The sequence below is a fragment of the Mercurialis annua genome, linkage group LG6 (assembly GCF_937616625.2).
Source record: "Mercurialis annua linkage group LG6, ddMerAnnu1.2, whole genome shotgun sequence".
NCBI classification, from domain to species: Eukaryota; Viridiplantae; Streptophyta; class Magnoliopsida; order Malpighiales; family Euphorbiaceae; genus Mercurialis; species Mercurialis annua.
In genome coordinates, this window is record NC_065575.1 from 9,581,483 (window position 1) to 9,725,661 (window position 144,179).

At 32.0% G+C, this 144,179-nt stretch overlaps 10 protein-coding genes, 1 long non-coding RNA gene and 1 other non-coding gene across 19 annotated transcripts; 4 read left to right on the plus strand and 8 right to left on the minus strand.

The window, feature by feature from the left end:
* Nucleotides 1-9,143: 9,143 nt before the first annotated feature.
* On the minus strand, nt 9,144-14,806 carry LOC126686225 (uncharacterized). Of its 2 annotated transcripts, XR_007643847.2 has the most exons (7): nt 14,690-14,806; nt 14,452-14,614; nt 14,287-14,380; nt 13,505-13,704; nt 10,649-10,761; nt 9,524-9,694; nt 9,144-9,235 (listed from the first exon to the last, which is right to left on the minus strand). XR_007643847.2 is itself a non-coding variant. In XM_050380270.2 (6 exons), exons 1-5 carry the CDS (start codon nt 14,747-14,749, stop codon nt 10,658-10,660), a joined length of 621 nt encoding a protein of 206 aa, XP_050236227.1. In that variant the 5' UTR covers nt 14,750-14,806; the 3' UTR covers nt 9,144-9,694; nt 10,649-10,657. The 2 variants fall into 2 exon arrangements, 1 of the variants encoding a protein (XP_050236227.1); XM_050380270.2 differs by having other exon boundaries at nt 9,144-9,694.
* A 5,721-nt stretch (nt 14,807-20,527) lies between these two features.
* Nucleotides 20,528-22,219, minus strand: LOC126685775 (uncharacterized). The gene is made up of 2 exons (XR_008791066.1): nt 22,084-22,219; nt 20,528-20,767 (listed from the first exon to the last, which is right to left on the minus strand). It is a non-coding gene; the product is annotated as an uncharacterized LOC126685775 (transcript).
* Nucleotides 22,220-24,079: 1,860 nt separating this feature from the next.
* LOC126687083 (phenylalanine--tRNA ligase beta subunit, cytoplasmic) lies at nt 24,080-32,372 on the minus strand. The gene is made up of 20 exons (XM_050381445.2): nt 32,225-32,372; nt 32,080-32,135; nt 31,782-31,879; nt 31,538-31,667; nt 31,323-31,438; nt 31,153-31,219; nt 30,759-30,800; nt 30,234-30,275; nt 29,948-30,027; nt 29,399-29,525; nt 29,132-29,299; nt 28,080-28,196; nt 27,881-27,982; nt 27,640-27,774; nt 27,374-27,448; nt 26,758-26,865; nt 25,202-25,297; nt 25,026-25,109; nt 24,733-24,818; nt 24,080-24,417 (listed from the first exon to the last, which is right to left on the minus strand). Exons 1-19 carry the CDS (start codon nt 32,280-32,282, stop codon nt 24,750-24,752), a joined length of 1,770 nt encoding a protein of 589 aa, XP_050237402.1. The 5' UTR covers nt 32,283-32,372; the 3' UTR covers nt 24,080-24,417; nt 24,733-24,749.
* A 7,323-nt stretch (nt 32,373-39,695) lies between these two features.
* On the minus strand, nt 39,696-47,232 carry LOC126687542 (uncharacterized). Its single transcript, XM_056106321.1, has 5 exons — nt 46,983-47,232; nt 46,679-46,730; nt 41,191-41,247; nt 40,556-40,970; nt 39,696-40,483 (listed from the first exon to the last, which is right to left on the minus strand). Exons 1-5 carry the CDS (start codon nt 47,230-47,232, stop codon nt 39,989-39,991), a joined length of 1,269 nt encoding a protein of 422 aa, XP_055962296.1. The 3' UTR covers nt 39,696-39,988.
* A 1,263-nt stretch (nt 47,233-48,495) lies between these two features.
* On the plus strand, nt 48,496-49,645 carry LOC126687543 (kinesin-like protein KIN-12B). Of its 2 annotated transcripts, XM_050382104.2 has the most exons (3): nt 48,496-48,730; nt 48,803-48,819; nt 48,853-49,645. In XM_050382104.2, exons 1-3 carry the CDS (start codon nt 48,626-48,628, stop codon nt 49,607-49,609), a joined length of 879 nt encoding a protein of 292 aa, XP_050238061.1. In that variant the 5' UTR covers nt 48,496-48,625; the 3' UTR covers nt 49,610-49,645. The 2 variants fall into 2 exon arrangements, with proteins under 2 accessions (XP_050238061.1, XP_055962201.1); XM_056106226.1 differs by having other exon boundaries at nt 48,803-49,645.
* A 67-nt stretch (nt 49,646-49,712) lies between these two features.
* On the minus strand, nt 49,713-53,647 carry LOC126687310 (uncharacterized). 2 transcript variants are annotated; one of them, XM_050381840.2, is made up of 9 exons: nt 53,427-53,647; nt 52,967-53,140; nt 52,319-52,709; nt 51,906-52,189; nt 51,740-51,808; nt 51,617-51,673; nt 51,311-51,363; nt 51,156-51,231; nt 49,713-50,937 (listed from the first exon to the last, which is right to left on the minus strand). In XM_050381840.2, the coding sequence occupies exons 1-9, from the start codon at nt 53,465-53,467 to the stop codon at nt 49,998-50,000; spliced, it is 2,085 nt and encodes a 694-aa protein (XP_050237797.1). In that variant the 5' UTR covers nt 53,468-53,647; the 3' UTR covers nt 49,713-49,997. The 2 variants fall into 2 exon arrangements, with proteins under 2 accessions (XP_050237797.1, XP_055962200.1); XM_056106225.1 differs by having other exon boundaries at nt 52,967-53,145; nt 53,427-53,646.
* A 9,048-nt stretch (nt 53,648-62,695) lies between these two features.
* On the plus strand, nt 62,696-64,186 carry LOC126687544 (uncharacterized). The gene is made up of 2 exons (XM_050382105.1): nt 62,696-63,466; nt 63,635-64,186. The coding sequence occupies exons 1-2, from the start codon at nt 62,696-62,698 to the stop codon at nt 64,184-64,186; spliced, it is 1,323 nt and encodes a 440-aa protein (XP_050238062.1).
* Nucleotides 64,187-68,480: 4,294 nt separating this feature from the next.
* Nucleotides 68,481-76,543, plus strand: LOC126686820 (histone deacetylase 15). Of its 3 annotated transcripts, none has more exons than XM_056106160.1 (18): nt 68,481-68,706; nt 68,928-69,156; nt 69,250-69,429; nt 69,631-69,748; nt 70,387-70,463; nt 71,123-71,198; nt 71,387-71,451; nt 71,776-71,831; nt 72,749-72,872; nt 72,955-73,080; nt 73,206-73,256; nt 73,632-73,700; nt 74,698-74,806; nt 75,237-75,316; nt 75,489-75,571; nt 75,666-75,711; nt 75,935-76,106; nt 76,241-76,543. In XM_056106160.1, the coding sequence occupies exons 2-18, from the start codon at nt 68,968-68,970 to the stop codon at nt 76,351-76,353; spliced, it is 1,734 nt and encodes a 577-aa protein (XP_055962135.1). In that variant the 5' UTR covers nt 68,481-68,706; nt 68,928-68,967; the 3' UTR covers nt 76,354-76,543. The 3 variants fall into 3 exon arrangements, with proteins under 3 accessions (XP_055962135.1, XP_050237029.1, XP_050237030.1); XM_050381072.2 differs by having other exon boundaries at nt 68,481-68,705; nt 68,938-69,156; XM_050381073.2 differs by lacking the exons at nt 68,481-68,706; nt 68,928-69,156; nt 69,250-69,429; nt 69,631-69,748 and adding an exon at nt 69,783-69,883.
* Nucleotides 76,544-76,797: 254 nt separating this feature from the next.
* LOC126686821 (transcription factor MYBS1) lies at nt 76,798-78,618 on the minus strand. Its single transcript, XM_050381074.2, has 2 exons — nt 77,925-78,618; nt 76,798-77,494 (listed from the first exon to the last, which is right to left on the minus strand). The coding sequence occupies exons 1-2, from the start codon at nt 78,362-78,364 to the stop codon at nt 77,032-77,034; spliced, it is 903 nt and encodes a 300-aa protein (XP_050237031.1). The 5' UTR covers nt 78,365-78,618; the 3' UTR covers nt 76,798-77,031.
* Nucleotides 78,619-86,353: 7,735 nt separating this feature from the next.
* On the plus strand, nt 86,354-102,732 carry LOC126653935 (uncharacterized). The gene is made up of 7 exons (XR_008791047.1): nt 86,354-86,528; nt 87,497-87,593; nt 88,775-93,425; nt 94,369-94,465; nt 95,647-100,290; nt 101,234-101,330; nt 102,512-102,732. It is a non-coding gene; the product is annotated as an uncharacterized LOC126653935 (long non-coding RNA).
* A 12,328-nt stretch (nt 102,733-115,060) lies between these two features.
* Nucleotides 115,061-120,244, minus strand: LOC126687232 (uncharacterized). Of its 3 annotated transcripts, none has more exons than XR_007644082.2 (5): nt 119,913-120,244; nt 117,724-119,492; nt 117,402-117,594; nt 115,583-115,921; nt 115,061-115,211 (listed from the first exon to the last, which is right to left on the minus strand). XR_007644082.2 is itself a non-coding variant. In XM_050381710.2 (4 exons), exons 2-4 carry the CDS (start codon nt 119,331-119,333, stop codon nt 115,700-115,702), a joined length of 2,025 nt encoding a protein of 674 aa, XP_050237667.1. In that variant the 5' UTR covers nt 119,334-119,492; nt 119,913-120,244; the 3' UTR covers nt 115,061-115,699. The 3 variants fall into 3 exon arrangements, 1 of the variants encoding a protein (XP_050237667.1); XR_007644081.2 differs by having other exon boundaries at nt 115,565-115,921; XM_050381710.2 differs by having other exon boundaries at nt 115,061-115,921.
* Nucleotides 120,245-121,432: 1,188 nt separating this feature from the next.
* Nucleotides 121,433-129,865, minus strand: LOC126687288 (uncharacterized). The gene is made up of 15 exons (XM_050381798.2): nt 129,672-129,865; nt 129,442-129,590; nt 128,171-128,261; nt 127,891-127,975; nt 127,702-127,786; nt 126,946-127,015; nt 125,899-125,968; nt 124,982-125,027; nt 124,610-124,859; nt 124,324-124,529; nt 124,123-124,197; nt 123,483-123,552; nt 123,204-123,284; nt 122,056-122,135; nt 121,433-121,967 (listed from the first exon to the last, which is right to left on the minus strand). Exons 2-15 carry the CDS (start codon nt 129,558-129,560, stop codon nt 121,889-121,891), a joined length of 1,407 nt encoding a protein of 468 aa, XP_050237755.1. The 5' UTR covers nt 129,561-129,590; nt 129,672-129,865; the 3' UTR covers nt 121,433-121,888.
* Between the last annotated feature and the right edge of the window lie 14,314 nt (nt 129,866-144,179).

Genomic DNA, 144,179 nt, shown 5'->3' on the forward strand with positions numbered 1-144,179 from the left:
CTGAGAGCAATTTTGCTCCCAGTTTTATTGCTCCTATTGATGGTGTTGTTGGTGTGGGTAATGTTGAGGGCTCAACACAGGCTCAACCAGAGAATGCAGTTGAACCTAATGCAAAAAAAAGGAAGCCTATTAATAGAAGGTCAGCTGTTTGGGACCACTTTGAAAGTATTTTTGATAATCAGGGTAGAGTAGTTTCATCTAAATGCCTATATTGTGCTAGAGTCTATCGCTGCCATAGTAAGACTAATGGGACTTCAACCCTTACAGCACATATGTTTGCTTGCTTAAAAAACCCTCAAAGTAAACAAACTAGGTAGACCTTGTTAACTCAGCATAATGTTAATTGTAATGCCATTGATGATGGGGGGATAAAGTAAACCTAGGGGCTTCGAAGTTTTGTCAAGATGTCATTAGAGAGGCCTTAGCTTACATGATAGTTTTTGATGAGTTGCCCCTTAAGTTTGTATAAGGGTTAGGGTTTAGAAAGTTGATGAATACAGCTTGTGTTCAGTTGTCATTACCATTTTTTTATCAAAGTTGTACGCGTGTGTTCAGTTGTCGTTACTATTACCATGTAAAAAATGATAAATGAATTTAGATTAATCGATTGAATTTTTATATTCAATAAATTTTTATACTTTCAAATTTTTATTTATGAGAAAATTAGGATAAATACTCTATTTTTAAAAATAACTTGATTTCCTACCTCAATAAGAAAAAAATAAAGAAAATATCTCACCTTTTTATTTTATTTTTACTCTAACACACGTTTATATTAGGATTAATGTCATAAAAATTCACAAACTTTACACGATTTTTCATTTTAATCACGTAGTTTAAATTTTCTCATTTTCATGCACGAACTATCACTCTCAAATTCATTCACGCTGTTGAGGTGTCACGGATCCACTGGTGTAATTCGATGAGGTGGAGGTCATTTTACATCAATGAATGAGTGCCACCTCAGCACCGTGCATGAATTTGAAAAAAAGTGGTACTTCGTGCATGAATATGAGAAAATTTAAACTACGTGATTAAAATGAGAAAACGTGTAAAGTTGGTGATTTTTTATGCATTAACCCTTTATATTATAATTATACCTAACTTTTATTATTATTTTACTCTAGTTATTTTTTTTATTTTCAAGTGACAGCTAATGACAACTGTCATTTTTTTCTTTTTTTCTCTCCTCTTTTTTCTTCTTCTTTTTTTTCTTCTTTGTTTGACTTTTCTTCGCCATTTTTCTTCTTTTTTATTTCTTCTCTTCTTCTTCGTTGTTCCTTCATCGGTCCGTCGTCGTTCCGCCATCATTCAACCGTCACTCCGCTGTTCTTTTTATATTTGATTTTAGTTTTTTTTTAATTCGTGATGATTAATACGATTTATGTTAACTTTCATATCTAAATAAATTTTTGATTTTTTCAATTTTAGATCTAAAAATCTGCATGAAAAACGATTTTACGATAAAAAAACGATTTTCTGCACAAAAAACAGCATTTGATTATCATATGAGTATCACTGTATTATCATAACATTATTATAACACTGCAGAAAAATGATTTTTTTAAAAGGCAACTTCTGATTATCATATGAGTATCACTATATTATCATGTTGTTATCATAACACTGCAAAAAATGATTTTCTGGAGAAAATAATGTTTGATTATCATATCATTATCATAATATTATCATGTCGTTATCATAACATTATCATATGATACCGAGATGATAATATTTATGGTACCTAGATGATAATGTTATGATAATATCTATGATTATGTTATGATAAAACAGTGTCTGATTATCATGTCAGTATCACTATATTATCATGTCGTTATCATAACATTACAGTATGATAACTAGATGATAATGAAGTATGATAAGGTTATAATAATTGTATGATAACCAATAAAAAAATAAATTACAAAAACACTTATGATACCCAGATGATAACGGAGTAAAATTATAAATATTTTAATATCTAGAGTAAGAACGTAAATTTAAAAGAAAAAAAACATGATTTTTGTAATTTTTCCGTGTTGAGGTATAAAGTGCAAATATTTTTACTTTTGAAGTAAATACCTAAACTTTCCTTTATTTATCTGGCCTTTGTATTTTTAAATTTTTTATTTATTTGATTTCTTTTCAAGTTTGGATTCACATGCGTTTCACGACGAGTATAGTGCACGCTTTTTTTCCATGTAAAATAAACTTAGAAATTTAAAATAAATTACAAATAGAGACTAGATAAAGATAAAATTTTGGTAAATGACCAGATAAAGAAGACAGTAAAAATACAGGGTCTGAAAGTGAATTTGGCCAAGTTATATCCAAATCTGAGCTGGATTGGGTCATGATAATGAGAGAATGAGAAGGTACATGTTTGGTTTCCACATACAGTGTTGATGGCAGCAACAATTGCGTTACATAATTTGCATTTTAAGGCCAAACATAAGCATACAGACACAACTGTAAGGCATACATGTGTTTATGTGTTTCTAACACGCTCCAGTTATGCCTTCACCACCTAATATATTATCCAATGGCCATGCCATTCTGGATTTATTAATTTTTCAGTGACCGGGTTGTACTCCAAACAGTGGTGGATAAGATATTCTTTTAGAGCGAGTAAAAACATATAGTGATGTATTTTGTAATAATTTGGTCATTAAGTTTTAGGGCAAGTAATCAACTATGGGCTCGTAACTTTGACTTTTCTATTACTAAACCCCCTCAACTTCAAAAAAAAAGTTTAGTAAACTCTTTAAATTTTGATGACGGCGCCATTTGCAGTCCTTCCATTCGAAAAAGCGAAAATAAGCTGACAGCGCAGCGATTTAATCGTTTTTTAGTTTTTTTCTTGCCAACGTGTCTCCGCGTGCCCTGTCTCTTTCAGTTTGAGTCAAGACATGTCGGTTGATTTTGGAAATTTGAAATAAAAAAATTAACCGTTCAGTAACTTCTCTCTCTCTTTATTTTCTCGGCCAAATTTACGGATTGGCCCCTTTCATTTGATTCAGTTTTGAAGTTGGACCCTAATGAACTTTTTTTCGATGGAGTTACTCACGTTATAAAAAAATTCACATTGAACCTTTAAACTTAAAATATCATATGTCTGTTAGTGACTGGCCAACTCCGCACTACCGTATTAGGTTTGATGGTTCACTTTTGCCAGTCACTTACGAACATGTGGCATTTTAGGTTCGGAAGGTCTGATGTGATTTTTTTTATAACATTTAGTACCTCCATTAGAAGAAAAAAAGTTCATGAATGTTCAAATTTAAAACCGAACCAAACGAGAGTGTCCAATATGCATATTTAGCCTATTTTCTATATTTTTCCATCTCTTCTTTTCTCGTTCTCTCCGTCTTCCATTTTCCAATACTCTTTGGCTTTTTATTTTTCCTCCATTTTTCTTCATCTATCTCTTCCCATTTTTCTTCTTCATTTGTGGCTTTTCATTTTATGTCTTTCTCGCGTTCGACTGCGTGTAGAGAACGAGAAAGAAAATCCCCCTCGAATTTTCCCCTGGGCCCCTCGAATTTTCCCGTAGGCTCCTTAAACTCTATAGTGCTGTCAGGGTCCGGGAAAAACATCTCTCTCCTGAAACCATACAACTTTGCCTATTTCCCCTCCTCATCACCCCAACTTTGTCAAGTTTTGCCCTTCTTGCATATTAGTTTATAGTTTTTTTTTTTGAGAAAATTATATTTAATCTAAATTAAAATTAAAATTTGAACCGATTTGATTAAGAATTAAAAATTCGAGCAGATCGGAACTAAACTTGAAACTCGCCATAAATTTTTAAGAAGTAAATTGAATTACAAAACTTAATTTGTTAAATTATAATGAGCTGAAAATTTTGAATTGATTTGTTGACTTGTTAATTATTTTTATTTGAATAATCTAAAAAGATGAATAAGAAGAAGAAGAAGGAAAAGTAGATGTTTAATTGTGAAGTAAATATAGAGTAAAAAAATAAAAGAGTGGAGTAAAAAAGCAAACATGTGACACGCTAATGTAAAAAAATTAAATTAAAAAATAAGTTAGAAAATGATAATATTTTTTTTTTAAGTATTTTGCTAATTATTCCTTTTAGTGATGACGAAAGTAGAAGACAGACGTGACAAATATTAGCTGAACTTGTACTATGTTTTTGGACAAAAATAAAATCGTGCAATTAAATGTGAGGATGTTGAAGGCAGGAAAAGCCTAACAAGAACAAACAAAGATATATTTTTAGGTCTTTTTTTTCTTTAGGTTACTTGCTCTATCATAAGAAAATTCATGAAGTCGGGTTGAAATTATTATTTTTCTATATTTCAAAAAATCACTACTAATTCTCAATATTTAGGTATCAAATAACTAAAAGTACAAAACGCCCTTGTAAAAAAGACATTGATTTTTTCTAGTAGAGAGAAACACAATAATTTTGACAGAATATCAATGTTTGAACAGATAAAAGAAATAAATTAACAAAAGCTCAATTAGATTTACGAGTCTATAGAATTGAATATTTTAATGTTCGAACTCCACCCGGTAGTTGATTAGAGTACCTCGATTTCGACTCAATTAATATATTTTGAGTCAATTCCAGATAACTTTGTGAGTTTATTGTGCTCCATTAAACTCCTTGCAATACTGTTTGTCTCCAGAATCTCAATTTGTACCCATTTAAAAAAAATACCCATCAATTCTACTGAATCTTGCATCAACAATTAAAAATGTTCAAAAAAAAGTTAGGTTCTAGCTTATTTTGAGTTAAGAAAATGTGAAAGAGAAAGAAATAATAACACTCAACAAAAAGAATAACAACGATATGGAGCTCCATACATAAGATTTCCTGTGCCCACAATCCACATAAGAAACATATAGAATATATTTAAAGTGTTAATTAGGAACTTAATATCACTTAATAAGCAAAATAATTTGAACTTTGCTAGACTAAGGTTAGTGTATAAGTACAACTGATTCAACTAAAAATCTCTTCTCTATTTCTAGTTACTTACAAGACAAAAACAGTGGTTTGGTTTACCCCTAAACCTGCAAAATTTTGAACTTGCAAGAAATGGATTAGGGTTAAGCTCACTTGACTAATTATGTTATAGAGAAGCCAAAGAAAAAGCTAGAAAAAAATAGTTGAAAAATACTAAAACCTGTAAGCTAAAACATAAGTTTTTTTTGCTATACATCTAAATCTTAATCACTCCAACAAATGAGCATAACAACACATCTTCTTATAAGATATAGTCTGCCTCTTCCTTGTCTGAGTAACCCACTAAATCTTTTATTACATGACAATCTTTTTTTAGAATCAGCAACTGCAGAATTTTTTATCTTCATTTTCTCTTCAATTCTGCCCTTTTTAATGCTTTTTTGATTGATCTAGAATGATGAGTGAGTTTATGTTCTATCTACTATTAGTTTCTCAAGAAATGGTTCAGTGGTTTTGCAGGGATTTTTGAGGATGAGGGAGGTTCTTTTTACACCTAGCAAACAATGAAGAGATGATTGAAAAGAACATGGAGGAGTTGGCACTTATTATAGGAGAGGAGAATTGTACTTCAAGCTCTTGAAAACAAAAGGCCACATATATATACCCATATATATACATATATATTTATATATATGGGAGATTCTTATGTAGACCGGATTCGTGTAATTTATAATAGATGCAAAGATTTAATCTGACTAGCACGGACACAGTTACACAAAAACAGGACACCTGAACATTGACGCGGTAAAAAACAGTGTTATTTTAAAGGTTTTTATATTAAAAATGAATTTTCATGTCCAAAACATCAAATTTCCGACATATTTCTAAAACAGAAAACGTTGATTGAATGAAGCATTCTATCTAGAATTTACTGATCAAATATTTTTATATGTATATATTTTTTCATTTTTAAGTAAATTAGGTCCATTTATTATGGACCGAATCTAGATTAAAAAAAATCTCTATATATACATAATGTCCTTATTTTTATCATCAACCATTCATCAGGCACTGCACTTTTAGGTCCCTAAAAGTTCCAATTTACTGGTAGGAAATATTCAAAAAAGATGGAATGTGATAGAAACCAAACAAATCTATATCAATTTCCTGCCCTCTGCCTCCTTTTTGATGGTCCACTTCCCAATCGTTTATTCCCTTTTAGAAGGGAGTGCAAAGAACAAAATGGTCTTAACATTTTAAGTTGGTCAAAAGCCAGGTAATTTTTTGTGGAGGGATTCGTGAGGCTTTTCAATATATTTTAATATTTTCAATTTAGATTTACCTAGGTTTAGAAAGATTATATGCAGCAATATCGTTGATTCTGTAGGTCACTCAACTTGCATTTTATAACAAAATGATCTGAACTTTAAAACGCTACAAAGTGATCATCAAACTTTTTTTTTATAACACAGGAAAGTCACTTAATGAATTCCGGCGAAATTTATCTTATGCGGCAATCGGACCGTACAACTCATTACTGACATGGCAAATTTAATTAAAAGAAAAAAACTATCCAAACTCATAATTTACTTAAAATTAACCTAATTCATATAGCAGCTCGGTAAAGCGTTCACGAATTAGTTCGTGTAGAATTTTGATAATAAAATTTGCAAACTACCTCATATTTGGATTAAATATGAAATATGCTTTGATTCATTAAAACGGCATAGTTTTAATTTTTATATTTAATAGTTTTAAGTAAAATTACGCGCTTTAAAAAAACATGAGTTCTACAGAATAATTGATTTAAAATTTATAGAGTTCATGTTCAACTCGTGTTCGTTCATTTAGGTACAAACGAGTTAGTTCACAAACTCGGCTCGTTTACCATCGAAAAATGAACGAACATGTGCTAAATGTAAATCGAACATGAACATTATAAGTTTTATATGAACCGAACGTTATACCTCGTTCAAATCTCGAATGAACATGAACATTTTGTTTATATAACGAGTTGGACATAAAGTACCTCATTCCTCGACCTGGTTAGTTCAATTAATATACAGCCCTATAATATTAAGCAGAAATTTTTAAATCTCAGCAAACATTTAAAGGAACTGATGGATGCCAATCCTAATAAGATTAGGATTCGGATAAACAATATATCTATCATGAAAATCGAGTACTAATAGTAATCATCCACATGGGTAGAAAGTAGAAATAACCCCATCATAGATGTTATTTTAGTCCCACAAAGTAGCTACTAAATGCTCATCAATTTTTTACTGTCACCGTGCGGCAACAAGCAGATCTTTTTAAAATTTACATAAATTTCTTGAAAAGTAAGGTTCCATGAAGAATATATTTTTTCCAAAAAAGCAATTGCACCTAGTGAACCAAAACTCATCCATTAAAGAACACTTTTCAACTTTTGTGCACTTCCTCTCTTTTTCCTTTTCTAATTTAAGCATAAATGTGGGGTAGCAATTTGTGAAGGAAAATGAAATTCCCTTGTTCTACCATAATTGGAAGTGAAATCATTTAATCATGACTTCTCTTTTTCTTGGGGAAAATACATGAACAATTAATCCCACATACATGTGTCGGCTATATGAAGATCCTTTAGTCATATTTAGAAAATTGAGAAGATTGTGAGCTAATAAAACGTTTGAAATGCAAGTGAGTTGTGGTCCAGTTGGCACACTCACGTTTACACTTTATAAAAAGGTAGGGATTCGACTCTTACTCTGCCAGCCAGTGGGCTGAAAAATGAATTTCTAAAATTAACACTAACATCTAACATCTAACGTAGCGTAATTCTATATTTGCTATAAAAAAAAATAAAAAAAATTATGCAAATTGAGTTATTATCAATTATAAATTTCATAAAATATTTTCAACAACTCACCTTTATCCATCAATAATTAGGCCCCAAATCAAGTGACTCAATTGGTCATAAGGAAGTCGGTTCCTAATCTTAACAAATTTTATTTCCGCATACTATGGAGTATAGAAAAGAGCTAGCTGTACAAGTACGAACAAATATCACAGGTACACGTGACGATCACGAGACAGACATGGTCTGTGTTCTTGACATGAAAGACAACCTATTTTATGATATGTTTAGAGCCACATTCTTTATTTTGGTGTGGGTTTTCTCTTTTACATTCATGGATTCCTTTTTTGGTGGAATAGACACCTCTTATCTTTTATTTTCTTTCACTTTTTATTTAATTAAACTCAGTGTGAGTGAGTGTGCTTGTGTTTCTGGCTGCAAGGTATGGCATAACTCACTTAAATATCAATTTGCCCCCTTATTTTATCAATAAGCAATTAACATCAAAATTAAATTTATCTATAAACTTGTAATTAGTTAATCTAAATTTTGATCAATTAATTCAAACTTTTGGTCAGATAGCTCCTACTGTTAGTTTTTTTTATGTAAATTGTCTACCATATGCAAATTTAGGAGATAAATTAATACTATAAGTTAATCCAAACTAGCAGTTAAACTATTGCCAAATAATGACCACACTGCCTGTCTATCTACCATTTCTCTTGCATCCCCTTATTTTTCTATTGAAAGACCTAAAGATGACTTTCTAGTTTCTCCATAGTTAGTTAAGGTGTCTCCGAGCGCATTTGGAGATCGTGGGTTTAAATCCCACCTCCGTAACTAACATCTAACGAATGAGACTCTAAGACTCTAGTAGTCGGATGTTATCTATGTTAAAAAAAAAAAGTTTCTCCATAGATATTACCAATTTCTACAATGATAATATGCTCTATTTCTAACTTTTATGACAATTATTATGCTAATCATCCGAAATAGGAAAAGTCCATCTCGAAGATATTAATAGTAAAATATTAACATAAAAATCCTAGCCAAGTTCAAGTATTTAGCAGCATAAAGAAAACTTAGTGTTACTCGAACTAAGATCAAGTATTTGACAACAATTTCACCTTATAAACCCATAATCTAAGCCAGCAAAAATATTAGATACAATCATTCAATGTGAATGTTCCAACTCCTTTCCTCAAATGCATCTTCATTAACAGCAATACACCCAATCCGCATTGTTATACCAATAAGAACCAGTCCATGATTCTGTATTATAATTTCTACTGTACGAATCTACCTCTCTGTTCCAAAAAAATTCCCTATGAGTAGTAACTAGTAAGTACGAGTAAGCAGCCAAAACTTACGGACCACAACTTGAAACTTGAAAGTGACTCAACAATGATACACTTGACGAAGATGTACCAATAGTATACTTACGGACCCCTACCAGTGCAGTGCTGACAATTGAAAAAGAGAAGTTGCTTAACAATTCTATACATACAGTTCTTGGAGGTCAAAACTTTGACCAGTCTCCCTGCATGTGACACAGCACCCTCATGCCAACTGTAGACAAATAATGTATCACTGCAAAAGCTCGTTATCTAATTGATAGCTCCTCTTCCATGAGGTTCTATCAGTAAAAAAATTGAGCAGAAACGGTCCAAATTTATTGAAGCACAATACAGTACAGCACAGTTTACTATGCAATACTCCTGGTAAAGATATTAGAAACTTAAATCAATTACCTCATATAATGTGTATTTGTTGGACTTGGATTAGGCTGTGCATGCTGGCTACACTGAGTTTCGCAAGAGAAGTTCTTCGTCAGTCAAAATACAATTGATGATGAGTCTGCTTCTGGTGATTATTATTCAAGCTGTTCTACTAGCTCAAAGTTTCTGGAAGTCATACTTGACCTGCAGGGTTCAAGTGCAACATTATATTTAATGATAATTTAAAGGGTCATCGTAATTAAGGCATAAAGTCGATTGTATTATGATATCAAATCATGCGCGCAACAAATAATGTATTTATTATGCAACGAGTACATAGAACGATATAGCTCTAGCCTACAGGTTGCAATAATCTTCTTGGAGAGTTTAATTTTGAATTTTCATGTCACAGTATCCGTAACCAAGCTAACTAACTATTGGCCCAGTTTTAAAAGCAACTAAAATTGGATTTATGTGCTTTGCTGTTTATGTTTATTTTTCAAGCTTGTTGATTGGAGCTAAGTTAGACTTCAAAGCAGTAAGAAAGTTAAAAAAACTAAAATGGTTTTTGCAAAAATGATGAAAATGATCACAGCTCATTGAAGGCCATACTGATTGTACGTTGATGAGAGGATAATGCCCAGTTAAGAGCTCATTGTCAAATAGTAAATGATATAACAGTTTTACATGCTGCAAAGCAACAGTATGTCAGCAACTCTAGATACATGACTTTATTAGTTCATTAGGAGCTTTCCAAAATTACAAATGCTTGTTAGGAAATAAAATGCTTGCTAGTGCAAAGGATAAATATTTTTGGTTCATAATACTTGTCACATTAGAATATCAAAGGAGCATTTATTGCTATTTTTCCAATTTATCCCTATCAATATACTAATTTAGTGAGACTTAAAAGACTAGTCAAACATAAAAATAATAGTAGTAATTAATATGGGCAGTTTAACTACTGTGTAGATAAATTAAGACATTTATTATTTTCTTAATTTGTGTCAAATATCCAAATGGAACAAATGTTATGAACAGGAGGGAGTAATTAACAATACAGCATATAATAATTTTTAAGGCCATATCGAACTCCATAGAGTCAAACACAAAACTTAGCCCGAAGAAAGATACAAGCTAGAAAGTGATAGAACTCACCATAAATGATCAAGAATAGTTAAAATCTGAAACAAATGCAGCCTTCAAATCATCAATCTCCTTGAGCAACTTCTCATTCTCATGATTCATATTTTGTATCTCAACATGCAAAGCTGCAATTGAACAACTTGTAGAATGTCACCAAGAGCTCGAGTAAGATCGACTAGGTCTAACTTTTAACTATTTATGTCAAACAATCCACAAAATACACGGTCCAAAAGCATCAGATAATGTAGAAATTGTACTAGTACATAATGCATGCAACTGATAGCGAACTAATCTAGAAAGTAAATATACAACATGAGGTGCTTACAGTTACTCAAAGTTCCATCATTGTATTACTCGTGTTTTCTTATCTTTTTTTCAAAATAAGGCAATCAATCTGAAGCTGAGAATTTATGTTGATGCTTCGAGAGAGTTGCTAGTGATGCTTTTCAGAATCAAGAAAAAGTTAGATACCCGCAGGTATTAGATCCATACTTGAGTTTGCAAGAATGTGATGTCGTATGCAAGTAAAAATTGACTATATTACCAGCATATTATTTAAAAGTGACATTTACTTCTACTACTGCTTAAGAATGCAACATTGTATGTCTTGTGTGATTTTTGTGGGAATATGCTTTGACAAAATTACTGGAAAATAGATCTGACAAGGTATCTTCACCAAAACATTTCTTTGTGAAGCCACAAGGTATCTTCTACAACATTCTAGTCATAGGCCAAATCAATACCTTAAGAAGATGGTGGATGTTCAATAGCTTCGAAAAATGATGGTTTGGTGTGTGCATTAATATGCACCACGTTTGCTCATTTTGAACCATTGTGTTTATGGTCGTTCACTTGTTTAACGTAGAGTCTAGAATGACCAATCATCGCGGCCTTAGCAGATTTAACTCGACTATCCATCATAAAACTCCTAAGTTTCAATCCTCTATTTAGCAATACCGCAGACAAAGCCACATATGTGTACCTCATCTAAACTTCATGGAGAAGGTCCACCAAAGGTGGAATTATTGACAACACATTGCACATTAAGCCAATTAAGCTATCAGAATTTTGACACTACTGCTTGTTGGTAGTTAAACTTGAATTAAATTAAACTAAGAAACATAATTTATTAAATTTATTTAAAATTGGCATGAATCAATATTTATGTCATTTTATCAAATAACGGGTCAAACAGACATAGAAATCTTGCAGACATTTATAATAAGGCTGAGAGATTAGATGATATGAATTTATTATGTTTTCTTGTTGATTTTGAACCCTAAGCTTTGAAGAAACTAGCAAGGATGAGAGGCGGATTCAAGCCATGAATGAAGAGATCCAATCAATTAGAGTCAAATGGAAGTATAAACTCAAAAAGAATGCTAAAGGTGAAGAAGAGAGATACAAGGTTAGGCTTGTGGCAAATAGATACAAGTAAAGACAAGACATGGACTATGAAGAGGTGTTTGCTAGTATTACTTGCATGCACAAACCATGTTGTAGGAATGTTTGGTTCATCCCCTTTGCAACCTTATTTTGTTGTGGTGAACATAATATGATGCCTCTCTATACCTTTCTTTCTGTAGAATTCAATAAATGGTGCATTTCACATCTATGATCTCTTCATTGTAAAGCATCACAAAGTTTTCGTATGGACTGGCAAATAACATAAAAGAATAGGGATCATCTTCTTCAATCGAAATATCAATGCCTTATAAATCTAAAATAATTCAATTTTAAGTTCTCGCCATGAACTTTTACATGTTTCTCTGACATCCTCATCATATACAAATGTTCTTTATGATACAGCTGGTTTGTGAGAAATATTTTTTGAAACTTGCTTTCCAATGCTTGCCATAAGCCGTTGACGTTCCTTCACCAAACTTCTCTCACCAAATCATCAGAAAGATTCAATAGAATTATACTATGTGTTTTTGATATAATTTTAGCCCTCTTTCCTACTAACAAACTCACATGAAAATTATCTTATCCCTCTAACACTGGTGCGCATCTATGGTGAACTAGAACAAATCTGATCTTCACTTTTCACAAAGTAAAATCACTCAAACCACTGAATTTCTAAACATCGAATTTGTGAAGCGACATCTTCTCAAATTTATAATTTAGGCTCTAATACCCTTTGTTGTTGCAAAAGCTAATATAGGATTAAATAAAAGTAAAAACAAGGTTTAATCAGTATGATCTACGTCCCCGGGTAAGAGAGTTACTTCTATTATTCAGAGTTAAAGTTACAGTAGGGTATATCAAGTATTATACTAAAAATCCTAACTCAATTACTTTATATAATGGCCCATCAAAATTGCTGATAGAAGTCATAATCCGTTCAATGGAAAAGTGTCTCGTGTTTCTCGTGGTGCAAACCATGGTGGTATTCAATTAGCACGGCCTGTGGCACGACCGTGCTGTAACATGATTGAGTATATAAGTAGTTCCCAACATGTCAAAAAGTTCTTTTGCTGAGGGGTTGGACTCTATAATCTATGATCTATCTAGAACTCTAACTACATAAATTTAAGATCTCAAGTAACTCTCAATAGAAAATAGAAAATAGCATAAAAGAAAAAAGAACTCATAACCAGACCTTTCTGCAAGTTTACTCCTTCAAGTTAAGGACCATTTAAAACCCAATAAGCCATTTAAAGGTCTCACATGACGTTCGAGTTAAGTTCATCAAAAGATTGTTAACTAGGGCTCCCACTAAAAAAAGTTTGTATAGCATATTGTTAGCATCATATCAAAAATGTCACGTGTTAATAAGCAGCAACATTAACAAATAAGAAAGCTATCACTATAGCAAGAGGTCCAAGTAATACTCCTATCAAACACAGCTGCAAATATGAATATTACCATAGTTTGAAGCTTGAAGATCTTGAAGAACGTCGTCAACAAATGCCAACATCGAATTCTTCAATGCATAATTGTTCTGGCCTAGGAGACCAATTTCATTTTCAAGAAATTCTTTCTCCGACAACAATTTAACTAGCTCGTCATTTTCTCCCCTGTCGATGCCCTTTTGAAATTCTATGCAAAGCAAGGTAAACTGTTCCCTGTAGTGTATGGACTACAAAGTCTCAATATTCTCTGCAATTGTAGCATTAACTGTAGTAATATCTGGAAAAGGAACTAAACTGACATACAACAAGTTTAAAACAAAATCATAAATATAACTAATTCTATAAGAACCCTCAATATGTTTTTATTAAATCATTCATGCTGTCTTAAGTTAGAATCCCAATGTTTGTATGGGTGTTATTAGGCACCAAGAGTAAATTATTATAAAAAAACTTCAAAGATATCATGAATGATTTAATAAAAATACTTGTTACAAAATATATCGGCAAGTTACATGACATTCCAGTAATTTTGTAGTATATAATAGATAATTATTACAAAATCTTGTTATGATCTAAAATTCATTTGAGACAATTTGACTAGAATTTATGACAAGTATAACCAATTTTATATAATTAAAAAATAAAATCAAACTCTAAATAAATTCTGCAACGAAAACATTATGAAATTTTAAAAAAAAGAATGCTAAATAAACAGCTAACAACTAAAATGCTAAATTGTAAAAAAAAAAATCTAATCTAAATTTAATACAAACATTTGAATCAAATAAAAATTACCGCTTAATGCTGATTCTTTGAAGCATCTCGTCTTTTTTATCCCGTAGACTGCCTAATTCGTCCTCCAATAATTTCACAGATCTTCTTGAATCATCTGCGCAACAATATTAACAGATTTCAAAATTAATTAATTGTATAAGTTAACAAAAAAATGAATTAAATTACCGGTGACGGAGACCAATCCACTGATCTCAAACTGAGAAACGTAAAGCGATTTTGCAAGATCGGATTCTCTGATAGCCAATGAGGATTCTAATTCTGTGCATTGAACAATCTCTGACTCTATGTGGCGCGTTACTTGAATATTGGCTTCGATTTCTTCGTTTACCTGGTTTTTATTGTTTATTTTAGAACTAATACATTATACAAAATAGATAATTTAGAGAAGGAAGAAGACGAATACTTGATCGAGCATGTCTTTGAGATAAGAGATTTGGCAGAGAATGGCGCCTGAATCGTCCATGGCTACGCTTTCTTCTCTTTTCCCGCCTTTTCTACTTCAATTTCCCTCTCCTTTATATACTGTCTTTGGGGTTTTTTTTCTAAGGTTATTTTTTAGGGCTAATTACTTAAAAAAAACCCCATTTTGAACATTTTTTTCGTTTATACCCTGACTTTGTAAAAAAATCATTTGTATCCAATTCTGGGTTTTTAGGTCTCATTTCTACCCAATACAAAAATATAATTGACAATTTAATAAATTAAAGGATAAAAAAATTAAGAACAATTAAATAAAAGGTTATATCATACGTCTAATTAGTATACAAACATAAATTAAAGGATTATTTTAAATTTTTTTCTAATGAAAAGAGGCAATTTTAGTACTTTTGGGTAGAGAAGAAAATTTAAAAACCCAAAATTGGGTACACATGACTTTTTTATAAAGTCAAGGTATAAAAGAAGAAAAAAAAAGATTAAAGGAGGGATTTTTTAAGTAATTAAGCCTATTTTTTATTTTGGTGTCCCTCAATTATACAATTTTTGTTTTTCTGGTCTCTCGATTTCAATTTTTCCTTCTCTAGTCCTTAAATTTCTTTTTGTTGTCCATTTGTCCTTTTAAGGGACCGGAAAAGGATCCAATTGCTGGAAATAATAGAAATTTAGGGACTCAAGTTGGCAATTACGGATAGAGAGGGCAATTTTCAGGGTAATTTACAAAAATCCCTCAAAAGTGGTCCACTTTAATGTTTTTATCTCAGCTTTTTATTTTTTGCATAAATCACTCAAAATAATAAAAAAGTTTCTATAAATCCCCCATACCTCAAAATAAGTTGGGTTTACAATAAAACTGGACAAGCTTACCCTCATATACAAAACACGCCAACTGAATGCATGCATGCACCATGTTTGTTAGTATAAGTGAATGCATGCATGCACCATGTTTGTTAGTATAAGTGAATACATGCATGCAACATGCTTGTTAATATAAGTGAATGCATGTGCGGCAATACTTGTTAGTTTAACAAACTCAATTAACAGTGTCTTTCTAATTAGATAGTAATAATTGAACAAGTTAAAAAAAATTATGAGTATATTCAGTTATTTATCAAGACAAAAAATATATTAAACGTGATAAATAAATGCATGTTTGTTAAATATTTCAATTTATTTTTTATAGAGTAAATTTATAAAAATTTCATTTAATTTGAATTAATTAATTTATTAAAATTTTATTTTCTATTAATTTACTTTGACTTTACATTAACTTAATATTAAATTTATATTGTAGTTAGTTTTACATTTATTTTATTTTAAATTTATATTTGCTTTAAATTTAACATAAATTCAATGTCAATTTAATGTAATTTTTTTATGCATTATTAAAAATTAAAAATTAACTTGGTGTAATTTAATTAATTTATTAATATTTAAAAAAATTATAAAGTGACAAACAAACTAATAGTAAATTGAAAGTAAACTATCTATTTTTTCCGCGGTGACCAGTGTAAAATTTATTGTGAACTTAATGTGAAATCAATGTCAACTCTATGTGAATTCAATATGAACTCAATGTCAATTTAATATAAATTTATTTTTATATGTTATAAATTGAAAACTAGCATGGTGTAATCAAATTAATTTATTAATTATTTAAAAAATAAATTTCTAAAGTTATAAATAAACTAATAATAAACTGAAAGTAAACTGTCTAATTTAAAAAATTAAAGTTAGTGGATTCATATATTAGTTTATTTTAAGTTTATACTGAACCGACTATCGTATTTTTCTTTTTAATTTTTACTTTCAACTTACTATTATTTTATTTATCATTTTATACTTTATTTTTAATAGTATAAATTTTTAATAAATTAGAGTAAGTTAATTTTAGATTTATAACCAGTTTACTAAGAATTAATTTTAGATTAGTTTTTACATTGAGGTTGATATTAAGTTTACATTGAGTTGATATTGAGTTTACATTAGGTTCATATTGAGTTTATATTAAGTTTACACCAACTATTGTGGAGAATTTTACAAAATTTACTTTCAATTTATTATTAGCTTATTAGTCACTTTATAATTTTATTTTTAATAGTGTCAATTTTTATTAAATTAGAGTAAGTTAATTTTAGATTGGTAATCAGTTTATTAAAAATTAACTTTAGACTAGTTTACATTGAATTAATATTAAGTTTACATTAAATTGATATTTAATTTACATTGAGTTCACATTAGGTTCATATTGAGTTTATATAGAGTTTACACCAACCACTACGGAAAAATTTAAAAAATTCCCTTCAATTTACTATTAGCTTATTTGTTACTTTATAAATATATTTTTTATAATATAAACTTTTAATAAATTAATTTGATTAGAGTAAAGTAATTTTAGGTTTATGATCAGTTTACTAAGAATTAATTTCAGATTAGTCTATATTTAGTTGATATTAAGTTTAAATTGAGTTTATATTAGGTTCATATTGAGTTTATATTCAGTTTATACCGACCACTGCATAATTTTTTTTAAAATTTTAATTTTAATTTACTATTAGTTTATTTGTCATTTTAGAAATTTATTTTTGAATTAATAATAAGTTAATTTGATTAAACCAAATTAGTTTTAAATTTATAGCAATTTATATAAAAATTATATCAAGTTGACATTGAATTTACATTAAGTTTACACCGACCACCACATAAAAATAGATAGTTTAAATTCAATTTATTATTAGTTTATAAGTAACTTTTTTAAATTATTAATAAATTTATTTAATTAAAATAATTTAATTTCAAAATTAAAATAAGCTTATTAAAGGTTTACTTTATACAGTTTACTTTGAGTTTATATTAAGCTGACAATGAGTTGATGTTGAGCTTTCACTGAAATACATTGAATTTATACCGACCACTGCGGAAATTTTTTAAAAATTTTAATTTCAATTTACTACTCCCTCCGTCCCGTTTAAGAAGTCCCATATTCTATTTTGGGATGTCCCATTTAAAAAGTCCCATTACTATTTTTAGAATACTTTTTCATTGAATACCCTATTTTACCCTTATTTTAGTTATCTTAAAAGAGTTTTATGGAAAATTCCACTATCATTAATAGGGGCAAAACATGAAAAAACATAAAAAGACAAGAATAATTAATGTTTTCTTAATCTGTGTGTAAAGTCAAATGGGACTTCTAAAGTGGGACGGAGGGAGTATTAGTTTATTTATCATTTTATATTGTATTTACATTGACCATAACAGGTCGTCGCCATATATAAGACTATAAATAATTTTAATTTAAATAATATATAAATTTCTTTAATATAAAATTTATAAAATTACTATTAAATATTAAAATTAAATAAAAAATAACAGACATGTGACTTTTAATTATAATTTATACACTTTAGAAAATAAGAACAATATCAAATAAGGGATTAAGGAAAATTGAATTAAAATTAGTCAATTAACGTGGTAATGCATGCTCTTAAAATGAAGTGACAGTGCATGCCATTGAAAAACATGTGATAACGCATACTATTATGTGAGCAGGTAAACATTAGCAAATAGAGGGAAATTATAGTGTGTGATAAAAACACAGTAGAAAAATATACTTAAGGGATAAAATAGGAATGACAAAGACTAAAAGATAGACATGAAAAGAACTTTTAAAATTTGAGAGATTTTTGCAAAAAATAAAAACATGAGTCACTAACATAAAGATTTGAAATTTTGGGTGATTTGGTGTAATTTTCTCCAATTTTCATCCATACCCATTTATCCACCCCATACCCACCCATTGTATAAAGGGTATCGGTTACAAAAAGGTAGTTATATATTAAATGGGTAGTAAATGGCTAAAAATCTTTAAACCCATTAAAATAAGGGTTATAAAAGGGTTTGATATGGGTACCCACACTCTACCCATAATGATCTAATAGGCAAAATTAGTTGAATGACACATGTCAATTTAAGAGTATGAGTTTTTTTAGAATATCAAATAAATTTTAAATTTCAAAATCAATATTTAAAAGTCATAATGAATCAAAATATTTTTTTCAAAAGAAAAAAAAATCGGAAAATATTTTTTTTCGGAATTTTTTTTCAGAAAAAAAACGTTTTTGTCAGAATTTTTTTTCGGAAAATATTTTTTGTCGGAAACTACTTTTTTCCTAAAAATTTTTCGGAAAGTATTTTTTCCCGGAACATATTCTCTCTAAAAGTTTCTCTCTAAAATTCATTAACTCTCACAAGATGTACAATTAAAATGTAATCTATACTATATATAAAAGCACGGATGGGGGGGGACAGGCAAATTTACTGAATAACCCTTTTCAATTTACTACTAAATAAAGGTTTTATAGTCATTAACTAATTAGTTATTTAATTAATCACTATTGTAATTAAAGTCCTAATTAGAATAGGTAGCTAAATTATCTCCAATTTCGTTTTTAGTATGTAAAAAATAACTAAATTGTCTCCAAATTAGTAGGAATACCTATCTTTTAGTTTGATTGAACTACAAAATTAAAATACTGTATTTGGTCAATATATTATTATTTAAATTTTTATCTTATTATTTTTAAAGATATTATTAATAAAATTAAATTAATTATGGTTATTATGGTTATTATAAAACCAAAAAAAGAATAAATTCAGTATGAAAAAAAAATTCAATAACCGAATATATTATATTTACTTTTACAATAATTCTTAACTAATTTAATATTAATTATAAATAAAAAATTGATATAATTATAATTTACTAATATGTTCATTGACGAGTTACGTTACGTTACGAGCCACGTGCATAGCACGTAATGCGAAACTAGTATAATTAAAATTTTGAAAAGTCAATTTTTAACACTATACATATAAAGTGGGTTAATGGATGGGTTAGGGTCATATAGGGTTATAAGGGTATGGGCACCCATATAAAATTAAAACGGGTCATAAATGGGTAGATTAACCATTTATGACCCTACCCATTTAAACCCAACCTATACCTATCCAAATCCACCCATTTGCCACCTCTAATTACAGATAAAGACCAGATAATTAAAGAAATTATAGTTTTAGGGACTCAAAGCCTTTTATTTTTTACAAAATAAATATTAATTTTTTAACTTATAATTGTTACATGAATTTTCATCAAATAGTTGTAACTATTATTTTTATTTAATAGTTAAATGATCAAAGTATATTGAAAATAAAATGACCTTAGAATAATTGACATAAGTCCTACAATTTTTATTTAGTGGCAAATTTACTCTCTATAAATTTATCTTGTAGGTCTGAGTCTGACTTCATGCTCAACTAATCTTACAACTTGCATAAAGATTCTTGACTTTTGAGATTTTATTTTTAAATTTCAGAAGAGATTTGTTCCATGTTATTGCCAACTTGGTATAAAAAATGCTGCATCCTAAAATTATAATCCAACTTATAACTAATCAATATTGATAGATCGACAAGAGAAAAGGTTGCTAGTCATCTTTAAAAATTGAATCCAGCTAACCATTGAATCTTTGTTTTTACATCTGGTTCAATAATTTTAAAATTTTGCAGGTTTTTTCAGTTTAACAATATTGAACCGAAATTTCAATTTTTAAAAAGCATCAAACCGGATAGACCTCTGATTTCCAATCAAATCAACTGAACCAGCTGGTCCAGTTCTTAAAATTGTTCTTTAAACTACCAACTCAACAGTGTAAATTTATCGAATCTTCAATCCAAATCACAACCCTTTCTCAGTAAATCTCCTCCTTTAACTATTATTGTCACACAAAAATAGCATAAAAGGAACTAAAAAACCAATGTGAAACTTAATAGGATGATAACTGATGTTCGATTCATGAGGTTCAACAATTCATCGATTAAGTTTCAGTTCTACAGAAGCCAAGTACGATAACTTCACTTTCATTCTCCTTGTCAACATTTCGATGCAGGTGGACATCATTCAACTTCCTAATTTACCGGTAACATGAGGTTTCTATGTTGAAAAATTGGTGCAGACTGCAGGGTTTCTTATATGATGATACCTATCCTGCAAAAAGAAAAAACGATGATCAAAAGGCATAAGATACTACATATATAGATATTAATAACAATAGACACAAAATCGAGCAGAAAGAAAAACTCAACATTGTGTCAACAAATATCTAGCATCCCAAGCAACAACAAATTTCACCACCGCATGAATTAATACAACTATGTAGCACAAAAACTCACCGAGTCATACATTTCGGTGATTTGTTTTTGAAAATGATAACTATTATGAAACTCTGAAACTTTATATTTATAATGATATTCTTATGAAAAATGTAATTTCTCCATTTCCGTTTCAGCCTTTTCATGCAATATAGTAACACAACAACTATGATACCATCATGAGGTACTAATTTAACAACCTTGACAAAACCAAATGAAATCTGGTACCATAACAGATCAAAATTAACATGTAAGAGCCAAGAAGATAGGAATGCTAGTTCTAAATTAATAGTTCGATGCCTATTCTATAGTGTCTTATTGATAATATGAGACGCGTCCACTCTTAGGCAACCTTTGCCTCATATTTAGTTCAAAAGAGCATAAACAAGCAGGTGAAGGGAAAAAGAAATTGGCAACGGTGTGCATGCCTAAATCCAGGGATAGCGTTGGGGCAGGAAACTCCAACCCCCATGCAGATCAACAACGAATGAAGTGGGGTTTGCTAGACATATCATCCTACTTGCAGCCCTGTGAAGACCCGATAAAAAAACTCCATATAAGTTGTAAAATACTAAAATAATATTTATAGGGGTTTCCAAAATTTCATTGCTTTTGTTGATTCAAAACGAGCGAAAAAATAGCAAATTTTTTGAAACTCAAGGACTGTAACCCTAAGATGAATGCACATATTTGATACAGCGGTACAGAAATGCAAGGAGGATAGCTTGTTTGTACCCTATGTTGCACGAAAACTGATATACTGAAAGGAAAACGGTAAAATGGCATTTTTTTGCAAAAATATTTCATAAATATAAAGTTTCAAAAGTGGAAACAAAACACCAGAATATAGAACTCGATAAATTTTCATGCATGATAGATGGTGCCTATTAAACTCATATTACATACATAGAACTAGAATTTTACTCCTATTAAACTCATATTACATACATAGTACTAGAATTTTACTCTTGTTAGCAAAGACTGACAACAAAACTAAGCTTCGGTGCCAACAGTTGTAAAACTAAGTTCCCGAATATAGGCAAAGGTTAATCGAAAATGACAAGAGAACAATTTAGCAGGCTTATAAAGCACAATGAGTAACCAGAACTTAACTGTAATTAATAATGAAGGTGGTGAAATTAAGTTAATTACCTTATTAACTTGGGTTTGCTTTGTTGCAGCATGAAGTTCATTCCAACCATTTCCCATTCTTTTCTGAGCAACCAAACAGCTTAAAGAAATTAAAAAAAAAAAACTAAACTAAAAGTAACATTAAACTAGAGGGAGTCTTCAAGCTGATTCAATGTCTCTTTTTCCTTGAGTTCATTCTCGTACTGTTTCAATCGTTCTTTCATCTTCTCCTGATAATCAAAACACGCAATTAATCACAAATTAAAAGAAAAAGTAGATAGATTTTGTGGGTTGAAAACCTTGTAGCCGAGCTCGACGCGATGCATAACGTAGAAACCCAGAATTCCACCAAAAATTGTGCCGCTGATGATCCTTACATATCCCCATTTCAGCGAATCTAACACCATTTTTTTGGTTTCTCAACCACTTTAGGTCAGTCACCGTCTGCACATCACTAGACGCACCCTTAGACTCAAAGATAAATACTTTTTGGCAAAAGGTATAAAACAACTCTTGTAGTTTCATCGAAAGTACAGAAAAGCTCTTAAACTAATTTTCTGTACAATTAAGCTTTCTTTATTTTAAAATAGAACAACTAATCTCTTTCGTTCAACACCCTGGTATTTCTCTTATAACTATATAGAAAAAAGATTCAAAAATAATTTTAATATTTACTAAAAACTTGAGGTGCTAAGTGTCCAAAAAGTAAATTAAATGTTCTTTTCAAAAAAAATAAGAGGAATTTTTTGTATAATTTGAAAACATCAAGAGTTTAAATGATTCAAAGAACCTTAAAAAACTTATGTAATTTTTAATAACTACAAGGGTGTTTTTGTACTTTTACCTTTTGGTCCAAAACGCACAGCACTCAAATTTCAGCAGCAATTAAAGTTTCAACCTCATTTTGCCCCCTCAACTTACACATAAGTCCAATATTATGGCTTTAAATAAATTACACCTTAAACTTGGCATTTTGGTTTATTTTATCTCCAAATTGTGCAATTACATTTTGACATCTTGGCTCCAATTTATATAAAATGTTCCAATTATTTTCCGACGCCTCATATGAAGAGGTAAAACGAAACAAAATATCAAATTCAGAGTGTTTGTTTATTAAAACCATGAGTTTTGCCCCAATTGATCTTTTATTCTGAATTCAGAAGAAAAATATATCAACTAAAAAAATAGCCAAAGAAAATCCTTTTACCCTTCTAATAAAACTTTTAAAAGAATCTATTAATGCTGAAATCATATTATAAGATTTAAATTTTATTCAGTATCTGAAATTAATAAAAACGTATGGTAAAATAAAATGGTATTGAATTGACAAGTAAAATTATTTTAATTATAGCCAAATTCATATCATGTAGTTTCACATCTATCCAAATAGATTCATATTAAAATGTCTTGTTTTTTTATATAATTTCAAGAGATTGGTAAAATTGACAGATACATTAAACTTCAATGAATTGAGAGCAATTACCTCTTTTTATAATGGCTTATCCCCTTAAAAACCCCCCACCTTTTATCCCCAATTCGTTTGCACCCTCACGTTGTAAAACCACCAAATATACCCAAATTACGACCTTTCACTTTCAATTGCACCCTCAAGCCTTAAATTGACCTATTTTCACTTGAAAAATGTTCAAATTAATACTTTAAATTTTAACATATATTCTAAATAGGTCTTAATATTATATTTAAAACGAAAATAAAACTATTTTTTTGAACATTTTTCAAGTGAAAAGATGTCAATTTGATGCTTGAGGGTGCAATTGAAAGTGAAAGGTCGTAATTTGGGTATATTTGGTGGTTTTACAACGTGAGGGTGCAAACGAATTGGGGTTAAAAGGTGGGGGTTTTTTAAGGGGATAATCCTTTTATAATTAACAATTGATTTACATAAAATCAAAAGAATTAATATAATAGTAACAGTTTTTTTAAATACTAGCAATGACTAATTAGTATGATATGTTAAGCCTCAAAGATTTAAAATAATTATATGACAATAATAAAATTCAAGAAAAAGTATTTTCTTTAATCATACGTAGCAAACAGAAGTTTTCCCTTCCACAACCAAAAAAACACAAAATATTGTACATCTCTATTACTCCAACAGTCTACTTAAGTTAAAAATAAATTTGCAGTATTACTCCGGAAAGAGCATATCTTGGGGTACAAGTTACATTGCGGAAATTTTACACGAAAGTGCTGTTTCAATGGAATCAGCGTCCTTAAATAAAACTAAACTAATCTCTTTCAATTGGGAGACTTGCAAAAATTTCTTCTCTACTCCAGGCAACATCCAATACCCTAGAGTGCATAATAGGGTCGGAAGAAAATATGCCAGTATACCTGCATAATCGGCACAAAAGACTCATGGCGTGATAGATTTAAAAATAATAATAAATAAGTCCTAAGGGCTTGCTTGGTTGGAAGTAAGTAGATTCGATTACTGAAGTATAACTTCCCATTTACTTGGTTCGTTTTAATATATATTTTTTCGAAATATTAAGGGTCAAAACTAAATCTCTGAGTAATTAACTTTTCGGGGTAATTAATTTCCAAAGAAGTAACTTCCCAAGTAATTAACTATTCTGAAAGTACACACTTTTGAACCAAACAAGCACTAAAAAGCTACATTAGAAAAGAAACATCAGTGAGACTTACATTTGCTAGAGTGAAGCCTACAAGAAACACTGAATGTCAAGTTCCAAGAAGGAGCACGGGTCCGGTATGTCAAAGTTGTTCAACACCTGAGGTTAATGTTAAAGTTAAATGTTAGACATTATAAACTATATAAAGTTATAAACCCATAAACTACAAAAACTGATCAAGCTGATTTGAATGAAGAAAAAGTACTTAGAAGTTGAAGTATTATTAGACAATGATATATCAGAGAAGAAAAACAAAGTCATCATAGGAATGACCATTAACAAAAGTTTTAATGCATAGAATAATACCTCTGGATGCACAATACCAAATTTACCAATCTGCTTCCCCTTGTAAGTGATACATGCTTGTCTACCCGAAAGAAATTCAGGCGCCTTCAGTAAATACGAGGGACATAAGTACCCCAAAACAAAACAAAAAATCCAAAAGTATCACAAAGTAACTACGACACCGTGTTAAAACTTACGTCAGACCGTTCAATGTAATATCCTGTATTGTCCCCAATTGGAACAAAAGGAGTTCCCATCACTTCCATGATTCTGTCTACCAAGGAGTGAATCCACTGCAAAAAAATAAATAGTTAAAGGCCACTGATTTCCAATGTAAAATAAGGTGTGAAAATGTCCTTAATACAACAAAACCACAGGAGTAAAGACAATCTACAGTTATGCAAGAAGAGTTTATGATCTGCACACACTCTCTCCTCTCGAAATCACAACCAAAAATCCTCATCAGTGTTAAGATAATATCAAACACTTGACTCTTATCTCTTGTTTAACTCATCATTAGCTGCAGTTGTATTTTACTATATCACGTCATGCAAAGTCACGTATATATATTGTACTCAAATCATTAATTATTCAATATACAAAAACCAATTCTTCATCTCTTTTACATGGATAGATTTCTCAAATGGATAGATTTCTTCATCATTCAAAATCTGAGTTCCCTGTTAAAGATATCGGGACATTACGATATTTTCCTGGCGTTGGAAGTTCATTATAGGGCTGATAGTATTGCCTTGAGTCAACAAAAATACATTGATGATCTGCTCACTAATACAGGTTTGATTTAAGCAAAGGGCTGCCTTACACCAATGGCTACTACTCCGACTTCATCTAAAACATCTGGCACTTCACTTGAAGATGGACAATCTTATCGGCAAATAGTTAGGGCATTGCAATATTTGTCGTTCACTCAACCGGACATAGCATTTACCGTTAATCGGTTATGCCAATTTTTACATCAACCCACTACTGAGCATTGGGCAGCCTTGAAGAGATTACTTCGCTTCTTGAAATCTACCAAGCATCATGTCCTTTTAATCAGTAAAGATCGTAATCATGCTATTCAATGTTTCTCGGATAGTGGTTGGGGTGGATGTCCGGATGATTGTCGTTCTACTAGTGGCTATGCAATTTATCTTGGTAAGTCTATCATTGCATGGAGTGCTAAAAAACAGCCAACCATTGCTAGGTCATCTTCTGAAAGTGAATATAAGAGCCTTGCAAATACTACAGCAGAATTACTATGGATTCAATCTCTTCTGCAGGAGTTGGGTATTCATTCTTCCACTAAACCAATTTCATGGTGTGACATCATTGGTGTAATCTACATGTCTTCCAATCCGGTGTTTCATGCACGAACTAAACACATTGCTCTTGATTATCACTTTGTTCGAGAACAAGTGGCCAAGAAAAATATTCAGATTGGTTTTCTGTCTTCCAAGGATCAAATAGGTGGCATTTTTACCAAGCCACTGGGAGTTCAAAATTTTCAGCATATCTTCTCCAAGTTAAGACTCACTTCTCACCCACCATTGGCTTGTCCGGGAGCGTTAAGATAATATCAAACACTTGACTCTTATCTCTTGTTTAACACATCATTAGCTTTAGTTGTATTTTACTATATCACATCATGCAAAGTCATGTATATATATATTGTACTCAAATCATTAATTATTCAATATACAAAAACCACTTCATTCATCACTTTTACAATCAGCAAGCAAGAAAATTATACCTCAAATCCTGAATTTGTGCCACAATATAAAGCTGAAAGGAGGCGACGATTTGCAGCACCGACATCTGTACTCCCATCCAGCTTAGCTACATCACCCACTTCAAAAATCTAGGGCAATTTTTAAACATGGCATTAATCACATATGCACATTGTTATAAATGACGAGCAACAAAAATATTATCATGTGGGAATTTAAACAACATAAAGTAATAGCAATCTGCATATGCACTGAGCACATGCATTGCATACACAACCTTAAGTATTAACAAGCTAAATTCCTCCTCTAGAACCAACTTAAATCAATGAATTAAGCAGCCTTGGAGTTTTGAAGTCTCAAAGCTAAATTCCTCCTCTAGAGTCAACTTAAATAAATGAACTAATCAACCTTTGAGTTTTGAAAAACTCAACCAAAATATAGCATCAGGAACAGTTATTTTACAATGCAGACATCTGCCGCGAGTCTAATTCCCAAAATATCAGGAATATCGTCATTTTCTAGCGATACAAGGCACAGCCCAATACTACCATAACTATACATGCATTCAGTTTGCCTATGCAGAAAAGGTTAAAGGTCCAAAAACAAATGGCAAAGTCTATCAGAAGTCCAGATTAGTACCTTTATAGGCTTTGGATGGTCTTTATTATGTCCAACTATTTTCAAAGCACCCGGCATAAGGCTGGCCCGAACAAGCTGTGCAAATGAAGATAAAACAAAGTTAACATTTTAAGAATCAAGTCGCTAACATCCAAGCATGATAAAAAAAATCCCAACACAAAATTGTAGCGGACTTTTGGTAAAGCAACTTTGGTCATTTTCAAAACGTCCACCAAAGGATCTCCCAAGGAAAACTTTTTGACAAAAAATAAACAATGGTTACAAACCTCAAAATCGGAGGAACGAGGATTTCCAACAACCACAGCAGTTGATCCATCATCTTTTCGATTTAACATGCCAAAATTCTCCCGATGAGAACCCAAAATCCATGTCAAAACCTCTGTAAATCCATTCACTGCAACCTTATAACACGAATGAAGAAAAGTAATTAAAAGAGAAATTAATGAAATGATCAACTAACAAATTTAACTGACAAACAGAGAGAGACAGAAGTCGTCTCTTTGGTACCTCCACTCGAATAAGATCCTCAAGCTGGTTCAAGGCTAGCGGCATTAATGATGGCAGCTTTCTCTTTGGAATATTATTATACCCATAAGCAATTGCAACATCCTTGAAAACAGAATGCCCATCATTAGAAACACTAAGTATACCAAACAGAACTTGCTTCTTAAAGATAATAAACCACTGCAATTATTGCTAGAGCTACCTCCATAACATCACATGGGTGAAGAACGTCACTTCTGGTAGGAGGTATAGACACATTGATGGTGCATTTGTCAGACTGCTCAGCATGCAATTGCATCCGATTTAACAAAGCAGTGACCTAAATGTACAGAAGAAATCATTATTATGATCCTTCAGAGGTCTAAATGTACAGAAGAAACCGTTATTATGATCATTCAGAGGTGCTTTTATGTGTAACGAGCAATTAGTAATCCCAATGGTTATTTCAAGTTCGAACATGCAGAAAAGACAAAAGTAAACAGTTGAAATATTAGACTGTTATAGCACTACATACAGAAATAGATAATTAAAAAGCCCATAAGCAAAACAAGTTACGGGCTTAAAAGAACACTCAGAAAGAAACAAGCAACCAAACATAACATGTACATCTACCAGTTTCTGCATACCCTACGATTAGAAACAAAAGAGTCCTTAAAATCTTATCCAAAAATACTTGCTATGAGGCCAGCAATTCCAATAATGTATGATTCACCACAGCTGACAGATGCCTTTAAAGACTTCTTACCAATTATAAAAGAGAGGCATTACAGTTATTCACAAGTTTGACTCTCTTTCTGACATCACAAAATGAGACCTCAATAATGCCTCTATAGGTTGTGTTACGCAACCTAAATCTCAAATGACAGGTTTAACTACACGATTACCTAAATGAAAATCGTTATAACTTAAATATATGTTCCAAATGAAAATATGCTTAGAGCACCATTGCAGTACCCTTCTGTATATTGATATTCCATTTGCAGAAAACCCACAAAAAGTTTAAATTGTCATAAAAAATAATAGATGTCAAACGCAAGTTGCAACCAAACTCATCTGTTTTCGTCGGTCATGCTTTGTATCATATTCATGACCGACGAAATCAGAATCATAACATTCATACTCACCATGAAAGTTAATTAATAACAAAGCTCATCAAAACCGGAAATCCAAATGTTTTAGTTGGATCTAACTTCAGGCATGCAGACAAAACTAACCAAAATTGTAATAAGTTTAAAAGTAAATAATTCTCAGTACCTCTTCTGTTTTCAAAGATACTCCAATAGAGCCAGTAATATATGATAGTGGAACTTCCATATTATAGACAGATAAGTCAGGATAGAGGCAAGACTTCCCATCAGGGTATAAGACTTCAACCGGTTCAACCTCAAATTTCTTTTTACAATATGTAGAAAAGATAGTCACCTAAGAAAAGAAAACAAAAACAAATCACCAAATAAGAAAATCAAAAAGCAATAACCACAACTAGCAAGGAAAATCAACCAAAGCATCTCAATTCTGTACCATTGTGTTCAAGACAATCTTAGCCTTTGTCAGATCAGTGGCTGTACATTCAATGAAAACATTTTTTGTCTTCAAAGTAATAGCTGAATGTGCACCATTAATGATTGGAGGCAAAGATAGAACAGTCCTGAAAGGAATTCAAATTAATTAACTGAAAGAGGAACTTCTTTAACGAAAAAAATTAACTGTTACACTTACAGGCAAGGTTAAAGTATTCAAAACACCGATATATTCATATTTTAAACATGAGTACAGAAAATATTAGCACATAAATGAAACGCATTAACTAAGTTCACTGGTATACTGTTCTTATTCTTTCACTGGGCAAAGAAGGTTATTTGCAACAAGTACAGAATTATTCCCTGCCCCATGAAAATAATCTTGGAAGGTAAATGAATTTAAACATCTCGGATGCAAACAGTTACAAATTAATAGAAAGGGAAACATGACATTGATAGAAGAATACCGGCTACATAGAATAAATGTATAATCAGAAAAGGAATTTCAAAATTGCGTAATAGCATGATTTCACCAAGAAATTTTACACACCTGTTACTGTCATATAAGACAGGGAAGACAGGTGAGTTTTCAATTATATGCAAAAACTTCTTCAGCTTCAAATCATGCTCCTGCAATCTCCAAAAAACCGATTTAGAAAATAAAATAGACATTTTAGATAAAGACCTAGATACTAATAAAACAAAATCTTGAACAAACAGCATGCAAGTACTACTACATCATTATTTTTAAGAGGAAAACAAATATAAAGTATATTATAGAACTTGACAGAAACACAAATATCCAGTAAAATGCAGATATCTTTGTGTCGACTCACCTGGTAGAACTTCATCAGTTCGTCAGCTCTGTAATTTTTATCCTGAATAACAAGAAAAAAATTCAAAACTGTTTTATTGATCATGATGAATAGAGCAAGACTGAATCAAAAAGATTTCCAACTCCCTGGCATGGATAACAAGAATACATCATGCTTATCTATATCTTCCACTTCCCTCTCATGCACTTAAGCTATGTAGTATTCTGAATATAGATTTTTTTTTAAAATAATTAAATTATAGATGTCTCTAACAAACAACACTAAACGTATAACCACTAACCTATCCAGTAATAGCTGAGGTATTAGAAATGAACAAAGTAAGACTAAGACTAACAAAAGTTACAAGGTCAACAGTTCTTAAAGATAAAAATAAAAACCATAATTATAAAAACAGCGGATAAGTGGCTATTCAGATCTCTCTATATAATATAATTACCATCTTGACAAGTCAATTGTCACTCACCTTATGGGGAAAGGAAATTTTATTCATATAATATTAATATAAGATAAGAATAAAAAAATTACCTGTTTTAGTGGCACAAAATTTATATCTTGAGGAGGCAATGCCTGAAAATAAACAGATAAAATGAGATGGAGTGATCAATCCCACTAAGTTATTATAAGGCATAAAATACAAAGCAAATAGGAGAATGGAGATTTTTCATTGAGTAACAGCAATCATATCAAACAAGCAGATTGATTAACTTCAGAAAATACTATATAAACTCAAATATCATCCAACAAGAGAAGAGAAAAGCTTGTGAATAAACACTAGTGACGGCATAGTAAATGAACTGTTCCAATTATTAAAGTATCAGCATGGTCATATCACAGGACTTCAAATCAGGCGAATGCATCCCCTTTAAGGAACATGACATCACATAATTAAAGCAAGGAAATAGGAAATCAAGAAGCCTGCCTCATAAGTGAAAGGGCCTTGTAGCGTATCCAAATCATGAGTCCCAATTGCAACTAAGGTTCTTCGCCTAAAACATGAATGAAATGTAAGCATTACAAGGAAGAAGATTATATAGCTGCTCTAAGTACCCATCAAGCAACAACAAGCAACATTCCATCCCAGAGTATTACCTGCAAATGTTCTGATGAAGTTTGTCTTGCAGATCAATGAAGCTGTTATAGCTAGCTTCATCAAAAGTAATATCCCTCAAAACAGCACAAACAATATAAGGACGAATAGATGATGTCTGCATTAGCAAAGAACACAAATCTCAATAACAAAAGAACTATTCTTAAAACAAACAAATTGACCATTGAACATTATTCACAAAGATTAAAATAAATACCTCAGATTTTACATGCATCTTGTGCATTGATTCCGAGCTTATATTGGCAAGTGTATACTTAGGTGTCTCCTCCTGCTTATTAAAAACGCGAAGTGCTTGAGCAATACCCTCCAGACAAAGCAAATCATATCTGCAATGAAAACTAGGATATCAATAACATACACCTCGACTAACCAAACCAACAAGAACAAAATAGTACCATACATAAAATCAAATGCGCAAGTATGCCGATAAAAGAAAATACCTGTTAGCAGGGACTTCAATTTTATAAACAACTGCTTCATCCTCATTTCCATTGGTTTCTTCATGCCTCTCTTTTCTCCTAATTGCTTCATCAGTTGTCTAATAAAACACAAAGTATTAATCTTTTTCATATCAAAATTAATACCCTTTTTTTAAAAACTGAAACAGAACCAAAACAAGAACTAAAACACAAATTATTAATCTTTTTCACATCAAAATGAATACCCTCCTTTTAAAAAAATTAAAACAGAAGCAAAAAAGAATCAATTACAGAAAGAAAAAAAAATTAATTTGCTCACCACATCATCAAGCTCAATGCCGAAACGGAAGCAAAGATCATCAAATTCATCTTGAGCTACACAATTCAATTAAAAATCTCAAAATCAGTGCTGTTGAATAATCTTGTTAAGAGACGAAAAAACAAAGAGAAAGGGAATAGATTACTGTATGTTCTTCCGAGAGCAGCAAATAGACGATCTTTGTTGAGATTAACGGTAGGCATGGCTGAGTGAGAGCTGAGTATGAAGATAAATTAGGTTTTAGTATGATGCTATCACCGACCCAAATTAAGAAAAAAGATAAATTAATTGAAAGTTGATAGTTTGATTTTTACCCGTGAAATTTTTGTAATTTTACAATTAAGTTTAGAACAAAGGATCATTTTACCCCCTTAACTTGGCGCAAAGTATCAAAAACGTCCAAATTAACGAAACCGGATCACTTTTACCCTGAACTTGGCAAAACCGGCTCAAAAACACCCCTATGCTGACGTGGCACCTTAATTGGAGAGTGGATTTCTAATTACTCATAATTTACTCTAATTAATTATATTTAAACACTAATTAATTACAATTACACTCTAATTAATCAGGGGCCTTTTGAACCTTTTTAAAAAAAATCAAAATTTTTTAAATTTTCCGGCGAGGAGCTCCTCGCCGGAAAGAGGAGCTGCTGCTCCTCGGAGGCAAGGAGCAGCAGCTCCAGTTCTTGACGAGTTCTTCGTCAAGAACAGATCTGTTCTTGACGAAGAACTCGTCAAGAACAGAGAAGTTCTTAATGAAGAACACTGTTCTTCGTCAAGAACTTCTGTTCTTCACGAAGAGTGAAGAACAGAGATCTGTTCTTCACGTTTCGTGAAGAACAGATCTTGTTCTTCACGATCCGTGAAGAACAGCCGACAAAAATGGTGGCCGGCCGGAAAAAATGGTGGCCGGCCGGAAAAGTTTGAAGATTTTTTTTTTTTGTTAAAAATCTGATTTTTGGGGTTAGTTTGTTATGTATACAAAATTTTAGGGTTAATTTGTTATATAAAATTTTAAATTAAAGGGATTATAGTTGTTTTATTTTAATTATTAGGTAGTAATTTTGAATTTTGAAAAGAAAGTAGGACCATTTTAAACCTTTTTCTATTAAAAACCATTTTAGAAAAAAAAAACCACTTTGAAAACCGGAGAGTGTATTTCACTCTCTTGAGTGAGAGTGGGGAGGGGGGTTTTGTACCAATTTTGTCAAGTTCAGGGTAAAAACGATCCATATTTCTCAATTTGGACGTTTTTGATACTTTGCGCCAAGTTCAGGGGGTAAAGTGATCCTTTGTTCATTAAGTTTAAGAGTAAGGATCAAAAACCCTCCTGAATTAGGCACGAAATATCAAATAAGCCCAACCTCCCAAAAGTGGATCAAATCAACCCAGAACTATGCAAAAACGTACTAAATACCCTCTTCCCTACTCTCACCCTAGAGAGTAAACACACTCTCCGGTTTTTTATGGTTTTAGATGGTTTTAAATGGTTAAAAATTTAAATAGTCCTTAATATTTATTTTAATCACAAAATTAACATTTAACTTTTTTTAAAATATATTATTTCTTTATAATTTCAAAACTTTAAAAACCATACTAAATTTTAATTAAAAAATCAAGGACTATTTTTAACTTTCACCACTTTAATTATTAAAATCCTAAAAATCAAATTTATATCTTCTCCATTAATTTTCTTCTCCATCAATCTTCTTCTCCTTTTCCATCGCTTTCACCCTTCTCCATTTGCAGCGACATCCGGCCTTGAAGATCCAGCAAAAACCACCGCCCGCCGCTCTTCGAAACAAACCCAGAACAATCGATTCACATGTTCTTCATTTGTAAAGAACAACCCGTGGGTCGTGGGTTCGTTCTTCGTTTGTTTGAGAACCCCATGGATCTGTTCTTCAAACAAATGAAGAACATACTCATGTGGGTCTGTTCTTCAAACAATTGAAGAACAGACCTATGAGGTTTGTTCTTCATTTGTTTGAAGAACATACCTATGAGGTCTGTTCTTCAAACAAACGAAGAGGTCTGTTCTTCAAGGTGGTAAGGTGGCCGGATTTTGTTCCTAGTGGTGGTGGGTTGGCTGATGTGGTAGATGATTAATTTTAAGGTGTTAGTTTTTTAGGTTTTGTTAGTATTTTAGGGTTTAATTAGATTTAATTTTGGTTAATTATGATTGATTAGAAGAGTAATTAGGAAAAAGGATAGAAAAAATCCCCAATTTTTTATTAATTAGATTTTAAATTAAATAGAATTAATTGTTGTTTTAATTGAAATTAATTAGGGTTAATTAGAGTTAATTTTAAAATTGGATTATTTCACTCTCTTTTTTGATTAAAAAGGTGAAACCGATCCGGTTTTACCAAGTCCTGGGGTGATTTGATCCGGTTTTACGAGGTTGGACTTATTTGATACTTCGTGCCAAATTCAGGAGGTAAATTGATCCTTTACTCTTAAGTTTACTAAAACTGACTTTTAAAAATCTAACTTATTTTTCGAGTCCCTAAACTATACTACTTTTAATTATCTGGTCCTTTAATTAAATTTTGTATTTTTATGGCCTTTCAATTTAGCAAAAACACATTTGCAAGTCCCTAAATAACAAACAATGATGTTTCATTATAATTGAAAATGTAAATTTTTACCCTAAACATCATCGTTTTTGTCATTCAATGACCTAATAATACGGTTTCGCTAAATTAAAGGACCAAAAAAAGATAAAATTTAGTTTATAATCAGATAATCGAAATTGGTATAGTTTAGAGACCTCCAGATGAGTTATTCCTAAAAAATTGAGTCTTCCAAATATGACGTAATAGTATTTTTATCACTTCTGTAAATTAAATAAAATTGTTCTTCATTTTTGTTTTCATCAACATTTACTCTTTCCATGTATTTTTAGTTAATCAACATAGTCGAAGGATCTAATTAAAAAATTATAATTTAGTTCTTACATTTATATTTGAAACAAATATAAATGATGGATACCGAATCCTATTGTAAGTATAATGGAGCCGAGTTACAGGAGATCCACTCTCAGGTGATACCGGACTCCCCCTGAAGATCCGAAGATATGAAGGAAATGTCGAATCTCTTAAGATTCGGTGACATGCTAATAAAGACCGAATCCCACATGATCCGCCGAATACGCGTCAGGTCCGGGATTCGGATAATCGACTAATTATGGAAGTGTTGTCCTATTCGGACACAAACACTACATATGGAAGGATAAGCTCTACTTTAGGAAGATAAGACTATTTAGGAAGACGTTCCTAAATAGGACTTATCAGATTAAGGTAGATCCCGACAAATCAGGAGAATCTCTACGATATGGCCGAATCCCTATAAAGTAGGATTCACTTGCCTAATACAACTCTACTAGGTATATTCGACTACTATAAAAGGAGCACGAGGTATGCCTAGAATCACAATTACATTCATATACTAAAAACGCTGCTCAAAGCTCTAGACTGACTTTAGCATCGGAGAGTTAATCGGACAACCACCGTCCGGTTAGCTTCTACCCTGTTTTGCAGGTTCACTCACCGGTTCAGAAGGCAGACTCCATCAATTGGCGCCGTCTGTGGGAAAAGCTTAACTAAACTTCAAAAGAAGGAGCTTTTCTGAACTCAAATACAAATCTCATTGAAGAAGATGACTTCTGAAAGAGTAAACCTGAAGGATCAAACGTCACAGAGAAAACGAAAAGCAACAGAACTCTCAACTCCTCCTCCAGTAACTTTTGACGGGGAAGACTTCGGGAGAATAGCTGAAGAGCACAACGAAGCTCTGGTAGTGGCCATGATCATCGAACACTGGAACGTTGAAAGAATCCTGATCGATGAAGGAAGCGCAATAAACCTAATAACAAAAAAGGCCTACGAAAGCCTAGGAGGAGACCTAGCGGAACTAAAAAGAAATGCCACGCCTGTGGTAGGATTTGGGGGCTTGCCAATTAAGCCCAACGGAACAATTACACTCGATGTCAAGCTAGGAAGGACAAGGAAAAGCGAGGAATTACCTACACGGTTTAGCGTCGTAGAAATCGACCTGCCATACAACGCGATACTGGGGAGACCTTTCCTCCACGACTCAGCCGCCGTGACGAGCATAAAGGCATTAACCATGAAGATACCGACGAAACAAGGAATTATCACGATACAAGGAAACCGAGCCGAGGCGAAAAAGTGCTACGAACAAGCAATAAAAGAATCAGGCGAAGCAATGGCAATAGAAGAAATCCTTAATCACGACATCGAAGAAAAAGAAACAGCACCCGAAGGCGAAACAAAGAAACTCCAACTCGACAAGGAGAAAAGAGTAAATCTCGGCGCAAACATGAACCCAAAGATTGAAAGCGAAATCACGGCCATGCTAAAAAACAACGTCAAAACCTTCGCTGCTAACGCATCAGAAATAGTCGGAATAGACCCCCAAGTCATTACTCATGATCTAAATGTAGCAGAAGCGGCGAACCCGGTGAAGCAAAAGAAAAGGAAGTTCTCGGAAGAAAAACAGAAAATAATCGCTGAAGAAGTAGAAAAACTGGAGAAAGCAGGATTCATACGAGAAGTCCACTACCCCGAATGGGTAGCTAACGTAGTTATCGTAAAGAAAGCCAACGGAAAAAATAGAATGTGTGTGGATTACACCGATCTAAACAAAGCGTGTCCTAAAGATAGCTACCCTCTCCCGGATATCGATCAACTCGTGGACTCTACTGCTGGACACGCGATGTATAGCCTAGCCGACGCAGCTCAAGGCTACCACCAAATTCAGATGAAGGAGCAAGACCAGGAAAAAACTTCATTCATCACGGAGGGAGGAACTTACTGCTACACGGCAATGCCTTTCGGCTTGAAAAATGCTGGAGCAACATACCAAAGACTTATGAATTTCATGTTCAAAGACGAGATAGGAAAACGAGTCCAGGTGTATGTAGACGACCTAATCATCAAGAGCGAGAAGGAAGAAACCCATGCAAAAGATCTTGAAGAAACATTCAACATACTGAATAAGTTTGGAATGAAGCTGAACCCTGACAAATGCACGTTCGGCGTACAAGGCGGGAAATTCCTGGGATTTATGATATCTCAAAGAGGAATAGAGGCGAACCCCGAGAAGATCAAAGCAATTATGGACATGAAGGCACCAAGAAGCATAAATGAAGTTCAAAAACTCAACGGGCGAATCACAGCACTCGGTAGATTCATGTCTTGCTCAGCAAAAAGATGCTTGCCTTTCTTCAAAGCCCTCAAAGGAACACAAAAATTTGAATGGAATGAAGACTGCGAGAACGCTTTTGAAGAAATAAAGAAGTTCCTCGTCACCCCTCCATTGCTAAGCAGACCGCTGAAAGGGGAGACACTATACCTATACATCAGCACCACGCACGAGACCATCGGGACAGTGCTGGTAAGAGAAGAAGATAACGAAATGAAGCCAATCTACTACATTAGTCGAGTCCTGAAGGGCGCGGAGACACGATACCCCGAGATCGAAAAAATGGCACTGGCCGTATTAACCACAGCTAAAAAGCTGAGATACTACTTCCAAAGTCACAACGTTGTGGTAAGAACAAATCAACCATTGCGAAAGGCGATCCAACGACCAGAAACTTCCGGAAGATTAGTCCACTGGTCCATCCAACTCAGCGAACACGACATAAGATACGAACCTCGTCCGACTCTAAAAGCACAAGCTTTGGCGGACTTCGTAGCAGAAATAACTCCAACCGAGACTGGCCAACCCAAACCAGCCTTGGTATGGGAACTCCACGTAGACGGAGCGTCGAATGAAAAAGGAGCTGGAGCAGGAGCCATCCTCAAAGGACCCGAAAAAATCAGAATCGAATATGGAGTAAACATCCAATTCGCCGCCAGCAACAATGTAGCTGAGTATGAAGCCCTAATCGCAGGCCTCGGCCTCGCATTAGAAATAAGAACGGAAATCCTAAAGATCTATAGCGACTCCCAGCTGGTGGTAAATCAGGTCAAGGGGGAATATCAAGCCAAAGAAACAGGGATGATCGAATACCTGAGTCAAGTCAAAACACAGCTCCAACAGCTGGAAGCACAAGGAGGACAATGGGAAATCATTCAAATCCCGAGAGAGGAAAACACCGAAGCCGACGCTATCGCCAAATCAGCATCAGAACTCGGAGATCTATTCGCTAAAATGCAGTTAAAGGAAATTCTCGAATCGCCAAGCACCAGAAAAACAGAAGTCATGGCAATCGAGGAGGCCAACTCCTGGATGACTCCATTAATCAAATATCTAGACCGCGGCGAGTTACCAACAGACAAAGTCGAAGCCATTCGCACCATCAGAAAATCTGCCAACTACTCTTTTTATAACGGAGTTCTCTACCGAACCTCTTTGACTCATCCATGGTCTAGGTGCGTATCGCCTCAGACAGGAGAATCCATCTTAAAAGAAATCCACGAAGGAATATGCGGAGCACACGAAGGAGCAGTCACCATAGCGAGAAAAACAATACTCCAAGGATACTACTGGCCGACCATCAAAGAAGACGCGAAAACACTAGTCAAGAAGTGTGATAAATGCCAAAGACACGACAACATCAATCGTGTACCAGCAGTACCTCAAGGATCAATGGAAAGCCCGTGGCCGTTCGCCACATGGGGGATCGATATAGTTGGACTGTTTGAAACGGGAAAACACCAAGTGAAATTCCTAATCGTCGCAATAGAGCACTTCACAAAATGGGTAGAGGTAGCGCCTGTCGCAACCATCACTGCAGCCAAAATAGAGGAATTCTTCAAGAACGAAGTAATATGCCGATTCGGCATACCCCACACTGTAATAGCAGACAACGGCAAACAATTCAATTGCAAGCGGTTCAAGGCATTTTGCAAAGGACTGATGATCAATTTGAAATTTACTTCGGTGGCGCACCCTCAGACAAACGGAATGACAGAAGTCACCAACCGAACCATAGCACAAGGAATAAAAAAGAGACTTTCTCAGTATAAGGAGAACTGGGCAGAAGAATTATACAGCGTTCTATGGGCATACAGAACAACTCCTAGAAAAAGGAACTGGCGAAACACCTTTCAGGCTCGCCTACGGTACTGAAGCAGTAATTCCAGTAGAAATTGGCATACCCAGCATCAGAGTAAACTATCTAGAAGAAGAAACTAACGAGGCTAGAACAAGGCTATGTCTAGACCTACTAGAGGAAAGAAGGGATGAAGCGGCAGCCCGAGCCGCTACATACAAGAAGCAAGCAGCAAGATACCATAACAAAAGAATGAAGTTTAGAGAATTTCAAAAAGGCGATCTGGTCTTACGAAACGCGGAAGTTGGCAGAGGAAACGCAGGAGTGAAGAAAATGCAGGCTAATTGGGAAGGCCCCTATATTATAGAAGAAGCTACTGGCAAGGGCGCATATAGACTAAAGACAATAACTGGATCCATGGTACCCAGATATTGGAATATAGAGCACCTGAGAAAGTATTATCAATAGATTAATTCATGGCATGTACTTATTTCCATTTTTGAAATAAAAAGGCGATTTGGCGATAAGAAGCAAAATTTTATAGGCTCGCTCGAGACCTAATACATACAACTTAACAAGAGTCGTTTGAATCTTAGTTAAAAAATAATTTAGACTCGTCCGAGTCAAATAAATAAAAGGATCCGTTCGGACCTACAAATAAATTACACCAGCAGAAGTTTAGATTAACTTCTCAAAATAACAAATGAGTTTAGATTAACTCTACAACTAAAGAAAAGCAATGGTCAAAAGATCATTATATTCACAGAAGCAAAAATTACAAAGGATCCGCCCACGATCCAATACAAAAAAAAAGGCGAAAGCAAAAAACTAAAGCAAAAAATACAAAAAAGCAAAAAATACAAAAAGAAGAAAATAAAAACTAAGCCTTATTCAAAGCATCTTGCTTCTGCTTATCAAGCTTCGCCTTCACCTCCTTCGCCAAAGAAGCAGGATCCAACTGATTGACTCCAGAAAGATCGACGCCAGGATTCTGCTCCCGCAACTTTGCCCCGATCGCCAACCGGTATTGAGTCATGACTTGGGAATAAAAGCTCCCAGAGTCACCCAAACGCCGGCGGAGACGCCCCTCTTCTTTCTTCAGATCATCCCTCTCCTTAGTGAGAGCACCTGAAGAAGACTGTAGAGACTCGACTTCCTCGGACAAAGTTCGAACCCGAGCCTCTAAAGCGGAAATCTCCCGAGTCTTGGTAGATACGGAGGACCTCAGCTGTTGGATCAGACCAGTCGCCTCGCCAGCCTCCTCCTCCATCTTTTGTTTCTCGGAGAGCCAGGATTCGGAATCTCTCTGGAGCTTCTTCAATTGATCCACCGCATCCCTTCGGCGGCGCTCCAAAACAGCGATGGACTGGACCACCTGCAAAAGAAAACAACAAATAAGAAAAAAGGAGAAGCAAATCATAATATAAAATAAAAGAAAGAAGCATACCGAAAAACCGCCGAGACAGGCGAACTCAGCCAAACTATCGCCATGCTCGCGATCAATGGACTCAATGTCCTCTTTTATCATAATATTCTCCATGCAAGCATGAAGAATGGCGACGTTTGAAAGACGAGGCGGATCTTGTGCGTCCGCCCAAGCTGCAAACCGAGGTGCCTCCTCAATAGACACCCCAGAAGATTTCTTCTTCTTGGGACGCTTGGCAGAAGCTCCAGCCTGGTCCTCAGCAGGACGCTTCTGGCCGGCGGTAGGCAACCCCTTCAGAGAAGGAGCTGATTCCTTCGAAGGAAGCAAAGGCGACTCAGAAGTCGCAGCAGGAACTTGATCGCCAGAAGCAGGACCAAGATCCACCGAATCAGGCGTCGGATTCGGTACGGCGATCGTAGATGGGTTAGGAACGCCACTAGTAACCTAGCCCATATCTACAGTCATATCGACATGAAAATTGTCAAGCAAATGTTCAAGAGAAGTCGACATCCTACAAAACAAAAACATAACAACAAAAGATTAGAAAAATACCTTCTAAAGGAAGACCCGCCAAAAGTATTTCACGGCGACTCAAATATTGTTCTAAAAGAACGGTGTACTTGGGCTTATCAAAACGACAATCCGACAACAATGACAGGGCGAAGTCCTTCTCCCCATCAGCCAGATCAGGTACATCAGTAAGCGAAACCTTACTAGAAGTAAAACTCCGCGAAAAAGAGGAAAAAGAAGAATGCTGAACCAAGAAGAACTTAGGGGTCCAACCCTTCAAAGAAGAAGGAAGACTAAAAAGAGATCGATTCGGTCGACCACCAGCAAAAATAAATTTCTCACCCTTTCGGCGGGAGAAAACATAAAAATAATTAAAAAGAGCAAGCGAAGGCTCCTGCATCCGAACCCTACACGATTCCATAAAAGAACAAAGAAGGCGAATCGCGTTCGGATGCAGTTGACCCAAAGGAACACCTAAATTGTGACAGACCTCTACAATTAAAGACTCTAAGGGAAACCTAAGACCCGCTAAAAGCTGTTCATGAAAAATTACTATCTTGGATGGCGAATCGGTGCTATGATTCGCCCGATACAATTTTGCCGGTCTCAGAATAACATACGACTCAGGAAAGTTGAATTCCTCGGCATAACCGAGTATCTGCTCTCTTGACAAGGAGCTCCGGGTATATTCTAGCTCGTCACGAGCACCCTTCGCCCCCTCAGTTACTTCTGACATTTTAAAATTTTTAAAATGGGGGGGAAACACGGAGTGATGATGAAATTAAAACTCTAAAAGATCAAAAGATAGGAAAAGACGAAGAACAAGACGAAGAACAAGAAGAACAAAAGGAATAAAATCAAAACTGAAAACTACCAAGAAATTAAATTAGCGAAAAGGTAAAATACCTCGCAAGCAAATACGCAGGATCAAAAGAAAGATAAGGAGCAACTTGAAAACGAGGAATCTTGACAGCAGAAGAAGGAAACCCACAGAAAGCTTGAAGAAATCGAAGATTTAGCAGTTGCAGAGAAAGCAAAGGTTGAAGAAGAAAGAAAATGAAAGAAAATGAGCAATTATATAGCCTGAACCAAAGAAACTGAAAAGACGAGATCCCATAATTACAAATAAGGACCAACTAATAGCGCACGAAGACACTTGTCCTTCATCCAGTCATAACCCTCTACTGATAAACAACACGTGGCAACGCAGAATCTTACTAAAGATGAAACGTCGCCCACAAACATATGAAACGACTCGCCCGGAATATAAAACGACTCGCCCGTATAAAAGAACTCAGCTCCAAAAGAGCTAAAATCCACTAAGGCATAAATGCCAAACTACTTCAGCTCACTTGCGGGGGGGCTAATGATGGATACCGAATCCTATTGTAAGTATAATGGAGCCGAGTTACAGGAGATCCACTCTCAGGTGATACCGGACTCCCCCTGAAGATCCGAAGATATGAAGGAAATGCCGAATCTCTTAAGATTCGGTGACATGCTAATAAAGACCGAATCCCACATGATCCGCCGAATACGCGTCAGGTCCGGGATTCGGATAATCGACTAATTATGGAAGTGTTGTCCTATTCGGACACAAACACTACATATGGAAGGATAAGCTCTACTTTAGGAAGATAAGACTATTTAGGAAGACGTTCCTAAATAGGACTTATCAGATTAAGGTAGATCCCGACAAATCAGGAGAATCTCTACGATATGGCCGAATCCCTATAAAGTAGGATTCACTTGCCTAATACAACTCTACTAGGTATATTCGACTACTATAAAAGGAGCACGAGGTATGCCTAGAATCACAATTACATTCATATACTAAAAACGCTGCTCAAAGCTCTAGACTGACTTTAGCATCGGAGAGTTAATCGGACAACCACCGTCCGGTTAGCTTCTACCCTGTTTTGCAGGTTCACTCACCGGTTCAGAAGGCAGACTCCATCAATAAATACTCTCCGTCCCATTTAAAAAAGGACATATCTCATTTTTATTTGTCCCACTTAAGAAGACCATATCGTGTTTTTTGTGCCAATTTATATGAATTTTCCTTTTTTACCCTCTTTTCTCTTTCTATAATTAATGACTATTAGTCTATACACAAAATACAACACTATCATAAATAGGGGTAAAATAAGAAAACATTATAAAAGTTAATGCTTTCTTAATCTATATGAAAAAGTCATTTGTCCCTTCTTAAACGGGACGGAGGGAGTAATAGTTATTAATTTTTGAAATTCAGTGGCTTAAAAAAAGTAATTTATTCAACTTTCACTTCTCTTGCTTTTAATTTTTTTCTAAAAAAAATTTATTTTTTTTTTGGTAAGAGGGAACTCCCGGCGGAACCCGACCACCTTGGTAAACCCTCGGGAAGGCTAGCCTCGGCATCCCACCGCCCGGACCTCCCACTTAATATGGGCCTTTTAACAACTCATCCACAAATGCTTTCAATGAGTCCCATTTTGTGGGATATGGGATTTGAACTTTGGTTCTTTAAGTCTCATGCTTACTGTTCACACTTCTGGCCAATTGAGCCAACCTATGGTGGTTAATTAATGTTTTTTTTTACTTACTTTAGTTTTTCAAACTAAAAAAAATGAAAAATGATGGATCTGGTGATACGGTAAGGTACGAGTTTAGATGTGATGTTTTAAGGGGTTGTGACTGTGTCAGATATCCCGTAAAAGACAAATAAAAGAAACAGCAACGGGTGAACTTTGGGTTTTGAACTTCGAATTCGCTCTGATGTTTAAGTTTGAATTCACTCTGATCCTTTTATAGGCTTTTCACGTGGTTTTCTAATTTTAAGCGACGTGGGATTAATGGGTTTTGTTGGCATCCCACCATTAATTCCCCCCCCCCTCCTCAATTTGTGTTGCTTAGGTATTTATGCCTAGCTTTCTTGATACAACTTTAGTAGGTGTGGTGCTCCTGCATTTGGGTTTCGACATTCGTCTGAATTGTAGCTGTGTTTTCAGGTTTGATCGAGCGTCGCGATCCAGAGCTCGCGTATGAGGCTTGGGGGGCTTCGTTTAGTTTTTAATCTCCGTGTGTTTCCTGTTGTGCTCTTTGTCCGCTCCTCACTAGTTTTGTTGTTGTTTCTACCTTTGCTCCTTTTGTCGGCATAAAAGGAAATCAGGTTAGTTTCCCTATTTTCAGAGGTAACTCTTTTTAGGCGTTGTTCTTATCCCGTAGTTAGATCTGAGAATAGTGGAAGTAAATCTAATTTTTTTTATGCGCTCTAGGGAAAACCTCTTGCCTGTAGTTTTTTACCCTTTTCCCTCTAGTGTCTTCTTCTTATTTATGATGGTATTATGCTTTGCTTCTATTGTGGTATAACAGTTTTCCATGTTTCTTGAGGGTATAATGTTATTGACGGTCACATGCCCACGTCTTCTCGTCTTCCGAAATTCTCTTTGTATTATATTGAAAGATGTATTTTCACTTCGCTTTCTCGTTTATTTTCTTTCTTTATTTTGCCTTTTGATGTTGTAATACCCCAAAATATTTAATTATCTAGTTGGGCCACGTGTCCAATTTGGACTCGCCAGAGTGGCGAAATCGGGAAGATTTCCGATAAAATTAAGATAAATAACTTTTAGTAGGTCGGTTTTGGAAAAGATAATAGCGAGGAATTTAATAATATATTTCCATTCTAAAGTTAGAATTGGAATTAAAAGAAAAATGTCAAGAAAAGTCCAAAAAAAGGTACAGGGACCAAAGTGGTAATTTAGCCACTTTGTGTCGAAAATGGAAATTTGTAGATTTTTACGGGAAAATATTAATATCGAGTTTCGTATTATTTATTAGGGATAAATAATACGTATAAGTCACAATTAAAGTACTAATTGATTTAGTTATGTACTAAATCGAACAAAAGAAAAGTTTAAAAAATAAATGATAATAAACAAAATGAACAAGGATCAAAGTAGAACTTTAGCCAAGATATATATATAAGGAAAGAAATTGAATCAGAGAAGGGAAGAGAGACTTACAGAGAGAGCGAGAGATATATCGACGATACCGTCGTTTCGCCGTTCGACGTCCGAATCGAGTGATTTTCGCGGCGATTTCTTCAGAATGGAATACTCTACGGATCCAAGCTTCGTTTTGAGGTAAAGGTTTAAGTTTTTTGCTGAAAATTGGAAGTTATGGCGGTTTTAATTAAAATTAAGAATTTAACGTTTTTGAATCGGTTTTGACGTTTTTGAAGAAAGTAGAATATGGGTGTTATAGATATAAGTGTTTACCATGCGTGTGGAAGGTCGGAAATCGACGAAACGCCTGGAAAATGGATTTTTTCGGGGCTGTGCGTGGGCTGCACTCGGTGTGCGATCGCACACCGAAGTGTGCGAACGCACACTTGAGCAGGTGTGCGAACGCACACAGAAGTGTGCGAACGCACACAGTGGGTCCGCAGGGACCTAATTGGGCTTTTAGCCCTAGTTGAACGGGATTTCAATATTTTTGAATATTATACCCTAAAAACGATTAAGGACCCCGATAATTCGAAAAATAAAGTTTTAGCTCGACGTTTTACGCGAGTAGCGATAATGAAAAACGCTAAGGATATTGTACGTTTCTCGAATACAAGAAATAGAGTTCGATATATCGTGAATACGATAAAGGAATATCGGGTTCACGAATAACATTAGGAATGAAACTAAACCCTAGAATTTGAAAGTAATATACGTGTAATAATACGAGATTAATATCTAATCATTAAACATTAATTAAAATGTATCAAACATACGAGCAAGCAGTGAGGGCGATAGACGAGGACTAGCACGAGCATACTATCATATCGACTATATTATAGAGTGGATTGCGGTCACTGTGAGTTGTATTTTACTTTCGTATATTATATATTAAAGTTATTTTATATATATATATATATATATATGATTTGATTAAATGTTATATGTTTTTATCAAGTTTATATACAAGAACTAGTATGCGATCCGAAGAAACTAGCTACCTATTTGGTGTCAATAGGCTGTGTGATCACCAGTATTGAGTCAGTCTAGTGTGTTTGCATTTGAGAAATACATTGATACGTATAACGAGATACGAATAAGAATTTCGAAATCAGATAATGATTTGATACGAGTGAGCACTCGGTTACGGTGTAACCTAGAGTCCCCGTATCTAGTGGGTTGGACCCACCAGTGAGCTGAACTCACAACTTGAGATTTATGATTGGGTTGAACGATATATGATTATTCAAGAGATGTGCCGCATGCTAGGATATTAGTTTCGAATGGATCAAATACCTGTTTATATGTTTTATATTATTGTTTTCTTGAAATGTGATGCTATGTTTTTATAATAATACCGTTAGTAAATGCAAACTCGACCCCTCACCTTTGATGTCTTTCAGGTACTTAGCGTCTGGGCTTAGTTAGAAGCCAAGTTTTGGAATCCGGAAGTCAGCTGTATATGTATAGTTCTCTGACTTCTATGAGTGCTGCAGTAGTAGTCCAGTGTCGACAGAGTATTAGCTTAGACAACAGTACATTTTGATTGTACATATTACTTGCTGTCTTGTTTATATTTTGTATGTTACATGTTTTATACGTTATTTCCGACCCCAGATGTCGGTGAAATGTTTGGTACACTAACTGGTGTAAATAGTACCGCGAGGCCAGTTCGTACAGGGTACAGTAACTAGAGCCTGCGAGGTTTAAACAGTTAATGTAACTACTTGGTTATATGTTATATATGTATATTTGCTTCCGTTGTTTACTGTTATTTGTTTATTATTTGCGAAAAATTATTAATGATTTGAGGCTTGCTACGGGTTCCGGAGCTACCACTCCCGTTCCCTAGCGCCGGTTGCGGCTCAATAATTTTGGGTTGTGACAGATGTGTATTTTCTCACTTTCTTTTCACTTCTCTTGTTTATTTCCTCAAGATAATGACACACCAGAAGAAAATCCAGAGACACGCCTTTGTAAAAATTGCAAGAGGAAGAGATTGGAGGACAAAGGTTCTGCTGATAGCACAAGCTTGTAGTTGGTACCAAGTGATGGCTCAGATTCTACTGCAAACTTGCAGTTGGTACCAGTTGATGGCTCAGATTCTGCTGAAAAATCCAAAAAAACAACTTCCGAAAGTAACTCTATGGCTTTACTTTGACGCTCAGCTTTCCTATTATCTACCTCTTCTCTGTACATATAGTTGTCTATTTTGTACAAATGACGCATGACATGTTTGTTCACTTACTAAACAGGCAGTGGAGAAGGTTTTAGCTGGAGCCATTCGCAGAGAAATGGATATGGAGGAGTTTTGTGGGAAACAAACTTCTGAGTTAATGCACCTTAAAGGATAATTAATTCCGACAGTCACTGTACTTTTAAAAAAATTCATTTCAGTCACTAAAGAATTTTTTTTTTCATTTCTATCACTCAACTTCAGAAAAATTTCACTGAGAGGTCTTATGTCCTGTTTTTGCAAACGTGGCCCTCTTTTTTCAATGGGAATTTGCCATGTTATTATTTTGACACATCAGCAAGTCATGTCAGTCTAATATTCTATTAGAATTTTTTTCCACCGTGGGTCCCACTCTCTGAAGCTGACTAACGGGCAAATATACTACTTCCCCAATTCTCTTCTTCTTTTCTAAAATATAACCCTAATTTTCAAAAGTATAAATCCAGATGATGAAACTTTTAATTTCGCCAAGGCTTCCCTTAATTCTTCTTCGTCTTTCTTTACTTTCAGACTTCAAACCGTCCAAACCATGAAGCACCAGATTTTTCATCCCAATAGCGGCAAGTAATTGACCTCCGTACAAGCCTTTCAACCAGCAACCATCTATAGAAATCACTGATCTAAAACCGTCCTTGAACCCATCTCGCAGGGGTGAAAGGCAAACATACATCCCTTGAAAAACACCATTCTCTTGCTTGAACGTAATAGTTGAGGTAGGATGCGTTCTTATGAGTTAAAGTCTATAGTCTATAACTATAATCATAGAGTAATTTATGCTTCAATTTCGTTCGTAAAAAAGATCGCAAATATTCATTTCCTCCAAAGCTAGACGACCCTTTAATTCACTGGGACAACAAATTTTTACATTTACTTCACTGCTACCATGAATTGGTTTGAAATGAAGAAAGGGTGTAGAATTAGGGTTGACGGCAAGAGAGTAAAAGAAAATAAGAAGATTAAATGTTAAAAATAGTAACCTACTATTTTGTGGTAGAAGGATTAATTGACATGGCTTGCTGATGTGTCAAAATTAATGACATGGCAAATTTCGATTGAGGAAAGAGAGCCACGTCTGTAAAAAGAAAACATAAGACCTCTCAGTGAAATTTTTCTAAAGTTGAGTGATCGAAATGAAAAAAAAACATTCTTTAGTGACTGAAATGAATTTTTTTTGAAAGTACAGTGACCGTCAGAATCAATTACCCCACCTTAAACGTTTGGTAGGTCGTTTTGCTTTTTAGTTATTACAGTAGCAAATCTAGCTGCTGTTTGAGTGTTACTTGATGAGTTCACGGCTAATTTTAACACGTACAACAGTATAAGCACGAGAGGGAGTGCAATGCTGTAATAGGGCAGATGAGGGATGATAAAATTCGTCGGCTGGAGAGCCTTATGGATGGCATTTTACCTTCTGAGGAGTTCATGGAGGAAGAGCTAGCATCACTTATGCACGAACATGAAGTATGAATCTGCTTCCTAAGTTTCCTATTTAAATTGATTACTTTTGATATATATCTCATTATTAGCTTACAGCTTTTGAAGCAGAAATATGAGAATCACCTTGATGTCTTGATGACAAATGTTGAGCTAAAAAGGGTTCTAGCTGAACTGGAACGTTATCGAAACTTCTATGATTTGGGTGAAAGGGATGTTCTGATGGAAGAGATTCAAGATTTAAGAAACCAATTGCAGTATTATGTTGACTCTTCATGCCCAGCCGCTCTGAAAAGAAAGTCAATATTGCAGTTAACATATCCATGTGAGCCCAGTGTCCCTCTACCTCTTACTGGATTTCCGGAGGCAACTGAGGAGAGTGCTGAAATGAAACTCGAACGGGAGAGGATTTGCTGGACTGAGGCGGAGAGCAAGTGGATTTCTCTTGCCGAAGAATTGAGAACTGAACTTGATGCTAGCAGGATGCTAGTTGAAAAAGCAAGGCGGGAATTAGAGATGGAGGAGAGATGTGCTGCAGAGTTGAAAGAAGCAATGCAAATGGCCATGGAGGGACATGCACGGATGCTTGAACAATATGCAGATCTCGAGGAGAAACATATTCATTTACTTGCTCGGTACAGGAAGATCCAAGAAGGAATAGATGATGTCAAGAAAGCTGGAGTCAGGGGTGCTGAGTTGAAGTTTATAAATGCCCTTGCTGCTGAAATTTCAGCGGTGAAAGTGGAAAGAGAAAAAGAGAGGCGGTATCTTAGAGATGAAAATAAAGCTCTTCAGGCTCAATTAAGGGATACTGCTGAAGCTGTGGAAGCGGCCGGAGAATTACTTGTGAGGCTGATAGATGCAGAAGAAGCTATATTCTTCTATATTTTTTTGAAGCAAAATTGATCGGTGTAGAAATTGCAAAAAATCAAAACTCTATATATTAATTTGCCAAAATTGAAAATTTATGTTAAATTTACAAAACATAACACTCACATGACATCAAGTATAAATCTCTGAATCTTCTCCATCGTGTCATATATAAAGCTGAATTGCAATCCAAGATATAAATCGGCTTCCCTCACAAAAACTAGCTGGGAAGATGACCAAAACATGTACATATATATCAAACTATTCTAACACTAACTAACACTGATTCAACAATTTAATACTTCTATTGTTCTCCACTTAATAATGTACAACAACTTGCCTCCAAGAATACAACATCCATGGACCGTGCTCATCCTAAATCCAGAAAAGCAGAGAACACGCCAGCTTATATACTTACAATATTCTAAGAGCTTCCATGTCCTCTCCTTTTCACCTTCGAAGCTTTCTGATTAGATGTCGATGTTGGCGTCGGATCTACGAGCAGCAGGCGCGCCGTCACAAAATTTAGCAGTTCTTCGTGGTGGGAGGAGAATGTGAAGTCCAGGTGAGCATATTCAAACTCATTATACGTAGCATCGACGCCGTTTTCCTTCATTAACTCGTAATGCTTTTTTACCATTGAAGGTCGGATAACGTTGTCCTTCCGTCCAGCTACCACATCAACTGGAATATCGATGAATCCGTAGTATTCACCCAAATCCAACGGCTCTGGAGACCCATACACCTCCATGTTTGCCGATGCACTTCCATAATCATACATAATAAACTTTTTTGCATGTTTCATTTGTGCAAGGTGATGAGCCACATAAAATGAAACTCCTGGCATGTCATTCATATTATAGTGTGGTAATCCTAATACTCCAACCCAATTTGAGCTGTCTCCACCTACATAATAACTCATTAAGGTTTGAACTAGACCTCCAACTGCAGGATAGTTATGGAAGTCCCGTGCCAGTTTATTCAGTAACATTCGACAGAATCTTGTAGGAATGTAAATTCCAGGAATGATGGGGCCTAGAATAGGGGCTAATAGACGGATGGCATGCTCAGAGATTGTAAACCCTAAGGAGGAATCACCATGGAAACCAGCGGGTGACAGTAAGATCAATCTGGAAAGCCTGTGGGGCTTTTCTTCGATACGGCGTGTTATAATATACATAAGAATGCCTGCTCCTCCCAAACTATGGCAAATTGCACAAAGTTTGTAGGGTTGATCATCATTAAGTTCTCCCCCGTGATCAGACTGGATATTTTTCAGTTCATCAGTTTTAACTTGGTGAATCTTCTCTATCATTGCAGGAATATCCTCAGTCCCGTGCTCATTGATGGAATACCGCCAATATCTGCAGGTAATTTGATACTCGGTCAATTTTTTTTTTTGAAGGAAACTACTTTCAGTTAGTTAATCAATATTAATATTGACATCACAGCACATTGATGCAACTGGAGAAGTTTTTCACATGCATAATCCCTCATCTTTCTCTGACAGTTCTGTCAGAAATGGTGACGACTCAAAGATATGATTTTATATTAAATGAACCAAAGAATCAGGTGCACTTACTTTCGAGATGAAATATTCTTGTCAACATGATCCCTCGAAGCCAAACCACGAAAATTCCCAAGAAAAACATCAAACCCTGAAAAAGAAAACAGCAGTGTGCTCATCAATCTCAGTAATGATGAATCAGAAGATGCACGAAATGGAGTATTACGAACCTTGATCATATGCTGCAAAAGCTGGAGAGCCAACAACCCCATTAGACACCCAACTGGACCAAAAAAGACCATGTAACTAGATCAGAACCATCAATTTAATAGAACCTTAGAAGGTTGTAAAGGTTAAGCCTACTAGAGGACAACTGGAGTTGCATCCCATCAGAATATAGCATCATATTTCATATAAACAATGGGGTAATAATGTAAAATTTTTCTGTGGTTTCCGTAATTTTATTTTGTTTAAAAAGAACTGGATCAACTTTAATGTGTTGCACTTCATTGCTGAACAAGATAAAAATGACTCACCCCAAGGATGAATCCAAAATTCCATGCTGAAGAAAAACAGCCTTCCGTGAATCTCGTCTGAAACATCGAAGGGTTTAGGCAACAGCCATTTAAGCAATTTAACTCTTATAAAAACAAAAGTACCTTGGAATTCTTTCCACAAGCAGAATATATCCATCAGAAGTGACCACTCTAATAGCTTCATATGGGTACCTAGACAAACAGAAAACTAGTTACTCCAAGCACTTGCGCATGTTACAATTTAGACTGAAAAACAATAGGTGACTACTTCCCAACAAAATAATCTCACCCAAGCTCTGTTATAATATCCTGACATGTCCGTGAATCTGTATTCAGAGATTGATTAAACGTAGTTTTTCTTTCTGTAAGAGTTGGATCAATATCACCAAGTGTAGAGGTAGGGACAGATGTAGCTGAGATGCCAGTTCGAATCTCTTCACTGTTACTGCTTTGAAATGAAAACCACTTATACAGAACTTTTATAACTTCTGATGGTGAAAGAAGAAAATGTGCAGCTTTGTGAAAAAAATCGAATATAGCTTCTATAGCTATCTCAATTGCCAGATGAAGATCCTACCAAACATAAAGAAAATGAATTAGGTTATGAACATCAGTAAGCACATGGTACAGGGAACAGAAGATGGATGAGAATAAGAGGAAAGAAACATGGAGGATATCGTAAATTCAAGTAATTGCAGAAACCTCAATGACTCCACGTCTCCTGTCAGTGGTGCGATGAATGATGTGATCCTTCAGATTGTGTAATCTAGTCTGTAGTCGGGGAGGCTTATTGCTTCCTTTCGTTGACGGGGATGCTGACCTCCTCTTATAAAATACACGACAAAGACGGAGAGGTAGCCCCAATAGAAACCAGAACGGGAACAGTATCCATGACAGCAAGAATATAGTCCATCCTGGCCGATGCCCATCAACTCTTGTAAGAGTACTTGTACGTGAGAATCGTGAACTTTGAGATGATGGTGATGGAGGGCATAATGCATCACCGTCTTCTTCAGCTGATGAATAATCCGCACTCGAATCATCAGAATCATCGGGAAGCTCATGAACAAATTTGTTGAAAGAAGACACTCCACTACCATAATCAAGAAAACAAGAAAACATATTTATAAAAACAGCATGTGCAATAGCCATCACATAAATTGAAATGAAATCATCAAAGCAACCATCGGACGAGATTAACAATATCTCCTAATAAATAACATCACAAGCACACAGATGCTCACTAGTAAGTTACATTACAATTGCCCTAAATAAGATATTTGATAGTCAAAAAATGCCAACTAAAGTCCAGTGCAATTAAATGTAAAAGGAAGAACAAAGTAAACTTACTGCTCCATCCACCGGGGAAATCGAGGTCCACGGAACGCAGGCCGAAGCTCCCAGCCATGAATACCTTCAAGAATATTACCCTTCCCAGGCAAAACAGCTAACAAAAGTGCAGAGAACCCATTGATTAGCCTCACAATGTTATGCAATGACTCATAAGTAAATGTCTTCACCGACCTGAACTAAAATCCAAAACACAAAAAAACTTTTGTCAGCCAAACTAACAGAAAACATCATCCAAACTACCAATACATACACAACAAAAAAACTATATAATTTCAAATAAATTTACAAAAATCAAGAATCAATCAGCCAACATTAATCAGCCATTATCATGAAATCTTTTACCGTTAAACAATTCATAAAACGAATTAATAATCAAGAAAAATAAAATCAACTGCTCATTAAAATCAGAATCATCGTGAATCAAGATAATATAAGAGATCGAACGAGAGAACTCAACTCTTTGGTAACGGCAAGAACGTTGTCAACAAATCGCTGCATAATCTTAACGGAAAATCAGACAAACAAAATTTTAAAATTTAAAGAATTTTTCAAAAATTTAATTCCAATACAATAGGAATTCAAAATCCAAATCAACCGATTATTCAGGACAAAAAAAATCGCAACGCCGATACGCCGATTCTTGCCGTACAAAACAACGAAAGTCGGTTGATAAAAAAAAACTTAATTCATTACAAAAGCTTGTTTTTTTTAACGAAATAAGGAATACACGTGGAGAGATGTGATTGGAGGGAGTGAGGGTTCTGTCGCTTTCTGGAAGCAGCTAATGGTGCGTAACATGCGGCGGTGGTGACACGTAATTTAAGAGGAGAGAGAGTTGTGGGGGAACATGGATAATGAAGTGCCCACGTGGAAAATGATTGAGGTTGTGGGTCGTTGATGAGAGTTTGGACGGTTGTGATGGGGTTTGAGGAGTGGTCGGTATTCTGACACTTACTTTATTTACCTTGGAACCATCGTGTTATTAATGGAGATACACGTAAGGTGAAGATGGTGTTCTTATCCTCCAGATATTTATTGTTGACTTATCTCTTTTAAATTAATTTTTATATTTATTTTCTTATACATTTGTTATAAATATTTATGTTTAAAAGAAAATATTACGCATTTTTAATTTTTTTATTGTATTTATCATTTTTAAAATTATCAAGTTCATTTCAGTTTTTAATTTTTATTGTCTATTCATATTTTTTTGAGATGAAAAGGGGATTTTCTTTTTCTGAATCTCAACGAAGCTTTATTCAAAAGAATTCGAAACAATTATAGACGTAAGAAATTCAGAAAAGTCCGAGAACCATTCCTGATGACCTGACATGGAACGGGTAGAACACGTTAAACAATATGCGGCTAGATTTGTAGATCGCCTTACAAACATAACAAGTAAATTATGAAATTGTTTCGATAACATAACACAATCATCAATCAACATATCGCCACACACCCTATCCCTGCTCTCTTTTCTCCTTCAAAGACCGTGGCATCTGCATTTAGTTTCAACTAGCCTACTGTCGGACTGTGCCAAGTAACAACACCAAATCCATTCTCAAATATCACGTCTTGACCTCCGGCTATCTTCATCTCGCTCCCTGCCACTGAGTCAAATATCACATTTTCTTCTCGTATTGTAGAAATTATGGGTATACGAGAGGCACTTAGCTAGCTTAAGGACTCGGATAAAATTGTGATTAAATCAGATGCAATGGAGGTTGTTTTGGAGATTAGAAATTTGGATCTTGTAGAGCCAGATTTATTGGTTGATGATTGTGTGGATTTAGGTAGGCAGTTTCATAATGTTTATTTTGCTTTCATGGGGCGATCTACGAATCAGACTGCACATTCTTTAGCGCAACACGCCCGATCTCTTTCACGTCATCATGAGTGGTGAGTATCTCACAAATATAACTGCCTCTGATTTGATTTAATGATATCATTATTATTCAAAAAAAAGAATGCAGACCTGCAGGAATAATAATTTCAACAACACAACCGGACTTGTTATTCCATATAATGTCATTCCGATTAAGCCAAATTTTCCAATAAATAAGGGCAAATAGTTCTGCATCTTCCTTCTTGCAGCTACCCAGCCATTTACAAACCCAAGAACTCGTCCCTATACTGCTTCCAACCGAGACGTTTAGACCTGCTGCTTGCCGACATCTCCTAGCCACGACACAGTCCGCAAACAATTGGACAGCCGTTTCATCCTTACAACTGCACACCCTGTAAATAGCATTAATAAAAACATGTTTAGACGCCAAGGTATCGTACGTAGGTAGATAACCAAAAGCAAAGAATCACCCTATTAAATACTAAATTTAAACCTTATTGTAACCCTTTTTTAATTAGATTATCAGCTAAAGTATTTCCGTTCTGTGAGCGTAACTGAAATTGCATTCTTCGAGTTGATTATATAACACCACAATGTCTCCTGTAAACAATGGGCCATAATCTATTGTTGTCTACATAGGAGTAAATACGATTTACTACCAGATGGGCATCCAATTCAAATTTATTAGACTTGATATTTAACGACATTTCCGTTCCAAATTTCAATGCCAATAGCTCCGCTATTTCGACACTAGTTATTCTTGGAAACTGTTTATAACCATGAAATAAAACCATTGAGCTTACATTGTTACTTGTGCTGGAGATACTGACCAGGCGACCTCAGAAGTTTGAACAGTATCAGGCAGGATCTTATAAATATATACTTTGTGTTGTCTTTGTCATAGGGGATGAAAAATGTAATTGTTAATGTGGTTCCTTTTGTGGAGCATCGTAACTGCGCCCGCCACATTTATGCTAATTGGAAAAAGAAGCAGAAAGATCTTAAATTGAAGCGGATCTTTTGGTGTGTCATCAATGCAACAAATGTGTCAGGGTTTGACAGTCACATGAAGACAATGGCAAGTGAAAAGTTATCGGCATGTGAGGATTTCATGGCGCAAGTTAACAATGTGTTCTGCAAAGCCTTCATCAGGGGCTTCCCGAGGTACGATGCTATTACGAGTAACTTAGTGGAGACTTTCAATGGTTACATTGCCAAGGCTAGGCAATTACAGCCAACCCATATGCTCGAGGAGATTCAAACTTCTTTGATGGCGAGAATGTACCACCTTTTCTCATTTTTCCCGGTATGTCGCTCCGCGAGCAAGGAGAAGCCAGAGTTGATGAAGATTCATCCTGAAGACATTTGTCCAAGGATAAGAGAGAGGGTAGACCAGAATTAAATTTCAACAAGATATTGCGCCCTAACACCTGCAAAAGGGGGGACATTTCAAGTGAAATGAGATGTGGATTAGTTTGTTGTCGACTTGAAAAATGAAGACTTGCAGTTATAGGGCATGGGATATAACAGGTATTCCTTGTACCCATGCTCTTGGTTGTATTAACTTCGTGCGGTACGGTGTCTTTGATTATGTGGATGAGTGGTGCAAGAAGGAGAAATATCGAGCAAACTACGAATTCTCCCTTTAACCGATTAATGGGATCAAAATGTGGCCAATGTACAAGGGTATGACATTCTGCCACCGTCGTACAAAAAGATGCCTATAAGGCTAAATAAGAACAAGAGGAAGGATCCCGATGAGGATCCTAGAAAGAATCCACGATTTTCCACAAAAGGTGTGGCAATGACATGTAGTCATTGCCTTACTGAAGGACACAACAAACAAGCTTGTCCAAACAAAGACAAAGCCCCTGCTGATAGTCCTACAAAGGTATGTAATAAGCTATATTTTTTTATTTGCATTATTGCTTTTATTGGTGTTGATAAAGGTATGTAATCAGCTAAGGTTTTATGTTGATAATTTTATGGCTGTTCGTAATTTGTACACTTGAAATGTTGTTTGGTTCAGAGTTTGCATTGTTTCTTCATGTCACGACCCAAATTCAAGGATCGCGACCGGCGCTAGGATATGGGTATGGTTGTACCAAAACCTAAGCAAGCCTCGCGGATAAACAATCAAACATATAAACATGTAGAAAAACACTGCTCGGGGGCAACCGAGACTACAACCTAAGTCTATCAGTTTATATAGTAGTTCTTTAATTAAATACTTGTCTTAAAATCGAGACTCCAAAACATGCCTCACATATAATTGATCCAAAGTATAACATGCCAAAGATAATAAAGACAATATTCGGTCCAATCCGACAAATAAAATTAATATCCATAAATAAATAAACTAGCTCTACTGCGGTTTAAGAGTTTAAAATAGTTGACTAGTTTAAGTAACATAAAAACTTCAAAGGAACCAAAGAATCGGAGACGACCAAGCTTTCAAATCATAAACCTGAAAAATTGGGAAAACAATGGGGTCAGATATACTGAGATGAGTTCATAATGCTATTTACATTTATTAAGATTAAAACCCTTAAAACCAAATCCTTTTTATACTAATATACTAATATATTTGATTATGGAATACAATATTGAAATGACACCCCAAAGTATAGCCCAAAGTAGATGGGAACAAATCCTCATCAATCCCAAAGTAAGCCAGACATAGAGTCAGCCAATTCCAAAGTACTTACCGGTGCACACAGTCTCTATACTCGCCTATCGAGTAGCTCGTTTCAATCCAGATCCATAATCATTTAAAACTGTTCATAAACAATTGATATACTAAAATAATTTGTGGTACTTAATAAAGCGGTAAATAACACTATAAACTCACCGCTTGCGTATCCACGTGATAACCTTGGCAAGCAAGCTAACCCTGCGTAGACTACAGAGCACGAGCAGACAACGGGTCTTAAAACAAGATATAAGTTAAAACCCATATAACACCTAACTCTAAGAATACTAGACTCCACATAGGACTAGCATCTCAAACCACAACCAAAGAATCCATACAATCTACATCAAACAAACAACAAGTTAAGTTTAGATGAGTTCTTACCTTTGAAATCAAATCTGAAGTTCTTAAATACTTAAATCATCATTTTAAAACACTTAGCATTCCCAAAGTAGTGTGTTAAACCTAAACCATATTTTGGTTTAAAACAACATGCCAGACGACCCAAGTCTAACCCAACCTAAGTATAAGCCAAGCGTAACCCAAAGTAATGATCCTTTAATTCAAAACCAAAGTAAATCAAATCCTTCAATAAACCAAAGTTAATTTGAAAACAAGAACTCATACTACTTAACAACACTAAAGTAACAACAAACCAAGTAATTTGCTAACACTTGACAATTCTCACCCAAATTATATTCAACTTAAATACATCACCTTAGATGAAACCACAATTGATTCGAATACATTTAAACACTTAAATTCAGATTTGAAGTTATTAACATAACATCAAATATACAATATCAACACCTAACTTAACTTACCACAATTTAAATCAATTGGTTTTCCAACAACACAAGGTAAAATTAACATCTTTTATATGCCCAAACTATTATTATAAACCATATTTCCAGCCTTTTACAAAAGATTCCAAACTGCCCTAAGTAAGCCATATAACATAGGCACAACAACCACAACCCAACGATTAAACCATCAATCGAAAGAACACCCAAAGTACAACATATGAGAAGGAACAATAAATAGAAATATGATTTAGCAATAATCCAATGATTAAATAATGGAAATGAGAGATTAAAACACTTACGATTGATCAAAATAGGCTTAGGAATGATAAGAAATGAATAAAAGTAGTACCTCAGCCGTTCTAGGGTTTTAAGAAGTGATAGAAATGTTTTTAGGTCGAATAAGGGTGCTATTTATAGAAAACGGCGAACTGCACAGTGCAAGTTGGCGCCCGCGAAAACTAATTCGCGCCCGCGAAGCATATTTCGCGTCTGCGAACTACATCTGTCGCGCCCGCAAACTTCCTCTACTTCCGAAAATAATTAAATTTTTGAAAATGAAATCGAGACCGCTCCAAACCTCAAGGCCACACCCAAGACATCTCAAAACATAAATTAAAAGGTTTGGAACTCGAAAACCGCGATTTCAAGTGGTCGAACCACTCAAACGAACCCCAAAGTGTACGATAAGCTTAACGGAAAAATACAGGGTGTTACACTTTAGTTTATGATTTTTATAGGTTTTGGTCATCAGTTTTAATAATAATTAGGCTGATTGAATGTGCTTCCATTGCACTTAATTATTGTGAATTGTACTTTAGTTAGTCGTTTGTAGAATTCTATGATATTGCATTTTAATTATCTTGAATTGTAATTTAGTCAGTTGTTTAGTATCAGCTGTAAAAGCAGTACAATTTTCTATCCTTGAGAAGTCTTTTGACTATATGTTGAGTCATGGTCTTCTACTGGTTTTACTTTAGTTTAGGATTTTAGAAAGTGTGTATGTTAGAAAAAAGTGTAATTTTTTAGGATGTCTCTCTAAGGGCAACATGCATAGTGCAATAGATATTCTTGTTGATTATATGTGATTTCAGAGATCGCCTTTTGTTAACTATGGATTGAAGTGCTTTGCAATGAGTATGGTACAAATTGCTTTTGTATCATGACTGTGAAATTCGTGCTATTGTGGGTTTTAATTTAGTCTTATTTGATGGATGTTAGCATATGGATTATATCCTTGCTGATTCGGTATTGTTTCAGTCCTGACATCAATTGTTGGTGACTTCTTTTGCAGCGTGCAAAGAGTCGACCTAGAAGATCAAAATGAGTTGAGAAATCCATTATGGCCCAGAGTAGTGCTTCTACAGGAAGAACAACTACAACGTACAATTGCTGCCCAAAGAAATGCTTCTACACCTGAGCAACAAAATGAAATTCATACACTGCTGGAAAATCAGGTAACATCATGCGAAGGTTACAATATAGCTATATTATTTAGGTTTATTGATTTTATTTTGGTTTTTGTTATTTTGACAGGTTGTCCAAACACAGGGTGTCAGAATAAACACGCGTTCATGATTCGTTTACTCAAATGTGGTATTTCTTATACTTCTACTTTTCATTATATTGGTTCTGGAGAATATATTGGATTGTAAGTCTAAATTGGATTCAAGCTGCATAGTTAGACTTGTGGTACATGGATGCGCTAATGTTGTTTGAATTTTTTGGGTAATGTATTTGCATCCTTCTATAGATGAAGGCGTGAGGTATGTTAGCGGAGCTACGGCGATTGCAGTTAGAGAAACTAACAAGTTGTTCCTAGCTTCTCCGCAAGGATTCACAACCACATATGATCCACGACCATCAAGCTCTGTTGTGTATAAGTCAACGACGTCTCTAGCAGCTACTCCTAGAATTGGCAAACTTCCAATCAAAAAAGGAAAGAAGAAAGCGTAGGAGTAAGCAAGAGCTAGTATTTTGGTATATTTTGAATACAAATAGCATATGTGAGGTAAAAACCTTGCTTTTTGGAAATCAGTTAATGTAAATTTGTTATACCGATGTTCGTGTACATCACTGTTATAGCATAAGTATAACTTAAAACCTTGTTTTTTTGAGCTTTGGTTACAGCTTAGGTGTTATCGTACACCATGCTTTTTTGAGCTTTGAAAAACTATATATATAACAAAGGCGTTTGTACAAAATTTTGCTTAATTTATACTATTATGCTTATGTTTATTGATCTCATTTTGATATTCAAAAATTATTTTGCTGAATAATATTTGATTAATTTATGTTCAATAACTAATTAATCAACCAGAGTCGTAGACCTTACAGAAGTACACCGAGAGAGGAAGAGGGAGTTTTCTAAGTATAATACTTGCGATTAGTGTGTATTGAAGTAGTTTGGGATAAAAAAAACTTATGATCCAAAAAATAACAATTCATGCAAGTTGATAATTAAATTTCTCAAGCATAGGAAAGAAACCTGAAACAATATTGAATACAAATGGCTAAAATAGACACGCTAACATTACGTAGTTAATTGTCAATAACATTACAAAAGCCAAGATTTGAAGTCACTGATTCAATGCATAAATAACAACAATACATCAATCCTAATAAAACAATAGCCGATTATATTCAAAAACCTACTTGATACCATACTAAGTAGACTAAAAATAACCGACCGCATTACAAAAAAAAAACAACTGTACATTGCGGAATTACGACACCAGCTGCCATCACCGTAACTTCTGCGTGCACAGTATCTCCATTACTTCAAGACCTAAAACAAACAAAATACAATCCAGAGCTTTCATAATAAGGTAATAAAAGCAGTTTATTCCTTCTCCTTGGTGATGACATTACATAAACAAATGTAATATAAAGACACAATAACATCATCAAAGCTTTCTTGATGAACCTGGAACAAGTTTGAGACCCATCTGAATTGGCTTGCAATTTCAGATTCACTTTCAAAAGCCTTTCATTCTCATCTAATAACTCCTTAAAGGCAATGGCTGCTTTATCCTGTGCCGCTTTCAACCGCCTAAATGTATTCATCATTTCAACAATTTGATTATTGTGGCCAACAACTTCTTCTTCCATTCCTTAAATTTTATCCAACAGGATGCTAAACTTCACAATATGCTCTAGTGATACCTCCTTGTCATACCAGAGAACGCGCCACAGTCTTGAGGTGTCTATTTAGTACATACAATACAACAATATAGGATCAGGATACACATCATATTATACCTGACCCTTGCTCAGTATATCAACTAATGATAACAGCCATATAAACTCACCTATAAAATTGAATAAAAAGAAAAAAGAATAAACTAATAAATGCTAATCAGGTAACTGAAATAGCAAATCACCATTACATGTAATATCAAGTAAAAAAAATTCAAATGTGTTAACTCAACACCATACTTCTATCCTAAAAGAATACCTACAACAGGTGCACCATAATTGCCAAACAACTTTGAGATCATGATAAGTGAAAGCAACTAAAAGAAACTGAATTTACACAGCCAAATCATCAATGATCATTTCAGATATAACGGAAACAAATTAAATTGGCAAAAATCTCAACACCCATTAATCAAAATTCAACAAAAACCCACAAACCACTTGCAAAAAAAAAACAAAATCCACTTATGTTTTTAATATACAGAACTGATGAACAGACCCTACTTTTCCTCAATCCACTTCCATTTAGCATGAATTCAATAATTTTTAGCTTAAAAACCCAAAATTACGGGAAGTTACAAGGTTAGGCGATACAAATGGAATCAAATAACGGCTGTTACGTAACGTAACAGCCGTTAAATATAGGTATTCAGACCTCCCGTTGCCGTTAATACCATTTTCCAACACCATTTCCATTTTTGTATAGTAACGGCCGTTTTCTCCGTTGTGTAACAGGTTAACGCCGTGAAGTATCCGTTTCCTACATGTAACGTGGTGTGAAGACAAGAAAGTAGAAATGATTTGCTATTTGAAATTGAAAGAAAATGAGGACTATGAATCTGACATGCTACACGTGAAGGGTTAAATAAAATGGATATGGGTTTGTCAGAGAAAGTAAAATAAAGTGTGATAGATAGGTTGTAAGTTTGCATTATTTGTAAGAAAAGGACAAGTAAAAATTGAAATAATGCACATGGATGTAATAATTTATTTCAACAATCATGGAAATTTTGACCACATTCTATAAATAATGGGCATATAAAATAAAAGAGGCAAATAATAGATAGCAAAATGAATGGAGTCCGTGAGTTTAAATGTTTGCCAATGCACTATAAATATATACAATTGTTATGTGTTTATATTTACACAAAAAATAAATTACAAATACTTCTCTTCTCTTTGATAAAATGCCTAGAGCACGTGCAAAATTTGAATCAAAACCCAGTGATGATATTGGATGGAATTTCGCTACTTCAACTGGAAATAAAGGCGAAATGATCTGTTCGTTTTGTGGTAAAAAAGTTATTGGAGGAATTACTCGTTTGAAACAACACTTGGCTCATATATCAAGTCAAGTAACTAGTTGTCCAAAAGTTTCTGATACTGTAAGAAAAGATATGTATAGACTTATGATAGATTTTAATTTGGCTAAAAAACAAAAAGCAAAAAGATCGAAAGAGCTTGAAGATGAATGCGCCCGAATGAATGAACCAGATTTTGAAGATGATGGAGAAGATGATGATTTTAAACAAGCGAGACAAAAAAGTATGCGGCAATATCATGAAGACGAATATAGAAGAAGTATAGGAGATCAATATGATGTTGGCGGTGGTAGTGGTAGTGGCCAACAACAAAAGAAAGGCTTTGGCCGTTCATTCACTGTTCGTGAAAGGATTGGAGGAAGTTTAAGGTTTACTCCTGCATCAACACCGAGTACCAGATTAACAGACAGAGAAATTGAATTAGAAAAAGAAAGAGCTCCAGTAAAGCAACAAAAAATTAAAACCAAATGGTTCAAGAACCAAAAAGAAAAATTGATGGAAGCGTTTGGAAATTTTGTGATTCATAATAGATTGCCTTTTGCAGTTGTAAACTCACCTTGGACGCGGCCACTACTCAGAGCAGCTTGCGAGATTGGTCCAAATATACCTCCACCAACTCCTTATGAAATTGGAAAGGTATTTCTTCCAAACGAATATAAATTGATGAAAGAATATATTGCTTCTTTTGATTCAATCTGAAAGGAACGGGGTGTCACAATTATGTGTGATGGATGGACAAGCACCACTAGAATGTCTATAATTAATTTTATGGCTTATTCTAACCTTGGAACTGTTTTTTATTAGTCAGTTGACGCTTCGCTTGTTACTTCAAAAGATGCTGAATATTATTTTGGTCTGATGAAAAGTGTAGTTCAAGAAATTGGTCCAGAAAAAGTTGTTCAAATTGTCACAGATAATGAAGCGGCAATGAAACCCGGTGGAAAAAAGTTGATGGAGGCATTTCCACACATTTATTGGACTGGGTGTGCTGCTCACTGTATTGATCTAATCCTTGAAGATTTTGGAAAAAGAAAAACAATTAAAGATGTTATGGAAATAGCCAAAAAAATAACCCAATCCATTTACAATCATAATTGGGTGTGCAATTACATGAAGAAAATCACCGATGGCAGAGATATTCTTCGGCCTGGGATTACAAGGTATGCTATTAATTTTATTGCCTTAGAAAGTATTATGAGGCATAAAATTGGATTGAGAAATATGTTTGAATCTGAGGAATGGTTAGCTTCTAAGTATGGTAAAGCTACCACCGGTCCTGCTGTTGAAGTTAAGAAAATAATTCTTAGCTTGTCGAGCAAAGTTATAGGATTTGGAAAAAAACAAAAGAAATTGTGAAAATTCAAGAGCCTTTGTTAAAAGTTCTGCGATTAGTCGATGGTGATGATAGACCTACAATGGGATATATATATATATGAGACTATGGAGACAGCAAAATTAGCGATAAAAGAAAATTGTAGGAGCTATGTCAATTATTGGAGAATAATTGATCAAAGGTGGAGCTTTCAATTACATCATGATCTTCATGCAGCAGGTAGAATTTATTATTCGCATGTAAATTTATATATTTAAATATAATTATTAAATTAGACTAATATAATCTACATGCAGGATATTTTCTCAATCCACAGTTTCAATATGGCAAACATGACATAACCAATGATAGAGAGGTCTTTGCTGGAATGAAAAGTGTGGTTTAAAGATTAGAGCCTAGTTTAGAAAATCAAGCCAAAGCACTAAATCAAGTAAGTAATTAAAATTATTAAATTATTAATTTACTTCAAAGATCATTTATAAATTATTAATTAATTTGCAGGTACTAATTTTTCGTGATAAAATGAAAAATTTTGGTTCTGCATTAGCACAAAGAGCTGTTGATTTTACTACTCCAGGTAATATTTTTTTGTTTAATTATTTTATTTAAATTGTTCTATAATTATAAGTTAATTTACAATTTTTTTTATTATAGCTGAGTGGTGGATTCAATATGGTGAAAGTGCTCCAGAACTTCAAACTATCGCAGTAAAAGTGCTAAGCCAAACAACATCTTCTTCAAATTGTGAAAGAAATTGGAGTACTTTCTCATTGATACATACAAAGACAAGAAATAGACTCCGATACCAAAAATTGGTTTCACTCGTTTTTGTCCATTACAATATGAAGCTTAAAATTCGAAATGCGATTGGAAAGAGTGAAGTAGAGTTGAATCAAAGTTATAATCCAATAAATTTGGATTATATTTTTGAGGAAGATGATCCTTTATTTGACAGGCTTGAAAAAGAGAAACCCCGCTATTTGATGGAGAAAATTTGGATTGGCTATCGGATGATGATGAACACGCAACTACTTTTGATGCTCAGCAAAATAATCCGGTTGGACCTAGTACTAGTGGTGGTGGTAATGGTGATACTAGTGATGATGATGACAGTGGAAATGATGATGATGATGATAGTGCACCACCCGCTGCAGGTGGAGGAGAGACATTTGTTCCATCAACTTATCCTCATGATTTTACATATGATCCAAATATTATTGCCGGAGGTGCCTCAAGTCATGATGTTCGCCCTCCTCCTTCTCTGCCCCGTCCTCCTTCTTATGAGCTTCCTCTGTATGATCCTCACTATCATTCTTCATCATATTACCAACCTCATTCAAGTGGAAATGACAACTATAACTTATATGGGTATGGTAGTTATAATGCAGTCAACTACGGAGGAGATAGCACCGGATCAAATACCAACTATGCATATGGCGGTAATACAACGATGATATCAGTACTGAATCAACCCAACATGATCCACAATTATCAACTAGTCAGTCTGCATTCAATTCATTCATGGATACGTCAAACTTTGCAGATTCCTTGTTCAATTATCAAATGGAAGAAAAAGAGCCTCTACCAGATCCTCCACGACTCTCTTTGTGGTGGTGATTTCATTTGTAATGTTTTATGTTTTAACATATGAAAATTATATTTATATTTTCTTATCATGTATTTATGAATAAATTTTATCATTATAAGAATAAATTGAAGCATATTCAACTATGATAAAAAAAAATTAAATAACATGCATTTTCTGTTACAGTTCTTTTTATTAGATGTTTGTATAATTATATTTCATTTTAGTTCTTTCAATTTATGTTAATTTCATCTAATTACATTTTTTTTAAAAAAAAATTGCGCTCCAGTAGACCGTTACATAATGTTACGGCCGTTACAGATACGTTTTCGTTATAAATAGTCGCGGCCGCGACTGCTGCCGTTACCGCGATTTAAATCCATGGATACAACCCTATGTCAAATCGAAAAATAACAGCCTCACTGAACAAGATGAACAAACCCTAAACCTAAAAATTGAACAGAAAAATAATTTGGTATGTAAATTTAGAATCTTACCTTTGACTTCGAGCATCTCCATAATCTTCTACGTGGGTTTGTTTTTGTCCATGAAGTGTAGAGATACAACCTTCCATGACAACATCAACCGCGTTTCTTTGTTGGAGGAAGTATCAGCAGCTCGTCCGTTATATTTTGCAGCGCCAAAGACGATTGCGACGACATGGTCGACATTTTTTTACTTCAGATCAAAAAACAACTATGGCTTTAGGGTTTCCTATAAGAGAGAACGAACAATAATTCTTCTTGAGATGCAGGGTCAGATAAAAGTGGGGAAACAGGTTATTCTTCAAGATAATTTAAAACAAAACGCACCGTTTTGTTTAACCAAACTAACCCAGCCATGGTTAGTCCAACTCAACGATGAGTCAACAAGGGCAAGATGGTAATTGCAAAAACATTTGGTGACATGTCCGCCACGGTGGCAAAAATCGCATGCCATTTTCATTTAAGGTGCAACTGAAAAAAAGGTCGTAATTTGGGTAAAATTGGTGGTTTTCAAGGCGAGGACGCAATTGAAGTGGGGGTCAAATGTGGGGAATTTTTTTAGAGAAAATTACGCAAAAATCATGAATGCGGTAACTATTTACATGAATGCCAACATCTGTGTAAGTTTTAACACATACCAACACTCTTTTAATTTAATTAGCTGAGTTGGGAAATTTATTTCTTTTTCTAACCCACTTATCCTCTTGCTTCCACGTGTTCAAAAAAAAAAAAGCTAATTGCATGTGTATTCTTCTTCTTCTTCTTCTTTTTGCTGCACAAATTTGCTTATACGTAATTTTTCTCGCTTCTCAATGGCATAGAGAGACGCATACATGCCTCAGGTTAGCAATAGATTGAGCAGAGAAGCAAAATCATAGAAGCATACGTAATTATTACTTATATATAGAAAATACTAGATTTTTAGTCTTGGAAATGTAAATAACCCTTTCATTTTCCCCTCATTACAAGTGTAGCCTCCACACATGTGACTGTGATTGTTCAACATCCAAATAGAGAAAAACAATGAGATATGAATGGTCAGAATCTAAACATGAAGTTACCATGAAGCAAAGTTTGACTGATTAAGTTTTTTTTGGTCTATTTATGACATTCTTGATGAACATATCTTTACAAACGAGATCAATTTCTTCTACATAATTTTTTTAATATGTTTAATTTTTTTGTAAAAATGAAAAAATTTAAATTTTTCTTGCTAGCCCTTTTTTGCATGTTCATAGGATGAGAAGATTCCTGAAACCTTCCGAGATACATATTCTTATTTTTTTTAATTCAAAACTAATTTTGTAGATACACCATTATGTAGTTATTGGTTTAATTTATTGTGTATACATTATTATACATATTAGATACATTCATGATGTATATATACACCACCGATATATTGTAGATAAATCGTCGACACGTCAAAAAATACACCATTAATACATTGTAGATACATGTTCTCTTTTTATTACTTCAACGAAATAAATTTTGCAGATACACCATTGATTATAATTTTTAGAATCCATTTCCAATTCAGAATGATTATTTTCAAAATGACCGAGACATGTGTGTATTAGTGATATATAGATAATACATCTTCGATACATAGCAGATACATAGATGAAATATGTTTAAAAGTTTTGGATCATTTTAACAAAATAAATTTTAAAATGTCTGATACATTATCGATACATCGTAATACATTACCGATACATCATAAATACACCATCGATACATCATAAATATAGAGGAGAAAAATCAATAATAAAATTTTAACATATTACTGATGTATCGTCTATATCTTGCAATACATTGTAAATACATGGACGATATATCGTAAATACATTATAAATATGAACAATAAATTGAGCTAAAATGTAAAATCTCGTGCAACATGGAAAAATAAAAGGACGGAAAAAACATCAAATATTTAATAGGAAGACACGTTTTTTAAATACATATATCGAACACATATTAGAAGCAATTTATATATATTTATATATATATATCATATATATATATATATTATATGATATATATATATAAATTTTTTAATACATAATATATTTATTTTTTTGTAACGTAATTCATGCGTTTTTAAAGTATGTCATATATATATATATATATATATATATCTCTGAATTTAAAATAACAAAAATACGCACCCACCTATGCTGATGTAGATGATTAGCCCATATAAAAGGTTGATCCATTTTGGCTCTTGAGTTGCGATGATAATTTGATCAGCAGTTGAGGAGGTACTTAAAAGAAAAGCAACAATTTTACTTATCTGAGCCGAAAACATTTCTTTTACCCGCTCGAACCAAACAATCCCCTTCATTTTCAAACGCATCCTTAGCTGCAGCTACTTCTACTTCTCAACATTTTGTTCAGTCAAATTAGGGTTTTTATCTGAAAACCACCTTTTACATATTCTTTCTATCTTCATTATTATATCACACTGTTCAGGTACTTCACAATCATCATTTTTTTTGAGTTCTTGATTATTTAATACTGTAGTTTGAGTTTCAACGTTGTACTATTAGGGTTTAACTAGATTGTCTTTTTCAAAAGAAAGAAAGAAAGATTCTAGGTTTTAGGCGTTTAATTTTGATAATTGACTATCTAAATAGCTATTTTAGTGCATGTTTAACATATTTGGTTGTAATGTTACCATTATTATGTTATAATTTGTTGGCAGAAATTGTTTTATGCAAAAATTGGATTCAGCATGGTTTCTGAAACTTCTCAAACAAATCGTTTAGTGAATGGAGTTTCATGTAAGGAGGAAAGTGAAATTGCGAGTAGCAATGGTTCTAGTGGTGGTAGTGATAGCTATGACACAAGATCTGGCGAAGATGTTCTAAAAATGTATGCTGATGTCGATGGTGATACAATGTCTGTTGACAATGTTGTCTCGGTATGTAAGTTAAAGAATGTAATGGTGATGTTTTAAGCAACTCTCCTTATAAAGAAAATTGGCCTGACATTGTTTTTTTTTATTTCAACTTAGAGAAAGAAGAGACAGAGAGAAGCAACTTTTCAAGATATGTACAACAATCAAGGATTGTTTGATGACGACGACGATGAGGATGACAGTGATTGGGCGCCCGTACAAAGACGTTTAGAGATTGTGAAGTGGTTTTGCACCAACTGCACAATGGTTAATCTTGGTGATGGTTCTCATTGCAATGTAAGTTTAATTGTTGTTTCCCCCCGTTGTTATTAGATTCAATTGCCTGGCAATTTGTAATGTTTAGTGTTGGTAGGTGTATTATGCATTTCTTGCATGTAAGTCCGTGTCTATGGCAACATAATGCGGCTGTATATAAATGTGGTAGAGTTTCTAATGAATTTGAATGATGTGGTGACTGGTGTAATATATTATGTGCAGAATTGTGGCGAACACAACAATTCTGGTATCTTGGAGCATGGCTTTTTTGCATCTCCTATTTCAGAAGATTCAGATCTCACCCGCATAGAGACAAAAGTAAAGAAGAAAAGAAACCAAGGTGGTTACTGAGGCTTTTGTTTCTGTGGAGATATTTTGCAAAGCAAAATCCCGCTTGAGGAACTATTAGTTGGCCTGATGTTATTAAAAAGTTACTCCCTCTGTTCTTTCCAATTTAGGACATTTCCTTATATTGGTAATTGTTTGTGGATTTAGGAAACCAACGAAGCATTAATTATTTATATTATTGTGTGATGTCTAGATGAACAAATTCATATTATCTGTTAATGGTTGTTTGCATCTCCACCCTGATTAACATGCATGTCAAAAGATCATCAGCATCACATGTTATTTGAATTTAGTTCTGTGCGAGATAAGTGAAACTAGTGTAAAGATTATTGTAAAAGATTTAATATGCAACGGGACATTTAATCTTCATGAACTTACTCTAGTTTTTGTTTAAATGAATTGTATTAATAGCTTCTGTTCAACATCTAGAAGATGTTAAATGCATTTTGGCATAAGATGATTTACTTGATGTAAAGATGCACTTTTCGTATATGTGTAATATTAACACTGAATCATGTGGAACGACTCAGTATCTGTTTTAAGTTAGTGACTTAAAGATTAGTCTCTTGTGGTTAAAAATTGTTTGATGTACTTCTGATGCAACCTTTATGTTTTTCCCATGGTTTGCAGGCGCTCAAAGTTCACCTTCATGTTCAAGTGCGCATACGGTGGTTGGTTTTGATGAAAAAATGCTGCTACATTCAGAAGTATGGTTCTTGTCTCTCCTTAATTAGTGCAAAGCATACATTTATACCTGCTTGTTGTGGATGCACTTTTCTTTTTACCTGGTTTTTGTTTGCCGTCTTCCTTGCGGCTTCCATACACTGTTTCTTTCAATTGGACGTGCTCATTATATATTTGTTTCGGTTCTCATTTCTTTAAATCCATCATGACTTGATTCTTTCCCATTTACTGGTCCATTTTGCCATTTTGTAGAGCTAAAGTTTTCAACAGTTCTGGTCTTTTAAGGGTTCCCTAATAGTACTTCTCTTAAATTTGTTTAGTTTGTTATTAAAAGAAGAGTAAAGATACCCATGGAATTTTAAGGTTATTTACATGTCTTCTAGTTAATGAGAACATATTTATACAACATAAGGAATGAAGATTGATATTTAAGAAATGGATATAAGCTTGAAACCCGCTTCAAGGTTCCTATTTTCCTGCATTTCGCATGCTTGGTGATTATTGAAACAGCATGTATGGTTTGGTTATTGAAAGAAACTAGTTGATAGTTTTGAAATAAAGCATGCATTCCTTATTAATTTTATTATGTTGCTGTGTGAATTGCTCTATAATGAATACTTAATCCTTTTACCATCTGTTAACTTAAGTAGTAGTTTTGTTTGGTTACACTGTGTTAAAGTAGGTTGAAATGAAGTCACATCCACATCCTGAAAGACCTGATCGCCTTCGAGCTATAGCTGCTAGCCTTGCTACTGCTGGTATTATACCCTTTTCCCTCCTGTGGAGCTCTTTTTCTTTTTTCTTTTCTTTTTAACTCATATTATATTCAGAGAGTCCTTTTTGCACTGAGATTGCCTAGTAATTCATTTTGCTATATAATAAATAGTTCTTTCTATACTATATATCCACATCCTGATGACAAATTGACAATTGTGAATGCATGCAGGTATATATCCTGGGAGATGCCACCCTATATCTGCAAGAGAAATTACCCAACAAGAACTTCAGATGGTGAGTGACAATATTATTTTGTGGCTTATAATGCACTGTTTGTTGTATCTCTATGCTTATGGTGAAGGTGATTGTAGGCTCATTATCTAAGCTTATAAAGAATAACTGATAGAAACAGGGCATGTGTATACCTGTACTTGATTGTGCAATCCAAATTATAAAGTGAATTAATCCCACTGAATTTTTATATCTAGTGGGCTTACATGCGAGAAATGTCAGCTGCTTAATTCACTGAGTTGTCTTTTTTTCTGATTGAAGAAAGTAATTTATGAGGCCATGAAACAACTTTTAATGTCTTTGATAATTTCATTTTGAGATTTCTAGGTGCATTCCTTGGAGCATATTCAAGATGTAGAATTTACAAGTCATATTTTCTCTAGGTATGTCAATAATCTCTTTCACTTGTGCGTGTCTGCTTCTGGGTGCTCATGTCGGCATGTGTCTGTTCATGCATATCTGTGATTATCTATGATTTCACATCTTGCATGAAGTACAACGATGCAGAGATAGAACTGATAAAATCTAGAGTATAATTAGATGAATCAAGCTTTTAGTAATGGACTGCTTTGTGCTGACTTGAATTGGTAGGCTTCATTCGTGAAGCTTAACTTGGTTTTGGGAGAATTTAGCCTATTTGTGTTTGAACTATAGCCTAAGAGAATTCAGACTCCCTGTGTTTACTTTGTTTTGTTGTAAAAAAAATCGCTTTTCTCGACCGCAATGCCAAATGCACCCTAAATGAGCTCAGAACAATGAGCTAAATAGAGTTGAGATAGTACGCAACCCTTGTTTATATTGTCTATCGGAGGTAGAGTTAATAGTGTAAATTAAGCTCATAATACGTAAGACATGCATGTGTGTCAATGTCATGTATAAATTTAGACTCATTAAGTATGTTCTCTCAGTACAGGTGTCTATTGTCTTGTGCTAAAGTGCTGTTGGGAGGAATTTTGACATTTGGATGTGCCTTTTGTCTTTGAGATGCTTTGTTTGAAGTAGAAGTTGCCTGTAAACCATTTGAAATGCTGGCTCATTATAATTTAATTTTTTCTCGCGGATATTATTTTTTGGGTGCAGAATTCACCCTTTACTGCAAAGGCTAGTTTTATTTGAGTTTATGGAATGCATATTTCATTTCCTCTTCTATCAACTTATCCATACCATAGGGTGCTTTTCCCCTCATCCGTGCTGAACATGTTATTTATTGAAAATGTGAGTAGGAAGCATGCTTTGTTTTTACTTATCTCATCAGTTACCACCTTGATAACTGGTTGATTGGTTGTTTGTTTTTGGGCAGTTATTTCACTCCTGATACATATGCTAATGAGCATTCAGCACATGCTGCTAGGCTGGCAGCAGGTTTATGTGCCGATCTTGCGTCAGCAATATTTTCTGGTCGTGCCAAAAATGGTTTTGCTCTGGTATGCTGGTTTAAATTAAATGTTGGATAATTATTCCCTGTTTTCAAGGTAGTGAAGGAAACTGTACATGCTCTTGAATTAGGTCCGTCCTCCTGGTCATCATGCTGGTGTAAGACAAGCTATGGGATTTTGCCTTCACAATAATGCTGCAGTTGCTGCATTAGCTGCTCAGGTTGCAGGTGCCAAGAAGGTTCTAATAGTTGACTGGGTATTGCCCTTTTAACGCTTCAATTCATTTCTACTAATCATTCTCTGCCTCATCCTTCTAATTAGTAAAATTGACTTCTTTATGTTTCATCTTTTAATTAACCACTTCTTTCCAATTAATTTTAGGATGTACATCATGGAAATGGCACACAAGAAATTTTTGAGCAGAATAAATCGGTGAGCTTCATAATGACAGAACTCTGATTAGCATAAATTATTGAATCAAATAGTATTCATGGTAAAATAGTTTGTTGGAGTTGGTGAACGTTTGTTGTTCCATGGAAAAATTGTAGAAGAACAAGCCCATTCTAGTGTGATGGCACCTTTGGTGAAATTTTATTATTTATTGAATCCGGCGTTGAAGATCTTCATTTATTCATCTATGCATATGTTAGTACAGATTATCATATGATTATAGTTATAAACTTATAATATCAAAAAGTCCAAATGTCTGCACTGGTAGTAATCTGCCGCCTTTGTTCCATTAAAAGTTTTGTATTGATATATATTTTAATCTATTTCTACTTTGAGTTTAAGAGTTTTTCTTGATAGGTTTTGTACGTATCTCTGCATAGACACGAGGGAGGAAAGTTCTATCCTGGCACTGGAGCAGCTGACGAGGTACTGAACTTATTCCACCTTTTATATTCTTTTACTTATCTGTGGCAGTAATGGCTTCTCATTCAAATGTGGAACTTAGTAAAATTTTGGAGTGTCTTTTACAGGGTCCAGGATTTAGTGATTTGTTTTGTATCTGGGCCACATTCTTAAACTTTGAAGAGCATAATTATTTGTTGAAGTTGCTGTGTTTATGGAATATTTTAACTAGTAATTACCATTTGGTCAATTTGCGATTTTTTTTGGTGGGATAGCAGTGCATTGTATCTGGTTCAAGATCTCTAAATTGACAATGAGAAATTTTGATTACTGGGTGAAAAAATTTAAAAGCTGTTACTATCTCAATCAGAATTTGTATTGAACTGAGCCGCCTCTGGACAGGATTGTTACCATTAACCATAATCAAGATATATTGATTGTTGGCTTGTTATTTCCGTGACATGAGTTTGACAAGTGGCCTGAGCTCTAAGAAGGATGCAGTAAATATAACTTGGAGTCTGATTCATGGATCTATCAATTGCTATCTTGGTTACGTATGACCAACAGTTACAAATGGGTTTGATAACGTGAGCCTCCACGCAAGGAAATAATGGCTGTTCTTGGCTCATTATTCTTAACTGGATGGGGTTTTGTGAATGGCCTGAGCCTTGAGAAGAATGCTGTGTCTAAGATACAGGGTGAACATGAGAGCTGCTATTGTTCATCATTCTCACCAGCAGGAATTATGCCCAAATTGATTTTTGGAGCACATAATTTGTCACATAGAATTGACATATGCCGGATAATTGTTTTTACTGAATATTGTTATTCTGCATATGCATTTGTTTTATTTTTCATGCATGGATAAAGATAGAAGCAGCGCTCAACTATACAGCGATTGTTTTATTTTTGCTATGTTGGCTGGTTCTGCATCTTGATAGAATTTTCATAAAATGTATCTGTGATCTTTTGCATCACTTTTAGCTTGTAGGAATATTTATGAATTTTGGATTTTTTGCAGGTTGGTACCAATGGTGCAGAAGGGTATTGTGCAAATGTTCCATGGAGTTGTGGAGGAGTAGGCGATAATGATTACATTTTTGCATTCCAGCATATTGTGCTACCAATAGGTTAGTACATGATGTTAATGTTATCTTACACATCTGCTCTAATTCCAGCTAGGGATGGTGTGTGGTCTGATTATTGATATCACGATCATAAAAGTTTGACCTTATTAATTCTGGCAGTTTAGCTATCTTTAAATAGTGAGTTTAATTTCCATGTGTGAATGTGATAGCAATTGGTCGTTATCATAGTTCTTCGATGGTCTTTAGAGATATTTACATTTGAACCTTAAAAGAATTTCATTTTGCTATTAATACAGTTTTGTAGAAAGCTGCTAGCTAATGCTTATGCCAGTCTTTCCTCTTTTGTTGTTATTCTCTTTAACCATAAATCTATGAAATGTTGAAGTTAGACTATAAAAAAAGTGTTTTAGCCCCTTTATGATGTATAATGTTCCGCAGCTTACTATTTAATGGTTCTTGAACAATAATACAGCTGCTGAGTTCGCTCCTGACTTTACCATCATATCAGCTGGATTTGATGCTGCAAGAGGTGACCCTTTGGGACGCTGTGATGTAATGACTTTGACTTTTGGCTAACTGATTTTTTTTAATATTCTAAGAATTTAATTTTTTGTGAACACATTTCTGTTGCCTATTTGATTGTTTCAATGGTGTTTCTTTCCAAATGTCATGGCTTTTGTTTTTTTTTCTTCTTATGCTTACATTTTAGAAAATGATTTTGCAGGTAACTCCAGCTGGATATGCAAAGATGACTGATATGTTGTATACTATCTGCAGTGGAAAGTTGCTTGTTATTCTTGAGGGCGGGTTGGCCCACTTCCCTTTCCTGTTTTGCTTCAAATTGATTTGCATATTCTTTTCATGTTCGCATTCACATTGATATTAAACTTGTTTGCTGCAGCTACAATTTACGTTCAATTTCATCTTCCGCTACTGCAGTGATTAAGGTAAATATTTAAATTTTTAAAAATGAACGAACTTGTGATAATTTAGATCCTGTCTTATACTGCCAATCTGCTTATTTTTTTCTCATCATGTAGTTTTGAGGAAATCGGAAGAGTCTCTCTTTGAGAGATTCTTTCTATGATATTGTGTCAATGTACAGTGAATTCGATTGTACTCATGCTTTTTGCTGTCCCATTTCTCTGTCTTGGTTCTTGCCAATATTAGGTATTGCTGGGTGAGAGAACTGCAAATGAATTGGAAAACGTTATCCCTTCTAAAGCTGGCTTGCAAACTGTTCTGGAAGTCCTCAAGATCCAAATGAATTTTTGGCCTTCTCTAGGGTCCATTTATAAAAAATTGCAGTCACAATGGGGACCAACTGGTTCTCAGAATAACAGTAAGTTTGCCATTTTTTTATACCCCAATTTCATTATTTAACAAATATAGTCTTCTTGCTTGTCTTTTGAGTGCTTTAAAGGATGTAACCTATAAGACGGAATTGATCTCTATTTACCGTTTTTTTTCCCGCAGAAGAACAGATTAAAAAGAAACGCAGGATTGATGCTCCGTTATGGTGGAAATGGGGGCGGAAGAGTTTATTGTATCATTTCCTTGGTAGGCACCATCACCATAAAGGGCACTGATTGCGCAAATTGCCGGTTCCTATCCTGCCAATTTTTGTAAATCAGGGGTTTCAGTTTAACCCTGTTAGGATAACTTTCTTACTTGTATTAATGGCTTTTGGCTGCAAAGGTCTCAGAACAAACAGTTCCATTTGTCAGCTATCCATTACTACTCTTATTTTGTCAATTTAGCAAGATCAATTACTATCAAGGCAATAGTTTGTACATGGGATACTTGAACTGATAGCTTGCAAATTCTGTCAAGTTTTAAAAAGCTACTGTTTTTGTTAACAAGTGTATTGAAGTGACTAATCTATATAAAAAGGAGATTGATAAAAGTTGGTGCAATTTTTCGATTCAAGCGATTCAAGCTTTCTATTGTGACTAGCTAGTCATTGAAAAAAAAAAACTCTTAGAGACTGGGATAAACACTAAACTGCAAGACAATTTTCATAGAAAGAAATTAAGAATTGGGCTTATTAGTGTTTTTATTCTCTTGCATTTGCTAAATAGTTTTAGATTAGTATACATGCAAACCTGAGGGATAAATGCATCTGCTATTAACTGTCGCCGAGAGTAGGACATACTTATTATATTGCTACTCTTCATCAATACTTTTCTATTCTAAAACCCAGGAAAAGAATGCATCTTCGAGCATTCAACCCTGATTGTCGAGAGTCGAGAAAGCGAAACACGTCGCTATTGGTGCATTGTTTGTGGCGGCGGCGGCATCGGATAAGCAACAGGAAGAACATAAGGCGGATGATGTGGGTGGTGCCCAGGAGGAAGCATAACAGGAGTTCCGACAGCTGATGCCATATGACCCGGAGGAGCAACCACCGGGTGCCCGACTGGCGCACCGTACATGCGTAAAGCAGGCAAATGAGGTTGAGCCCTATGCTTCATTGCAGGTCCCATAGCAACAGATGGGTTAGTATTACCTTGTTGTCCTGTTATAGGAGGAGGTTGATCTCCATTATTGTTTAGACTAGTAATGTCATGAATACTAGACCTCCTTCTATCTCTATTCATTGAATTCAATCTAATGAAGTACTTTTGAGCATGACTTGCCACTTGTGTTGGAGTTCTTGATATTACAAAGTTTCTTGATATGCTTCTCCAATCCCCTTTTCCAAATTTATCAAGACCAAGTAGAAACAACCTATCCAATTAAAAAAAAAAATTTAGGCTTAATTGTCAACTACTTGTTTCATATCAAACATTTATTTTCACAAAGAAACTTTGATAATTCATCTCGGGTTATAACAATTGCGGGTATTGAACTATATACGTACGTTTTATCTGCTACATTTTGATGACTAAGTTTTATTTTTAGACTATTCAAACAATTTCAGACAACCTATGTGGCCAACGGCGAATTGCCTAAGTAGCAAAGTTGGATACTCAACAATTCGTAGGTCGCATAGGTGATTACTGGCGGAAATTGATTGAGTAACCTTCCGTTGTAAGTAAACTAGAAGTTCAATTTTCAAAATGTAAAAAGGTTATGTAAAAAGTATATAGTTCAATAACACAAAGTTCTGCAATCCAGTTAATCTCTAAGAAGATAGATTAAAGAAAAACTTATGTACCTATGTTCTTCTTCGGTCCATGGAATACCTTTTCGTCTTTCTTGGTCAGCTCGCGATCCTCCTCCTCCTCCTTTTCCGCCATGTCCGGAGGAATTACTTCCTCCTAATCCCATAAATCCATTTCCATAGCCACAACTCATCTTTTTATCAGAAAATCCAACTGAATCTTTAGATGACAATGTTGTTGTTGTTGCTTCTCCCACATAATAGTTAGGAAGTGGTACATTTCCTGCCTCTATTGCATTAACATCTTCCACTAATAATTCATAGTGTAATTTCAACTCTTCAATGCTTTTACTTGGCACCAAACTTGCAATCTTTTCCCATTGCTCATCTAATGATGACTCATCATCTTCTTCAACTTCAATCCAATGAGTTGCTATTGCATTCTCAAAAGCTATGTCCTCTTCTTTACTCCATGTATTTGTTGCACTTGCCATGGTTAAAGTATGTGGGTGGTGCTTCAAATTATGAATAGTGAAGCAAAAAATGTTTTAAAGAGTGGTGGTGCATTCAAATTTTCTTGTTATGTGTGGGATGTTTTTGTTTTGCATTAGAAGAAAAGAAGGATGAAGATTGATGAAGAAAAGGGTGCGTAGGATAAAGAAAATGGAGAGAGACTTTTGGTGTGTAGGATAAGGGAGTGAGGTAAGGCATCAAAACTATCAATTGAAGAGGACCACTTTGTATGATTTGTATGGGTACTTTGTCATACTAACAATTATTTTGAGTGGAAGATAAATTCTTCTCTCTCTTCTTTTGGCCTTTTGTTTCTATTTTTTTTAAACCTTCATAGTTAATATTTATGATTGTGATGTATTTTTGCAGAAATTTTATTGCTATTTTTGTGTTTTTCTTTGTCTATATGAGAGTTGTTACACCAATCACATGTAAGAATGATTGTTTTATATTTGGTAAATAAAAAGGTGAGACATATTTTACATTCATGATTGTTTATTTTACTTTGTCTATTTCAACTTGATACATTTTTATTATCAAATTTCAAATTATAAATAATTATTTATTACTTAAATAATTAATCATGATATATCTCTTCATTAATTATAAGAGGATTTTTTTTGTTTATAAAATTACTCTATTATTCATATAATTATTTTTTTCTAATTATTTATAGATTTGTTTATTTATTTTAATGCTACTGATTTTGTAAATAACAAATTGATTTATAGTGTATTTGCAGTGTTTTTATAAAGTATTTACGTTATAGTGTATTTTTGGTGTATTTATAGTATGTTTTTGGTGTTTTTCGAAGTATCTATATTTTTTTGGTGTATTTCTGCCGTTTTTCTACTATATCCATGGTGCATTTGTAGTGTTTATGCTGTATTTGCAGTGTTTTTATGGTCATCATAAAAACACTAAAAAACACTATAGATACACTATATATACACTTTGTTACACTATAAAAACACCACAGTTACACTAAAAAAACACAATAGATACACACTATAATACACCGTAGTTACACTAAAAATACGATAAAAAAATAAAAAAACACACAAAAAATCTATATAAAAAAATCATTAAAAAGTGAAAAAAGGTATTTTTTGTAAAAAAATTTAGAAAAATAAAGACAAAAAAGATAATGTAAAATTGTAAATAAAATAGAAAGTAGTGTAGTGTAGGAAATTTCCTCATAAATTAATTAATTTCCTTTAAATAAATTAAAAATGTTAATGCTTGTATCTTTTCTAATTTGTCTATTAATTTAGAATGGATATAATGTGTTAATAACATGGGAATATTTATAAAGTATCTAATTTCGAAATTTATTTATATTTTTCCTATCAACTTTTTAATATATCCGCTGTTATCTTTTTAACAAATATATTTACAAAAACATCCTACTATATTAAAAGGTTACAGTTCATTTTCGGTCATTTTTACACACATCCGCTGGACATCTCTCTTTCTCTACTTTTTCTTCTCTTAATTGTTTTTCTTTTTTTCTTCCTTTTTTCCATTCGTTTATTTCTCTCAATTTTTTTTCCGTCTATTTCCACCACACATCACTTTCTTTCATTTTGCCGTGGCGCGTTTTCCGATGGATTTCTTGTTGTTGCATTTTTCGGTGGATTTCTCATTGTCGCGATTCTTTCATTGATTTTCTCGTCTGCGCGTTTTTCCGATAAATTCATCGATATCGCTTTTAGACTTTTTGTAATTTTTTTAAGGATTTTTATGATAATTTAGATTGCTTGTAAATAGACTATCGTAGATCTATTATTTTTTTATAAAATTCTTCTATTGTTCATATAATTATTTTCTCTTGTTCATGGATTTTTTTTCTTTTATTTTGATGCTACTAATTTTATAAACAACAAATTGATTTATGGTGTGTTTGCAGTATTTTTATAGTGTATTTACGTTATAGTGTATTTCTGATATTTTTCTGGTATATGTATGTTTTCTGGTGTATTTTGAGTGTACGTTTTTCTAGTGTATCTATAGTGTATTTGCAATGTTTATGGTGTATTTGCAGTGTTTTAGGGCATACACTATATACACACCATAGATACACTATAAAAACACTATAGTTACTTAAAAACACATCATATATACACTATAAAAACACCATGATTACACTAAAAACACGATAAAACAATACTAGAAAAAAGTATATAAAAAAAGCATAACTCATTAAAAAGTGAAAAAAATGTGTTTTTAAAATAAAAAAAGAAGAAAGTATTTTGGTATAAAAAAGGTACGACCTGTAAATATGTTTAAAAATAACGTAAAGTTGAAAATAAAATATAAAATAGTGTACCGTAGAAAATTTCGTCTAATAACATCCATATAAGTTGAAAATTCATTATAATTTTTCAATATTTTTAAAATAATAAATTTCATAATTAAAGAAAAAAAATTAACGACGTTATATAAATTGAAAATTAAACAAAATATTTTTTAATAATAACTCCTATAATTAAGAAGTAAAATTTAAATAACATTGAATATATAGTTTATATAAGTTGAAAACTTACAAGGAAAAAAAAACTGTACTTTTTAATTTTTTCAATCGAGAATATTTAGTTATAAAATTGGAATACTTTAAACTCTCTCTTTCTTTTCAGAAACCCTAGCCGCAACAAGAGGGAGGTGATTTTGGCCATTGTTTGGTTCAAAATCACCTCCCTACCTTCTCGTTTTCTCTTTAAATCTCGTATTTAGTTTATTTTACGTCAATAATCGCAGATCTGAGATCTGTTGGTTTTTTCTTTCTTCCTTTGTGGATGTTTTGTCTTCCTTAGTGGAGTTCTGACTCTTACCTTTTATGGGTTTTGCTATTTCCTTGATGGAATTATCTACGGAACGTAGATCTGAAGTGCTATCAGTAGAAATCTTATTTCTAATATTCTCTCAATCAGACTCATTCAAAGACCAAAGAGTCGATTTGTGGTTTAAAATAACCTTCGAGTGGAGCGGACGGATCGCCGAGTTGCACATTCAAAGAACTCCGTCAATGCGATTGAAGAAATTAGATATGATTTTTTGTTATTTTACTGATGTTCTATTATTGTACCTCTTGAATGTATTGATATATTCAATATTTGATCAAGTTGTATTCTTATTTCTCTATTAATGAAATTTTCATTATTCTCAAAAAAAAAAAAAACTTACAAGGAAAATGGTTCTCACAAAAACTCATATAAATTGTAAATCCATGATAATGCTTCATTAATAATAATTTTTACAATAATAATAGTTTTGATAAATAGTTCATACAAATTGATAATTTGCGAGAATGTTCTGATAGTCATTTCAACTATATAGACATATAAATTATCTTTTTGGAATAACTATTAAAGAAATTTTCTTAATAAATAAATTTATATACATACAATATGGCATAATTGTTTTTAGGTGTCCCGATCTAATTAGAAAATAAAAATTATTTATAGAATATTTTAACTCAAAGTTTTTTCTCTCCTCAATTAATGTCTTTTTTAAAAATATATTTTAAGTAGATGTGTGGTTTAATATAAGAACTAATTGCAAATTAATATATAACGAACTTTACTTGATTTGCAATTACAATACGAATTTTAAAACTTGACAAATTGAAACACCAACTTTCAGTTGTGTGGAAAATTAGTACACCGACCAGTCATACAACAACACGTGGCTGTATATTATAATGCCCACATTAGTATTTTTCTAATTTTACTATACTAATTTATCAAAAAAAATAGTGTACCAATTTGCTAAATTTTAAAGTTTGTGATGTAATTGTAAATTAGAATAAAATTTGTATATTAATTTAGAATTAACCCTTAATATGAGGTATAGAAAAGTTACTTTTTAGGCCTAATCACTCAAAAACCTCTCACCTTTAAACTTTTTTTCAATTCTACCCCGACGTTGAAAATTTGTCAATTTTACCCACTTTTAAATTTTCCGTTTTCAATTGTACCCCAATATTTTAATTTTTGTTAATTTTTTTACTTAAATGATGAAATCATTCAATTAATTAAGTCTAAACATGAAATTAAATTCTTTTTTATTCAAAAAGTACAAATAAGTCCTTTATTTTTAATAATTAACTAAAAACCATAATCAAATTAACACTAATTTAAATTCTTAATTAATTTAACTAAATTTAAATATATTTTAAAAATATACAGTTAATATATGCGAGACATGGAGAATGTTTTAAACAAATTTCCAAACGCAAAAGACGTTAATTTAATTTTTCAGGGTACAATTGAAACACAAAAATACAAAATAGGGTAAAATTGACAAATTTTTAACGTCAGGGTATGATTGAAAAGGGGCTACAAGGTCGGGGTTTTTTAAGACATTAGGCCTACTTTTTATAGAATGCTAACACATAATATTCTCAATTTAACATTCATCAATATGTTGATAGCTGTGATTGACATACAGATGAAAAAAAAAGATAAATCTCATTATTAGATCTTTAAACTATGCGGTTTTTGAGTAACCGGTCTCTCAACCAAATTTATCTTCTTATATTACAAATTTATAAAAAATATATCTTTAAGTTCTTTCGTTAAGATCATTCACACTATAAAAATGGCGAGTTATTTGAAAAAAATGCCACATAACTAATAAAATTTCTAATGGAACTGAAGGCTCCTATAAAAAAACAAAATTTAGTTTCAAGACCAGCTAATGAAAAAACGCATAGTTTAAGAATCTAATAACAGGTTTAACCATAAAAGTGATATTAAAGGCTAAAAGTGAAAGGAAAAATATCTTTTAAACTATTTAGGGCTTTTACACAAATCTCTAAAATGAGTCTTTTTTCATTTATACCTCATATTATTTTTTAATGCAAAGATTTCTCAATTTTTTAAGTGTTTTTATTTATACTTCAATGCCTCAAATAAGCATATTTTAACAAACTAGTTTTGCATTACGTGCTACGCACGTGGCTCGTAACGTGACTCGACAATTTATATATTAGTTAAACTCATTGTAATTATATCAATCTTACTACCTATAATCAATATTAAATTAGTTTAAATTTTCATTTTGAATATATATAATACTTTTATTTATTAATTTTTAAAATTGATCGACGTCAATAATTTTTATTTGTAATTTATTATAACTAGTGGCAGAACCATAAATTTTTTCCAGCCCGAGCTAAAGAACATGTAATTAATAATAAATATTTATATTATAAACAATAATAATAATAATAATAAATATTTAAAGGCTTAAATGCACAAAAAATCACTAACTTTCGCGTGTTTTTGGTATTTAACACGAACTTTTAATTTTGGTATAAAAATACACGAACTATCTGATTTTTGCAATAATAACACGAACATCATTTTAGGCATAAAACGACATCGTTTCCCTCTAAAACGGCACCGTTTTTGCCTTAAAACTACATCATTTTTTGAAAAAAAATGCAAGATTGGTCTTATATGCAAAAATTTGATACTTCATGTATTTTTACGCCAAAATTAAAAATTCGTATTAAATACTAAAAACACGCGAAAGTTGGTGATTTTTTGTGCAGTTAAGCCATATTTAAATGATGTATAGATTTTTTAAAAAGCAAATAGTAAATATTAGAGTAGACTCCTATATTAGTTTTGATAAAATAAAATAAATGACAATAATTAGAAATACTTATTGTAATATATCCAATTTTTTTATTTTTTTCATCAATAAATTAAATTCAAAAATCTAAGAAATTAAATTATTGTAATTATTCCCTCAATATTACAAATGAAATTAATTATATGAATAAAATTTAAAAAGGAAAATACTTACTCAAAACTGAAAATTGTTTGATTTTGGAGGAGAATTTGAAATTAGAGAAATTATATTGAAAATTAGGTTAGAAATTGTGACAATTAGGTCATATGAATTAGATGAAAAGTTTAGTGAATATATGAAAAATTGATAGATTGAGTGAAAAAATTAATGAAATTAATTAAGAGTTTAATAAGAAAATTAAGAAAAGAATTGATTGGTTGATGGTGTGGTAATGGGGCTTGTTGAGTATAATTAATTCTCAACTATTTCTTTAAGTTTGGCGAAGGAGCTTAAACAGGACAAAACAATTACAATTATTTAAATTTTGTTAAGTTAATGAAGGCCAAAACGACATGCGTCAGCTACTTCTTTACTAAGAAAATAGTTAAATTTTGATATGAATTATTCTAATTTTTTTCCCTAAATAGTAATATTCCACTGCTACGGTTTAGGGCGTGATCATGAACAAAAGTAAATTACACATAATACAGCTGTATGCCTTATCAAGATGAATTAATGTTAGACAATAGTAAAATATAAGGAAAATTATTAGCCATGAAAAGAGCCAGCCGAAACCTAATATTGTCTTGTGCGAATAGTGAAGCATTTATGTTAGAATTTTGAAGTTATTAAACATTTATAGTTTGCGGTGGATAAAATTTATATAGTTCAATTTGATTTTAATTATGATTCTAATTAGAGTATATTTTTAATAATTAATTAAATAGCTAATGACTATAAAACCTTAATTTAATATAAATTAGAAAAGATTATTCTGTAAATTTGTCTGTCCCCCCCCATCCGTGCTTTTATATATAGTACTAGTTTTTCGCCACGTGCTACGCACGTGAGCGATATTTATATGACCCGTTAATTAATTAAATATTATCTCCGTCCCATTAAAGAAGGGGCAAATCATTTTCGCACATAGATTAAGAAGACAATAATTGCTATTTTTTTTATTTTATCACTATTAATTATAGTTTTATAGTTTAAGTGAAGAGTATTAGTCATTAATTATAGAAAGAGAAAAAAGAGGTGTTAACTTGGTCTTGCATATGTTTTAATGTTAAAAATTTAAATTGTGATATTCGAAGTTAAAATTTTCATCATTAAATTAATTTCCACAAAACAAAGAATTTGCATTTTAATTATAAATCTAGAAGCTCGTATTTATATAACAAAAATTTATATTAAAATTAAAAATCACACATCTATTTATAATTTATTATCTTAATTAATTTATATGTTAGTAGAAATTAAGAATCATTATTAAAATGCACTTCTATTGGTATTAGGTATTTTCCATAAAATTTGTTATCTAAAATTTACATGTGTAGCTATAATAATTAACTATTATTGTGGGAAATTAGTGTACTATTAACTTTCTTCTTTTAGAAAAAGAGTCCTATTAGCTCACATATTGTATTTAAGCAATTGTATTAAACATATTATTTTACGGCTAAATAATAAATTTAAGGGGGGAAGAATGTAATGCCCCGCATTTTTGGAGAAATGTTTAATTGGATTAAACATATTATTTTAGCCAAAGGGAGCTAAAATAAGGAAATTTTTGTAAACAAGGCGGAGAATGGCGTTTTGACAAAGGATTAATTTTAATAAAGTTGGACTATATATTAGATGAAATTAATTGGATTAAAATTTTATCTCGTATTTGGATATCGAGATAAGCATATTGTTATTTAATGGAAAAATTGGAGAAATTCCCATTAAACAAAATAAATAATTTTTAAAGTGGATATTTAATATCCGCAAATTTTATTATTTGGATTATTTTAAGAGAATCCATAAATATTTGGAATATTATTTTTAGATAGGGATTTAAGCGCGATAAATAAATTATACGGCTAAATAATAAATTTAAGGAAAAAGGCGATAATTAATATTTTGGATTAAGAAAAGTAGTCCGTATAATTTATAATCGATGAGAGTTTGGATTTAGCCCGAGAAATTTATCGACGTACTTAATTAATAAATTAATGAATAAATAAATTAATAGGAATTCTAAATAACCAAAATAAATGGTGTAGAGCCAAATTATGATAGGCCTAATTAATACTACAATTTATAAGCCCAAAATTAATAATGAAATAAAATAAAAGCCAAGCCCAATCCATTCCCTTTTTGTGATATTAAAAATAAATGAGCAATATAATTCCTTAGCCACAAACCAAAGAAGTTTCCAGAGAAGGAAAAAAAGAAAGAAGCCTCATCTCTTCTTCTTCACCAAGAAGAAATATTTTCCTACACCATCCATTAAAGCTTGAGGTTTGGGAATTCAAGCTTCTATTGTTTATTATCTACCTCTAGCAACAATAAAATAAGGTTAGTAGTTTCAATTTATTAAGTTATTATGTTAAGTTGAAGATGTTAGGGATTATGGAGTTAGTAGAGATTAATTGAATTGAAATTTAATTTGTTGTTAGAGTGCTTAATTATGAATAACAACACTAAATTAGAAGGAATTAATGAAATTCATGTGAATTGGGTCAAATTGGTTTGAAATTAATGATTTTATATATTGCTGGAAATTTTTAATTGATGCTAAATTATGATTTTTGGAGAACCGGAGTTGGAGTCGGGCTGGGAGCGGAGAGTGGTGGCCGGAAAGAAGACCGGTCAGGCCATTCGGCCTGACCAGTCTGCTCAAGTTGAGCAGACTACGGTCTGCTCAACCAGAGCAGACTTCGGTCTGCTTTGCTGAGCAGACCCGTGTCTGCTCAGCTATGAGCAGACCAGCTGGTCTGCTCACTGGGCAGACCAGCTGGTCGCTCCCGGACCCGTACGCCGCCGTGAATTTTCTTTTATTGGGACGTTTTTGGAAAAAAATTAAAATTAAGATTGATTTTTTTGAAATAAAATGAAAATCAGAAAATAGAATTGATAAAGTTAGATAAATAAATTTTTGAAGTTGATTTTTAAATGAGTTATAGATTAAGCTAAGTTCGAATACAAATGTTAAAGTATAATGGAAATCAAGCTTAAAGGCTAAACCTAGGATTAACTACGAACTTAATATACAATTTAAGAGAAATTAGTTTATTTTAATAAAAGTTGTATTATAGTGAATTAACAATTGCCTAAGTGTTAGGAAAATTTGAAAATTTAAAGTAGTAAATAAACGACTTGGTTAAATATTATCCGAATTGGCTAGTTAAACATTAAGAAGGAAAGAGTAAAAGAAATGGACTTAGAATAAATTCAAGCTTGAACGCTTGAATATAAACGCGAAGTTTTAAAAATAAAGTAGTTTACGAATTAAGACGTTAATTTAGTATTTATTTGTATTATAGATCGTACGGGTATTTGGATTGGAGAAATAGAGAATTTGGAGGGTTAAACAACGGGCTATTTTATTGTGCTTTATGAAATTTGGATTAAGCGATCGAGGTGAGTTCGCGATTTACTTTCGAGTATTATTATTTTTATTTATAAATAGATACATGTATTTGATTGAATGTTTTAGTTTAAACTTATATATTTGTTTATAGAACTCATATTGATATTAATAGAGTTTTATTAAAATATTTTAAATAATAAGTTTATGACTTTTATTAATAGTTTATTTTATGCTATAAACGAATAAAATATATTACACTTTATTAAAGGTCGCATAAATTGAGTTTGAAATATATTGAAAAATGTTTGATACTAGACTTTGATTTTTATAATGGATAATACGATTTATAGTTGATGATGGCTAGATCGTGAGATCGCCTTTGAAATAGCATCGTTTATTTGAAAAGAGTATATATTATTTAGTTAACGCTCTTTATTTCTTTAAGACCTTTAAGCATGTATATTAGTATAGAAAATTTGAGAATTTTATTATAGTACTTGTTATTTTAATAGCTTCGCTATATGTATGTTTATTATACGAGCTTATACATTGTTTGTCTTGTGGAATTATTATTTAAATCCAATAAGTGATCCGTGGGAAACGAGCTACCTATTGGGCGTCAATAGGCTGTGTGATCACCAGAATTGATACGAGTCTAGGCGTCTATGGTCAATATCTTGAAATGGGTAATTATGAATATCGATCGATTAATGGATTAAGGAGGACAAAAACAGAAAATTGAGACACCAGGTAACTCGGTCGAACTATCTCGGGACCTGTGTCTCGTGGGTAACTCGGTCGAATTATCTCGGGACCCACAACTTGGGATTAAGTAGTGGCATAAGTAACTCGGTTGAATTATCTCGGGACTATGCCACGTGGTAGCGGGTAACTCGGTCGAATTATCTCGGGACCCGGCCACTCGGACGATATGATTCGAAAATCAATTATCGTTGATTATGTTCTATAGGTTCATAGCATTTGGGTTTAGGGTTTCAAACGGATCCGATATTGGAAACTATTAAATTATATTTTATGTTTATTTATGTTTATCAAATCGTTTACTATCGAAGTATGTTTAGTTAATTGTTTATTATCGAGGTATGTTTAATTATAAACTATTTATTGATCATAAAGTAAAGTATATTTTATCGTTAATGCGACCTTATCTTTAAGTATAATACCGTTAGTAAATTGTGAACTCACTCAGCGTTGTCTGACCCCCCAACAGTGTTTTCTTTCAGGATTAATATACGATGATGTGGTCGAGCTTCCATTCGTTGTTTCGGAAGTCTCAGTCATGGGAGGTCTTATTCTTCTTAGAGCTGCAGTAGTCATGATAGTAGACCTAGCTAGTAGCAGACGATTTATGTTTATATTATGACCTGCTAAAATGATGTATTTTGGAAAAAATGAATTATCCAGGGATTTAATATATGGTTAATTGGTATTTTATACAGAGTGGTTTGTGCGTTTTTACAGGTGTGGTTTATTAAGTTTACAGGCGTTATATTGCCGATTTTTCGAAAATGGTTTTATTAAGTATTATAACGATTTTGAAACGCGAAAAAGTTTTAGGTAAATTTAGGCTTGCTACGGGTTTCGGAACCAAAATTCCCATTCCCTAGCGCCGGTCGCGGCCCTCGATTTCGGGTCGTGACAAATGTGGTATCAGAGCAGTTGGTCCAGGATACCACTGCTTTGTGTGAGTCTACCTAGGAAACTACTGCAGCACATAGGATTCGAGTCATGTCTTTTGCAGGTTGTCTTCTGTTCTCTATAGTTTCAACCTTCCTATTTAGGATATAAGCCGCGATTATCATGTGATACTGCGTGCGAATTAAATAATTAGTATTTATGCGACTTGGTGACTAGGCTTAGGTAGGAAGTAATGTATAGTGTGGGGATGTTATGATAAGCATACGATATAAGCGTTTAAGGATGACTGATAGAAAGGTGTAGATTTAAAGAGCCGGAAGAACTTACCAAGTTACAGAGTTAAAGTCTGGAGAACTTACAAAGTTAAAAGTTTATGAATTAAAGTTAATTGTTTAAACGATTTTAAAAGCATAATTGTGCCTAGACCCGAGATAGAAATGCATTATTGCCACGACATGAATAGAACTGCATCACTACATACACATTAAATGGAAAGAATAATAAATGAATTCATACATTAGTAGGACATGCATCATGCTCATTTGGCCTAGACAAAAGGTAAGTTGTGGCAACTCTTTGGGGATGAGAGACGTCATCACCCTAGAGCACAATTATGCTAATCTTTAAAGGATTTGAATGTGATTTTTATAAAGGGTCATTTTCTTTGAATTGTAAAGATATTTGAATTATTTTTTTTAGAGATTGGTATTAAACGTAAGTATACCTAGACCGAAACTCTGTAACGAAGGTAAAATGCTCGAGGTTAAGTTACAAACAACTCTAAAAGGCACGACAAACGTGTATTAAAACACAAAATGAAGAATTGTGTTTTGAATATACAACGTTGGTAGTAGTTCAACGAACTATAGTGGGAGTAGAATAGTAAGGCGTATCTATAAGCGTTAAGCGATGAGTTAGGATTTTCTTATCTGTAAATGAGGTGTTTAGGACATCATGCTGTAAGATAGTAGATGTATAAAGAAAGATAGCAGAACCTAGTAAGTAAATTGTAAGACTAAGCTAATAGAGATAAGGGACGATCCTTACTAGTTACAGAAGCGAATTTTAAGTGATATCAGGGAATCGCCAAGATTAGTAAAACTAAAGTATATTAAGAGTACTAATTGGAACTCCGTATAAATACAAATACTGTAAAGTATTTGGTTAATTAGATTAAGAGACGAGACATGTGTATTATACGGAGTAAGTTAGGAAATTAGATAAGCTAATTAAGGAACTAAGAAACAAAATTGTTATGAGACTTAAATCTGAATAGCAAAGAATGAAAGTTATAGTACGATAGCTATAAAGATTGTCGGTGACTCATAAAGGAGAACATGAACGCTGCATGTGAAAGGTTAACACATGTTTCATGTTGCACATGATCCTAAGTATAAAATTTAAGGATTTGTATATTAGGATCAACGAAGAAATCAAAGTAAACTAATGTTTAAAGTATATAACGTATTAAAGACGCATGTAACTGGATAAGAACCTTGTGATAAGGATAAGAAAGGGAATAACTTAATGCAAGAAAGATAGAAAATGGTGTATAATGCATATAGAGATGTCTAGTATAGATTCAACTCTATAAGATTCGATACGAGAGGTCATGAAGTGGGTAATTGACATCAAAGAAGAAATATACCCATCTACTATAGAACATCGATAAGGATATCATGTATACACATGTACATGATTGAACGTAAAGAAGGCGGAAGACGTTAAGGAACGTGACGTCGAACTTCGACGAATTTATATATTAAAAGATAAGTGTTGAAACAGGATATGAGAAATGACTCATGACGGAATAATACAAATTATGAATTTTTTTTTTAAACAATGAAGGCGTATGAATAGAAAAGCTACATGAAAGACGCAAAGGTATGCAAACCTAATGGAAAAGATTGAAGTAAGGAAACTTCACAAGTAGTAAAGCTAATTGCAGGATAGCTAAATCATGTTTTATAATAAGTCTTATTTAATTATGTGCTCGGATCAATGAAGTAAGACGGAAATATGGTATATGAGTTGTAAAACTTTAAGGAAGAGACAAACCATTAAAGTAGTTGTATAAAGTTGTAGTGGAAGAAGAAGCATTGAGGAGCACGTAAACATGTTAGCTGTTGACATTAAATTATTATTGAAATTATAATATAAGGTTCAGGCGTCCGCAGAATGGATGCAGACACTTGATAAAGATATGTTGATGGATTATTCATTGTCAAGGTGAAGTGAAGGTGAATGTGACTACGAACATTTCATATGGATTTTGGTTATATATCAAGTGGGATAATCCAAAACTTATAACTACGTTTGGACTAGTAGTTACTTTCAATTAAGTTCAAAGAATTCAACTAAAGAAACTACATGTCAAATTAAGAAAAGTTCGGGGTAGGTAGTTTGGACAAACTTTCCGACCTCTAACGCTTGTCAAGGTCAATTTGAATCTAAATGGAAATTGTAAAGAAAGTTACAGAGAGTGCATTTAAAGGAAGTAATAAACAATTGGACGATTTTAAGTGATTCATTTAATGGTTTAAGTTTACCATTAAATCATCAACATGTTTGGAATACATTAACCTTAATAAAAGTTATTATATCAAAATTTTAACAATTAGAGTACCGCGAATTCATTTATGATTGAAGTATTAGTTCGTTCGTGTTAGGAACGCAATTTTACACTGAAATTGGTTAAAGTTAAGGGAGTTTATTGGATTTAGAATGTGAAAGTAAAGAGCGTAACAAGTGTTTAAGATGGTTATTTTGGAGGTAATTTTGGACGTGTTCGTGAAAACTTTTTGTAATTACTCTTAATGCCTTGTGGAAGGAGTATGTCAGAAAGGATAACGACAAGCTCGGATTAATCCTGAAAAACAAGACCTGCCTTAGGCAAGCAGGCAAACATTTACCCTTAAGTAAGCCTATTAATTAAAGGTTAAGCACAATTCTAATGCTAATCTAGGAAAGCCACTTCTGGATCAATTTTCGATCCCAAGAAATGTTATTTTGGACCTAGGACCAAAATAAAAGTTGTAGGTAGTGCAGCATAGAATAAGTTTCAAGTGATAAATTAAAACTTGGATAAATTTTAGATGCTGGTTTTGTGGCCTGAAGCGGGCTAAAAACCTAAAGTTTACAAAATTAAGAAGAAGTGAATTTTAGTTAGTTTGGAAAACTAACTACGTAATACATGGATAACGTAATACAAAATAAGTATAAGTTAGAAAATCGTAGAATAAAATATCCTATGAGATTATGCCTTAAGGGGATGGCGGAAGTAGTGAGCACTACCAATATTAAAATAATTGGATGGTAAGCATTATAAGAAAATTCGAGGACGAATTTTTTTTTAAGGGGGGAAGAATGTAATGCCCCGCATTTTTGGAGAAATGTTTAATTGGATTAAACATATTATTTTAGCCAAAGGGAGCTAAAATAAGGAAATTTTTGTAAACAAGGCGGAGAATGGCGTTTTGACAAAGGATTAATTTTAATAAAGTTGGACTATATATTAGATGAAATTAATTGGATTAAAATTTTATCTCGTATTTGGATATCGAGATAAGCATATTGTTATTTAATGGAAAAATTGGAGAAATTCCCATTAAACAAAATAAATGATTTTTAAAGTGGATATTTAATATCCGCAAATTTTATTATTTGGATTATTTTAAGAGAATCCATAAATATTTGGAATATTATTTTTAGATAGGGATTTAAGCGCGATAAATAAATTATACGGCTAAATAATAAATTTAAGGAAAAAGGCGATAATTAATATTTTGGATTAAGAAAAGTAGTCCGTATAATTTATAATCGATGAGAGTTTGGATTTAGCCCGAGAAATTTATCGACGTACTTAATTAATAAATTAATGAATAAATAAATTAATAGGAATTCTAAATAACCAAAATAAATGGTGTAGAGCCAAATTATGATAGGCCTAATTAATACTACAATTTATAAGCCCAAAATTAATAATGAAATAAAATAAAAGCCAAGCCCAATCCATTCCCTTTTTGTGATATTAAAAACAAATGAGCAATATAATTCCTTAGCCACAAACCAAAGAAGTTTCCAGAGAAGGAAAAAAAGAAAGAAGCCTCATCTCTTCTTCTTCACCAAGAAGAAATATTTTCCTACACCATCCATTAAAGCTTGAGGTTTGGGAATTCAAGCTTCTATTGTTTATTATCTACCTCTAGCAACAATAAAATAAGGTTAGTAGTTTCAATTTATTAAGTTATTATGTTAAGTTGAAGATGTTAGGGATTATGGAGTTAGTAGAGATTAATTGAATTGAAATTTAATTTGTTGTTAGAGTGCTTAATTATGAATAACAACACTAAATTAGAAGGAATTAATGAAATTCATGTGAATTGGGTCAAATTGGTTTGAAATTAATGATTTTATATATTGCTGGAAATTTTTAATTGATGCTAAATTATGATTTTTGGAGAACCGGAGTTGGAGTCGGGCTGGGAGCGGAGAGTGGTGGCCGGAAAGAAGACCGGTCAGGCCATTCGGCCTGACCAGTCTGCTCAACCAGAGCAGACTTCGGTCTGCTTTGCTGAGCAGACCCGTGTCTGCTCAGCTATGAGCAGACCAGCTGGTCTGCTCACTGGGCAGACCAGCTGGTCGCTCCCGGACCCGTACGCCGCCGTGAATTTTCTTTTATTGGGACGTTTTTGGAAAAAAATTAAAATTAAGATTGATTTTTTTGAAATAAAATGAAAATCAGAAAATAGAATTGATAAAGTTAGATAAATAAATTTTTGAAGTTGATTTTTAAATGAGTTATAGATTAAGCTAAGTTCGAATACAAATGTTAAAGTATAATGGAAATCAAGCTTAAAGGCTAAACCTAGGATTAACTACGAACTTAATATACAATTTAAGAGAAATTAGTTTATTTTAATAAAAGTTGTATTATAGTGAATTAACAATTGCCTAAGTGTTAGAAAAATTTGAAAATTTAAAGTAGTAAATAAACGACTTGGTTAAATATTATCCGAATTGGCTAGTTAAACATTAAGAAGGAAAGAGTAAAAGAAATGGACTTAGAATAAATTCAAGCTTGAACGCTTGAATATAAACGCGAAGTTTTAAAAATAAAGTAGTTTACGAATTAAGACGTTAATTTAGTATTTATTTGTATTATAGATCGTACGGGTATTTGGATTGGAGAAATAGAGAATTTGGAGGGTTAAACAACGGGCTATTTTATTGTGCTTTATGAAATTTGGATTAAGCGATCGAGGTGAGTTCGCGATTTACTTTCGAGTATTATTATTTTTATTTATAAATAGATACATGTATTTGATTGAATGTTTTAGTTTAAACTTATATATTTGTTTATAGAACTCATATTGATATTAATAGAGTTTTATTAAAATATTTTAAATAATAAATTTATGACTTTTATTAATAGTTTATTTTATGCTATAAACGAATAAAATATATTACACTTTATTAAAGGTCGCATAAATTGAGTTTGAAATATATTGAAAAATGTTTGATACTAGACTTTGATTTTTATAATGGATAATACGATTTATAGTTGATGATGGCTAGATCGTGAGATCGCCTTTGAAATAGCATCGTTTATTTGAAAAGAGTATATATTATTTAGTTAACGCTCTTTATTTCTTTAAGACCTTTAAGCATGTATATTAGTATAGAAAATTTGAGAATTTTATTATAGTACTTGTTATTTTAATAGCTTCGCTATATGTATGTTTATTATACGAGCTTATACATTGTTTGTCTTGTGGAATTATTATTTAAATCCAATAAGTGATCCGTGGGAAACGAGCTACCTATTGGGCGTCAATAGGCTGTGTGATCACCAGAATTGATACGAGTCTAGGCGTCTATGGTCAATATCTTGAAATGGGTAATTATGAATATCGATCGATTAATGGATTAAGGAGGACAAAAACAGAAAATTGAGACACCAGGTAACTCGGTCGAACTATCTCGGGACCTGTGTCTCGTGGGTAACTCGGTCGAATTATCTCGGGACCCACAACTTGGGATTAAGTAGTGGCATAAGTAACTCGGTTGAATTATCTCGGGACTATGCCACGTGGTAGCGGGTAACTCGGTCGAATTATCTCGGGACCCGGCCACTCGGACGATATGATTCGAAAATCAATTATCGTTGATTATGTTCTATAGGTTCATAGCATTTGGGTTTAGGGTTTCAAACGGATCCGATATTGGAAACTATTAAATTATATTTTATGTTTATTTATGTTTATCAAATCGTTTACTATCGAAGTATGTTTAGTTAATTGTTTATTATCGAGGTATGTTTAATTATAAACTATTTATTGATCATAAAGTAAAGTATATTTTATCGTTAATGCGACCTTATCTTTAAGTATAATACCGTTAGTAAATTGTGAACTCACTCAGCGTTGTCTGACCCCCCAACAGTGTTTTCTTTCAGGATTAATATACGATGATGTGGTCGAGCTTCCATTCGTTGTTTCGGAAGTCTCAGTCATGGGAGGTCTTATTCTTCTTAGAGCTGCAGTAGTCATGACCTAGCTAGTAGCAGACGATTTATGTTTATATTATGACCTGCTAAAATGATGTATTTTGGAAAAAATGAATTATCCAGGGATTTAATATATGGTTAATTGGTATTTTATACAGAGTGGTTTGTGCGTTTTTACAGGTGTGGTTTATTAAGTTTACAGGCGTTATATTGCCGATTTTTCGAAAATGGTTTTATTAAGTATTATAACGATTTTGAAACGCGAAAAAGTTTTAGGTAAATTTAGGCTTGCTACGGGTTTCGGAACCAAAATTCCCATTCCCTAGCGCCGGTCGCGGCCCTCGATTTCGGGTCGTGACAAATGTGGTATCAGAGCAGTTGGTCCAGGATACCACTGCTTTGTGTGAGTCTACCTAGGAAACTACTGCAGCACATAGGATTCGAGTCATGTCTTTTGCAGGTTGTCTTCTGTTCTCTATAGTTTCAACCTTCCTATTTAGGATATAAGCCGCGATTATCATGTGATACTGCGTGCGAATTAAATAATTAGTATTTATGCGACTTGGTGACTAGGCTTAGGTAGGAAGTAATGTATAGTGTGGGGATGTTATGATAAGCATACGATATAAGCGTTTAAGGATGACTGATAGAAAGGTGTAGATTTAAAGAGCCGGAAGAACTTACCAAGTTACAGAGTTAAAGTCTGGAGAACTTACAAAGTTAAAAGTTTATGAATTAAAGTTAATTGTTTAAACGATTTTAAAAGCATAATTGTGCCTAGACCCGAGATAGAAATGCATTATTGCCACGACATGAATAGAACTGCATCACTACATACACATTAAATGGAAAGAATAATAAATGAATTCATACATTAGTAGGACATGCATCATGCTCATTTGGCCTAGACAAAAGGTAAGTTGTGGCAACTCTTTGGGGATGAGAGACGTCATCACCCTAGAGCACAATTATGCTAATCTTTAAAGGATTTGAATGTGATTTTTATAAAGGGTCATTTTCTTTGAATTGTAAAGATATTTGAATTATTTTTTTTAGAGATTGGTATTAAACGTAAGTATACCTAGACCGAAACTCTGTAACGAAGGTAAAATGCTCGAGGTTAAGTTACAAACAACTCTAAAAGGCACGACAAACGTGTATTAAAACACAAAATGAAGAATTGTGTTTTGAATATACAACGTTGGTAGTAGTTCAACGAACTATAGTGGGAGTAGAATAGTAAGGCGTATCTATAAGCGTTAAGCGATGAGTTAGGATTTTCTTATCTGTAAATGAGGTGTTTAGGACATCATGCTGTAAGATAGTAGATGTATAAAGAAAGATAGCAGAACCTAGTAAGTAAATTGTAAGACTAAGCTAATAGAGATAAGGGACGATCCTTACTAGTTACAGAAGCGAATTTTAAGTGATATCAGGGAATCGCCAAGATTAGTAAAACTAAAGTATATTAAGAGTACTAATTGGAACTCCGTATAAATACAAATACTGTAAAGTATTTGGTTAATTAGATTAAGAGACGAGACATGTGTATTATACGGAGTAAGTTAGGAAATTAGATAAGCTAATTAAGGAACTAAGAAACAAAATTGTTATGAGACTTAAATCTGAATAGCAAAGAATGAAAGTTATAGTACGATAGCTATAAAGATTGTCGGTGACTCATAAAGGAGAACATGAACGCTGCATGTGAAAGGTTAACACATGTTTCATGTTGCACATGATCCTAAGTATAAAATTTAAGGATTTGTATATTAGGATCAACGAAGAAATCAAAGTAAACTAATGTTTAAAGTATATAACGTATTAAAGACGCATGTAACTGGATAAGAACCTTGTGATAAGGATAAGAAAGGGAATAACTTAATGCAAGAAAGATAGAAAATGGTGTATAATGCATATAGAGATGTCTAGTATAGATTCAACTCTATAAGATTCGATACGAGAGGTCATGAAGTGGGTAATTGACATCAAAGAAGAAATATACCCATCTACTATAGAACATCGATAAGGATATCATGTATACACATGTACATGATTGAACGTAAAGAAGGCGGAAGACGTTAAGGAACGTGACGTCGAACTTCGACGAATTTATATATTAAAAGATAAGTGTTGAAACAGGATATGAGAAATGACTCATGACGGAATAATACAAATTATGAATTTTTTTTTTAAACAATGAAGGCGTATGAATAGAAAAGCTACATGAAAGACGCAAAGGTATGCAAACCTAATGGAAAAGATTGAAGTAAGGAAACTTCACAAGTAGTAAAGCTAATTGCAGGATAGCTAAATCATGTTTTATAATAAGTCTTATTTAATTATGTGCTCGGATCAATGAAGTAAGACGGAAATATGGTATATGAGTTGTAAAACTTTAAGGAAGAGACAAACCATTAAAGTAGTTGTATAAAGTTGTAGTGGAAGAAGAAGCATTGAGGAGCACGTAAACATGTTAGCTGTTGACATTAAATTATTATTGAAATTATAATATAAGGTTCAGGCGTCCGCAGAATGGATGCAGACACTTGATAAAGATATGTTGATGGATTATTCATTGTCAAGGTGAAGTGAAGGTGAATGTGACTACGAACATTTCATATGGATTTTGGTTATATATCAAGTGGGATAATCCAAAACTTATAACTACGTTTGGACTAGTAGTTACTTTCAATTAAGTTCAAAGAATTCAACTAAAGAAACTACATGTCAAATTAAGAAAAGTTCGGGGTAGGTAGTTTGGACAAACTTTCCGACCTCTAACGCTTGTCAAGGTCAATTTGAATCTAAATGGAAATTGTAAAGAAAGTTACAGAGAGTGCATTTAAAGGAAGTAATAAACAATTGGACGATTTTAAGTGATTCATTTAATGGTTTAAGTTTACCATTAAATCATCAACATGTTTGGAATACATTAACCTTAATAAAAGTTATTATATCAAAATTTTAACAATTAGAGTACCGCGAATTCATTTATGATTGAAGTATTAGTTCGTTCGTGTTAGGAACGCAATTTTACACTGAAATTGGTTAAAGTTAAGGGAGTTTATTGGATTTAGAATGTGAAAGTAAAGAGCGTAACAAGTGTTTAAGATGGTTATTTTGGAGGTAATTTTGGACGTGTTCGTGAAAACTTTTTGTAATTACTCTTAATGCCTTGTGGAAGGAGTATGTCAGAAAGGATAACGACAAGCTCGGATTAATCCTGAAAAACAAGACCTGCCTTAGGCAAGCAGGCAAACATTTACCCTTAAGTAAGCCTATTAATTAAAGGTTAAGCACAATTCTAATGCTAATCTAGGAAAGCCACTTCTGGATCAATTTTCGATCCCAAGAAATGTTATTTTGGACCTAGGACCAAAATAAAAGTTGTAGGTAGTGCAGCATAGAATAAGTTTCAAGTGATAAATTAAAACTTGGATAAATTTTAGATGCTGGTTTTGTGGCCTGAAGCGGGCTAAAAACCTAAAGTTTACAAAATTAAGAAGAAGTGAATTTTAGTTAGTTTGGAAAACTAACTACGTAATACATGGATAACGTAATACAAAATAAGTATAAGTTAGAAAATCGTAGAATAAAATATCCTATGAGATTATGCCTTAAGGGGATGGCGGAAGTAGTGAGCACTACCAATATTAAAATAATTGGATGGTAAGCATTATAAGAAAATTCGAGGACGAATTTTTTTTTAAGGGGGGAAGAATGTAATGCCCCGCATTTTTGGAGAAATGTTTAATTGGATTAAACATATTATTTTAGCCAAAGGGAGCTAAAATAAGGAAATTTTTGTAAACAAGGCGGAGAATGGCGTTTTGACAAAGGATTAATTTTAATAAAGTTGGACTATATATTAGATGAAATTAATTGGATTAAAATTTTATCTCGTATTTGGATATCGAGATAAGCATATTGTTATTTAATGGAAAAATTGGAGAAATTCCCATTAAACAAAATAAATGATTTTTAAAGTGGATATTTAATATCCGCAAATTTTATTATTTGGATTATTTTAAGAGAATCCATAAATATTTGGAATATTATTTTTAGATAGGGATTTAAGCGCGATAAATAAATTATACGGCTAAATAATAAATTTAAGGAAAAAGGCGATAATTAATATTTTGGATTAAGAAAAGTAGTCCGTATAATTTATAATCGATGAGAGTTTGGATTTAGCCCGAGAAATTTATCGACGTACTTAATTAATAAATTAATGAATAAATAAATTAATAGGAATTCTAAATAACCAAAATAAATGGTGTAGAGCCAAATTATGATAGGCCTAATTAATACTACAATTTATAAGCCCAAAATTAATAATGAAATAAAATAAAAGCCAAGCCCAATCCATTCCCTTTTTGTGATATTAAAAACAAATGAGCAATATAATTCCTTAGCCACAAACCAAAGAAGTTTCCAGAGAAGGAAAAAAAGAAAGAAGCCTCATCTCTTCTTCTTCACCAAGAAGAAATATTTTCCTACACCATCCATTAAAGCTTGAGGTTTGGGAATTCAAGCTTCTATTGTTTATTATCTACCTCTAGCAACAATAAAATAAGGTTAGTAGTTTCAATTTATTAAGTTATTATGTTAAGTTGAAGATGTTAGGGATTATGGAGTTAGTAGAGATTAATTGAATTGAAATTTAATTTGTTGTTAGAGTGCTTAATTATGAATAACAACACTAAATTAGAAGGAATTAATGAAATTCATGTGAATTGGGTCAAATTGGTTTGAAATTAATGATTTTATATATTGCTGGAAATTTTTAATTGATGCTAAATTATGATTTTTGGAGAACCGGAGTTGGAGTCGGGCTGGGAGCGGAGAGTGGTGGCCGGAAAGAAGACCGGTCAGGCCATTCGGCCTGACCAGTCTGCTCAACCAGAGCAGACTTCGGTCTGCTTTGCTGAGCAGACCCGTGTCTGCTCAGCTATGAGCAGACCAGCTGGTCTGCTCACTGGGCAGACCAGCTGGTCGCTCCCGGACCCGTACGCCGCCGTGAATTTTCTTTTATTGGGACGTTTTTGGAAAAAAATTAAAATTAAGATTGATTTTTTTGAAATAAAATGAAAATCAGAAAATAGAATTGATAAAGTTAGATAAATAAATTTTTGAAGTTGATTTTTAAATGAGTTATAGATTAAGCTAAGTTCGAATACAAATGTTAAAGTATAATGGAAATCAAGCTTAAAGGCTAAACCTAGGATTAACTACGAACTTAATATACAATTTAAGAGAAATTAGTTTATTTTAATAAAAGTTGTATTATAGTGAATTAACAATTGCCTAAGTGTTAGGAAAATTTGAAAATTTAAAGTAGTAAATAAACGACTTGGTTAAATATTATCCGAATTGGCTAGTTAAACATTAAGAAGGAAAGAGTAAAAGAAATGGACTTAGAATAAATTCAAGCTTGAACGCTTGAATATAAACGCGAAGTTTTAAAAATAAAGTAGTTTACGAATTAAGACGTTAATTTAGTATTTATTTGTATTATAGATCGTACGGGTATTTGGATTGGAGAAATAGAGAATTTGGAGGGTTAAACAACGGGCTATTTTATTGTGCTTTATGAAATTTGGATTAAGCGATCGAGGTGAGTTCGCGATTTACTTTCGAGTATTATTATTTTTATTTATAAATAGATACATGTATTTGATTGAATGTTTTAGTTTAAACTTATATATTTGTTTATAGAACTCATATTGATATTAATAGAGTTTTATTAAAATATTTTAAATAATAAATTTATGACTTTTATTAATAGTTTATTTTATGCTATAAACGAATAAAATATATTACACTTTATTAAAGGTCGCATAAATTGAGTTTGAAATATATTGAAAAATGTTTGATACTAGACTTTGATTTTTATAATGGATAATACGATTTATAGTTGATGATGGCTAGATCGTGAGATCGCCTTTGAAATAGCATCGTTTATTTGAAAAGAGTATATATTATTTAGTTAACGCTCTTTATTTCTTTAAGACCTTTAAGCATGTATATTAGTATAGAAAATTTGAGAATTTTATTATAGTACTTGTTATTTTAATAGCTTCGCTATATGTATGTTTATTATACGAGCTTATACATTGTTTGTCTTGTGGAATTATTATTTAAATCCAATAAGTGATCCGTGGGAAACGAGCTACCTATTGGGCGTCAATAGGCTGTGTGATCACCAGAATTGATACGAGTCTAGGCGTCTATGGTCAATATCTTGAAATGGGTAATTATGAATATCGATCGATTAATGGATTAAGGAGGACAAAAACAGAAAATTGAGACACCAGGTAACTCGGTCGAACTATCTCGGGACCTGTGTCTCGTGGGTAACTCGGTCGAATTATCTCGGGACCCACAACTTGGGATTAAGTAGTGGCATAAGTAACTCGGTTGAATTATCTCGGGACTATGCCACGTGGTAGCGGGTAACTCGGTCGAATTATCTCGGGACCCGGCCACTCGGACGATATGATTCGAAAATCAATTATCGTTGATTATGTTCTATAGGTTCATAGCATTTGGGTTTAGGGTTTCAAACGGATCCGATATTGGAAACTATTAAATTATATTTTATGTTTATTTATGTTTATCAAATCGTTTACTATCGAAGTATGTTTAGTTAATTGTTTATTATCGAGGTATGTTTAATTATAAACTATTTATTGATCATAAAGTAAAGTATATTTTATCGTTAATGCGACCTTATCTTTAAGTATAATACCGTTAGTAAATTGTGAACTCACTCAGCGTTGTCTGACCCCCCAACAGTGTTTTCTTTCAGGATTAATATACGATGATGTGGTCGAGCTTCCATTCGTTGTTTCGGAAGTCTCAGTCATGGGAGGTCTTATTCTTCTTAGAGCTGCAGTAGTCATGACCTAGCTAGTAGCAGACGATTTATGTTTATATTATGACCTGCTAAAATGATGTATTTTGGAAAAAATGAATTATCCAGGGATTTAATATATGGTTAATTGGTATTTTATACAGAGTGGTTTGTGCGTTTTTACAGGTGTGGTTTATTAAGTTTACAGGCGTTATATTGCCGATTTTTCGAAAATGGTTTTATTAAGTATTATAACGATTTTGAAACGCGAAAAAGTTTTAGGTAAATTTAGGCTTGCTACGGGTTTCGGAACCAAAATTCTCATTCCCTAGCGCCGGTCGCGGCCCTCGATTTCGGGTCGTGACATTAATTTTGTAAATGTTTTAATTATTAAAAATATTTTTGTAATTTTCCGTTACATTCATATATGACCCGTTATATATAAATATTAACTTTTAATTTTTAATTATTTTTAAATTTTTGTAAATTAATGATTCTTAAGAGTTTTTATATTTGTGAAACACCTTAAAACTTGATTATGATCTCTTTCCACTCGCTATTCGGGAAAATATGCAACCTTATCCTATCACCTATGCCATAGTAATTAGTAGTAATTATCTATTAGAATTAGAAAATTAGCATGGCTATTTCAATACAAACGTATATTAATCTAGAACTTAATTTAGTTTATTTTTATTTATTTATTATATTTATATGTGCACTTGACTTATTTTTTATTTAAATGAAACTTCTTATGTATTTAATTTTGTAAATGTTTTAATTATTAAAAATATTTTTGTAATTTTCCGTTACATTCATATATGACCCGTTATATATAAATATTAATTAAATTATTAAATAATATTAATATGACCCATTATTTAATTGAATATAATTAAATTATTTAAATTATAAACTGGACTTGGATGGTAGCTCTTTTTTTTTTACCTCTATCGAGTAAAACCTACCTATTAAGTTTAGTTTATAATTTACTACATGTGAAACATTTTTTTTATTTTATAAAAAAGTATATAAATTATTTCAAGTACTTACATTTTTTTTGTAATTTCTTTAATTTTAAATTGAAGTCCTATTTACTAACTTTTGCCTACAATCTAAAGATAATGCCATGAATTATTATATAAATAGATTATATTTGAAATTTACATTGAACATTATTAGGATATAAATACATATAAACAAGTACTTTCAAGTCAAGCTACGCAAAATAAATTAAAAATAGTAATTAATGACAATAGAACTATCAATTAATGTGCGCCTCAATTTAGCTAATTAATCTATGCCATAATTCTCAAAATATAATCAAAAGTTAAATCAAATACACACCTCTTTGGCCCTTAACTCCACCATCATCCTTATAATTTGACAATTTTGCAAATGTCTCCTCCACCTGATTTTGTTTTTGGCCGGCCTCCACCAGTTTAATTAGGGATGAAATAATGCCCATTAATAGGTAACCTTTTATAGAAAAATTGGCATCAAATTTATAGCATACGGCAACTGATTTTCTTTTAATAGTAGTTTAGTTTGAATTAAATTTGTATTTCACATAAAAGAATTGGCCTCAAATTAAATTTTTACAGTATATGGTAATTAAATTTTTTTAATAGTAGTTTAGTTTGAATTAAATTTGTTCTCAAATTTAGTAATTATTTTAATTATTGGAGGCTAATGTTGTAAATTGCTTGTCCCCCCCCCCCCTTCCCACATATAAGATAGTTACTAGTTTTTCGCCACGTGCTACGCACGTGAGCAACATTTATATGACCCGTTATACTTATTAAATATTAATTAAATAATTTTCATTTTCAAAAATTTAATTTTTTTACTTATTTTTATGTTATAACTCTTGAGTTATATTTATATGACCCGTTACATACATCAAATATAATTAAATTATTAAACATAACATTTTATTTTTTAATCAATTGTTAAAATATTGTGAAATTAAATATTTTTTAATTTTTATATATCTCAAATCTATATGCATAAGTAAATTATATAATAATTAAGAGTTTAAGTTTAATAATAAAAATATTCATGTAATTAAGCTCATCCAAAATTCATTAAGTTAGTTTTAGTGGATTTTTCAAAAACATTGTAATCTTGATCATCATACTTTATTAATTTATTTCCGCTAATTTCCGCTTAATGTGGATAACTATCTTAATATGGTGTCAAAAAAAACTATCTTAATGTGAATATTTTTGTTTGAATATATAAGCGATTATATGTTCATATTGGACTCTTGTTATAAAACAAAAAACGGAGGCTTATGCTACTATATTTTATGCAGTATGGTCGGTTATCCAATTGAAATGAAAACTCCTAATAATTTAACATTTTCTAATGAATTAATTTTATAATTTTTAATATAAATTATATTTTTAATTAAGTATATTATTATAATTTTGTATGTTTCTCCCTTCATGTATTGCCCATGTGCTATGCATGTGAACGACATTCATATGACCCGTTATACTATAGTATTTTAATTGAGATTAGATCTAATCTAATCGAAATTAAGAGTAGTTTTTTTTCATCTTTCGAGATGAAATTGTTTTTTGCGGTGCAAACGACTTAGATCTCTGAAACAATTATAGGCAGCATCTTACGACGGATTTCATCAAGTACAGGTATGTTTTGCGTCAATATCGATGTTGTTTTTAATCTTCAAGAGAACAGATGTATCACAGAAGATGTGATCAGGCGTGCATTCGAAGTTAGACTTCCTTAGAACGTTCAATAAATCTAGATTTTATTATTAGATCTAGTTTTAGTCTACAAATTTGGGTGACCCATGGTGGTTAGTTTAGCCCTAGTCGATGACTGTATTTTTACAGCTCTCATCATCTTTTATAGAATAGTTGACTCAGTATGTTGAGAAACCGTTCATGTAATTTTCGTTATTATTAATGGAAATTTTAGCCTTTGTTAAAAAAAAAAAAATTAATCATGTCCATATCCAATAGGTTATGTAAAATTATTGAAGTAATATTTATAAAAAAATAATTTATTAAATTTAACCATGTAACTGATATTATTTTCACGAGAATATGAAATGATTGGCCGTTATTAATTATAAATAGTACTATTTGTTCACTAATCAGCGTTTACAATTGACACAAATATCAATTACTCTTATAGAATTTGCTCCTATCTTTAATACTCTCTATTATCTAAATGAGTAAGTTGACTAAATTATACTGAAATCAAACTCTTACACATTGTTTTTATTTTTACGGGAAAAAAGAATTCTAAGTCAATTATAATTCCATCAAGAGCTAATCTCTATATTATTACCTTAATAATTTTTACATTCGTAATTTTTTTAATTAGAACAATTTTTACATTCGTAATTTTTTTAATTAGTGAAGGCTAATATTGTAAATTTGCCTGTCCTCCCCTCCTTCGCTCTTATAGAATAGTTATAGATAGATAGATAGATTATAGATAGATAAAAGGATATTATTATTTTTTATACGTGTCAACATCTTATTGGTCTATATTTGAATCAATAAAAATATTGACACGAGTCTTGGATTGACCAACCACCACAGATCTCCGGCCAACTCCGGTGACCTACGGCCGATCACCGGCGACTTCCGGCGACCCCTACCGCCAACTCTTTCCATTTATAATTTCAAGATTTTTTTAAATTTTCTGCCCTAATTAAAAGTGAGGTATAAAGAGTGTAAAATGGTGATATTGGAATGATGAAGGGTGACAAAGTGAGAGGAAGAAAGGTCCAAAGAGAATCTTAAAACCACCATAATAATTCAGCCTTTGCCCACAACACTTTCATCCTCGACGCGCCGCAAACTCCTCTTGAGAGTTTTTTCAAGAATAGGGTCAGATGATTTCACGAAAAGACAAAATTTGATTTATTTTAGGTGGGGATATATATTATAGTGTGAGTCCAATTCTAGAAATTAATTATGCCATATCAGTATTCTATATAACTAGTCGTAAGCCCGCGCATTTGCGCGGAATTAAATTAAAATTTAAGTTAAAATATAATTTTATTAAAAAAATCATGTTAAAAATAAAATCAATTCATTGTTTATATTTTATATTTTTATATATTTTTTGTGCCTAAATCTGTTTTTTTTTATGATATTTACATATAAAAAATGTTAATGTAAATAAATATGAATTTATGAAAGTTGATGTAATAAATCATGATAAACACAAATTATTTCTTGATAATTACTTTAGATTATTGCTCGAAACATAGTATTTCTGTACACTACTAAATTTACGATAATATGCTAACATATGAATAAATTAATATCCTGTAGTGATCATTTGAAAAAAAAAAACACACCAAAAAGTCTTCAATTTTCTTAATCAATTTATTTAGCTTTCATGAATTTATAATTATAATAAACTATTTATTTATTTTTTATTAATTTATAATTATAATAAACTATTTATTTATTTTTTATCTTTTAAAACTTTTATTACATTATTATTGGTTTTCAAGAAATACATCTTAAAGCCCTGTTTCCATATTAATTAAAAACGATATATTTTACTTAAAGTATACATTTAATAAAGAAATATTGAACCAATGGGGTTTGGTCTAATTGGTAAGCGGCTTGGAATTGCTTAAGCAAAATTTCGGATTCGAATCTTGTGAATGCAGAAAATCCCCACTGGTAGACTCACCCACCATGTCAGATGCGCGACGCGGGTCGGATCCAGATTAATCAGGGCGAAACCTTGAAAACCGGATGGGTTTATCAAAATAAAATAAAATAAAAATTTATAGATGGAATATTAATAACATAAGCATCTTTTGACGATAAAATATTTATTTATAATCTAAAACATGAAGTAAATTATCTCTTTAGAAGCATTATTAAAAAATCTCATCATTAAATCGAACTTTTAAAAAAAATCATCAAATAGAGTATTCTAATGAATTCCTAGTTTATATAAACTACTTATTAAACTTAAAAACTATTTAATAAATGAGTTTTAACTTTTTATTTATCATTATTTTTATATTTATTGAGTTTTAAATTATGTAAATTTCTTAATCTATATAAGCTACTTTTTTTCTTACTAGTTTCGCATTACGTGCTATGCACGTGGCTCGTAACGTAACTCGTCAATGAACATATTAGTAAATTTATTATAATTATAACAATTTTTTATTTATAATTAATATTAAATTAGTTAAGAATTTTTGTAAAAGTAAATATAATATATTCGGTTATTAAATTTTTTCCATACTGAATTTATTCTTCTTTTGGTTTTATAATAACCATAATTAAATAATTAACTTAATTTTATTAATAATATCTTTTTTAATAATAAGATAGAAATTTAAATAATAATATATTGACCAAATATAGTATTTTAATTTTGTAGTTCAATCAAACTAAAAGATAGGTATTCCTACTAATTTTGAGACAATTTAGAAACTAAAAGATAGGTGTTCCTACTAATTTGGAGAGAATTTAGCTATTTTTTAAATACTAAAAACTAAATTGGAGATAATTTAGCTATCTATTCTAATTAGGACTTTAATTACAATAGTGATTAATTAAATAACTAATTAGTTAATGACTATAAAACCTTTATTTCGTAGTAAACTGAAAAGGATTATTCAGTAAATTTGTCTGTCCCCCACTATCCGTGCTTTTATATATAGTATAGATATAGATGAATAACTACTTATTTTATTTTCATAAACATTCAAAGGATAATATTAATAGTATGTCTACATATTGAATGGACAATATTAATTCGAGTAAAATATTTAATAAAGTAGTATGCCATGGAGATTTTGAATGTTTTAGACATACCAAGTTTTTCTTAACGTATTTAAAAAACAAATCATAACCAGTTTATGTAATGCTCTTTAATGTAAGTGTCCAATTAATTACGAAATTGTAGAAGCATTAATAATAGTATACTTAGTTAGATTTTATTGATATTTTAGTTTAAGTAGAATTGTTATTCTATATAATTAATTAGTAGTTTAAATAAAAAAAAAATACTACTAAATAGATAGTTTAATAAAAGTGGGAACTCATGAGAGATCTCCGTTGGTCTTCTCTATTATATAAGTATATAGATTTCTAGTCAATCTTGATTTATATTAAAATAAATTACACCAGAATTCTTTGAACTTTTTCAAATATATTATTAATTTTTTTTGTAATTTTTAATTATTAAACTATTCATAAAGTCAAAAATAATTTTAAAATTTGGTAATATGATTTAATATTTTAATTTTTTAAATATAAATGTATCATTACACACATAATTTTACCATATTTACTAGTATAATGTATAAAGTTAAATAAAAAATTATTTTTATTTTTTAACATGCCGGTAAAGAAATATGGCTAAAAGCACCTTTAATACATTTACAAAAAAATACCAAAATAGAAAATTTGAAAAGTTTAAACATTATTTTTTTATTTTTTTTATATTTAGTAAGTCGTAAGAATTAATTTTGGTAAATTTAGAATTTTTTTTAAAATACAATTAATAATCTCAAAAAAAATTGCATTCAATAATATGATTGTATATTAGTTTTTAGATGTTTTATTATTTTTATAATTTCAATTATGAATCACAAATCAAAGATTAAATCGATACATATTTCAAATCGTATGTCTATTAGTCATGGAGAATGGTAAAAGAGTTGGTTGCTATTGTCATATCCAGTGTTTTAAAACCGAACCGGTGGTCGAACCGGTGAGGCCACCGGTTTCCGGTTCAATGACCGGTTCAACCGGTTTAATTAATTTAAAAAAAATTAATAAATTTTTGGTTCATCGGTATTTTACCGGTTCAACATCCAGTTTTTAACGGTTCATACTGGTCCAATCCGGTTCAACCAGGTCCTATAAAAAAATTCGGTTTTTTATCTTTTCAAACCGAACCACTGACTGGTTCGCAGTTCAACCGGTCCGACCGGCCGGTCCGGTCCAGTTTTTAAAACACTGATCATACATATCCTGGTCACATCTTTCTTTTTTATTCGATTCATACTAAGCCAAACTTGATGACTAATTATATAATACAGAAATGAAAATATCAAAAAAAGAGAATGTAAAAATAAATTTTTTTCTAAAAACAATAAATTGATATTTTTCATATGTATGAATCAATCTTGTTTCATTCCGATTCCGCCCTAATTACTGCCACTCTATAGAATCATACATAATTTTTTTTCCTCATATGACTTTATAAAAATAAATTTTAGATATAAAATTTAAAAAGTTTAATCATTTAAAAATGTTTAATATTTTTATTTATATTTTAAATTTTTAAAATCATTAATCTTATATTATTTTTTAATTTTCAGTTTGAGTTTTACCCATTTTTTTAAATTGGAATTTTTCATTCTAAAAAATATCTAAATATCATTTCATATTTGACATGTAATTTAAATAAATTTTTAATATTTAAAAATAAAAATAAAACGAAGACTATATGTTAAAAATATATGAAGAACATATTTAAAGATTTTTAAAATAAAAAAACTCCACTTTTAAAATTGGATAAAATTAAACTGAAAATTGGAAATTGAGATAAATTAATCGACGATTTGAAATATAAATGGAAAAATTTGAAAACATATAATATTTTTATATGATTAAACAATTTCAGATTTTTGTTTTTTTGTTTTTGGAAATGAGAACAAAACTTTCAATTTTTTGCTAAAATAGTTTTTAAAAATTAGATAGCAAGTCCTTGCTATATAATACAAAATGTTTGCTATATTTCAGCTATATATTTTAATGAAAAAATAGATAGCAAGTCTTTGTTACAAAAAATATTTTTTTAGGAAAAATAGATAGCAAGGCCTTTTTTTATGAATTAGCAAAGACATATTTAATATCTGTATTTGTTTTGCTATTAAGCTAAAGGATTAATTTCTTAAAAAATCCTCATCTTACACTTCTTTTTTTATTTATACCCTGATCTTGTAAAAAGCCATTTGCACTTAATTTTAAGTTTTTAAATTTCATCCCTATCCAAAAGCATTAAATTGTACTTTTTTCATTTGAAAAAGAGTTTATATCATACTCTTTTCTATTTTAAAAAATACAAACAAATTCTTCAACTTAAAAATATTCAAATACATCCTAATAATTAATTAATTTTTTTAATTTTATAAAATAACAAAACAAATTAAAAGAATTAAAAAAAATCTGGAACAACGAGGAGCGCACGGAGAAGGAGCGCCGATGAAAAGGAGCGGCGGCGGCGGCTCCGAAAGATTTAAAAAAAAATTAAAAAAATTATTATTATTTTTAATTTTTTTTAAAAGATAGTATTTTTGTACTATTAATAATATTAATATTTAATTAATATGTAGGTTAAAAATGAAGGATTGTTTTAAATTCTTTTTCAAATAAAAAAGTATAATTTAATATTTTTTGGATAGAGATCAAAATTGGATACAAATAGTATTTTTATAAAATTAAGGTATAAACGAAAAAAAATCTAAGGTGGGATTTTTTGAAGTTGAAGTTTATGAAAGTATGAGGTGTAGACTCCTCCTTAACCAAGGTACACTTTTCTTGTCGTCTTTGTCTTAATCCTTATCATTGGTCCCTCTAGGACATGAAAAGAATCATTGAAAATTTACTTGTACTTTAATTATCATTAAGATATTAAATCTCTTAGGAAAAATTCTATCAGTCCTGTATGATTTTTTTTTCAATTTTTTTTTCATATCAGCATTTCAACTTTTAAAAATATACACTATAAGGAATTTTGTATTTGACAACAAATTCTTTTACAACTAATTTTTTTTGCTGCTAAACATTTTGCGGCATTATTTTTGAAAGTTGCTGCCATTAGTTAAGTTATAACAACATTTTATAATAAATTTTGTTACCAATTACTTAAGGCAACGTTTTATTAGTAGTATCATGCCACAAATTTTTTTATTGCTATATATTAACAGTAACAATTTTAGCACTATTAGTAACAAATTTTTTTGCTGCTAATTCTAGTATTTCTTATAGTGATATCAAACAAGTATTTTAGCTATTTGTTTGAATTTATGCATCATATTAGTAAAAACAATGAGCATGCATGCAATAATACATTTATACGTATACAAATAAAATAACAAATTATATCAGCAAACTTAAAAAAAAGGGTTATTGTCAAAAAAAATCTCGAACTTTACACGTATTCTCATTTTAATCACGTACTTTCAATTTTCTCATTTTCATGCACGAACTACCATTTTTTTCTCAAATTCATACACGGCGCTGAGGTGACACTCATTCATTGGTGTAAATAACCTCCACCTCAGCGAATTACACCAATGGAGCTGTGACACCTCAGCACCATGTATGAATTTGAAAAAAATTGATAGTTCGTGCATGAAAATAAGAAAATTGAAACTACGTGATTAAAATGAGAATACGTGTAAAGTTCGTGATTTTTTTTGACATTAACCCTAAAAAAATGGCCTTCTTAGTAGTCTGGAATCGAAAAATAAATAAAAACATTTGTTTGATATTTTTTTTCTATTTGAAATGCTGATAAAAAAAAGTCCAAAACACCAAAATTGAAAATTTAGATAAGTTTAGATACCGTGAATGTATTTTATCCGTTTTTTTATTATCTAAATTCAGAATAAATCATATTCCAATTATTTTTATCCAACTAATTTTATACATATTAATATATTATACATAATTAATTTTTTGTATATGTGATAGGCAAAATAATAATAAAATATACATCTAATAGTTTGAACTTTTAGTAAGAGATTTTTTACAATTAAACAGTCTAAAATTTATTTTTAGTAATTTCAATTTAATTGACTAAGTATGCAAAATGAAATAATTCAATATATAAAATAATATGAATACATATTTTTTCACATATCAATTTAGAGCGCATAAATATATTAAACTTTAGTTTGATTATTTGATAATATTTTAAATTTTTAAATATACTTTGATGATTTTATAAATTATATACTTTGTTCATCTTTAAAAATAGAAAAAAAAAATTGGTGTCCTATAATTTTTAAAGAAAAAACTATTATTTGTAATTTTTGTTGAATATAAAATTATTAAATATTATTAAAGTCGTATTGTATGATTAAATATAGTGATTTTATTTTTTTATTTATTAACTTATAATGATTTATTTTAAAAAGTTTCTTTTTACAGAAAATAGTTTCGTTTATAGGTAGGAAATTGAATATAAGAGTCTCAACTCTAACCACAATAGTTGGCTTAAAAATAACAAGTCATGACTATTTGACAATTTAAAATTTTCGCCAAAATAAAACATTAAAAACCTGAATCTAAACATAAATCTAGTTAAATTGCCACAAAATCTACTACTCACTAAAAAAAACTTAGATCTATAACAAATTTAGATAGTTAGATTCAACTTGTAAAAAATAAATTTATAAACTAATTTTTCAAACCGATAACGTAAGAAAATCCAAACTTCGACTACACATTTGTTATAGTCGGCATCTAATAGAAAAACCACCAAGTGATATCGCGCGTAAAAAATTAGATTATAAAATTAAAAAATTCAAATAAAATCAAGAAAAATGTACGTTGCAAAACTCTCAGTTTGAAAAAGACACAAACCTATTTAGAGTGAATAAAAACTCATATAGGGTATAAGAAACCATGAAAAGGAAAAAAATAACAATAATTAATAATATATAGCATAGAACTATTTATTTTAGGGATATTTTTTTAAAGAACCCAAAAAATATATAAAAATACCATACAAATATTTGGAATTTTTTTGAAATTTCGGAGAAAAAGTATTCAAAAAAATACAAAAAAAAAATTACACTTTTAAACACTGCAACATACACATAAAAAATAAAAACAAAAAAACACCCAAAACCACGAAAAAAATGTCAAATAAAACACCGAAAAACTCAATAAAATATCTAAAATATATTGAAAAAAATGCTAGAAAGAACACCAAAAAAATTAAGAAAGCACTTAAATTCCACCTAAAAATACTTCAATACACACCTATATAAAAAGTCAGCAAAGTTAACAGTGCACATAGCACGTGTTGACCACGCCGTTGATCACTATCAATCCCGTTGTAGACCATCGTGGACCAGCGTTGACTTCCGCAGGCCCAAAACTGTTTTGGCAAAAATTTCAGCGACCGAAATTTTTTCCAACAAAGACTCCAACATCGCTTTTCATCATTTTAGAAGAAACTTTTTCTAAACATAAATTAAAATAAAGTTAAAAGTGTAATTTTTTAAAATATGAATGTAATTTTTAATTTGTTTTGCAATATTTTATAAATAAATTTTTAAAAAATAGTGCATGAGCTGCTTTCTTTTTTATTTTATGTATACCGAAAATAAGTAGTTTTTTTTTTACCAAAAATTAGCCAAAACCACCTCTGTGAAGATGTACGACGTTAGAGGAAAAAAAAGAATTGTTGCTAGGTAACAATAAGGCGAGAGGCGAGGAAAAAAAAGATAAAATTGTGATCTATTTATTTTAAAAAGTTAATTTTTTTTATAAAATATAATACATAAATATATTTTAGAATCATGTAGTGTTTTTCTATTGGAGGAAAGGAAATACAACTATGAACAAAATATATAAAAATAGATTGGAGTGATAGTGATGTGATAATCACGCGCCGTAAAGGAGGAGTGTGAGAATTTGTGTATGGAAGACGTGGCCTATTATGCAATGCTCGTTTTGGTTAAAATGCGCCACACATTTTTACTCTCGCCAACTTGATTGACTTGCCTTCGCATAAAAACAAACTCCCAAAAACATAAATTTGTCATTCCAATTCCATCATTCAAAAACCAAATTAATTTTCTAGCTTAACCATTCCTATCTATACAACGTATTCTAAAAATTGAAGAATACAGTTTAACTTCTTAAACTGAAATACATTACAAAAATCAAAAACTATTAAACCGTTTAAGTCGTATAAATCATCCGATTTTCTTTATATACAATTAGAGTACTGATATATTTACTGATTTTTTTAATCCATTAACTAGTTAGAATTTTATACAAGCATTCTAATTATGTATATACATATGTATTATTTAACCGGCTAAACCGTGAAGCCACACCGGTTTGGATTTTAAAATATCGGTTCGTCCAAACTGAGATGAATCGGTCTTCTCTTATCACTTAGAAATCCCAGTTTTCGAACGGGAATAACAGATGTTTCTCAGCTCATACTTGAAAAAATAGTAGTTAGAAAATTTGACATTGAAGACTTCCCTAGATTCCCAAGCAAGCAACACAAAATTTTATCCATCAATCTTCTCCATAAGCTTCTTCTTACCTTATCAACATGATTAGGGTGAAAACCAGATTTAACAGTCTTAGTGACATAATTTGAGCTACCGTTGCGATGCAAAGGAACTACAAAACCTACATGTGGGAGATTTTCCCTGCTATACGCATCGAGCAGTTTTAATAGACGATAATTGCAGAAAAAAGAAATGTGTTAATCCTCATTTTCATTCGATAATCAAAAGATCCATCTTTTACAAGTTTCGAACAGTTCGACTTGTTTGTTGGAGACTGTGATTGCAAAAGAGAGAAGCCTAGTGCTCTTAGAGCAGGGCATGTACCATTTTTGATTCCGAGTAATCTGAAAGAATACAACAATATGTTCAGTATTTCACATAAAAACTGGTTCTTGTGCTTTTCCTTCCTTTGGAATTAACTGACATTTTGAATTTCTTTCTTAAAACTTTACCGAATTTTCAAGAATTTAACATGTTTCAAACCATATAATAGTTTGAACCAGTCAGTTTGGTTGACATCTCGGTTCAGTTTGATTTGAACCAAAAGTGAACTAAATATTTTTACTTTTCAGACCAAACTGAACCAAAAAACCTGATTTCTTTAAAATGTCAAACTGAGCCCAACTGAATCTTTCATTTCAGTTTGGTTATTCAGTTTGATTCGGTTTTTGCACACCCCTACTTATGTTGGTCTCACCTAGCAGAAGTATCATACCCAAAGTAGAAAAATTATCTCCAGTCCTGTCCCTGAACAAGTCGGTGGCTAGCCATTCTTCCGCAATGTGAGAATTGCACAATCATGTCCATCTAGTTCATTGTCGTACTTCACATACTAACTGGGTGAAGTAGAACGTAGGATCCCAATTTTTAAGGATGGGTGGCCTGGAAGTTTTATCGGCTCCGGACTACCTTGTAGAAGGTCTGCTCTTTCCGGGTTCAAGAGTAGAAGCTGCTGCATGTCTTTGGGGAGAACATTGAACACTGCCCGGAGATCTTGCTTCAGTTTCCGACAAGTTCCTGCAGAATCTGCACTAGCCTTTCCACACTGCTGAAGCTGAAGAATGCATTTATGAAAACGTTAACATTTAGCTATATGCTTTTAAATTACACGGATCATTAGTTCAATTATGACAAATCATGAGAGCATAAAAGACATCGGTATGCATGGATTAAGATCCAAACATGGGTTCTACATTCTGTTCAAGTAGTGCAACAACAAATCCAATCATTGGTCGAAATTCTACAAAATGAACAGAACCATCTGCATGAATAAAAATAAGCAGTCACAACCAATTGCAGTCTACCAAATACACGAAAGAGCACAAAAACACAGTCTGATTCTCCGTAACGGGCAATAATCATTTCCTGCTAGTTTCCAGTTTCCCCTACAGTTTTGCTAGTTGTTAACAACAATATTTTGCAATATCAGGTCAGATTCGCCACTTCCTCTTTTAACTAGTTCTCCAACTATATTAATACAGAGCACTTACTCTTGCTGGAAGTAACAGAATTTACAATCCTATTTCATTTGAAGGAAACTCGTCTCATTTTTTATAGTAAAAAGTTTTCAATTAAGCACATTTTTCCAGATAATTTTTTTGTAGCCTTCAAAAAGAAGTTGATCAATCAATCCGTTGCCAACACCTACAACTAGAATGGATCACCAAATTTCAATCAAGTACAATTTTTCACAATAGTAAAGTGCAACCACTGTCCAGATGCTAAGACTTAAGACTTAAGACTCTCTTTCATCACCTTCCTAATATAAAATAAAACTTAGCCAGCCACTAATGTCATGTATATGACTTACTTCTTGTAATGTGCCATTTTCTTAGGACCACTTATTCATTTTGTTTATAAACGACCAACACTCAGTTCAGCCAGCAGCTGTTTAGTGAGATTTTGAGATAACACCTGGCATTTTCAGCAAGATTCTGGCTATAACATGGCCAATTTTGAAGAGTGAAAGGTTTACTCAGAGATTCCATCTACGTGAGCAAGTCAAGAATAAAAACAAACCAGAGAAGGCATAATCAATAACAAATATCAACCAAGTCCATCCAGCTTTTTTTGTATCTCCTCATTTCAACAAGAATTAAGTTGATATCAGGTAGCAACAACAGAATGTCAAATAAGCAAATGTATAAATGACTGAACAAGTAAAACTACCACCAAAAGAAGAATCAAATTCTAAAATAGCCTGCTTTGTTCTCCATTCCATTGTGCAACATATTAATTAGAAACAAGTCAATTTTATGACTCTGAATAGACTTGCATAAATTATAGCAGAAACATTGAAAACAAGATCTATATGATTCATTGGTCTATCCTGCAGCTAAAAATTGAACAAAGATTATGATGATTCAGGAAGTTGCACCACATACTATCTCAAATAAATGCCTCTTTAAATGCTTACAAGTTGAAACTACTAAAATAGCATGTAATTACTGAGAAGCTACAATATTATCTCGGCGGCCAAATTATTTACACACAGACAAGGAGAAAAATAAGTAAGTAAATTAAAATGTCATTACCTGAATTTCCCCATTAAGATGCTTCTCAATAGCATTAAAGGAATCAACAACCTCCAGTTCAGACATTTTGGATAAGAACAGGTGTATGTCAGTTTTCGTTCTTGCTTGCTTCCACAGTCTATGTTGTTCTAGTTCGGCCACCATGCGTCTTCTCCGAAACCATGGCAAAAAGTTGGGCCCTTTCAGAAACCGCCTGAAAATTGATGAGATAAAAAGAACTTAATAACAAGCATTTGCCTAATCATATAGACCATGTGAGATGGAAATACAAGAAATAGAAAAAAAATGAATTTGCGGAAGTCAGCATTTTAACAATATTTACTTGTATAAGTCGAGCCAATTAGATCTCATCCTCTTTGATAAGAACTTCCCTACACCTCTTGCTGATAAGCTTGCCAAGAATTCATCTGTGTTAAATGACAAGAGGGGAGGAGGGTCAACGAATGGAGAAAATCCTTCCAAAGGTGTGGTTGCTCTAAAAAATGGGCCAAAAGGAGCTAGGAAATTTGTTGTCAGCTCCAAGAAATGCCGTCGCAATATTTCATTATTAACAACTGACATTGACTCCTCAACCCGTGGAGACATCCCAACATCAATAAGTCTATTCAAAATAGAAGTGTCCGGCTTGGTTGTTGCAGCATAAGTGCTCCAAATGGCTTCCTTATGCTCTGTCATAAGGCAAAGAGGGCCATCTCTCCTCAATTTGACGGCATTCAATAAACTTGAAGGAGAAAACTTCTTCAAGGAAAGCTGATGAAGTCCCAACCCTTCTGGTCTTCCAGAAGCTCTGCCAATAGACCTGTTTGAAAAGGGAAGCCGATTTGAACTTGGAGAAGGGCTTCCAACTGAAACGATGTGGGGCATCTTACGTAGTGATTTCAGAAAGAACAAGTTTGTCACTCCTAAAACCATTGGAGGGAAAGAATCTCCTTCTTGAAGTGAATTCAAATAAGCAAATTCTGGGTCATGGATGGTGAAATATGGCCTAAAATCAGTACTGCATAAGAGTGGCGCAACCAAACTTACAAGACTTGCAACTGCCTCACTGCACTGGGGAGGTGTGGGTCCTATGATAAGAATAGGCTCACCAATAAGCAACAACTCCCATAACACCCAAAGTTGCATTAAAATCCCCCTGAATGTACCAAAAATATCTGAATCATGAAAAAGGCCCTGTGGGATTGACTGATTTGTAGGAAGAAAGGGAGCTATAGAGGAAGCAGACTCTTCAAACATTCCATTTTCCAAGGGCAAGCTATGAGCAGGGGGTAAGTTAACTTTAAGCGTGGCATTCCCTATAGGAAGCTCCATTAGCTTACCAGGCACAGGAACAGGCCACATTGAAACATAAGCAGCGATATGTTCAAGAGCCTTCTTCCCTATGTCGAAATATAAAGGACCCAAGATTTGTAACAAAGGACGAAATACACTTGAAAATGGACTATGAGATAATATCACCACAGATTTTTGTTCCCCGCCGCGCTTTAGCCTCTCATCATGTCTTTGTCTATTGAATACATAACCATATAAGTATTTCAAACTGTTGTCATTTTTTCTTGTCGTTGATCTTTGAGTAACCTTCTTTTCTAAGGGCTTTGAAGATGCTTCTTTATCATTATCTTCTGTTATTTCAGATGCAGCCACATTGTTTTCTTCAGAACCCTTCCGTCTCCGAATGCGGAAGAAGAATATACAATCGTGGATGCTTGATCGGTTCTGGTGCTGGGAAACAGAATCTGGAAATGAACTAAAAGCAACATCAAGTTCCTCTTCATTACTAAGAATCCCAGGTGGAAAACACTCTTCAATGAGCTGGCCTTGCTCTAAATCAAATCTAATGGTACAGAAAGCAACCACCCATTGCTGCAAATATTCCGGATCAAGTTTCAAATCAAGCTCCGACTTAACAGAAAATGAAGGGGATCGACTCATTTCTGACCTACACAATCCTTATCTGATGACTCAAAAGAGGAGATTATCCTCATCAATAAGCACAATCACAGTATTATTTCCAACGCTTTAACCGTTTCAACTAGACCATTCCTTGCTTATTTAACTACTGTTTCCAATCACTTCAAGAGAAATCCAAACCTACGAAAAAAACCAAAAACCAAAAACAAAATAAAATTTTTAATCATCAATAACCCACTTTAACTAGGTTCATGTAAGTATTTCTCCACTATAAAAGCGTGTTCCACAGCCGCAACAAACATTGACTACATCACCAGTAAAAATGCACGTAGTTATAAGCTATTGGGAACTACAAGAAGCTAAAAACATTCAACCAAAAACTACTCCCTAAGCTAAAATTTTATGTTTTTTCTCTGAGAAACTAACACAAACACCTAATGGGCAAAATCCAAACAAGATTCACACTTCACTAATTCCTCTTATTCTCAGCAACCAAACACAACGAATGCCCATAAAAAAACGAAAAATCAAGCAAACAAACAAACAATACTCAACATTTAGAATTTGAGGATCTAAAATGTGGGTTTGTAAGAAACTTACGAGCACTGAAGAACCCAGATTCAGTTATGCACGAATCAATCTGGATCGACCAGAAATGAATACCCAATTGGCCATTAAAAACTGGGTTTCCCTTAAATTTGAGAAAGAAAAAGTAGAAAATGGAGTTATTATGCAGCTTCGTAGTTGATGGTGAATTGGTGAGATTGTTTAATTTGATTAACTATTTAATGGGTTTTTTTTGATTAAATGATAAATTGAAATGATTTTTGTTAAAAATGTCCCTTTCAATCTAATGAATGGAGTTTGCCTGAATTGGGAAAGGATACTGCCCCACTTTTATATTTTCTGCACTATGTTTTTTTTGGAACATAATTCAGGTGGTTCTTAAGGAGTATAAGAAATCATTCGAGTATAATTTATTTTCTTTTGAAGATAAATTAGAAATTGCAATTGCATGCATAATACGGAGATTGATAATTAGAATTATATTTAATTAATTTTTGTATGTATTGTAAGATTTAAATTATCATTCCAATCCAATATTAAAGAAGTGATTAATTTGTTGATGTAAAAAATTTGATAAATTGTTTTACTGAAAGCCATCTACTTTATGAAAGAGATTGTTTGCTATACAATTTATTTTTGATTTTTGGTTATGTTTTTAATTTTTTTTCCAAATATAAGAAATCTGAGTTCTTTTTAATTGAAGCAGGATAAATATCTAAATAGTTTTTATTTCGACTACATATAAGATAAATCACAAAGATAATAAATGTGTTTTTATCCATTATATTCAAGTTTTTTAATCAAATTATATTTCAGTAAATATGTTAGAGAAAGTAATTGCAATATAAAATTATCAAAGAACTCAACTTTGGTCCAACTAGAAGCACGAGTTATATCAAGTTCTTTCCGACGTACTATACTAGCTGTGCTCGAATGGGCATAAATTTTCAAATTCGAATTTGAACGACTTTCAAATTGCTCGAGTCCAAGCTCAACCTATAGTGTTAAAAAAAATCTAATTATTGAAAAATTATCATATTAGAAGAATCACTATAATAAAATTCAACTAATTAATATGATACACGCCCAAAATTTAGAGGTATAAAAATTAATATAGTAAGAAAAATAATTATGACTTTATACCACTTTAGACTCGCAATCTTGAATTGATTCTCGAGCTCGGCTCGAGATTAAACTCAATTAACTCAACTTTCCTAGTCAATCTCAATGTTTTTTGAGGTAGCCGATCTCGAATAACTTGTAGAAAGGTAGAAACTGCACTAATTATATATGCAGTTACAAAGAAACGGGAGAAAGGTAGCAAGCATGCATGGATACAATTTCGACTTGGCTCTGCATAAGATCTACATATTAACCAAACTATATCATGCAAATGGATAATTAGTGAGCTCAATAATAACATATTCAAATTATATATCAGTTGTCAAACAAATTACAGATAATAAATTAAGCTGAGGAATTTCATGTTCTAGACTGGCACTAACTACAACTGGACATCCCTATCCTTCTTCCCTGCCACGTAACACTATAGGTAAATATCAAATGCGACTGTTATTTATAAGCTTGTATACGAAAATATACAGAAAAAGAGATACAGCGTCTACGTCCCCCCTTCGCATATGCTCTAAAATTAAGCATGTCAAATTCAACCGTCATTTCTATACATAGTTTATCAATTATACATCTCTCGCAATTTCTAGCTAATCTCTGCAGAATGACAAAGCTAATATCTGCAGAATGACAAAAACTTACGAGTTGAAATGCACCCATCAAAAGCAAAATTATTTACATTTTTCTAGTTGAGAAAAGAAAGGGGTCGATATAAGAACAGCAACTGCGTTCTCTATTTTGTCGTGCTGTGTTGGGTTAATTTCAAGAACACTCGTTCCAATCATAAAAGAAAAAGGACTTTGCTGTTAAAGTTATTCTGCATTCCCTGTGCGCTGTATTCCATAGTCCATATACAAAATGGCTGGACAAGTTAGAGCCTAAACATCATATACAGGCAAGCGCTGTTCGATAGAAACCCGGCAAATTGGACACTTTTTGCACTTTTCGCAGCAGAAACTGCAACAAATTAAGAATTATTATTCATAACAGTGGAAATAAAAGGTAAGCTACATCTTGTAGGTAAAGCACCAAATTATGACCATACCTGCAAAGAATACGGTGCCTGCAAGGAAGTAGGACAACACTTATCTCTCCCTCAAAGCAAACTCTACATAAGACTTTTTCCTGGCAGAACACAAAAACATTATTTAGATCCAATGTGAATGGCCATAGTAGTGGGAACAACAAAGTTTAGTCATATCTTAGTCTTGCAACAGTAGCAACAAAAACATCCATTCACAGACTTAATGCATGATGAAGCATTTCATATTATAGCTTATTTCACCTATTGACTTCACAACCTCATACAGTAATGTCGCATAAGAAAGTTTATTTCTTTAAAGCTGACTCGATAAGTTTTGTTCTAGCATATGGCTGTGTTGGTTGCATTTTAAAGGATGGAAAGGCAGAGGAATTTGATTTTTTTTTTTAAATACAGTCTAGATATATTTGCCTCCATACTATCTTCAAAATGCAAATTCTTCCCTCTTCCGTCATCTAAGCCAAACATAGCCTAAAAGATAACCCCGTTGAGTGGAGAGAAGCCTAAAGAAATGTACATTTAATCTTTAAGATAATTTTGATTAAAAAAATGCACTTATAATAACACCACAACTATTGAATTATTTCAAATAAGGATAATATAGTCGAGAATATCAGTGCAGATTTTAAAATAGACAATCACAAATGAGATGGTTATATGAAATGCCAGATTTCTTGGAGAGAGATGTTCAATTGTTATATTAGTCTTACAAAGATTTCCACGTTCCCCAAGCATCAGTAGCTAAGTTGAATTAAGACTTAAGATATCCAAAGTTGGTGATTATACCTCAACAAGACAATACTAAAATCGAGGAAAAAAAATGAAGAGGCTATTGCAGAAGAAGACACTAATGAAATATATCCTGTTCAAATTCAAAATTGAATTTGAAGCAAAATGACGAATGGGAAATTACTAATGGATAAACCTAAAAAAAGTTGGATGCATGAACCCCTACACCAAATGTGGATCAAACTGGTTCATATGGCAAGAGTCATGTAAAGTCATGGAAATTAAAAATGCTTAAAGCCAAGAAAGAAGGTTCAGACCGATCACTGGCAACAGCAACTTAGGTAGTGTAATGCATTGAAATATTGGAGATTATTCATGCATCTAAAACTAATAATCAGCCATAGGATAGCAGGAAAACTTACATTTTGAAGTCTTTCATACTCTTGCTGGCTATATTTGGTGATTTCTGTCTGTTCACCGAGAGCTGCTTGAAGCCTCCAGACCTGATAAAAAAAAACATAAATCTTACAGAGTACAAAAATGTCATCAATTATTCAAATTTGCCAGTAAACACACAATATTCGAATAAAGGAAGTGAACAGATATAAATAATGTGAGTGAGATAAAATATTACGAAATTTAAAATTAGCCAAAAAGAAGAAGGGAATGATCAAGACACTAAACAAGTTCAAAATTATTACCTCCTCAGCGAGATCCTTTTTAGGCATTTTCTTCACTATCTCGGGAGGATAACCAGAGAAAGTATTATAGCTGCGAGTTGAGGAATATAATCATCAACATGTAATATTAATATAACCTCATGAAAAAATCATATAGTACGGTGGACCACATAATTGAGGCTCTTGTTCCTGGTGAAGAGAGTGTGTGCGCGTGTGAAGAGAAAGAGAGGCATCTTTAAGGATAGAAAACATGATTCAGATAAAACAATAGTGTTTTTCAAAATGATTATACGGCAAAATTTGGTATCGATGGCATAAGAAAAAATGTCATATGCTCTTCCTTGAGATTATAGAGCATATGCGCTAATTATGGGATTAATTGTGAACTTAACTTTATTTCTTTTCCATGATTTAATTATCTGATTCTTCATACTACCAAAAATACATTTAAGCAAGAATAGGTAAAGGAAATGTTTCAAATCTTGGTCCTTGCTGTTGGAAATTTATGTGCAGTTCCAGTTTTAAGATCATGATTCTATTATTACGGATCACTATTTCATTATTGTCACTGAAGTCCAGTTTTCACCAAATGACAAGTAAAACAAAGAAACAAATGTGCCTCCAATATATGAAGTCCTAAAAGCAGTACAAATGGACTCACCAAGAACCTCCCTCATGATACAGCCGGGCCTGTTCCTCTCGACTTCCCTCATCAATTGACCACCACCCCAGTAACCTGTTTTAGCAGATCGGGACATGGACAGACATGCAGTATTGGTATAAAATAAAATGCTTAGGAACTCAAGGGGTACAAGATTATCCCATACAAGTTTGGCTTCAGATGAAAAGAGAAGTTCAATACCTGGAACCATGGTGTAAGAAACCCAAGCAGTCATGAGCTCTTGAAGAAAATCTAAAATATGTCCCTGTTCCAGCTTCACTCCTTAATAAAAGGATAAGTTTCTCTGCCAACTTAGAGGCAGCAAATAGCACCCCAGCACCTTGAAGTAGGAAAAGGGGAGAGAAAAGAATCGGAAGTGGTATGTTTCTAGCACTGGCAGGAGTTCCCTGATTTTCAAAAGCCACCATCGATATATCGGTTCATAAGATACAAAAGAAAAGGAACCATTACCAGAAAAATTACATACCTCTAAATACATACAAAGGACGACTTGAAAACCAATTAATGGAATCTTCATAATATGCCCACCAATGTCTTGCAGTCCACACATTCTATCCTGAAGTTGATCCTCCTCTGGAGACACTACCAAGCCACTATTCCAGTCGAGATACCTAATGGTAGCCGAAGATGAACTGACATCTCTTGTCTGAGAATTTCGGTGGATCACTGGATTTGACCATTTTGTACAAACTAGAAAGGCAAAACACTCGGCGATACTGCAGAAAGAATATCCACATATATCACAATAACTACACAGAAACCTTGAACAAACTGTCACTAATACATTCAAAGAGTACAAAAAAATTGCAAGTCAAACAGAAGGACAAGTCAAGCTCACCCAAAGTTTATGAACAAGTCCCACCAACCAAGAGCGCCAACATCGCCTGTTATTAATTTCAAAGAAATAATTCAAATCCAAAATTTACCAGTATAAATGGATCAAACCAATTTCGTAACGATAGTGTACCAAACATGGTGCTGAAAAAAGAGAAGTGCAGAAATCGATTACCATATTTTAAGGTACATTGAATTTTCTTACATTAGACAAAAAAAGAAACGGCGTGAACTATTACTTCAAGAATATTATTCTGAACCAATAACTACCCACCCCCAACTCCAGCAAATGGGAAAAAAGTTACATTTTCATTAAGGTTGAACCAATTCATGAACATCAGAAGAGCAAGCCTTTTATGAGGTCTGCCAAGTCTTATTAATTACCATTTGTGCAAACATGATCAAGAGATCTGCCAAATGTCTTCTTGAGCAGATTTCCAGAAAAAATTTCTTACCTTAGATATTTAAATGATAAATCATATCTCAGTGTCTTCTGATCAAAAGGTTCAGCAGGATAGATGAAAGAACAGACTTCTCACAAAATACATATTCCATTACCCTCCACACAAGGCTCCTTTCTTAGCAACTCTTCAAAAATTTCACTCCCTTAAGAAAATAAAATTTTCATCTGACTAATAAAGAGGGGAAAAAAAGACTCAAACTGCATGATTGTATTTCAGCTTCAGTTAACCTAATGCCTTGTCTATATCAATAACTTCTAAAAGGGAGATGCAGTGTATTTTCTTGAACAACAAATTCTTAAATGAAATATCGTATAACCTTACAGAACCAAATCAAGGTATTCTAATATTATAACTTTAATTCCAATTATTGAATCAAGAAACACAATGAGATGAATGTTGAGTTTAGTGTCTTTAACATTAATGTATTTAAGCATATAAGGGAATTTAGAGATAATACCACTTAGTTTTAGAAGGGTGAACGATGTAGCGGCCACAAAGAAAACCATAGATATTGCAACCCAGAAATGCTGTAAAAAGAAGTACACAGTGTTATCACCAACATATGACTTCTTATATTCTTATAATATTAACATTTTAACAAACATAGTTCAAACTGAAATCTAATGCCAAGGTTGTGATCATGATCCTTGAATCTAATAAATACTGTCACGAAAATGTTAGTATTTTATACTATTTTCTTATGCGTCAATCACATAGGGATCTCACCTCTAATAGAACTTTCAAAATTATTGCAGAAGAAGAAATTGTTATATCATTTTTGCCCAGAGTATTTCAGAATATAGAATAACTATATCTCATGTCTAAAACAAAATATGTCATAAGCCCATTAACATACGTTTGAACACATGTCGAAACATTTAACAGCATTCAAAATGCAGTTTGAAGATGTGATTCAGCCTGAGATTGTAAATTCCATTTACATAAGCTTGACCTGGCACAAATTCGAAGTACAGTACATCTAATTATTTGCTATCAATTAATTAAATTCTTCTATCTCTATTTAAATTTTCTTTCAAGCTAATTTATAGTATCATCTTTTCTGTGGGATGTAAATGTTAATAAACGAATTCACAAACTTCTAATAGTATTTATTAAAACAACAGGTTTATCAATTAGCATAAAAAGTTTAAATCTTACTTCTTTTATTTTCTCATTTCATAACTTGTAAGGGGGATTACATTGATTTTTCGAAATTCAAGGGGAGAATAGTAGTTTCGACCTAAATCAAGGGATAATAGTAATCAACCCTTGTATTTCTATTGTCTAATAAGTACAATACTGAAGAGTGAAATCTAACCAACTATAAACCTTCTTTACTTATGTATGTTGAATTCAAAACATTCTGAATAATTAAAGAAAAAACAACAAAAATCAAGGATTTACACTCAGATTCAGACAGCTTCTTATGCAAATTTTTGGGTAAACAATTGCTAAATAACTTTAAGATCAAAGAGTAGAAAAAGCTGTCCTTTAAATAACTTACTGGCAATGTCTCCCATATAGCTTCATCACTCATGCTTTCTTCTTCCCCTGGCATTAGAGCTCTACACATTCTGTGCAGTAAACAAAACTCAGTTATAGGCTTATAGAGTGCAAATACTTTCCATTTCAGGAAAAGATATAGACATGTGCAAATTAATGGTACAAACAGATGAGCATCAACTGCAGTTTAATATGGTATGTAGTGATCATTATTCCTACTAAGTTGAATAAGATGTTAACATGGGTATTTTATACACGATTCTCAGAATTCCATATTTCGTGATGTATATAAGATACCGAGTACTGAGCATGATCCTGAAAAGTAGTAATTTGCTTTCACATCAATTGAGAAATTCATATTTTGGGATGTATTTAAGATACTGAGTATGGAACACGATCCTGAGCACTAGTACTTTGCTTTCGCATCAAGTATAAATTTGGTTTGTGCTGTAAATACCGGTAGATAATCTAAGATATATACCCAAAAAATGAGGCACTTAAATGATCATGTTGAACTCAATTGAGAATAAAATTGGCAGGCTAACTGATTCGGTAAAAATTGAAATACATACACAGACTGTTACCAAAGAATAGTACTCAACTTGTGTGATGAATATAAGCAATAAACCCTTCATCAGTTTCCAATATGGTATTTCAAAAAATCTCCATTTAAGTATCAACACGTAAATCTTGAACATTACATATCATCAGGGAATTTTTTTTTTCATCTGAACTGATTTTGTGCTAAAGAAAATACCTAAAATTGTCAATGAGAATAATTATTTCAAATGCTAGCAATGGAAAAAAGACAGTCTTCAAGCTTACAGCTGCAACACCATGAACTGCAAAAGAAGACAGGGCCCTTAGTAATAAAAAAATTGCAAAATAAATAATTTGGACAGTCCTAAAACAACATAGAAATAACAACAGAGTGATTGCTATATACCATTAATACTCTCAAGATATATACAAAGAAGCAGTTCAAATGCAATAAGCAACGGTGTTGCAACAACTGCATGGCATGGTGCCCACTGTCCAGGAAAGAAACCTCAATAATCAATATTCAATCGTGAAGCTAAAAGTTCATGTTTACTTTACGGAAACAAAAAAAAATAAAGATAAGGGAAAGTTACTCAATAAGGAACAATTTACCAAAAAAGTAAGAAAATAGAAAATGTAATTTATTTTAAAAAAAAAAAGTCCCACCCCAACACCCCTATACATACATGACGATTGTGTGGAACTGATGGAGCCGGCAATGAAAATCTCCCTCGAGCAACAACTCCATGAAATAACCAGAGAGGAGAGAAAATAAACCTGAAAATTAAAGTTGGTGCATGAGAATAACATAGTGCATGATTGCATGCTTCCAACTAGCAAAGTATTATAAATTTAATATGTATATTACAATATAAAAATAAACCTCAAAGAAAATCCCACTTTATTAAATATTTTTCCTACAGAGAATAAATATAACAGAGAAATGAAATGTTTAAGAAACTGAGAAAATTGCTTCCATTATCTCTAAAGACTCACCTAGATTATTTTGGACTCTTAGTTTATTTCTTATTATTAAAAAAAACCCAGCAAAAATCATGTAAAATGCTAAGAGTTAATCCAAAAATCATCTTGTCTAGAAAACCAAATCGGAAGATATATGAACCAAGCATATCCCTCCATGTAAGATGATCAATACTAGATTAGTTGTACTGGCACTGCAACCCTCAATTTAAAACCTTGATCATAACTCCAAAACTAAAGAAATGCAGAAGGAAAAACCACATCTTGATATACCTATTCAACCAAAGTGGCAAGTAGGGAAATTGATAGTTTGGTTGTGAGAGCAAACATCATCAATGCTTGAATACTTCTAGCTTTACAATCAATTGGACATCAAAAGAAACCGCAATAAGGGCCTAACATGTCAGTGTTTAGGTGAACATACAAGCAGTATAATTATCCTTTCATGACCTCCATCATTCGACTCACAATTACAAATTACAATTTCATTTAAAATGCATTGCTTTATCAAAACACATCCTCAACAAACTATCCTATTTCACTTTTTTCATTCTTGAGTTATGAGTTAAAATCAGAAAACAAAGCCCTACTATATAGTATATACAACTCCTAACCCTCGGGAATGCTACCCTATCAAGTCCGAGATAAGCATCTCCAACAAAGAGATCACCCCACCTTTCTTTATAAAGTCGTATACTCTTATGTGAAACACGAAACAATACAAATTTTCATCATTTATTCAAAATTCCAAACAAACCCTAATCTGTAAACACCAAATTCGTGACTTCAAAATTCAGTTTTGTTCAGCTCGTTACAGAGAATAAATCTCCCTAAACAACATGTTTGAAAAAATAAAATAAAATAAAAAGACTTAGAATCTGAGGCAAATTGCAATGAAATAATCAAATTGAAACACACAGAATAAAAGAGAAGTGTACAGTGATTAATTAGTATTGTCTAAAAACAAAAAACTAACCACCAGGAGTAGAAAACGACGCCGTCGAGCTTGAGAACGAGCAAAAAAGTGAAAAAGAAGAGAAGAGTATGAGCAGCTAATGCTTGTACGGACTTCAACACTCTTCTCCAGCTCATCATCTTCTTCTTCCTCGTTGCTTTCTAATTTAACTGTCAAAAGAACCATCAAATTCAAACCGATACCCAAATTAAGCAATTAAAATCAAAATTACTATAACAAGAAATACAAACCTGAATAATTAAAATTAAATTTATTTTGATTGATTGATGAAATTAGAGTAGACGCGCCATGGAAGAAACCGCTCACTTTTGTGTTCTCTTTTTTTCTTTTCACTATTTAATTCTTTTTTCCATTTTAAATAATTTAAATTAATAACAAAACAAAACGCATTTAATTTCTCTCTCTCTCTCTCTCTCTTGTTTCTTGTAGCTCACTGATTCAGATTTTTTTTCTCTCCGACTTTGCTTTCACGGCCCCCTGTCCCCAAACCTTATTTTATATAAGGACCCTTTTGTCTATTTTAGTTTATCTATTTGTATTAAATTAATTAATTATCTATTTATTTATTGTTTATTATTTTAAAAATTATAAACTTTTCGCATGTTTGTAATTTTAGAAAAATGCTTTAATATCCACCTTTTAATCTAACTTTTTTAACACATCTTATATCGTAAGATTTTATTTGTCCGATTCCCACCTAAAAATGTATATCTTAAAAAGGGAATTAAACAATTCATTTTTTAATGGCTAAACTTATCTAGAGGCCCTTGTACTATAGCATTTTTGTTCAAAAAGCCCCTGTACTATTTTTTTGTTATTCAAGTCCCTCTACTTACATAATTTTTGATTTTTAGGTCCTTTTTTGGTTTTTTCCAGTCCCTTTACTTACAATTTTTTTGTTCCTCCAGTCCCTCGAAAGGACCTAAAAATCGGAATTTTGCCAAGTACAGGGACCTGAAGAACAAAAAAATAGTACAAGGACTTTTTGAATAAAAATGATATAGTACAAGGGCCTCTAGATGGGTTTAGCCTTTTTTAATTGTCGCGTCATGCGTTACAAAAAAGTGTTGGGTTATATAGCATTATTCATAATTTTAATATGAAATTTTTAATCTTATTAATTTAATAAATAAATTTCTTTACAATTCAAAAAAGTCAAGTAATATTTAGTAAAATTAAATGTTGTTGTATTTAATTTTAAAAAACATCATTAAATATATAAAAATATTAACGAATAAAATTATATCAATACTATTGTTTAACGATATATCTTGAAATAATTAGTTTAGTTTTTAATCCATCTAGAATCTTATATATGACTTTAATTCTCCCTCGCTCATCTATTTAATTTTATTTTTTTGTTATATGATTTATGAGATTTTCTAAACGGATCTTAACTATAAGATGATACCTTTAACATTCAGATTAATCCCCATTCAAGTAGTGTAGGTCTTTTGTGGGAAGCAGACTCTAACTCTAAATTTTAAACGGCTGCATATATGAGTACGGTTCGAATCTGCAACCTCACTTAAACCAGGAGAACGCCTTACCAACTCACCTGCGCCTTGGAATTTATTTAATTTTATTATAACTGTTCAATATTTATTTATTCTTGTTTGATATGCACATTAGTGGCGGAGTCAGTCGCTGGAGGGTCTAACATGTCCGTCCTGATTTGAATTAATCAAAGATGTAAATTTTTAAAATAAAATTTTAATTCTTAATTCCAACTGAATTAATATGAAAAAAAAATCAGTGACCAATATTCCATCTCTTAAATATTTCTTGACAACATATCTTGACTATGTCACGGATACACATAATAAATTTTACAAAAAAATTAAAATAAAATTAGTAAATGTTTTTTATTAGATAAGAAATAATTTAATTAATTTATAAATAAATACAGAATCAAATATAATACACATTATATATTTACTTAGATATTACATAAATTGTTTTATAAGATTTTAAAATTATTGACAAGATAATTTTAATTAAGAAAATTAATAAATTATTAATTATTTTAAATAAATTATCTAATATTTTAGTTTGATTATATAATATGGAGATTTTAAATTTTTTCCAAAAGTTTTTATCTTATATCTATAGTAATATATAAGTGTTTTTTTATTTGTTTTTAAATTGTGTTGATTGATATTTTTTATCATTTATTGTGTTGGTCGTTAAACTAGTTATTGCATTTAAACAAAAATATAAACTTACCTCTATTTTTTAATTATATAATTTTTTTATCACATTAGAATAATAACTCTAATATAAACTTGATTTTATATTTAATACTTTTTTCAAATAAGACTAATAATTCTAAGAACATGTATAAAACAAATAAAATATTCAATAAACTATTAGTATAAAAGAATTAGTTAAATGTAAAAACAATTGTGGCATTGCAATGTTTTGGGTCATTTAGGAGTGAATGAATACCGTTGAGTCATTGGACAAGTCACAAGTGGAACCTTTATGTCCCACTTATCCGCTTGTCTATATTATTTGTAGTACTATTTTTTATTTGTCATCATGTGTGAGTTTATAAAAAAAATAAAATCTTATAATAATACGCATATCTTTTGTTGCTTTTAGGTACACCAAATTCTTGCATTTCTTGCATTGCTTTTAATTGATCAATCTTCAATTTGCAACAATTTATAATTATGTGGAAAGAATTGGTAATTGGTAATTAGTATTTAGAATAAGGATGACTGATAAAGATGTTCATGTAAAATGTGAAACAATTCTTAACATAATTGTCTTGTCAAAAAATTAAGATTTTATTAGTGATTTAGCTGGTGAAAGGTGACTATTTTTGTTGGTAATTAGTATGTAGAAAAGGATGACTGATAAAGATGTTCATACAAGATATGAGTCAATCCTTAATATAATTGTCTTATTAAACTTTTAGGATTTTTTATGGGTGCCGCTATTTCCAGAGCAGTAATTAATAGAGCCAATTTTATTTTCACAATTTTTTTTTAATTTAAATCTATTTCTATGTTATCAATAAAAGAGGATAATTTTGTCAAAATAAAAAAATTTATTCTGTCATTATTAAATGTTGCTCTGGCAATAGCATCACCCTTTTTTATTAGTGATTTAGCTGGTGAAAAAGGACTATTTTTGTGATTAAGAACTGTCATTTGAATTAAAATTTTATTTTTAGCTATCTTCATCTGCTCTCTTTTAATTTTTCCCTTCCTCAAATCCTAGCAGCAATACATTTTTATTGTCTGGAAGGTGAATTTTTGGCCTTTTTACCCACAAATTTTTTAATTTTTCTTTAAATAATAAATAACTCTTGCCATATATAATCAGTTTTAGTGTTTTATATGGATTTTCTTTACTACAAATGTAAAGTTTGTACAAGAGATTATCACAAATGATTGAATAATAAATTTAGAATTTTTTCGCTTCTTTTTTACGATTCGAGTTATGGGCTTATTGCTGTCTTGGTTGATTGACCCAAAAAAAGTTATAAGCTTAAATATTTTACAATTTGATTTGTGTCTTTTAAAATTTATTATCGATCTAGGAAATTTGTTGTTGTATTGTTTAGATTTATAAATTATTATACTAATATATCTGTTCTATTTATAGATTTAGTTCTTTTTAGATTTTATGTAATAGATCATTTTGGTGGAAATATTAGGTAATCAAAATGATTGTTGATGGAGGGAGGGAGAGGCATAGGACTAGACCTGGCCACGGTTTAGGAGTTGCCGGTCTCGGTTCGGATATGGTGGTTCACGGTTCAATAAAAATATGAATCGGCTCTAGACCGTCTAAGAAGTCTGAAACTACTGGTTTGGTACCGGCTGTTTCCGATTTCGGCCAGTTCCAAAAATTTAATAAATTAAATTTTTATTTAAATTAATATGTATTATTTTTCTATATCAAAAATTTGAATTAAATTGATAAATTCATTAATATTGGATTATATTATATAGCATATTCAAGTGATAATTTATAGCTTCTAAATAATGTGGGGAATTTCATCATTTTTTATATTAAGAGTATAATCGCACATGGAAAAAATTTAAAATTAATAAATAAAACTCAAATATAAATATAAGATAAATAATTATAATATTTATATTTTTTAGAGGTTCATTATTCATAGGTCTAAATAATACTTTTATTATATTTGAAGTTTATAATGTTAAATAAATGGTTTTTATTATACTTAAATACATATTTAATATATTTAAATATAAAAAAATTCATATATTTACGGTTAAAACTGGACACGGCTGTTCGGAACGGAACCGACGGGTCCAATTCTAAAAAATGTTGAACCGGCCCAAAAATGACCTTCCACCGGTTCTGGGCCGGTTTTTTTCCAGTTTCAAATTTGACTAGTTCCAGGCCGGTCCATCCCAGGTCTACATGGGGTTGTCATGGCCCCTCCAATTTTTTAAAAACGTCAATATTAGCACCAAAAGTTTTTATATTTTACAATTTAACCCCTCCCTAAATTTTAAACTTACGTTTCCATATAATATATATATATATATATATATATATATATATATATATATATATATATATATATATATATATATATATATATATATATATATATATTATAATCTGCCCTTCCCTATGTCAAAATTCAGGCTCCATTACTGAAAATGATTTATTTTGCCATATTTATCTAATCCGGTATTATGGCTATAATTGAGACTCTTATGTTGATTTTGTCATCAATTATATTGTATTTGTAATAGCTCACATCAAAAGTGTGAGATGGTTTGACTATGCAACTATTAATTGATTAGGATTCAACTATTTTTTTTTTATAAGTCCATTCGATTTCCGAGACTTCGCCCTGACCAATTCAGATTCAACACACATCGCGCACCTGATATGATGGGTGAGTCTACCAATGAGAATTTTCTGCATTCACAAGACTCGAATCCGAGACCTTACTTAAACGATACCAAACCGCTTACCACTTGGACCGAATCCCATGATAGCTATTAAATATTTTTGAGTTAACTATTTTAGACCCGTGCATTAGGCCTGAAAACTAATTTGGACTAATGAAATTCAAATTGTTATAAATTAGCCAATATCAAATTTATAACATATTTAATAATTGAATCCTAAACATCATAAGAGTATTTCTAAAGGTCTTTTTTTAACATTAAAGAACATCTTTTGTAGAATAAAAATCATTTTAAAAATAAAGAGTAACATTTTATGTTTAGTCTAGTAAATTTTCTAATATTAACTTTTTTATTTTATTTTATTTTTATAAATAATAAAAAAATTAATAATATTAATTTATTTTTTAATTTAAGTTTTGTATTAGAATAAAAATATTACTTCCTTCGTATCATTTTAGAAGTCTCATTTTATTTTACACATAGATTAAAAAAATATTAAAAACATTAATAATTGTTTTTTTTTTATTTTACCCTTATTATGATAGTGAAATTTTACATATAAGTAATTTTCAAGTGATTTAAGGAAGAATAAAAAGAGAAGTTCAATGTAAAAGTCCTCTACCAATAGAAATGATACTTTCTAAATAGAACATTTCAAAATAGAATATGAGACTTTTTAAATGGGATGGAAGGAGTACATTTTAAAAGAAAAAAGTAACTAACTTTTTTTAAAAGGGAAATGGTGTAAAAATGACCCTAATATATACTATGTTTCTCTTGTTGGCACCTCATATATTTCAGATCTCAAATATGACCATAACGTTATGAAAAAATATATATAAAAAAAAATGGACGGCGTTAAAAAGAAATGTATACAGTATTAAACAGAAATGTTATCTGAAGGGTCATTTTTTGACACTTTTTCAAAACGTTAGGGTCATTTTTGAGATCAGAAATATATGAGGTGCCAACATGAAACGTGGGCTATATGTTAAGGATATTTTTGCACCTTTTTTCTTCTTAAAATGTGATTTTATCTGTGAGAAACGAAATAAAGAGTAAAAATGGCTCTCCACATAATTTCTATTCTAAATTTAAATAATAAAAGGTCAGATTGATCTTTAGTTTATTGTCAAATTTTTTAAATTAAAAAGTTTGACAATTTTAAAAAGTTATTTGGAGATGCTTTGAGCAACTCAAATCATTCCCACATTTTTGATGTCACTCCCTCTTAAATTGGTGACGTCTTTGTCTCAACTGGCCTCAAGTCGGGTTCAGACCACCCTCGAGTTTTGTGGTTCATTGGCAGCCCCTTCTCTGCAAGGCCAAACACATCATAAAGCACTCGAGCTAGTAGGTCAAATTCAATTAGCCTAGATTGGCTTTCAGACCTAATCAACTATTTCAAAATTATTAATCTAAATTAATTTAGAATTAATTAAAGGCTTAATTTCTTAAAAAACCTCCACCTTGCACTTTTTATTCGATTATACCCTGACCTTGTAAAAATACCATTTGTACTCAATTTTGGATTTTTATGTTTCATTTCTATCCAAAAGCATTAGATTGTACTATTTTCATTTAGAAAAGAGTTTAAAACATATTTTTTTCTATTTTTAAAAATACAAATAAATCCTTAAACTTAAAAAATAATTAAATACATCCAAATAATTAATTATTTTTTTTAATTTTATAAAATAATAAAAAATAAATAAAAAATATATTATTTTTAATTTTTTTGTTGGAAATATTTTAAAAACAAAATTAAAAAAAATTCGGAAATATTTTAAAAAAGAATTATTATTATTTTTAATTTGAAAAAGATGGTATTTTTGTACGATTAATAACATTAATATCTAATTAGTATAACATTTTTTTTTTCGATCAAAAAAAAATGAAGGATTGTTTTCGGATATTAAACTCCCTGGGCCACTCAAGTCTCGGGAAATTTCAAAAAGGTCACTAAAGTCAATTTTCTTACAAAGTGGTCACTGAACTATACCTTTAATTACAAAAATATTTCTATTGTTACGAAAAGAACACTAAACTTTTTGTGAACGGCAAAAAAATCATTGGGTTATTCCTTTTATTACAAAAAGGTCACTGAACTATGTTCCTTTTTGTAATTTTGTCTTGCCATGTAAGCAAAAATGTTAGGTTTTTACGTCGTTTTATATGGCTGAACCCTTTTGTAATAAAAGGTATAGTTCAGTGACCATTTTGTAAGAAAATTGACTTTAGTGACCTTTTTGAGATTTCCTGAGACTTGAATGACCCAGGGAGTTTAATATCCATTGTTTTCAAATGAAAAGAGTACAATTTAATGCTTTTGGGTAGAGATGAAACATAAAAACTCAAAATTGAATACAAATGTTATTTTTACAAGGTCATGGTACAAACGAAAAAAAAAATGCAAGGTGAGGTTTTTTTAAAAAAATTAAGCCTTAATTAAAAACACAACTCTTATAATTTTGTTTTGTATTTTACAACCTTGTAGTACAAACCTTATTTTTGTGCTCTCTATTTTGTTTATTTTTTTTTACTCTTCTTTTAAACTTTTTTTTTCCGATTATCTTCTTTACTGTCATCTCTTCATTGCCGTTTGTAGTTTTTGTTTCAGTTTGTATATTCATGGTCGCATGATCGTCTCCTTCGCTAATCTCTCTAATTTTTTCATTTGTGATCTTGTTACTAAAAAAGATATGTTCAAAATAATATCACGACGTTGATTTTTTTCATTTTTTAAAAATGTATTTCTTATGAATTAATGATTTTATTATGTGTTTCAGCAATCAAATAATTCTATTTTTATGTTATTCTTAAGGCCTAAATGCACCAAAAATCATCAATTTTTCGCGGGTTTTGCATATTTAATATAAACTTTCAATTTTGATAAAAAAATACACAAACTTTCCAATTTGGATTGGGATTCTCTCAAGTTCAAATGAACTTGAGGGGGTTATGTTCACGATCTACACCGTTCATTATACAATGAACGGTGTAGATTAATTTGATTACAATTGTACTTTTTTGATCTACACCGTTCATTTTACAATGAATGGTGTAGATCGTGAACATGACCCCCTCAAGTTCAAAATGAACTTGAGAGAATCCCAATCCTTCCAATTTTTGTAATTAAGACACCGGCACCATTTTGGATGTAATACGGCACCATTTTCCAAAGAAAACACATACGTAATCATAATTGCAAAAATTTGAAAAGTTCGTGTAATTGTTTGCCAAAATTGAAAGTTTATGTTAAATATGCAAAACACGCGAAAGTTGGTGATTTTTAATGCATTTAAACCTATAGAAATTGGATTATATTTGAATATATAACGGTTACCGTATCGAATCGAACGTATACGTATTGACTTTACGTTTCGATTGCAAAATTGTGTTGATAGGTATGTGAATTAGTGTTTTGAACCGAGAAACGAAGTTTAAGTAGGTCAGATTGAGTCCGGGAATGAATTCCCGTGGCTGTGTGGACGCACAGGGACACTGTGCGGGCGCATAGGGGCATGCGCCAGCGCACATTTCCGACGTGCTGAGGTTCGGACAAAATTTGAACGGTATGTTCAATACGGAATCAAAAGAACTTTGAAATACGAACCAGGACGTTTAAAGAACTAAAAAAGGAGCAAATTACGTTAAGGTCCCTGAGATATACCATAATTAACAGTTTGGTACCCCTTGTTTCAAAATTCTACTTAATAGTCCCTCCGTTTTAATTCCGTTAACTATTAGGTCCCTCCGTTAATCTCGACACTTATTTTCAAACGATTTGACACCCCACCTTTAATTTTGTGAACGATTTGGTCCCTCGCTTTTAATTTTATTAAACGATTTGGTCCCTCACTTTTAAACGATTTAATACCCGAGTTTCAATCCATTAAACGATTTAGTCCCTCAAATTAACAGAAGGATCTTTCAGTTAGCGGAATTAAAACAGAGGGACCATTAAGTAGACTTTGAAACAAGGAGTATCAAACTGTTAATTATGGTATATCTCAGGGACCTCTAAATAATTTGCTCATAAAGAAACTTGGACAATTGAGGGAGTTTGATTAATTAAAACATAGAGATGTTTTAATTAGGTCCTTTATTAATTAAAGTTATTAATAATTGAAGGACTATCAGTTAATATCAATAACGAGAATAGACTATGTGTTATAAGTCTAGTAACGTTTATAGAGTCTACTCCTAAGAGTTAGAATTTGTATTTCAATTTCTTTCAACAATTGTTTTCTAACTAGATCCGACGCCCTCATTCCGATCCAGTATCACGTTATTACAATCCCGGTCGGAAAGAATCGATCATCACGTAATTAGGCCTCCTTCAATAGGCCCTCAATCCGGTATTTCGTTGCTTGATCTTAGAGGAAATTAGGCCCAGCACCTCAAAAGACCTAAATATTCTCACAGCTACCACGCGGCCCACCTTCTTTCTTTTTTACGATCGTCATCTTTTTGTTTTCCTTTTTTACGAATCATTCTTTTTTTCTCCGATTATTTATTCATCACTAACCTAGTATTTGCCTAAAAATCCCCACAAAGAATATCCCTCCTTCTCGCCACTTCCAGTGTTGTCCGTCGTCGCCGTTGATTCTGAAAGTGCTACTCTTTCCGTCCATTGCCGCTGCCTCCTCAATTTTCAAGGCTGCCATTGCTGCTCTTTGAGAGGTAATCACAATATCTTAATTGATCCGTCTTAGTAAAATGTTCACTGGGTGACCTTTATTTTAATTGAATTAAGTAAGGATCCTGCTAATATTTGTATTAGTTGGTAGGATGTGATAACTTGGATCAACTTAGAATTTACTAACAAGTGAGACTAAGTCTTAATATTCTATTACATCTTCTAATTTTGGGTTTAATTGACAACATTAATCAAATTTTATCAATTTTATTAATGCACAGGAACTTTGATTACTGATTACTGTAATCAGGCCATGGAGGTGGAGGATTGGGAAAGCTACAATGTATAATCTTTGTTTTAGAGCTTTAAGTTTATTTAATTAGCATAATTTCAGTTCCACATATGTGATTGATCCGTTTGTCTAAATTCACTGCAACAGGACGCTTGTAACCGCGGAATTGGGCGTGTATGGACTTTGGAGTGATTATGATCTTTAAGGTATATACATACATTAATGAGTTTAAAAGTCTATGATTAGGATCTTTAGTGTTTGACTTTTGAGGGAATTATGTGAGTTTCTTTTCTAATGGTGTTTTTATGTTTACAAGATTCTATATTTTTTCCTTCATATGTCTGTCTTTTTATTTGTACTTTGTGCTCGCTTTTCTTCAAAATCTTACTTACAGATGCAACTTGATTTTTTGAATCATTTCAATTGCAGTCATGGAAAAGCATCTCTTTATTTTAATTATTATCTATTATTTTTAACTAAATAGTTTCTAACAGTTCACTAAAGGGTTACTAATTTTATATATTTTTGTTGATCAACAACGGGAGGGTATTGCATTTCTTTTGTATCAATATGAACATGAAGATGACTAAAAATATTGAAGGTGACGAAAAAAGTTGAAGTTAAGAAGACGAATGTGGAAGCGCGAAAGGCAAAAATGAAAAAAAAAATTAATACTTGTGATTGTCTAGTATATGGATTTTCAATTTTAGTTGTTTGTTTGTATTATTTTGTTGTATAGGATTGTTTTCTAAACCTATTAATATTGGTTGTTATTTTTGTTTAGTTTTATAATTTCAGTATTTATTTAGTACATTACTAGTTAACTAATAGTAAACTATATTTTAGTATATATTTCACTTTATTACAAATTATAGGTAAATATTTGGTAATCTAATAGTAAACTTCCGATATATAATTTGATAAACTTTTATATAGTATACTAGTAATTATAGTAATTGTCTAATGATTATCATTATTTTTATGTCATCTGTTGGTAACCATTTAGTAACTATTTAGTAAGCTTTTGGTTATTATTTATAAATCTATTTTATTTTTTAAAGTTGCTGATTTTTAATAATAGTAATATTGGTAGGTAAACTATTACAATATTGAATTTTTGAAGAAAAATGGAGTCTCCACCTGAAAGAGAAAAATCAAACCTGTTATGTTTTGTGATTTTATTTTTAATTTATAATTGTAATGATTTTATTATTGGTTTACCAATGGTTGACTAATAGTATACCAATAAATTTAATTTTAGTAATATTGTTAGTAAACCTTGAGTTAACCCTTGGTAAATGTATAATTACTTTTCGATGATGCTCTTAATTTTTTATGTAATTGTGTTTTTCACTTATATATCTGTAATAGTTTTTTTGTTGGTTAACCGATTGTTTACTGATGATACACCATTACTTTTAGTAAATTAAGTAATAATTCATTTTAACATTTTATAATTTTAAAATGAAAAATAGTAATTTGATTTTTAAGTAACTAATGGTAGACCATTAGTAAATTGTTAGTGAACGTCTGGTTCGATAGCGTCGATTAATATTTTCACAACTATTTACGTAATGCCACCTATAATTTATGCATCATATAGAATTAATTAATTATTTACCATAAATTTAATAGTAAATTTATTTAATAAATTGTTGGTGTTATTAATTTTTGATCTATACAATTTGTTTTGATATATTTTGAATATTTTTGATTTAATTGATAAGTTATTTTACTGATAGTAAATTGTTAGTAAACTGATTTATCTTTTAGTAAACTGTTAGTAAATTGATAGTAAATTTATTTTTATTGTAAAATAAAAGTATTAAAGTTGAAGCTAGTTTAGCACATTTTTTATATTATTGTTGGTAAATTAATTAAGTAATAATTCATTTTAACATTTTATGATTTAAAAATAAAAAATAAAAAATTTATTTTTAAGTAAATCCATAGAAAACCATTAGTAAACTGTTAATTTTGTAATCATTTTAATATTTTACAATTATAGAAATAAATAATAGTAAATTAATTTTTTAAGAAATATAACTATTATTATTTATGTTGTAATGCAAAATGCACAGCCTTAATGTGCATATACTTGAGATACCCAATTAAACAATGTATAATTTGAAAATATATATAATCAGTTCAATTCACAAGGATCAATCCTACATAATACTAATTTTTTCATCTAAGAATCAATCTTTTAGACCAATATAGTTACTTGAAGCAGGCATTACGTGTTTCCAGTTGCTGTAATGCTATTGCCCAACTTGGGTCTCTTCTTCCCTTGACTCGGTCAGTTATGCGGAACATAGAGTAAGGCACAATCAGTAGAGGTGGTGAGCAACGAACAAAATGCATCAAAATTGTAATAGTTTATATAAAGATAACCAAACATATGTAAACCAAAATATTAACAGATTGCATAACACTAATGCACTCATCTCTGCATATTTGTTTATCAGGAAATGTCAAGATCCTACAATTCTCTTTGGTATTCTATCGAACACCTAACGTGCATCTTTCAAGCTCAATACCCTTTAAAAGTTCTTCTTTTCAACAGGTTCAGTTTGCATTCTCCCTATAATCTTTCAAAACATATATCCATTTCTAAAAAAACTCTTATTCTGATTAGTCTTTTTTATATGTGCAAAAACGGGCAAGAAGGTCATAATTACTCATTGCCACAACAACTGGCCGGAGGGTAGTCTCTTGATCAATCTCATATCTTGCTCACCACTGAGCGAGAATCGAGATAATACGTAGTAATGATTAGCGTGATCGCCTAGCCAGGCTTTAACCTTGACGAAGCTGTATTTGGAGGAAGCGTTAACGGAGGAGAACAGCTGAGGATTCTTCCAATGATCGGGAGCTTCTTCAACACTGCTGTACCGCCGAACCCCCGATTAAAGAGAACACTGTCATATTTTGGCAAAGAAACTTGAGTCAAATAGTAAAATTATTGTTTTTTTAGTTAATAGGTATGAGTGAGAATATTTTGCCTATTTTGGGGTATTTGTCTAAAAATCTCTTGATCTTATTAGCCTTTAACATAGCAATCTATTTGGAGTATATGTCAACCCTTTTCTCCAGGCTAGAAGTGTGAGCAGATTTATATTACATCAACTTATTTTTTTTGAAAGGATATTGCATCAACTTAAACCAAAATTTAGTGTGCATCATTTAAATTTTTTTATTATAAATACCTAATTTAATAAATAATAAAAATAATTATTAAAAAATAAGCGTGTTTGATAAATTTTAATTTGTCTATTACAAATACGTAATTTAACCAATTTATATGATGCACACTAAATTTAGATGTATAAAAAATTAATATAATAAAAAAATTAATATTTATATATAATAAGTCAAATTAAGTTTATTTAGCCTCGTGAGCATCACGAGCCTTATAATTGTTATTTAGATTTTGCTAGATGAAGTTTGAGTAACTCGAGCTCGTGCTTAATTCGAACTTTCAAGCCAATTTTGAATTTTTGTGAGTCAATTTTGAATATCTCACGAGTAGTCCAACTCATACACATTTCTAATCTAACACGGTTCAGTAAGGCATTTACATGTTTACCATACAGGTCAATTTTATACCCAAATTGTATTTAGAAATATAATGATGACAAATCTTTAATATTGGAAAATAATTATAAAATTTAAAGGTTTAATTATAATTAATGAATGAAAGATAATAAAAAAATAGATTTAAATAGTATTCTAGCCTTTTTTTTTTTGGAAAAGAAAAAGTGAGATGTAGTTATGTTGGCCTGGGGGAATTTCCATGGCTCTTCAAAAACAAGCTTCAAAGTTTCAAACTAGGACCAAGGCGAGAAATTTCCTTCCACGGTTACACTATATTTTTTATATATGTAATGATAGTTTTATGTTATAATTACTATAATCTTTCTGATTTTAAATCCGAACTATTACCTTTTTTGAGAGTTTTTAAAAACCTACTATTTTAAAAAAAAAGTGTTTAAAAACCTACTATTTTTAGCGATGATTTATCATTAAAAAAATCATGCCATGTTATCTATTTTTATTGTAATTTTATTTTAAAAAATCAATTAAAATTGAGTATTTCTTTTTTTTTTTGATAATTAAGAAAAGAAGAGCGTTGTGGGAGAAATTAAATTTACAATCTAACAATTTACTGCACAACGCTTATATTAATGACATCGATAAGTGAATATTAGTTTTGTTAAATACAAAAATAGAAAATTGATGTTGGGAATTCGTTCACGATTAGATCTAAATGGATGGCTATGGAGAAGAGACGATGCATACAAGACATTTCCTAAAAAAATGGAATTAAATCTGGCAAAAAATTTACCCGACATGATTATCCTATTTTACACATTTTTAGTTGATTCTCTAAAGAAGACAAGGGAACGATGAATATCAAAGTAAAATAAGAAAGATGTTCCCACTGATTTGGCATTACCTTAATATTGCCAAACGCAATTATTATGGCCACATTTACTTGGTTGTCTAATTTTGTCCTCACAGTATAATGCTATTTATATCAACTTTGTGGACCCTATAAATGATAATATGAAGACCAAAATCCATTTGGGGTTCCTATACTTTAAATATATTTTTTCAGATGTCTTTTGTATTTCAATTTTATATTATTTAGTCCTTTTATTTATTAATTTTTCAATTTTTATGTCCTTTTATATGGCTGGAGGAAGAAAAAAATTGCAAATAAAAAGATTGGAAAAAACTAAAAAAGACCTGAAAATTGAAAAATAGATAAATAGAAGGACTAAGTAATATAAAATTAATTTTTTTCATTTTTAACTGTTTTAATAAAAAATAATTTTTATTTTATTTTTTTAAGGGCCATCGCCTGGCAATGGCGATGGCGATGGTGCACAGG

Excerpts from the sequence above, each read along its gene's own strand:
- LOC126687543 (XM_056106226.1), top strand. The coding sequence starts at position 48,626 with ATGAGGGATGATAAAATTCGTCGGCTGGAGAGCCTTATGGATGGCATT. Across the intron at positions 48,731-48,802 it reads CACTTATGCACGAACATGAA|CTTTTGAAGCAGAAATATGA; the intron begins GTATGAATCTGC and ends ATTAGCTTACAG.
- LOC126686821 (XM_050381074.2), bottom strand. The coding sequence starts at position 78,364 with ATGGCAAGTGCAACAAATACATGGAGTAAAGAAGAGGACATAGCTTTT. Across the intron at positions 77,495-77,924 it reads TGGACCGAAGAAGAACATAG|GTTGTTTCTACTTGGTCTTG; the intron begins GTACATAAGTTT and ends TTAATTGGATAG.
- LOC126687310 (XM_050381840.2), bottom strand. The coding sequence starts at position 53,467 with ATGCAGCGATTTGTTGACAACGTTCTTGCCGTTACCAAAGA. Across the intron at positions 51,809-51,905 it reads GATATTATAACAGAGCTTGG|GTACCCATATGAAGCTATTA; the intron begins GTGAGATTATTT and ends CTGTTTGTCTAG. Across the intron at positions 51,232-51,310 it reads TTTTGCAGCATATGATCAAG|GGTTTGATGTTTTTCTTGGG; the intron begins GTTCGTAATACT and ends TTTCTTTTTCAG.
- LOC126686225 (XM_050380270.2), bottom strand. The coding sequence starts at position 14,749 with ATGGACGATTCAGGCGCCATTCTCTGCCAAATCTCTTATCTCAAAGAC. Across the intron at positions 14,615-14,689 it reads TCAAAGACATGCTCGATCAA|GTAAACGAAGAAATCGAAGC; the intron begins GTATTCGTCTTC and ends AATAAAAACCAG. Across the intron at positions 14,381-14,451 it reads TGGATTGGTCTCCGTCACCG|ATGATTCAAGAAGATCTGTG; the intron begins GTAATTTAATTC and ends ATTGTTGCGCAG.
- LOC126687083 (XM_050381445.2), bottom strand. The coding sequence starts at position 32,282 with ATGCCTACCGTTAATCTCAACAAAGATCGTCTATTTGCTGCTCTCGGA. Across the intron at positions 31,668-31,781 it reads ATTGAAGTCCCTGCTAACAG|ATATGATTTGCTTTGTCTGG; the intron begins GTATTTTCTTTT and ends TTTTCATTGCAG. Across the intron at positions 27,983-28,079 it reads ACCCATGTGATGTTATGGAG|GATGTTGCAATTGCTTATGG; the intron begins GTAGCTCTAGCA and ends TCTGTTTTCAAG.
- LOC126687232 (XM_050381710.2), bottom strand. The coding sequence starts at position 119,333 with ATGAGTCGATCCCCTTCATTTTCTGTTAAGTCGGAGCTTGATTTGAAA. Across the intron at positions 117,595-117,723 it reads AATTGGCTCGACTTATACAA|GCGGTTTCTGAAAGGGCCCA; the intron begins GTAAATATTGTT and ends ATCAATTTTCAG. Across the intron at positions 115,922-117,401 it reads ATCTTAATGGGGAAATTCAG|CTTCAGCAGTGTGGAAAGGC; the intron begins GTAATGACATTT and ends TGCATTCTTCAG.
- LOC126686820 (XM_056106160.1), top strand. The coding sequence starts at position 68,968 with ATGGTTTCTGAAACTTCTCAAACAAATCGTTTAGTGAATGGAGTTTCA. Across the intron at positions 70,464-71,122 it reads AAATGCTGCTACATTCAGAA|GTTGAAATGAAGTCACATCC; the intron begins GTATGGTTCTTG and ends GTGTTAAAGTAG. Across the intron at positions 71,199-71,386 it reads TGCTAGCCTTGCTACTGCTG|GTATATATCCTGGGAGATGC; the intron begins GTATTATACCCT and ends GAATGCATGCAG.
- LOC126687288 (XM_050381798.2), bottom strand. The coding sequence starts at position 129,560 with ATGATGAGCTGGAGAAGAGTGTTGAAGTCCGTACAAGCATTAGCTGCT. Across the intron at positions 127,016-127,701 it reads ATTCTCATTGACAATTTTAG|AATGTGTAGAGCTCTAATGC; the intron begins GTATTTTCTTTA and ends TTTACTGCACAG. Across the intron at positions 124,198-124,323 it reads TTCTTACACCATGGTTCCAG|GTTACTGGGGTGGTGGTCAA; the intron begins GTATTGAACTTC and ends CTGCTAAAACAG.
- LOC126687542 (XM_056106321.1), bottom strand. The coding sequence starts at position 47,232 with ATGTACAGAGAAGAGGTAGATAATAGGAAAGCTGAGCGTCAAAGTAAA. Across the intron at positions 40,971-41,190 it reads GGGGAGAAGGACTTCGCCCT|TGGCGTTCCTAACCCATCTA; the intron begins GTCATTGTTGTC and ends CTAGGTTACTAG. Across the intron at positions 40,484-40,555 it reads CCTGTCTCGGCGGTTTTTCG|GTGGTCCAGTCCATCGCTGT; the intron begins GTATGCTTCTTT and ends TTTCTTTTGCAG.
- LOC126687544 (XM_050382105.1), top strand. The coding sequence starts at position 62,696 with ATGCCTAGAGCACGTGCAAAATTTGAATCAAAACCCAGTGATGATATT. Across the intron at positions 63,467-63,634 it reads CTCCTTATGAAATTGGAAAG|TCAGTTGACGCTTCGCTTGT; the intron begins GTATTTCTTCCA and ends GTTTTTTATTAG.